Here is a 104,503-nt window from a genome sequence, read left to right as displayed (position 1 = left end):
ACTGGATCAGAGTTAACATGTTAAAAATACATATTAGGTTAGGGCATAGAATGGAGTGATGGAACTTATCTTGGAGAGTAGTGGGACATATCTCTGGCTGGGATACAGAATAGGAGTGAAAATCAGGCTCAGATGTTGCCAACATGGGCAGGACTCCTGGAAACAGGCCCACTGGGATTGGATATGGGTTGCCTTTTTTTTCTTTTATATGAATCTAATTTCCAACCCTTTCTCACAAGCTCTGAGATGAAATATTTGGTCCTGGTTGAGGTTACCAATTAGCCAACATCTAGAAAATTGAATATATGTCCTAATTAGTGTCCTGGGAAACAGAACACTAGTTTTAGAGCATACAGCTTGGCCGTCTGAACTTGCATCAGCCTCGATAATATTTCAGCTTCATAAGAAGTTCGTTTACACCATCCTATTATCCTCAGAAGAGTGGGGCAGACAATAGCAACATGAAGCACTTTCCTGACTCTCAACCCATCCTGCCTCCGTGAGAGGCAGTCACTCTCTATGGGGTTTAGAGACAAATTCCAATCCTAATTTTTCCTTTTATTTGTCCAAGAAATGTCTTCTCCTTAAATTACAGTGCTCTGGAAATGTATTTATTACGTCACTAAAGAAAATGTTTCTATTCAAAAGCAATGTGTTTCATTTTATACTCATCACATTTAAAATTCTATCACTCATTTTAAATTCCACATGTGGGATCTAAAAAATGCAGCAAACTAGGGGAAATAACAACAACAAAAAAGAAGCAGACTCACAGATATAGAGAACAAACTAGTGGTTTTCAATGGGGAGATGGGAGGGAGGGCAGCATAGGGTAGGAGAATGGGAAGCACAAATGATTGGGCATGAGGCAGGCTCAAGGATGCATTGTACAGAACTGTGAATAGAACAAATGTTCTGTAATGACGATAAATGGAAAGTACGCTTTAAAAACTGTATAAAAGGGTTTTAATAAGAGAAAGGCTATTTAAGTGATGTAGTAAAATTTTTACTTGAAAGGAAAACTTAACAAATATATTATATAGTTGTTTCTTTGTCTAGCTCCCTCACTAACTGTAAGCTTCATTAAGATAAGACCATGTCTGCTTGTTCACTGGAGTATAGCCAGTACCCAGCATGGGGTAGGCACTCACTCAAGAGTAAATGAATGAGACCCTGAATGGCGCTTCAGGTGTAATACAAGGGAAGAAAAGGCTGCTGTGGGCAGACACGGTGGCTCATGGCCTGTTCCGGTGCAGGTGTAAGAAAAGATACAAATTAAGAGGCTCCATTCTCCCCATTGAAAAGAAGGGAAGAGATTTCCGCCCTGCCCTATTTTTTTTTTAAAATCAGAGCATTTACTATAGAAAACTTGTAGTTAAGTATTTTCTCCTCTCTTTGAAATATATATATAAACCCCTTTGAAAACTAGATAGATGTTTTGTCAGCTTTAGAGGATGTATTTCTCAAAGACTTGGGAGCTATCTTTTTGAAACATAAACATCAAGAGACATAGCATGTCTGCCTCCCAGTTTCTAAGGGAGAATCAGAGCCTACCTTGGGTGGGCATGTTGCTCCAAGCTGTAAAACTTGCTCCTATCATAAAAGTATGAGAGGTTTGGTTTTCTCCTGGATAAAGCCAATTAGTTAACTCAGATGGTCACCCCAATTACTAGGTAAACTAGGAATGAACTGTGTGTAAGAAATAATGTTATCAAGTCCTCCTACTTGTAGATTAGTTATTATCTGTCTTGAAAACATGTATGTGATGGGCTGCATCTACTTGGCTATAAAAAGGGTGAGGGATTTCTTTCTGTCTTCACCATCTTCTAGTAGATTGCCTGTGATACACATCACATTCTGGTTTCACACTTACTAAATAATAAAACTGTTTTCCTTCTCTATTGCCTTTGTGGGAAGGTTTTTTGGGTTGGCAGATTTTGCTTCCCATTTTATTTCTCCAATCAAGCAAGGGCAACCAGTGGAGAATTTACGGGAGAGCAGAAGTTATTCATGTGAAGAGGTGGGGGCATGTTTGTCACGTGAAAAAGATCAGAGATGTCTGAATGGACTTGATGCAAAAGAGTTGCAGGGATAATCCAGGTAATGAAGATGCTCTTAAGCTATGTTCGGGGATTTGGATTTTATCCTGAGGGAAACTGAATAATCAAGGTGATATCACAATAGAATTTGCCTTTAGAAAGCATAAGTCCTATTGTTATATACAGAATTGCAGGATTAGAGAATAGTATCAATGAATATAAGGAGATGTTGTTAGGTGAGAGATTCAGTTATTAAGATGCGCAATAATAATTACAGTAAAAAAAAAACAGCAGTAATAATTGTCATAACCACAATGAACATTGTCTTGAGCTACATGCTGAGCACACTTCTTAGTCCTCTACATGTCTTGCCAGTAATTTTTGCAACAACTTGTGTTATCATATCAATTTATAGATGAGAAAGCTGAAAGATAAATCAATTAAATAACTTGCTCAAGAGTAATATAAGATAGAGTTGCAATTTAGACTTGGCCTGAGGGACAGTTCTCTTAACTTCTTTGCTGCCTCCTGATGTCAGTTTGGACAAAAGAGGTTGCAAGATGGATATGACAAGGTAGATGGATTAAGAAATATTTAAAAGGTAGAACAGACAGGATCTGAGGATTGAGTGGATATGGGAAATCAGTAAGAAAAAGATGTTAAGGATGTTGCCCAGTTTTCTATTACAGAATAGTTGAACTATTCCCTGGGGCAGGAGGGCCAAAAACACAGCAATTTCGGAAGGAAAGTTAAAGAATTTGAATGACACACTGCCCCGAGGAACCAAGGTGGAGGTGTCCAATGAGGCAGCAGTTATGCAGTTCTGGAGCTCAGAAGGGAAGGCAGCCTGAACACAAGGATGGTAACTGAGGTTGTGGAGCAGATCAGAACCCCAGGAGAGAAAGCACAGTAAAGGGGGGAGTCCTGGATCAAACCCGGGGGGACATCAAGAAGAGAAGAGCTACCTCCATAGGAGATTAAGAACACGCTCTAGAAAACAGAGAGGGACACAGTGTGGTATTTGCAAAGCTCAGAGGAAAGAATGTCCCCAAAGGATATGGGGTCAAGAAATGTTAAGGACTGCTATAAAATTTTGCTTATCTCAGAAAGAAGTGAGGCTGTGACTCTCCCTGCCCGAAAATCAATGCGAACATGGATCTCACTCAGTTTCTAACGTGAAAGTACCTCAATTCAAGTTTTGCTTTAAATGTTCGGTCTGCCATTATTTCCCCCCTCAACAGTACACCATATTGCTTTCCTTCTGTGACGCTGAGAATGCAAAATAAGATTGAAAATCCTCCTGCTGCCTCAGGAGGAAAATGTGGAATATGAAGACTGGCGCAGTAAGCAAATTGAGTCTTTGTCTCTGTGAAACCAAAACCAGCCATTTTCATCATCTTCTCTCAGATTTCAAAGATGGCATTTATTCTCTCTTAGTTTACCCCTCATCTTTCAATTAATCTCATTTCATTACTTGACATTTTCCTTTGGAAGCAGATTTAGTGTAAGTTAATCATATTTGCAGAGATTTTGTTGTTTTTCTTAAAAAATAAACCTGCTAATGAGATTTTTGCCTAGTTTGGGTAGGTTAATATGAAGCGTATTATTTATGCTCAAAGATTTGGGGGAATGACTAAATGTTTTCATTCTGTGCATCTGGGCAACTTAATTCCATTTTGTCCCCTGACATTTGAAGATAGCTGTAGGGTTTTCTTTTCACTTTCCTTCTATTCATTCTTCTCCAAACTCCCCTCTCTCTTCCCCTATCCTATCCACTACCGAATTGTTCATCTTTATTGGCTTGGAAACAGGGCTGCAATGTGATTTTCCACTTGGTTTCTAGTAGAATGGAATTTTTAGAAGTTGTTCTATCTTCTGGTTGCATGTGGGTGATGAGGAAAACTGTTTTCATCAAGGCTCAGAAGGTCTAACAATATTTACCTACCAGGAATTGTTGAGGTCTGGAGTCGAGAGTGTCTAAACTAGTCTATAAAACAAGGCCAGCCCTAAAACAACTGAGCAAGTAAGGAACTGATGACAGGTCTTAAGGATCTGGAGATGCTCTCTTTACTCCTTCCTAGTCTTTCTGTCCTGAGTCATGGAAATGAACCAGCAGTGTTTGGAATTCTGTGCAAGGCTCTGCCAGTCCTGTTTTAGCACGTGTGTAGTGATAGCTTAGGTAAGACATAAGATAGTGAACACGATAGCTCTGGGGACAGTGCCAGATATATATTTTTTTCTGAAGTTGATAATTTTGAGAACCACCCAGGTCTACTCCCAGCTTCCCTACTGACTTGCTAAACATCCAGCAAATTGTGTCTTTGCTGGCTCTACCTTGAAGTGAGGTGAAGCAGCATCCCCCTGTCACCACAGCACCAGGATGCTTTAGGCTGTGAGGGAAGTGGAAGCAGTTCTGTGTGCGAGTTAGCACCTATGATTTCCTGCCACTGCAGAATTTAAGGTCCTAGCAGCCATCTCCTGCCAGGGATCCCTCTTGCAGGAGTACAGGGGGTCACTCTTCTCAATAAGTAACTCTCTAGCATTCCCTTTCAGCTAGAGAAGCATGAAGAATTCTGAGACAGCCAGGAACTCCCCTGCAGAGCTGGTAGATTCAAGGTGGCAACAGGGAGAGAAGTAAAACTTTCTGGAGACGAGAGGAGTGTGGGCCAGGGTAGGGGTGTCCAGTAGAAGATGCCAGGCTGCAGGACTTTCACCTTCACTGAATGAGAAGAGGGGAAGGGACCTATGTTTCCTGGGTAACTTGTCCATGACAAGCACAGTGCTAGCCAATTTTATGCAGATAATCTGGCTTGAGGACTGCTCAATAAGACAGATGCTACTATATAACTACTTATGATGAAACTGAGGCTCAGAAAGGTTGGAAGCTTTGCTGATAAACACCTGGTTAGGAAATGACAAGGATGGCATTTGAAACTGAATCTATTTGACTTCAAAGTCCACGTACACTTCCCTGATAGTCCGCTTCTGGCGCCTATTCCCCGTTCTGGCATTACAGGGAAAGGGGGTCATGGAGGGCCCTCCCCTGCTTTCTCCACACACTGGGGACATAGGAGGCTGACCCTGATCTTCAGGGGTGAGCACACTACCGTGGACTGGTGGGGAGACCACAGTCCTTCCTTGGTCATTATGATTACAGCAGCACAGTAAGGGTCAGGCAGGTGACACAAGTAAATCTAATGAGCTTCAACTCCTAGAGCTAGGGACAGGGTTCCTTCTTTCTTTGGGGGTTACTAAGCCTGTGGAATGGAGAAGGCGATGGCATCCCACTCCAGTACTCTTGCCTGGAAAACTCCATTGATGGAGGAGCCTGGTAGGCTGCAGTCCATGGGGTCTCGAAGAGTTGGACACGACTGAGTGACTTCACTTTCACTTTTCACTTTAATGCATTGGAGAAGGAAATGGCAACCCACTCCAGTGTTCTTGCCTGGAGAATCCCAGGGACGGGGGAGCCTGGTGGGCTGTCGTCTGTGGGATCGCACAGAGTCAGACATGACTGAAGCGACTTAGCAGCAGCAGCAGCAAGCCTGTGGAAACAGTGTCAGACTTTATTTTTTGGGGCTCCAAAATCACCGCAGATGGTGATTGCAGCCATGAAATTAAAAGATGTTTACTCCTTGGAAGAAAAATTATGACCAATCTAGATAGCATATTGAAAAACAGAGACATTACTTTGCCTACAAAGGTCCATCTAGTCAAGGCTATGGTTTTTCCAGTGGTCATATATGGATGTGAGAGTTGGACTGTGAAGAAAGCTGAGTACGGAAGAATTCATGCTTTTGAGCTGTGGTGTTGGAGAAGACTCTTTAGAGTCCCCTAGACTGCAAGGAGATCCAACCAGTCCATTCTAAAGGAGATCAGCCCTGGGTGTTCATTGGAAGGACTGATGCTAAAGCTGAAATTCCAGTACTTTGGCTACCTCATGTCAAGAGTTGACTCATTGGAAAAGACTCTGATGCTAGGAGGGATTGGGGGCAAGAGGAGAAGGAGATGACAGAGGATGAGATGGCTGGATGGCATCACCAACTCGATGGATGTGAGTTTGAGTGAACTCCAGGAGATGGTGATGGACAGGGAGGCCTGGCATGCTGCGATTCATGGGGTCGCAAAGAGTCGGACATGCCTGAGTGACTGAACTGAAGCCTGTGGAAGGTGAGCCTGGAGCTGCCTGCACTTAAGAACAGCATATTTGAGAAGAAAGAGAACAGAAAGGAAAGCATGGAAGAGAGGTGAATCTCTGACAAAGTCAGAATCATTTGACCATCTCTTCTGCTGTGTCTTAAGCTAGACCTACCCCAGAACTTTTAGTTGATGGAGTGTTTTCCACATTAAGCAGATTTTTGCAGTTTTCTCTTACTTACAACCAAAAGAACCCTCGTTAATATAAGGATTAAAAGAGGGAATTTTAAAAGATATTTATACTGCTTCTAACCTTTGGGAATTAACAATTTATATTGGGGAAGAGAACACACATCTGTGAAAGACTTATGTCCCCATCAATTGCTCAGTTAGTTTTCTACAGCTACCATAACAGATTACCACAAACATTTAGGCCTTAAAACAAGACACCTTACAGTTCTGTAGTTCAAAAGTTCAATCAAGGTCTCATGAAGCTAAAATCAAGGTGCCAGCAGGGCTACATTCCTTCCTGGAGACTCTAGCGGAGGATCCATGACCTGGCCTTTTCTAGAAGTCACCTACAGGCTGCAGTCTGTGCCTCCCTTTCTCCACCTTCAAAGCTAACAACATAAGGTTCATCGTCATGTGTCTTTCTCTGAAACTTCCCTTCTGTTACCTCGTCCACTTTTAAGTACCCTTGTGATTACACTGGGCTTACCTGGATAACCCAGGAAAACATTCCCATCTTAAGTCAACTGGTAGCAAACTTAATTTCATCTGCAATCTTAATTCCTCTTTTGCCATGCAAACTAACAACAATTCGCTGGTTCCAGGCATTAGGGTATGGATATCTTGCAGGTTGGGGGGCGCCATTACTCTGCCTACCACAACACCTTCTCCTATGATAGCAAGGATATGCTTTTTTTGTAATTTCATGTTAATTGCCTGCTTCTGCAGTAGACTGTGACCATCTCTTATTTCCAATTTTGTCCCAGTGCCTTCCATAGAACCCGTAACATAATGCCAAAATTAAAAATTTTGGATTTGTTTTCTATAGAAAATACAGGAAACAATGAGGCCAGAGATCAGAAAGGGCTTTCTGGAAAGTGTTTTGCTGTTGCTATATCTTCAGCACCTAACTGTAGATTTTCAAAGAATATTTGGGGAGGTAAATGAAAAAATGAAGATGTGATTTGAAATAGACCTCTTCAGGCAGGTATTATTTAAGGCTTAGAATAAAAAATGTGCCAGGTATGCCAGGACTCAGGGAGTAGGAGATGAAGGTAGTAACTATGTAGAGGGTTCACAAAAGGAAAGTCCAAGTTTTTGAACAGCCAGGTCAGGCTGGGCTATAGCCAGCCTTGGGGAGCAGCCAAAGGTGCAAAGGGCTTTCATTCTCTGTAGACAATGAAAAAATCCCCAGAGACACTGCACACCCTACACAATGCTCCCGACACTCACTCCCTTGCTATCTCATCCAGTTTCATCACTACCATCAGTATGATAGCTCTCAAATATATGTATCCAGACATAGCCGCTCCTCTGATCTCCACATTCACACATCCAAGTGCTCACTTGACTTTGTCACACAGGTATCTAAAAAGCATTTCACACTTCACATGTCCAAAAACAAACTCCTGGTTTTCACTCATTCCCCAATACCAACTTTCTCTTCCCCCAGTCTTCCACATCTCAATAAATGGATGCTCCAGCCTTCCACTCACTTAGGTAGAGGATTCTGGAGTCTGCTGTCTCACCACACATTCAACATGTCAACAAATTCTAACCACTCTACCTTCAAGCTATTTCCACAATTCAACTACTTCCTAGCACCCCTGCCACTAAGCCTTGGTTCAAGCCACCATCATTTCTCAACCAGTAAGAATGTAATGGCTTCCTAACTGGGCTTCATCATTTTACCATCTCCCCTTGGTTCTCCATAAAGTAGCCAGAGTATATCTTTTAAAATTCTAATGGGACTGCTGTTCAAACCCTACCCCCAATGGCTCTATGCCTCACTTAGAATAAAAGCTAAAGTCCTTACAATAACCCACAAGTCATTATACCAGCTGGCCTTGACTCCTGCCCCCTTGCAACCCTCATAACCTACTACTCTTTCACATCGCATTCTGCTCCAGCCAACCTGGCTTCCTTAACTGCTTCTTGAGCACACCGAGCCTGCCTCTGACTCAGGACTTGGGCACTTAAAGCTCTTGCTCCGTTTGTTGTTCACTATCTAAGTCATGTCCAACTCTTTGCGACCCCATGGACTGCAACACGCCAGGCTTCCCTGTCCTTCACCATGGAGTTTGCTCAAACTTATGTCCATTGAGTCCCTGATGCCATCCAACCATCTCATCTTCTGCCTCCTTCTCCTCCTGCCTTCCATTTTTCCCAGCATCAGGGTCTTTTCTAATGAGTCAGCTCTTTTCATCACGTGGCCAAAGTATTGGAGCTTCAGCTTCAGCATCAGTCCTTCCAATGAATATTCACGATTGATTTCCTTTAGGATTGACTGGCTTGATCTCCTTGCTGTCCAAGGGACTCTCAAGAGTCTTTTCCAACACCACAGTTCAAAGTCATCAATTCTTTGGCACTCAGCTTTCTTTATGGTCCAACTCCCACATCTGTCATGACTACTGGAAAAACCATAGCTTTGGCTATACAGACCTTTGTTGGCAAAGTGATGTCTCTGCTTTTTAATATGTTGTCTAGATTTGTCATAGTTTTTCTTCCAAGGAGTAAGCATCTTTTAATTTCATGGCTGCTTCATGGATGGCTCTTTTCTCCAGTGTTCAAACAACTCATGCACTCATTTACTCACTTTTTCAGGTCTCTCTAAAATAGCACCTTCCCAAAAGCACCTCCTTCATCATCCTGCATATAACAATTCCCCCTCCCTAGCATTCCCTATGCCTCTTACTAAAGACTTTCCTTTCCCCCTACAGCATTCGCCCCCATCTGATTTACTATCTGTTTATCTTTTGTTTCTCTTCCACCAGAAATATGATCTCCAAAATAATAATGACTGTGCATATGCATATTTTTGCAATGTGTACTCAATGCGTAGAACAGTACCTAGCACATAATAGGAACTTAATATTTGTTGCTTGAATGATTTAACAATGGAAAGTAGATGAAGAGGAATTACTTGGGAGGGGGCTTTGAAGGTATGAGGCAGAGACAGACTGCAGACTACAGAATCATCCAGGAGACTGAGCTAGAAGCCCAGGTTATTGGACTGGGGACTGTGGGAGAGGAGAGACAGCAGGAAAGCAGTCCATAGTGGGAACCTCTTAGATAAAGTAGAATGAATATTGGAAATGAAGGTAAAGAAGAGTCAGGTGATGTGATCATTTTTAGGGAAATGGGAATGTGAGTGCCACTAAGAGAAAGATGCTGGTGTAGAGGACCCCTCTGGAGGAGAATAAGGGCTCAGGGTTTGGTTAGACTGCATTTGATGTGTCTACAAAACACCCACTTGGAGGCTTCTCTTGGGGAAAGGTGAGAGACAAAGCCTGTAAGATGGGCAGGAGTCTTGCGTGTTCTCTGGGGCCAGTCTAACACTCAGGTGGGCTGAGCATTCAGCTTAGTTTCATGAACAATCAAATGTGGTATCCTGCTTGAAGCTTGGCGCACTGGGAGAGGGCAGATGTGGGTCCTTCTACTAAAATGCTGAGTGGAGCGGGAGGCAGAGACAACCAACCCAGCAAGGGAGGAGCAACAGCCTATGTTTTTTCATGTTGATGATAAAGTTCTGGACTTATCAGGCATTTCTGAAGACAGGAAAATGCCATTTTTATGGACATTCCAGTTCATGAGTGAGTGAGACAATCTGCAGCTTTAAGCTAACCAATAACTGGATGGCAGCAGAAACCTTGACTGCCCAGGAATGTGCTACCTCACAAATCTTGCTTAAATACTTACTGCTCTCATGGTAACTTAGTTAGGATTTCACTTCAGCAGTTTCACCAGTTAAAGATTGGCAGAGTCTTGTTTTCCCACCACTTATTAAAGGAGATTGGCTGCCTTCTCCAGAGGGCTGGTGATGTGAGAAGAACCTCTTTACATTCCTGGGTGAGGCCATGTGGCCCCTACTAGGAAGCCTGCAGTGAGTGAGGAGAAAGAGTTGACTCTCTAAACCAGCCCCTCACATGCCCTGGGAGGACAAACCATTGAATCATACGGAGCTGCGTCAATTGCCCAGTGAACTTCACTAAAAAGAAAACACCCAGGGTGCTGAATTCTCAACAGCTCATTAACTGACTCAGCCAATTCCCTCCAGGTTAACTTGGTAAAGTGGCAAAGATTTATCTTGAGCTGGGCACCTCTGAGGCAACAGCCAAGAAGACCAAATTACCCTCTTACTTAAAAATACACACCCGTCTGTCCTCGCGAGGTGTGCTCTGTAAAAGGCACTGGCTCTGATTTTCCCTGTAGGACGCCTCACTCCTTCTGCTGTCTCTCTCTCTCCTTCATGCCTGGAGCAGGTGTTTGCTTTGCCCTGAGTGGTTTGAATAGATTCTTAATGGACATGTCAGTTTGGTCAAATATTTACCCAAATATGTGATCTTTTCTTCAGAGAAATGGATGATTTTCATTTTCACCTGATTTTTGCAACCTCAAGAGGAGATGACAGCATAGTTTACCAAATAAAGCTTTCTTATCCCTACACATCACGGGCACACTGGTATCATCACGACCTAAACCTAGTAAGCTCTTAATATTCAACTTTCTGCCCCTGTAACCTGCCCAGGGAGGTGAAGCTGTGCTGGATCAGGAAAGCCCCGGCCTTCTGAGTCACACTTGGGACCCATCCCTTTGAAGTCTTGATCTCTCCTGTCTTTGCAATACGCTGGACACATTTCTCCATGGCTCCAGGTCTCATCCTCGGTATGCTGGAATTTTCCTTTTCAGATCAGGTCTTGTCAAAGTCATTCCCCTTCTCCCCCACCATGCCAGCCCACCAGCATCAGCTCTTCAACTGGAAGAAATACAGGAAGGATATTCAAATACAGGAAGAGCAGCTGCCTTCAAACAACCCAGCCGCAACCTCTGAGACACGGAAATGCAAAACCTGGCAGAGTGGGAGACAGGAAATACACAGAGAATCATTAATTTGCTCTCCCAATACATTATCCTCACACAGAACAAAATTCACCTCTGCTTGCTAAGCAGTCTCTTATAGTCCACATCTCTACTTTTTCTTTTATAAATGGGGACCCTCCCATTTATGGAGGTAAATATCATAGCTCCTCCAAATGAAGAAATTGGCAATTCATTTTTTCAGTATATACTATCAAGTGTCTAATATACAATAAGCCCCAAGGATAAATCAGTATCCTGTTACAAGATTGACATGCTAAGGAGAAGTTGAAGTTTGAGGAGAAAGAAGGAAGCCTCCAATTACAGAGAGTCAGGAGGAAGAGCATTCCTGGGAGAGGGCAGAGCTAATCAAAGGTTCTAAGCTGGAAACAAGTTTTGCAACTCAGGAAACCAGAAAATGGCCAGTGCTGCTGGACTTGTGAGTAAAAGAGAGTGGGAGGGAAGCAGAGTCAGCTATCAGGAAACTTGTAGGACAAGGTATTTAGATTTCTAGTTAAATAGGAAGATTTACATTTTAAAAGATCACACAGTCTTCTCTACTGGTGGATTGCAAGAGTGGAAGGAGGAAGAGTAGACTGGAATAAAAGACAGACATTTAGGAAAGAGAGAATCTGACTTGCACTCTGAACATAGGACTTTGCACTTCCCAACAGTCAAGTTGAATCTTAACTGGTTTCCAGTAGTGTCTAAGTGCAGGCATTCAGAGTAAAGAATCTTTCCTTGTGGTCTACGTGAAGAGATCTTCATGACCCCTTTGAAAAGTCCCATTTCCTTTGGATCATATCTAAGTCTGATACCTCTGTGGGTCAAAGTCAGAGAATAATAATATTTAGAGCTGGTAAGAGGTCCTGTGGTACCTTCTTGGCCTCTACTTGACTGCACATGGACCCTTTCACTTCAGATGAATGTCTATTCTTTGAAAACCTTTAGTAGCTTTAGTGAGATGAAATTTAAATGCCACACAATTTAACTAAGGTGTAGAAGTCAGTGATTTTTATTATATTCACTGAGTTGTGCAACCATCACCATGATCTATTTTTAAAGTATCTTTCCTCACTCCAGAGAGAAGGCTCATGCCCTTTAGTAGCCACTCTCCATTCCCCACCTCCCCCTGTCAACACCTAGGCAAGCACGAACCTATGTGGCTTTCCTGAATTTGCTTATCCTGTACATTTATGTAGGTGCAATCATAAAATATGTGCCCTTGGATGGCTGGCTTCTTTCATTTTGCATAAGGTTTTCAAGGTTGATTCATCTGTAGCATAGTCAATGCTTTATTTTTTTTCCTACTGATGAATAACGTTCTATTGAATGGATATACCACATTTTGTTTATCCATTCATCAGCTGATATATATTTGGGTTATTTCTGTTATTTTTACTCTTAAGTCATTATGAGTAATGCTGCCATGAACATTCATGTATAAGTTTTTTGTGGATGGGTATATCCATTTCTCTTGGAAACATATCTAGGAATGGAATTGATGGATCATACAGTGAGTCTATATTAAATTTTTTGAGAAACTGCTGGACTGTTTTCCACATGAGTTTATACTTTTGAAAAATATTGTATGCATAGTTCAGGGTATTTCACCCTGCTTCCTGATTGCACATTTCTTAACTTATCTCTGTGACCAGAATTTTTTTTACAATGAATTTAAAAAAAACCCTTATTTTCTATATTTCTATATTGGAAAATTTCCTCCAAATAAAGCAACAATGAGTTCTTTAACTTATTTTCTTCCCTTTAGACAATTTCTTATTTCTCATACTCCTTTATACACTCTTTCTTCATTTAAAAATGAAAGATCTAAAAAGGATCTGACCAATGCCAGCAATTAAAAAGACTGCTTTCACAGTGACAGTACATATTCCTTTCTTAGTTACAGCTACAGTCACTTTGACTATCAGATCTTTTATGTCATATTTGTGTGTAATAAGTGTTAGTTCTTCAGTCACGCCTGACTCTTTGCAACCCCATAAACTGCAGCCCACCAGGCTCCTCTGTCCATGAGACTTTCCAGGCAAGTACTGGAGTGGGTTGCCATTTCCTTTTCCAGGGGATCTTTCCAACCCAGGGATTGAACCTGGGTCTCCTGCACTGCAGGCAGATTCTTTACTGACTGAGTAGGTTGGGTTAATCACTCTCCTATTTTTCCATATTTATACTCATCACTCTACATGCCAGTCCTTAAACCTGGTGCTTATCTGGCCCCTGGAATGGAGGCCTTCTTGCTCACCATGCACCTCTTACTCATTTCTCCATTTTTGTTCCATAGAACCAGTACGTATTTTTCAGAGGTGAAGGGCCTGTTTCTTTGGACTGAGCCTCATCTTAAATTCTCAGCTCCTGTGGGGTTCTTTTCTTTGAGATGAATGAAGCTGACTCTTCCTTGCTCCATGTTCAGTGTAATAATTCTGCCTGAATCACAGTTCTTTATGAACAAATGCCTCCTGTTTATCCATTCGTTCATCCCTCATTCAACAAATTATCATTAATAGAAGTCAGGCCCTCTTCTAGGTTCTAAGGACCCTGTAGTCAACAGAACAGAGACCCTGTGTTCATAGCTTATATTTTAATACAGGTTATGTAATTAAAGCATCAACAAGCAGAAGCTTGGAGATCAGATTATTTGAAAGGCACTTTATATTTTCTGGTGAAGTCCACTCCTTCTCTGTTTTAAAAAATAAAATTTAGAACAGAAGCATCACTTTCCTTGCTCATAATCAGTCCCTGTGCGTGATAAGTCACTTCAGTCATGTCCGACTCTGCAACCCTATGGTCTGTAGCCCTGAAAGGCTCCTCTGTCCATGGGTTTCTCCAGGCAAGAATACTGGAGTGGGTTGCTGTGCCCTCCTGCAGAGGATTTTCCCGACCCGGGGACTGAGCCCGCATCTGTTCTGTCTCCTGCATCAGCAGGTGGGTACTTTACCACCAGCACCACCTGGGAAGCCCAGTGGTCCCTAGGAAAGCTAATACCCCAGGTCTAATACTCTCAACTTCATTTCCACTAAACCACGCTAACGGAAAAGTTTTCAGAAGTCCTTCAAATTGGCAAGCATGACAGGAATTAATGTAGCTTATCATATTTATGGAAACACTTTATGAGACACTGCTATCCATCTTGGAATAACAGAACACAAGGTATTTGTAAGAGAATGAAAAGCAAGAACAAGAAGGGGTATTTGAAACATCTTTTTTAAACCAGATCCTCTAACTTGAGTGAACAATTGAAGTCAGACTCCCAAGTTACAGTAAGCATTGTGAGCAAACATATACGACTTAGTGTATTTTTCACAGATTCCTTTTGTTTTCTACAAGGGAAGATGAAAGCAGCCTTCAGAGGGCAACTCATGTAGCGAATTTTCCTGTTATAATTTCAAAGTTCAGCACATTATCTTGTGTTCCTGATGGCTTCCTGTTTCTCTTTTCCCTCAGAGGTCAAGATTAACAGCAATCTCCATCTTGAAAACAATGCAAACATTTCACCCCTATGGATTACAAAGAGGCTAGAGCCCTTGACCGTGGGTGCACATCTGGGCCTTTATGAGGTAACTTGTTTCTTCTCAAAAGCTTCCCTTAGACTGGACAAAGAAATGGATTTTTCTTCACTGGTGTGGGAAATAATTCCAAAATTGTACTTATTAGAAGCCCATGCTCAGAGTCATGCCCTTGAGACTTCTGGTTTTACAGCCTAGAAGATCACTCTTCATTTTTGGGGGGGGGGTGCCACTGTAATGCAATTCTGTTTTTTTTCATTTGGATTATAATTTACAATGTTGTGCTAGTTTCGGGTGTACAGCAAAGTGACTCATATAAGGCCCAATATATATACACGTATATTCTTTTCCAGATTATTTTCCCTTATACGTCATTACAACACATTGAACATAGTTCCTTATACTGTGCAGTAGGTCCTTGTTGATTATATACTTTATACATAGTGGTCGTTCAGTCGTGTTCAACTCTTTGCAACCCCGCAGGCTATACCCTACCAGGATCTTCCGTCCATGGGATTATTCAGGCAAGAGTACTGGAGTGGCTCGCCATTTCCTTATCCAGGGGATCTTCCCAACCCAGGGATTGAACCCAGGTCTCCTTCATTGCAGGCAGACGCTTTACTGTCTGAGCCACCAGGGAAGCCCATATATAGTAGTGTGTATATGTTAATCCCAGACTCCTAATTTGCCCCTTTAGTAGCCATGTTTGTTTTCTGTTTCTGTGGATCTGTTTTTGCCTTCTTGAGGTTTGCACTCGGTTTTAATGGCTGAGCATCACAAACTTCCCTCCATCCCCACGCCCAGAGATGTCCATGATGATTCAGTACCATTGGACCTCTGCCTCTATCGCCATATCTTTTCCCTTCTAAAACTTCAGGGAAAGCAATGAGGAGCCAATGGAGACAGTAAAGGAGAATAAACACGTACCAAGATAATGCAAGAGTTATCCCCTAAGAAAGAAATTAAAGAGGAAGCATCATGGTGGCTTAAAAGCGAAATATTTACAAATTAGAGTCAAATTTGGAACTGTTAAAGACTCTTTAGAAAGAGAGAAGACAAAAATCTGTAGGCAGTCTCTACCCTTCCACCCTTCCCTATAATGCTCTGTTCCTGAATCACCTCCCCTTTCCTTCTCCCCACATACACACACCTCAACTCGCCAACAAATGCAATCTGGTAATAAAGTGGCAGCAAAGAATTTAATAATTTCCCAAGTGAAGCAAGGGATGATCTTGTCCTTTGTCTCTAATATTTATGATTCATAAGGTGTCAAACAACCTTACACGCTGTAATGGGAACAATCATGTTTCTTGACAGAAACACCTCTGTCTGCATTTGTTTACTTAGAGATGAGGCTTGTTACATCCATCAGTCCTATGAATCAAAACCTTCTGGTTTGCAGCTGTCACTCTGCCACCCATGGCTTTTAGCTAGTTCTCCAAACCATCTTCATCTTTCTGTGGTCATTGAAATAAAGTGAGATTTCTTGCATTTTCCATTAGTATTTATTAAATACTTACTGTTGTTATTTTTGTTTTGGAAAGTGGCAAGTTGAAAGAAAATGAGTACTCTATTTCCTAGTTTCAAGTCACTCATATTCTTTTGAAAATGAGCAGAAATAGGGTGAGTATCATGACCTTATGCTCATGATCTCTACCAAAGCCCACTAACTGGTTAGCACATGGAGTTGTCAAAGAGGAGTTGTGTCTTTCACCTGGGACCAAGGGCCACCTCTGATAACTGCTGGATGCCTACAGACCCGGATGGGTTGACTGGCAAGCCACATACGACTTTGATGTCTTAGGAACTTCTCAGGAAGGATAGTGACTATGTTTTGCTTAGACTTGGAGGAACCAGGTGTGTTAGAGTAACTTTGACTGTTATATCACAGGAACTATATGACCAACACATGGTAAGATAATTGATCTGCAAGAACCAAGTTATATCCATTCTGAATCACCAAAGTCCACAAAACGTGGATGATAATAGTGACGGCTGCCTCAGAGTGCGCGTGCGTGCTAAGTTGCTTCCATCGTGTCCAACTCTTTGTGACCCTATGGATCACAGCCCACCAGGCTCCTTTGTCCATGGGGTTCTCTAGGCAAGAACACTGTAGTAGGTTGCCGTTCTCTCCTCCAGGGGATCTTCCCAACCAAGGGATTGAACCCACATCTCCTATGTCTACCTGCAGTGGTAGTTGGGTTCTTTACCCCCAGCACCACCGGGGTTGCCCCACCTCAGAGTGTAATGAGGCTTAAATGAATCAATATTTTGAAGTTTCTTTAATAATGTCAAGGCCATAGTAAGGGCTCAATAAATATTAGATCTTGCTATTATATTAACTACTTTAAACAGTAGGTTAATTCAGAACAAACTCATGTAACGATAGCCATGTTGAGAACTCAGAGCACAGACATATTAATGAAATCTGAGCTGGTTTTATGGAGGTGGTGACACTCAGCCCAGTTTTGTACACACGTGAGATATATTGGATATATAAGTTGAGCATTACACTTTAGGAGGAGACTGAGGAGTATGTGCTACAAGAGTCAAAGGTACAAGATCCTCAGGTGAAAACTAAAGAGAACAAACACTCACTGTTTAAAATTCCATGCAAACTGAGTGATAGTGAAGCAACGTGATAGAATGAATACATTGCACAAGGTGACAGAAAACAATTTTAAAGATCGAACTAATTTACACTCGTACAAGAAAATGAGCACCTTTATTGAACATAAATTGAGAGGCATTATTGTATTGTAAGGAGGACAAAGTATAAATCAGACTTCAAGTTTCCGACAACAGACTTCACTCTATTTTAAGCAGAAAAAATTTCTGAAGGAATATTAACCACAGCCCAGGATAGGGAAGGAAAAGTGAAAGTGAAAGTCGTTCAGTCGTGTCTGACTCTTTGTGACCTCATGGACTATATAGTCCATGGGATTCTGCAGGCCAGAATACTGGAGTGGGTAGCCTTTCCCTTCTCCAGGGGATCTTTCCAACCCAGGGATCAAACCCAGGTCTCCCACATTACAGGTGGATTCTTTACCAGCTGAGCCACCAGGGAAGCCCTTAGTAGAGTCAAATTATAGAGTTGCTTCTGCTGTTAAGTCACTTCAGTCATGTCCGACTCTGTGCGACCCCATAGACGGCAGCACACCAGGCTTCCCCATCCCTGGGATTCTCCAGGCAAGAACACTGGAGTGGGTTGCCATTTCCTTCTCCAATGCATGAAAGTGAAAAGTGAAAGTGAAGTCGCTCAGTCGTGTCCAACCCCTAGCGACCCCATGGACTGCAGCCTACCAGTCTCCTCCGTCCATGGATTTTCCAGGCAAGAGTACTGGAGTGGGGTGCCATTGCCTTCTCTGCAAATTATAGAGTTAGCATTGTTAGCAAACAATGCCCAATTATGTTGGGGCTTCTCTAGCTGAAATTTGCTTTCACCACTGCTCAGCACCTTATCACACTCAGGACTAGTTAACAGAAGAACCACCACTGCCATCTTTGCAGTCACGGTCTAAATCAGGGGCTGCCAAACTTGTAGGCTGGCCCTCAATTTTGTAATGTTTGATTGGAATGCAGTCATGCCCCCTAGTTTACACAGTGTCTGTAGCTGTGTTTGTGCTACAACCACAGAATTTAATTATGGAGACAGAGTCCATGTGGCCCACAAAGCTGAAATATTTATTATCTGTTCTTTTATAAAATTAGCTTGCCAGTCCCTGGACTAAAACTAATTTAGCCCTGAGAAGGGAAAAGAAGCCGGCCCTAGAACCAAAAATGAAACCACAACATCTGCCACCAGTCAGCACATTCTTCTCTCTCACCAGACACGGGTTTCAGGAGCAGATTCCATAGAAACACAAATAAAGGTCTTGAGGGAAAGATGAGGGTGTTACTAATAATCACAAAGCATTGGAAGAAAACGAAGTTCAAAAGATACGTAGCAGATAAAATAACACATTAAATAATTATCAGAGCAAACACATGAATATCTTAAAGTTAACATAACTAACATCTATGGAAGCTTAAGAGAAGAAGGTGTTGCATTCAGAAAACAAGAAGAGTTATTACTCTATTAAACCATGGAAATTTTTTAAAATGTGATCTTAAAAAGCAAGAAATGAATATACACTGGTGAAAGAGAGTGAGTAAAAATAAGAAAACACTTCAAAATGCCAAATATTGGGGAAGTATGAAAAAAAATTTAAGTGGTATGAAGGATAGATTAAAAGTTCACATTTCCATCCCAAAAGAGAATATAAAGAATAATACAAAGATGGGAGCCAGGGAAAATCCAAGGGGAAAAGAATTTTTACATTCAATGGTGAGCAGGTTGAGTACTAAGTACGATAAATAGCGAAAGTGTCTTCTTTCTATACATTCTGGTGAAATGCAAGAATGATAGAAATGATACATGATAGAAAATCTTAAAACTCACAGAGGAGAATCTTATAATTTTCTTAGAGTTAGAGCTAGAGTTACCTCAAAGAAATAGGAATCAATTTGGCATAAGATGTTCCACTGACACATTGGATCCTAGAATAACAAAGCAGAAATGAGAAAAAAGATATAATTATAATTGTGGATAAAATTTTTAAATTACAAGAAAATGCTTATGAAAGTTTTATGGGAAAGCATTTTCCAGATTGGCTAAAGAACAGAAAAATACACAAACCTGTGAAAAATAGAAAAGACACTCTAAGATCTATACCATAAAAGGAGACAGTTTCTGCTATCCCGTAGATTATAGGTGCCAAATTTCTCAAGAACACACAATTTGTACGCTTTTGCAAAGATAGAAAAAATGGAAGGTTTCTTAATTTGGGCTAAAGCTAGCAAAACCCTTATGTCCAAAGCACAAAAAAATGACATGGAGAAAAGAAGAAGTAAGCAAATCTCATCTTGAACAAAGATTCAGAAGTCCTAAATAATATATTAGTAAGTCAATTCCAAGCATATGTGAAATGAATAATAACTCATGTCGTTTTATCACTCCATTTCCCCTCCTTCATTAGTTTGGAAGTTCTATTCTCTTCTACTCAATGCTTAGCTGTTTGGTGCTTTTAAGACTGTAACATTTTACTCTAGCTTTTAGTTATTCTCAGTAGGAAGGTTGCTCAGATTATGTAGTCTAGAAATAGAGACTCTGGAACCTACAGTTTTGGGGAAAAAAAAATTCAGCACCCTCAAATATCATACACAAACATACATTATAAATGAAATATACATTAGAGGGAAATAGGAATAATTTTTATATCATTATCCTGGCCAATGGTACTGGTTAGGATGAAAGGAGGAGAATTTTTCTTTAAGCAAGATACAAAACCCAGATGCTATAAAGAAAAAAGATTAATATACTTGACCACATACCAATTTAAACTTTTAAAATTTAAATTAAACTCATAACAAATTTACGATTGCAAATTTAAATTGACTTGACAAAGAACATCATAAAGAATGTTAAGAAATAAGAGACAACTTGAGAGAAAATATTTAGGGCCCAAACAACAAAAAATAATATCCGTAATATGAAGGGAGGACTTACTAATCAAGAAGAAAATGACAAGGAACTGGACCCCTCTCAAATGAGCCAACCCAAACTTATTAACAAGCAAGTCATAGAACAAAATACGCAAGTGATTAATAAAGTTAAGAAGATAATCAACTTCTATAATAATTCAGGAGGCGAAACCAGACTACAGATTAACTAGTACTAGCCTATGCTCTCAGTGAGAGCAAAACACATAAATACTTTCAGCCAGAATTTTACCTGATTCAGTTCAGCTCAGTTGCTCAGTCGTGTCCAACTCCTTGCAACCCCATGAACCGCAGCGCACCAGGCCTCCCTGTCTATCACCAACTCCCAGAGTTCACCCAAACTCATGTCCATTGAGTCGGTGATGCCATACAACCGTCTCACCCTCTGTCATCCCCTTCTCCTCCCACCCTCAATCTTTCCCAGCATCAGGGTCTTTTTCAATGAGTCAGCTCTTCGCATCAGGTGGCCAAAGTATTGGAGTTTCAGCTTTTGCATCAGTCCTTCCAATGAACAGCCAGGACTGAACTCCTTTAGGATGGACTGGTTGGGTCTCCTTGCAGTCCAAGGGACTCTCAAGAGTCTTCTCCAACACCACAGTTCAAAAGCATCAATTCTTCAGCACTCAGCTTTCTTTATAGTCCAACTCTTACATCCATATATGACTACTGGAAAAACCATAGCCTTGACTAGACAGACCTTTGTTGACAAAGTAATGTCTCTGCTTTTTAATATGCTATCTAGGTTGGTCATAACTTTCCTTCCAAGGAGTAAGCATCTTTTAATTTCATGGCTGCAATCACCATCTGCAGTGATTTTGGAGCTCAAAAAAATAAAGTCAGCCACTGTTTCCACTGTTTCCCCATCTATCTGCCATGAAGTGATGGGACTGGATGCCATGATCTTCGTTTTCTGAATGTTGAGCTTGAGGCCAACTTTTTCAATCTCCTCTTTCACTTTCATCAAGAGGCTCTTTAGTTCTTCTTCACTTTCTGCCATAAGGTGGTGTCATCTGCATATCTGAGGTTATTGATATATCTCCAAGCCAGCAATCTTGATTCCAGCTTGTGCTTCTTCCAGCCCAGTGTTTCTCACGACGTACTCTGCATGTAAGTTAAATAAGCAGGGTGACAATATACAGCCTTGACGTACTCCTTTTCCTATTTGGATATCTACCTTAAAAGAGTCACATATGTTTATAAAGACACTTATTTGAAAATCCCCAATGCTCCTCAGCGACCAAATAAAGGTTAAACATCCAAACTATGAAATGCCATGTAAGTATTATAAACACTGGGATAAAGTTATACACACTTTAGGAATATATCACCATGAAAGGGTATTAGGTAAAAGAAGTTTGAGAACTTTTTTCATTTATATTAAAAAAAATCCAATTGTGTATTTGTGCATACATATTTATAAACGCTAAAACAAAACTAGAAAGATGAACACCAAATTGTTAGCAATGTTTCCAAGTGGGAGGCATTTGAGATTTCCATGTGGGTGAGTGGGGACTTTCACATGTTTTCCTACAAAATAATATATTTCTTAACTGTTTTATAATGAGCTGTATTCATTCATTACTTATATATTGAAAGAAAGAAGTATGGTACACAGGCTGTGAGATACAATTAAAGGACCCTGAGTTTTGGAATTAAGCAAACTTGGCTTCTATAATCCTGGCTTTTTCTTGCTGGCTCTGTGAATTTAGGCAAGTTGCTGAGGCTCTCAATCTTCATCTGAATGTAGACACCTTTCAAATGAGGGTAATTAAGTAAAAATGTAAATGTCAACCAATCCTTTGTGTGTAGTGGATTTTTAACACAGCTTTTTGTGTTCCTTCTCTCCAGGAGGAGTGAGAAATAAGTAAGGCAGAGACTGGACTGAGACCTCTTCTTCACAACTTTGAAAGTAAGACTCAGAATGACCTAGGTTTCATTTAGTAAGCAGACGAGTCACTGTAAAATCTCGAACTGGAGAGTGACTTGATCCAAAAGATGTTTTAGGAAGATTAGTTTGACAATTCTAGAGAGAAAAACGAGTTCTTTTCTGCATAAATGGTGATACTGTAGAATTAGAAATTTTATGACAAAGCTGAAACTCCCAATACTTTGGCCACCTGATGTGAAGAACGGACTCACTAGAAAAGACCCTGATGCTGGGAAAGATTGAAGACAGGAGGAGAAGGGGACGACAGAGGATGAGACGGTTGGATGGCATCACCTATGTGATGGACATGAGTTTGAGCAGGCTCCGGGAGTTGGTGATGGACAGGGAAGCCTGGCGTGCTGCAGTCCATGGGGTGTCAAAGAGTCGGATATGACTGAGCAACTGAACTGAACTGAATGATGCATCATCTGTCTCTCATTTTCAGACATGACCAAGCTGAGAATCGGGGCAAAAGGAAGGTCCCCAGGGAATCCCTTAACTCCGTAGTTTTATTTGATCCTCTCGAAATCAGCATCATGGCTATGCTCAAACAGAATCACTTTCTCTCACTGCTTTTTGCCAGGAGGGTCTATTTTTCTTTCACCTTTCTAAGCTACCACTGCATAACCAATGGGTTCTTAGTAAGCTAAAGGGTACTTTGAAGACTTGGTTTTCTCACAGTACAAAACTTTGTCATTATAAATAACTCCAAAAAAAGATTTCTCAAAGTGAGGATAGATGCTCTGTGTTTCCCTGGGAGGTGATATTCTGGCAGGATATTCTCAGACAGTCTGCCCATACCAGCCTTGCTGAACACCAGGTCTCCCAGCCTGGTCACTCAGGATAACCCTCATGTCCCAACACATGTCTCCTAGAGGGCAACATTTGTCCGTGGTCCACTTAATGATAATAGTAACAATAATGAATAAATCTGCATAGTAACATGGAGTTTAAAAATCCTACAAATATCTACCAGTGAGTAAAAGATCATGCTTCTTAACAATCTTCTGTCTAGGAATCTCTTGCCCTTTGTTTTTGTCTTTATTTTCTCTACACACCATCCTGGCTGAATCTCTAGATTTTGGTGGTAATAACTGCACTCAACCCTTCTGAAGGTTGGGGATAGATAATAAACTTTTTGATGTTCGGTGTGTTATCAAGTCATGCCACTGCCAATACTAGTTTCCAAAGATTTAGAAATAAAAATATTTGCCATGGATTGGCTGATTTGGATCAAATGTTACAACAGCAACTATTATGCCTCTGGGTGCACTTTGCAAGTCATTCAACAATCTGCTCTGAGAACACCTCTGCGTGTGCCTTTATATACGTTCCATATTGTTGCATGAACACTGAATTTACAGAATGATCACACTGGGATGGCCTTAGGTTCTTACCGAGAAGGCAAAGAAGTCAAGATAAGCTTCCAGAGGCTTTGGAAGGAGAAAAGACAGAGTAGAAAAACAAACTGCATAACCCAAGGTTGAGGTCTCTGCCATTGCTTTCATCTTTCTTTTATCTCCCCTAGGATTCATTCTAACCATTACATCCTTATCTTCCAGTTCTCATTTAATTCTCCTGAAAGACTCAAGTGAAATGTGTGACGCTATTTCCAAGTTCACACTTTGTAGGAGAAAGTACTTGGGGATACTTTTCTGGGTAAGAATCTTGTCTTACAGTTTCCCTCTTTAACTGGCCTGTGTGGTTTGAGGTCTGTTTTTTGCCTTCTCTGTTTCTCAGCAGCTCATCCCATAAAGCTGACTTTAAAAATTTGTATAGAAGTTTAGTTTCTGATCAAGATAGTATAGCAAGGCAGGGATTTATCCTCCTGTTTTGAACAATTCAAAAAATGGGCAGAATATGCGAAAAATGTCTCTTTAGGCATTGAACACAGAGCAACAAAGAACAATGATGCCCAAGGAACAAAATCAAATGAAATGAGCTCCATAGTTGCCCAAATTACTGCCTGGAGAAAGTCTGGGCTGCAGTTCAGCAAGAGCGAACCCGGGCTAGAGGTTAGTGGTCTTAGCTGTGGAGATGGAGTTGGGTGTTTGAAGGAGCCAATGACTCCAAGCTGGAGTTAATTCAGTTCAGTTCAGTTCAGTTGCTCAGTCGTGTCCGACTCTTTGCGAACCCATGAACCGCAGCACGCCAGGCCTCCCTGTCGGTAGGGTACAAAAGCAGAGAGAGATAATCAGAGAGAGAAATGCAAGATCGTGAGAGAGTCCCCTTTGAGGATTCGGTTAAGTACTGATCAAATCATCTAAGGAAGAAACCTACCTGAGCCCAGGGAAAGAAGCACTAACATGATTCAAGGAAACAATGTCTGGAGCTCATAGAGGGCTACAAATAGTGTTGATTCCCATCAGTCAAAATGGAAAACCTCATAATTCATGGGGCACTGGATATATCACTAGTGAAGGTCTTGTCTGAGTAGTGAAACATAACTATACTTTGACTAAGTGTTGCTTGGGTCCCACTAAAAAAGCTTAAAAGCAAGACCTAAATAAACAAAGTGTTTCCAGTTAAAGTAATTGTGTCCTAGAACAAAGCTCATGAATATTTTTAGGAAACTAAAGAAAAATTAACAATGTCTGGCATCCAATCTAATGTTACCAGGCATCTTTAGAGGCAGGAAAATACAACCCATAAAGAGGGAAAAAAAAAATAAGTCCACCGAAACTAACTCAGAAATGATGGAGATGATGGAATTAGTAGTCAAGGACATTAATAGAGCTACTAAAACACTATTCCACATGGTCAACAGCTAGAGGAACGTTTGAAGATACTGAGAGAGATAAAGTATATATAAAAATAAAAATTCTAGAGATGAAAACTTAAAGGATTGAAGCTAAGAATATACTAGATAAAATTGATTACATTTAACATTGCAGAAGAAAAGGGTAATTAAAGAGAGAAATATGAACTTTCTAAAATGAAAAAGGGATGAAAGGATTTACAAAAAAGAGCATCAGTGAACTGAAGGACAACCTGAACTAGCCAAAGATAAGTATAATTGGAGTCTGAAGGAGAAAATGTGGAAGGGGACAGAAAAAATTTGAAGTAATAATGGCTAAGAGTTTATAAATTTGATGAAAACTATAACCCACAGATCTGAGAAGCTCAATAAACTCAAGCACAAGAAACACAAAGAAAACTACAGCATGGCAAATGACAGTCAAATGTCTCAACACCAGTGATATAAAAGTGTGGTTAGAGGGGGAAATATATACACACCGAGGAACAACGCCAAGGATGATAGCAGATTTCTTCTTTCAAATCTTATTTGACTTTTTGTCTTTAAGGTAGAAATCAATGGAGCAACCTTTACAGTACAGAAAGAAAAACAGTCAGTCTAGAATTCTTTATTCCACTAAAATATCTTGTAAAGGCAAAATAAAAGATTTTCATACATCCAAAAGCTGAAATAATTCATTGCCAATAGATAATACCTGTAAGAAATGTACAGATAAGTCTTTCAAGCAGAAGTAAAATTATACCACATAAAAGCATAAGCATAAAATAATAAAATGCGCTGAATATGTTTACGGGAAATGAAGGGGATACAGGAATAAATTAAACTACACCATGAGAAGCAATCAGTCAAACACAGAACATTTTTCAGATCTCTTCAATTAATTTCTTTAAGAAACAAAACAAATGAAAAAATAATGGCTAGAATGTGAACTGATGATTTGAAAAGTTAGTGATAACCTCTATTCACCCCAGAATGGCTAAAAGTTTTAAAAACTGAAAATGCAAAATTGTGACAAGAATGTGATTCAACCAAAACTCTCATGCACTGCTGATGAGAATGTAAAAGGTACAAATCCTTTGGAAAACGCCTTAATAATTTTATATAATGTACATTTTACCATATTATGAACCAGAAATTTCAATGCCAGGTATTTATTTTAGAAAAATGAAAACTTATATCCTTAAAAGGACTTACAAGAGAATGTTTATAGCACTTTTATTCATATTAATCTCAAACTAGAAACAACCTAATCAATAGGTAAATGGATAAGCAAACCATGATATTCCATGCAGTGCAATAATAAAAAAAAAATTAGCAATAAAAAGCAATATATAACTAATAGAAGCAAAAATATGGGTGAATCACAAAAATATTAAGCTGAGCCAAAAAAAAAAAGCCAGACACAAAAGGGGTATATAGTCTATAATAACATTCATATGAAATGCTAGTACTCTTGCCTGGAAAATCCCATGGATGGAGGAGCCTAGAAGGCTGCAGTCCATGGGGTCGCTGAGGGTCGGACATGACTGAGCGACCTCACTTTCACTTTTCACTTGCATGCATTGGAGAAGGAAATAGCAACCCACTCCAGTGCTCTTGCCTGGAGAATCCCAGGGATGGGGCATCCTGGTGGGCTGCTGTCTATGGGGTCGCACAGAGTCGGACACGACTGAAGTGACTCAGCAGCAGCACAGTTAAAGCCGATTACAAACGGTGACTGCCTCGGGGGTGAAGAAGTGAAGTGAAGTCGCTCAGTCATGTCTGACTCTTTGCAACCCCATGGACAGTAGCCTACCAGGCTCTGCCATCCATTGGATTTTCCAGGCCAGAATACTGGAATGGGCTGCCATTTCCTTCTCCAGGGGATCTTCCCAACCCAGGGATCAAACCTGTGTCTCCTGCATTACAGACAGACACTTTACCGTCTGAGAAACCTCGGGGGTAGGGGGTAGGAATTGACTGGGAGGGGACTTAAGAAAACTCTTTGAAGTGATGGAAATGTTCTGTATCTTGATCAGGGTATGAGTCACACAAATGAATGCATTTGTCAAAAATTAAACTGTACCCTCAAGATTTGTGCTTTTCATTGTACATAAATTATGCCTCAATTTAAAAGAATGGAGATGAGTGAAATACATTATCATCAAATATGTGGACCCTATTTAGACCCTAATATAAACCAAAATATGGCTGTACAACATTTTTAGACAGAGAAATATAAAAATGGACTGATAGATGATATAAAAAATTATTGATAATTTTGTCTGGGTAACAAACCTATCCTGGTTATATAAGAAAATATCTTTATTTTTATTCCTACCTGGAAAATATTTGGGCAACCTTGCTCAAACATGATGTTAGGATTTGCTTTAAAATGCTAGCAATCAAAAGCTCAAAGAAGAGGGAAAGAAGGGCTAGATGAAGTATAGCAAAATGTTAATATTTGTTGTATCTAGGTAATAGATAAGTAGGAATCCATTAAACTCTCTTTTACATACATGTACATATACAAGAAAATATAATAAATGCAAAATGTGTGCCCCATAAAAACTTCATAAGAATGTATTCAAAAGTGATTTATATCAAATAGAAACTAAAATTTTCTTCACCAGAGATTTTCATGAATTGATATTTGAGTCTCGGCTGGTGCCTCCACAAACAGAGATTTTCTTTGGCCCTGGTGTTGCTGGCATGAAGGCTCACTTCAGCCTCTAGGGTCCTCATCTGGAGCTCAGGAGGAGAGACCCCCTCCCAGCTCTGGTCTTGTTAATAACATGAGTCACCTTCCCACATATGCTGTATTTTAGATAGCGGGTATAACTCAAGCTGATGTGAACTGACCTCAAGGGTAATTTCCATAATACATTAGCTACCTTTACACTGTTTGATTACTCACTCTTAGAGCTAAAACATGAAGGGTGAGCATTTCATATATATAAGTATATATAAACACACACACATATATATACACATATTTATATATTTCACATACCCATGCACACCAGTGTTCTAGTATGTTTTGCACATGATAAAATATTGTAAAATTGAAATAAAAATATGAGATAAAGGTGAAAAAATATTACTTTGAAATTTCTTTCTAATCTTGATAGCTTCCTGATATCATTCATCTTGAAAAGATAGCACGAATCTAGGAAAAAAACAATCAATTAGGGCAAGGGTCTTCCTGAATGATAGTATATATGATTTATCTCAGAGTCAGGAAGTTACCTGAACACTTGCATTTGAGGAAAGCAGGGGCTCTGTGGAGCCACCAGCGGTCAAAAGGAGAGCAGGCTGCCCTCTGACACTGAGTATGATGAGACTCTTTCATCTGTACAGACTCCTTCCGTCTCACTGCCCCAGCTTGATGTGCATTCATACTCTTTGTCTTCAGGTGCCCCAGTCTGCAATGGAATGGATGGCACAGTGCGCTCCAGTTCTCTCAAGGTTCCGTCTGTTCCTTGGCACCTCTGTCGCCTGGTCTTTGCCTGGAATCCTAGCTTGTCTCTGTTTCCTCCTTGAATCTTGCTGCCTTGTACTGTCAGATACAACTTTCCAAGATTCCATGTTACCCATAGGAAAAATCTCACATGTTTCTACCTGGCAGGCTACCCTCAAGACTCAACTTTATTTCTCATTGCTTCCTTCTACAATCATTACCTTTCCTGGTCCCTTCACTGTTTCCAAATAATCAAGTCGCATCCCTGAATTCTAGTTTTGTTTAGGCTTTTTCCTCTCTCTGAATTGTTCTCTCCTCCCTACCTTCCTTAAGAATCCTGTTTTAAGTACCAGTTTAGGTTTCACCTCTCCACAAAACATTGTTGGGCCATTCTGGTCCCTTTAAAATTCTTTCCTTTTCTAAAAGCCAAACAAAGACCAAAAAAACAAAAAACTCTCATATAGTAGTTACTGATGATCTGTCTCATGTTGTTATTAGATCACAATTTATACTTCTTTTATTTTTGGTCTAATATAGAAACAATGTAGATGCTGAATCAACAAGTGAATGAATGAATGACTTTTTGATCTACTATCCTCTCTGGAATGCCATCTTATTCTGCTGTCTTTCTCTAAAAGGACACTTTGCAACTAAACTGCACATGTTAGGAAAATCTGCAAGGGTCATCATATTGCCTGAACTATGAGTATTATAGCCCAGACTTCGTGGCAACTGATTCCCAGCCTCTCCTTGACCTCGTTCCTTCTGCCAGGCTGTCTTGCCCCATCTGACCCTCCTAGCAGCACAGCTGATGATGGCTTTCCTCTCACTCCCCCGTCTGCTTTCCATTAAAAACTAAGCTATTTAAAATAAGAGTATTCATATAAAACACTAAATAATAAATAACCAATAAATGTGTTAGGCAGATTTAGTGCCCAACTTAGTGCCCCTAGATTCCAGTTGGTATTGTCTCTGTTTGGACAATGTATGCTGTGTGTGCTCAGTCATGTCCAACTCTTTGCGACCCCATGAACTGTAGCCCAGCAGGCTCCTCTGTCCACAGAATTTTCCAGGCAAGAATACTGGAGTGGGTTGCCATTTCTTTCTCCAGGGGATCTTCCTGAACCAGGAATCAAACCTGTGTCTCCTGCACTGAAGGTAGATTCCTTACTGCTGAGCCATCAGGGAAACATTAACTTACCTTACATACTTCATCTGATGCTGAATTTCCTAAATACTTATTTTAAATGTTTATTAAGCATAAAACCTTGTGTTTAACATTGGTAATATAAAGAACTACTCTTTTGCTAATTATTTTGTTAATTCTTCTTCAATGTTTCTAAATGTAGACCCAAACATGTTCTGGTAAATAGGTCAATATGTATTTGAAATCTGCTATTTTAAAATGAATAGGCACATGAGGGTAAGATAAGGCTGCAAGATGGGAATATATTCCCTAAATCAATATTTTGGCCTGGTGATCTAGAAAGAGGAACAAATTGAAAGAAAGAAGAGGAAGCATTTGAGTGACTGTATCATGAAGCAGAGTAGCTGGAATTTATCCACCAACTGGAAAAAATGCAACTTGGCTACAAACTCTTGAAGCAGGAAAGAAGTTGTGACTTGAGGGAAAGAGGCACTGCAAGCAGGAAAGGCCTGAGGACTGTTTATGATAAAGACTTGGGCAGAATGGGCACAAGTAGCTGATGAAACTTTTAAAGAAGAAGAAGAGAGTTACCATCTTGTGGCATGCCTGACTGATAGGGAAGCTAGAACTGTGTCAAACAAAGTCACTGTATATTTACAGCCTGCCTATCTGTGCTCCCACGTACGTAAAATATTTGTTTTTACTCTGTTTAAGTATTTAATGTATTCAATTTCTTTTTCCAGTAAAAATAGTGTTTGCCCTCTAAATGTCTTGACCACGGTAATAGGAAACATAGAAACTGCAGAGAATGTGAACGAAGAGAGAGATTATACACCAAAAAGAGTGCATGAAGCATCTATATGCAGTTTAAAGAATAATTACAAAGTACACAACCACAGAGCCATCTCTCAAGTGAAGAATGTGAACTTTGCTGGGACCCAGAAATTCCCTCAATGTCCTTGCTTCTCATCATACTCACTCCTGCGCTCAAGAAGGTATTATCTTACATTATTCTAAAAGCTTTACAATTTTGCCTTTTACGTTTAGAATTATAATCACTGCTGAACAGAGTTTTGTGTATGAAATGAGGTACACAGCCAACCTTTTTTTTGTTGTTCTCACTTGGATCCTCAATTGCCCCACATTCACAGTCTACTAAAAAGCCTTATCTCCAGTGTGCTGCATAAATCAGTTGTCTGTCCCTAGGTCCTGAATTTATTATATTTATCTGGCTTTCAAAAGACACTTAACGAATTTCTTAACTGAATTCTCTAATTGTTCTAGCTCCCCATTCTTGAGCCTTTCCTATGTCTGAGACTCTATTTAACAGCCAATTTTCCTTTAGTCCCCATAATAACCCTATGAGGGTGCTCTCATTGCTATCGAGGCGGTTCAGAGATCAAGTAACTTGCTCAAGGTCACCTAGCTGGTTTGTCACAAAGCCAACATTCCAAAGTCCACCCTGCATTCTCCTCTGGAGCCCAAACACCTTCCAGAGTGATGGCCAGAATCCTGTCTTTGACCATTTTGGCCACAGGCTTAAAGATATCCACCCGAAACCTGCCCTGATGCACCCTGCTCCTAGACAAGCAGCTTGCTCTGTCTGTCTGTCTGGAGAGTGTCTGCTGATTGGATTTGAATTCTTTGTCTATTTAAAGAATCAAATATCAGTCAGCCTTCAGGCGGCCCCAGCCTCAGGCTCTCTGCCCTGTGCTCTTGCCAAGGGATCTTGTCCTCGTCTGGGCTTTTCCCAATAGGGCTTGATACTTGATATTCATTCTTCAGCCTAATTTGCAACCTCTGATGCTTTCCTGAGCCAATACAGGTAGTCAATTGCGCAGCTTTTCCTTTTGTGTGCAAGGACTGTTTCATCATCAGCCCAGGTTTACTCTTCTCAAAGGTATCAGTGAGAGATGGCAGCCTGTGGGAATGGGAGAGCTGATTGGAGGGTTGGAAATGGGTCCTTGCATTGACGTGAGTTGCTTGAGTTGCCAAGCAGGGCTGCATTTTCAAAAGGGATAATTATCCAAGGTCTGTTTCAGAGTTGAAATCTGGTTTATAAAAAAGAAAGGGCTAAGGGAATGCCACTCAGTGAATTTGCCAAATCCTTGATCATGAAATATTCTCAGAATGTTGGCAATCACTTCTGGGTAACCCCACTTACACAATAGTTCCCAAAGCTGCCAGACACACTGGTATGAAACGCTTAAGTAAGGTCAATAAACAATGTAGGAGTTCATTGCCTTTCTCTGAAATGTCTTACTGACTCTGAATATGAAAAATTTGGATAATCTTTCCTGCTATGGAGACACAGGTCAGAGCATGGATGTTGATACCTTGTCCCTTCCCCGTGACACTGGCGCAGCTTGACACAGCCTGGTGAGGTTGGATACAACGTAAGTCTGTTGTTTAAATGCTTTACACTTCTTTTTCTTAAGACTCCTCACTTGAGATATGGTGGCTAAGTAGCACTTTGGAAAGAATAGTTCCAGTTTCATTGGAGTCTATTCCATGCCTGGTGGGCCTTTACCACACAAACTTAGTTTTCCTGGCCACCCATCAACAATAAGATGACTTCAGCTCTTAGCGCAAGTGGTACCTTCTGTTAAGAAATGAGGTGGATGATTTGAAGCCACTGCTTAGGGGTGTAGTGACTTTTCCTTTTTCTAAGACTCAGAAAGATCCTTGTTTTCTTGAGGCATGGAATGTGCCTATACTTACTGACTTTTTGTATTACCAGATTCTATACTACTGGCCTCTGACATGAGGATGCTTTCGATACATCTCTCACCTTTTCATCCCCACTTTTTAAAAAAACTTGTTTCATCGGCTGTTGTCACTACCATCTGTATGGGCTCTAAGAATGATCTCAGATGATTGTGCAAGTATTGATTTACTTATAAGAAAGAATGATATAGACTTCCTCATGGCAAAACCCTGAATTGCAGTGATGTCTCCTCTTCAAAATCAGCATCAAGCTAAATGTTTATGTCAGAATCTGCTGGCACTGGACAAAGCTGGAGAATGGGAAAGATTAGTCAGTCAGTTTAACAGGTCCTTAACTTACTTACAACTAGTTCCATGCAAAGATGTTTCTCAAAGTCTGAATTTTTGCTGAGTACCCAAAACTGCTGACACAAATTGGTTCTACTATAAATTGGGCTGAAGAAAATAAGTGAAAACCTGTAATATTGTATTTTAGAAGTGATCCTTCAACATATAGTGCCTAAATGTATAGAGACCATGTTGGCAGCCAGGAAACTGGTATTGATTAAAAAATCTAGGGGGATGCACATTATAGACAGATAGCTACTAAGTTGTTTTTATCTCATTTGCTGTTTTGGGAGATGAGAGGCCTGCTTTTATGCTCACACTTCCAAATAAAAATCTTTCAGGGACCATCAGGAATGGAGAGAAAGACTCTCTGAGGTATTCTAAGATAAACCAAAAGGCAGCGTCTGGGAAGCAGATTGAGGTGGTTAGGATGGCTGCTGCTGATTCCCGCACCCCGAGTCTGTGCCAGCTGAGACATGCAGCAAGGTGGGACCCCGAGGACAGCGCACGAGGCCAGGGCCAGGCCGGCCGAGATGCAGAGCCAGACGGCAGCTCCCACCACCTCAGCCCACCCCACACCACGCTCAGCCTTTTCAGAGTAGACGTGGGGTTGGTACCCTCTGTATACATTTTCTCCTCTGTTTCTGCATCTTCATTCTTCTGGTCAAACATGTGCTGGGGCTCTAAGGTATATCGTGAGTGCTTCAGTCAAGTCTGTCATGGAACCTAAGGTTTTAATCAATAATCCTGATGAGGCAAGGAAATTCTAGGAAATGCAATTTGTACAGAATAATAATGGCATGCTGCTTTCCAGGTGACAAATGGTTTCCATATCTGAGATGGCAATGACTCGTCTGTTTGGTCACAATTGGTTACGCCCAACTTAGCCACATCTTGACACTGAATAGGTGCCAATATTTGTTTAATGATGAACAAAGAAATCTATGATTTCACTTGACATCATAATCATCCACTGAAGTAGCTAAGGCTGTAATCATTCACTCTCATTCAAAGATGAGGAAACTGAGTCTCAATAAAAATGAACTGTTTCCCCTAGAACTCAGGCTGCTAGATCACTGTACTGGAATGATATGATTTCAAACCCAGTGTTTCTCCTACAATGCCAAGAAAGAGAAATGGAGAAGAAGGAAGCTAATTTGAGCCAGACTTGTAGGGAAATGGATGAAATTCTAATTTGCTATACTGGTCATAACAAACACCCTCTTCCAACAACACAAGAGAAGACTCTACACATGGACATCACCAGATGGTCAACACCGAAATCAGATTGATTATATTCTTTGCAGCGAAAGATGGAGAAGCTCTATACAGTCAGCAAAAACAAGACCAGGAGCTGACTGTGGCTCAGATCATGAACTCCTTATTGCCAAATTCAGACTTAAATTGAAGAAAGTAGGGAAAACCACTAGACCATTCAGGTATGATGCAAATCAAATCCCTTAGGATTATACAGTGGAAGTGAGAAATAGATTTAAGGGCCTAGATCTGATAGATAGAGTGCCTGATGAACTATGGAATGAGGTTCGTGACATTGTACAGGAGACAGGGATCAAGACCATTCCCATAGAAAAGAAATGCAAAAAAGCAAAATGGCTGTCTGGGAAGGCCTTACAAATAGCTGTGAAAAGAAGAGAAGCGAAAAGCAAAGGAGAAAAGGAAAGATATAAACATCTGAATGCAGAGTTCCAAAGAATAGCAAGAAGAGATAAGAAAGCCTTCTTCAGTGATCAATGCAAAGAAATAGAGTAAAACAAACAGAATGGGAAAGACTAGGGATCTCTTCAAGAAAGTCAGAGATACCAAAGGAACATTTCATGCAAAGATGAGCTCGATAAAGGACAAATGGTATGGACCTAACAGAAGCAGAAGATATTAAGACGAGATGGCAAGAATACACAGAAGAACTGTACAAAAAAGATCTTCACGACCCAGATAATCACGATGGTGTGATCACTGACCTAGAGCCAGACATCCTGGAATGTGAAGTCAAGTGGGCCTTAGAAAGCATCACTACGAACAAAGCTAGTGGAGGTGATGGAATTCCAGTTGAGCTATTCCAAATCCTGAAAGATGATGCTGTGAAAGTGCTGCACTCAATATGCCAGCAAATTTGGAAAACTCAGCAGTGGCCACAGGACTGGAAAAGGTCAGTTTTCATTCCAATCCCAAAGAAAGGCAAGGCCAAAGAATGCTCAAACGACTGCACAATTGCACTCATCTCACACGCTAGTAAAGTAATGCTCAAAATTCTCCAAGCCAGGATTCAGAAATATGTGAACCGTGAACTTCCTTATGTTCAAGCTGGTTTTAGAAAAGGCAGAGGAACCAGAGATCAAACTGCCAACATCTGCTGGATCATAGAAAAAGCAAGAGAGTTCCAGAAAAACATCTATTTCTGCTTTATTGACTATGCCAAAGCCTTTGACTGTGTGGATCACAATAAACTGTGGAAAATTCTGAAAAAGATGGGAATACCAGACCACCTGATCTGCCTCTTGAGAAATGTGTATGCATGTCAGGAAGCAACAGTTAGAACTGGACATGGAACAACAGACTGGTTCCAAATAGGAAAAGGAGTTCGTCAAGGCTGTATATTGTCACCCTGTTTATTTAACTTTTATGCAGATTACATCATGAGAAACGCTGGACTGGAAGAAACACAAGCTGGAATCAAGATTGCCGGGAGAAATATCAATAACCTCAAATATGCAGATGACACCACCCTTATGGCAGAAAGTGAAGAGGAACTCAAAAGCCTCTTGATGAAAGTGAAAGTGGAGAGTGAAAAAGTTGACTTAAAGCTCAACATTCAGAAAATGAAGATCATGGCATCTGGTCCCACCACTTTATGGGAAATAGATGGGGAAACAGTGTCAGACTTTATTTTTCTGGGCTCCAAAATCACTGCAGATGGTGACTGCAGCCATGAAATTAAAAGACGCTTACTCCTTGGAAGGAAAGTTATGACCGACCTAGATAGCATATTCAAAAGCAGAGACATTACTTTGCCAACAAAGGTCTGTCTAGTCCAGGCTATGGTTTTTCCAGTGGTGATGTATGGATGTGAGAGTTGGACTGTGAGAAGGCTGAGCGCCGAAGAATTGATGCTTTTGAACTGTGGTGTTGGAGAAGACTCTTGAGAGTCCCTTGGACTGCAAGGAGATCCAACCAGTCCATTCTGAAGGAGATCAGCCCTGGGATTTCTTTGGAAGGAATGATGATAAAGCTGAAACTCCAGTACTTTGGCCACCTCATGCGAAGAGTTGATTCATTGGAAAAGACTCTGATGCTGGGAGGGATTGGGGGCAGGAGGAGAAGGGGACGACAGAGGATGAGATGGCTGGATGGCATCACTGACTCGATGGACGTGAGTCTGGGTGAACTCCGGGAGTTGGTGATGGACAGGGAGGCCTGGCGTGCTGCAATTCATGGGGTCGCAAAGAGTCGGACATGACTGAGCGACTGATCTGATCTGATTGTTGCATAAGTTGGGGTTTCATTCACAGCAAGAATCCAATAAGGGTCTAGAGAGGATAGTTGGAGAATGTCAGAGGCTACAAGGACAGGGCCTTCTTTCTTTCTACAGAAAACCAGTTATTGGTTTGGAAGTGATGATGCTAAGAAATAGACTAGCTGTAAAAACTGAAAGCAAAATTGGGAAGAAAGGACTCACAAGGTGAAGGATGGAGGTAGGGCCTGGGGATTAATAATATGCAAGGAGGATGGGCCCTGGGACTGGGGGAATTTTAAGAGTTAGAAGCTTGGATGCTTTGAGAAGAGCTAAGGCTAAGCTAGAACAAAAACTGCAAACCAAAAAATAGAACACAATGGGGACTTGCAGAGAAAAGGTAGCATCTTTAATCAATGTGTCTAAGCAGCAGAACCATGATGCACAGTAACATGCTCTGTATTCCCACACATCCCACATTCTCCTGGGAATTCTAGAAAACGTAAAGTAGAAGAGCCTACAGCTGCTCTTGAGAGTAGGTTAGTGAACACTCATCTTAGCTCCTGAAAGTTGAGCTTGAGGCTGAGCCAGAGCATGTGACACTCTCCTAGTCTTCATCTCACCCTACACACCCCTTGAGGATTTCAGACGAGGCCTTTTCTATAAACTAAACTAACCCAGAGAGACAAGGAAATGGAAAGACGATTGGAAGAAAGCTAAGAGGCAGAGTCTGAATCCTAGCTTTGCCAATAACTGCGGAATCTTAGATCACTCATACTTACTGGTTTTTACTATCCTCATTTGGAAACGTAAAGGTTAACATAGATTCTATGTCGTAGAAGATCTCTGAGTCTTACAATCTATGAAACAAAGGATAGACACAGACGCAGTGTTTATAAGGCATTTTGCTTCTTCATAGGTAGGGTTTTCAGAGGCTGTATTTAACGCATGTCGGTTAAGTCAGGCTGGTTTCCAGGACCGGATTCATTACGCTGGTGACTTACTAAACTTACCTAATTACTATTTTTAAATAAAATCAAATGAACCATTTTTTGGTTAATTTAGCCCTCCTAGGAAAAAAGCTGAGTTTTAATCATTTATAAAGTATCACACAGAGTGGTTCCAAATAGGAAAAGGAGTATGTCAAGGCTATATATTGTCACCCTGCTTATTTAACTTATATGCAGAGTACATCATGAGAAACACTGGACTGGATGAAGCACAAACTGGAATCAAGATTGCCATGAGAAATATCAATAACATCAGATATGCAGATGACACCATGCTTATGGCAGAAAGTGAAGAAGAACTAAAGAGCTTCTTGATAAAAGTGAAAGAGGGGAGTCAAAAAGTTGGCTTAAAGCTCAACATTCAGAAAACAAAGATCATGGCATCTGGTTCCATCACTTATGGCAAATAGAGGAGAAACAGTAGAAACAGTGTCAGACTTTATTTTTCTGGGCTCCAAAATCACTGCACATGGTGACTGCAGCCATGAAATTAAAAGATGCTTACTCCTTGGAAGGAAAGTTATGCCCAACCTAGACAGCATATTCAAAAGCAGAGACATTACTTTGCCAACAAAGGTCCATCTAGTTAAGGCCATGGTTTTTCCAGTAGTCATGTATGGATGTGAGAGTTGGAGTATAAAGAAAGCTCAGCGCTGAAGAATTGATTCTTTTGAACTGTGGCATTGGAGAAGACTCTTGAGAGTCCCTTGGATGGCAAGGAGATCCAACCAGTCCAACCTAAAGGAAATCAGTCCTGAATATTCATTGGAAGGACTGATGTTGAAGATGAAACTCCAATACTTTGGCCACCTGATGTGAAGAGCTGACTCATCTGAAAAGACCCTGATGCTGGGAAGGATTCAAGGTGGGAGGAGAAGGGGACGACAGAGGATGCAATGGTTGGATGGCATTACTAACTCAACGGACATGCATCTGAGTAAACTCCAGCAATTGGTAATGGACAGGGAGGCCTGGCATGTTGCAGTCCATGGGGTCACAAAGAGTCGGGCACGACTAAGTGACTAAAAACTGACTGAAACTATCACACTAAGAACAGGAGATTGAAAAAAGCAGAGTCAAAGACATTTTATTTTCCTTTGAGAAAAATGATAGAATATTTCAAGTTATTAGCATACAGTGTATAGGAAATTCATTTAAAGAGCAGATAAATGCATTTGGCATGTTCATGCAGCAATACTTGGAGAGGATGGGAGCATTTTCAGAGAATGATAAACACTAACATTCCTTCAAAGGGCTGAACCTGGAGCAGAGGGGAGGCTGGAGAGAGATACTCATTTGAGGATGACATAATTCTCAATGCATGACTCATACTTGCTTTCACTAAGCAAAGTTCCTAAGTGGAATACATGGCCAAAGAGGTTTGCTAATATTCCCTTTAAGAATTATCACCTAAGAGCAACTATTAATCAGATACTAACACTTCTGCAACTTGAGAAGAGAGAGGCTCCATGCAGGATGAGGTCAGGTTTTACTAGAATGTTATCCAACATGCTTTCCTTGTTTTATTTGCTTTACCAGAGAGAGTGTATGCAATGGTTAGGACCACAGGATCTGAAGTCAGACTACTGGTGATGTATCATTTAGTAGCTGAGTGACCTTGAGCAAGTTATTTAATCTCTTGCCTCAGTGATGTTATTCTATTCTAGAATAGAATCTCAGAGAGTTATTGTAAAGAATAAATGAGTGAATACAGTGTGTGCATACTCAGTCACTCAGTCATGTCTGACTCTTCGTAACCCCATGCACTATATAGCCCACCAGGCTCTGCTGTTCATGGAATTTTCCAGGCAAGAATAGTGGAGTGGTTTGCCATTTCCTTCTCCAGGAGATCTGCCTGACCCAGGGATCTTACCCACATCACCTGCATCTCCTGCATTGGCAGGCAGACTCTACCACTGAGCCACCTGGGAAGCTCCAAGTGAATACAGTACATGGCTTTAAAGATGCCTGTTGAGTGCTAGTGAATAGCCTACTATGTTACCTAGGATGATTGCTGCACCCAGGCGGAGGTGAGGAGTGGGTATCTGATCGGGGTGATGACTGGGTACTGACTGAGTAATGATGACTGTTGACATGCCTGGAATGAAAAGATCAAAGCTTAGACATAAAGGCTCTTCTTAACCACAGTTAAGTCATCACACATAATCAATAGTTGACTATACCTTGGCTTTCATTCTAATTGGAAACTATCTTTGTCCCCTTTCTCTCTAATATTATAATGATCAATTAAGTGGCCTGAGTCATAAAGGTTACATGTGTTCTGCCATTTCATTCAGAGATATCAGGAATTGGGCTAGAAGTGAATGATCGTGAAACAAGCAGCTATTATAATTCAGATGCAGTTCACTCTAGAAAAAGGATATTCCAAGCTCTTTCCATACTTACTTAGTTGTTTATAGGCTTTTGACTCTAACAAAATAATCTTTGCCAATAATATGGCACCACCATATGCTTGCAATGAGAGAAACACTATTTGGGGACAAATGGACTCAAGAGAATTAACATATTTCAAAGCCTGTCAATATTACCAAGAGGGAGTCAGATTTTCTTTATATAGTGTCATTGTCTTATACTTTTTAGTTAAAATAGATCCACTAATCTACAGAATGCTTCTAATTTCAACTCTATGTAAATAGAAAAGGAGAATTGAGTTGGGCCTCTTAAAGAAACAGAGCGTACTTAAGCGAACATACGACTCTTTCTTTATTCACCTTTTTGAAAAGGTGAAATAGCCTCTGTTCTCTGTCTTTTCCTTTCTGACATACTGTTCAGTTCAGTTCAGTTGCTCAGTCGTGTCTGACTCTTTGCAACCCCATGGACTGCAGCACACCAGGCTTCCCTGTCCATCGCCAATCCCCGGAACTTGCTCAAACTCATGTCCATCGAGTCAGTGATGCCACCCAATCATCTCATCTTCTGTTGTTCCCTTCTCCTGCCTTTAGTCTTTCCCAGTATCAGGGTCTTTTCCAATGAGTCAGTTCTTCACATCAGGTGGCCAAAGTTTTGGAACTTCAGCATCAGTCTTTCTAATGAATATTCAGGATTGATTTCCTTTAGGATGGACTGGTTGGATCTCCTTGAAGTCCAAGGGACTCTCAGGAGTCTTCTTCAACACCATAGTTCAAAAGCGTCAGCTTTCTTTATGGTCCAACTCTCACATTCATACATAACTACTGAAAAAACCATAGCTTTGACTAGACGGACCTTTGTTGGCAAAGTAATGTCCCTGCTTTTTAATACACTGTCTAGGTAGGTCATAGCTTTTCTTCCAAGGAGCAAGTGTCTTTTAATTTCATGGCTGCAGTCACCATCTGCAGTGACTTTGGAGCCCGAGAAAATAAAGTCTGCCACTGTTTCCATTTTTTCCCCATCTATCTGCCATGAAGTGATGGGACCAGATGCCATGATCTTAGTTTTCTGAATGTTGACATGCTGGTGACTTTAATATTCACAATTCAAACAACCATAACTAAGAACAAAGTTTAAAATTTGTTGTATGTGGTTGAAAAACAAGGAAGGGCTCTGCTGTCATTCTTATAATAAACTTTGAATCTGTTGTAATAAACTTTTGGCATTTTGTTTCATGGATTGATTTCTTATTTGAACAAATATTCCTTTCTAGAACCCATTAATTATGCACAAAATCATTAATTTATTTCTTTAGTCCAAGCCCAGGAAACAAACTTTGCAAAAGTTCTCTAATCTTGACTGAGTAGCAAACCATTTAATTTTGCATGTGCTAATAAGAGAAGTAGGATGGTGTAAGATGGAAATGAGGGATATAAAGCTACAGAGCCTATGTAACCATGGACCTTTCTCTTGGGTTATGACATGAATAATCTTACACTTGACAGAAAGGGCAAGAAAGAAAATAAGGGTGATGGTTCTGAGGTCTACTTTTTTCTGACTATTAGAAATTACTGTACAACTTAATCTTAAAATTGGAGTCATGACACTCACTTTTGCCATTTTATCCTTAAAGTCATAGACTGAAAATTATTATTAAAATTATTATTATACTTGTCCATGGATCCCTGAATCAATGGTATTAAGTGGATGGGAGATGTTTCTGAGTTAAGATTAGGATCAGCAGTGTATAACAGAAAATCTTAAAATGACAGTGATTTAAACAATATAGATATGTCTTATTTCTCTCACACACAAAAGAAGTACAAAGATCTAGGGCTGACGAGGTGACTCTACAGAGTCATCAGGAACCCACAATCTTCCCAGGCCTCTGTGTTGTCATCCCTATGATGTGATCTTTGTTCATAAAAACCCCTACAATCTTCTAATTACATCTACCAGACAGCAAATAGAGGAGACTCTCTTAAGGGAACTCTATCACCAAACTTGACTTAAGAATTACATTTATATCTCATTGGCTGAAACTTAATGACACAGCCAAAGTCAGCAGCAAAGGAAAGGCTGAGAAATGTGCCTTTAGCTGCGCAGCAACATACCCAACTAAAAATGTGATTTCCTATGGTCAAGAAGCAGAACATATGTGATGGGAAGTGGCTCACAGTTTCGGTGAAAAATATTGCAGTAAGTTAATTCTAGAAGGAAATGTTAGAGAGCTGAAAAGATTCTGTGAAATAATCCCTAACCTTTGAGGAACCTGTGCTTGTGTTCTCTAAGTTTTCTATTTCTACGGGTAATGCATGTAATATACACAGGTTCTATTATCAAATCCATGTTTTGATAATGCAGGACTTGCAAAAACTGATCACAGAAGGGGAAGGACATATGAGAATTAAGACAAGATGCCAAACCTACTACTGTTGCCAGACCACTTATCTGCTGACACTCTAGAAGTTCCACGTCATTACTGTGGGCATTATGCACATATAATATTTCATATTCCACTACATATTCTACTTTCATATTCCACTACAAACAAAAGACAAGGTTACATGCAAAGGCAAGGTAATTCCAGGTGCAGGGGAGACCCATCCATCTAACACAACCAGAAAGATGGCTCTAGACCTGCAGTTCAGTTCATGGAAAAACCTATTTCCTAGATAGCTTAAGAGAAAACTTATGTTTAGAATAACACATTTGTGAAACACAACTTTGCCAAATACCATGATAAAAGTCAAAGAATGCTGAAGAAGCACTGAGAAAAGTCATAAATGAAGGCAGAACTCAGGAGGAAAGACCTGTGGATTGACAATACTGAGAGTGTGGTTGAGAAAAGTTTCCAGCCCAGATGCCAAGTGGAGGATTCACACTGCTAGTTCCTTCTCTTCTCACAAGGTTAGTTTTGAACCTGTCTCAAGGTTTAGCAGAAAAGGTATGCAATCTATTCACCTGTTGCTCCAGAAAAAGTTTAAAGCAAGGATCAGATTCATATCTGTCCATTCATAAAGGCCAAATGATGAAAATTTAAATGGAAACAAAGGGAAGAATCACAGACACCCACTTGTAGATCTCAGAAAGGACAGCTCCTTCATGGTCTTTTGTTCTTTGCTCCAGCTGTAAGGGAATCCCAGGTCAGGTCCGTACCACATGATGCTGACAGTGGTTCAGTGGCCCTGAATTCCCTGAGTCTTCTCAGGGATCGCTGTGAAAACTGCAACCTTTTTGACTTTACGGTTTTATTTAGTCTCACTCCAAGGAGTGGATCCCTTTTTCTCACTGACCTGAAACAACCCCTCTGCAGCTGTGGTCTTGAGAAAAATCCTCCGTAAAGTTTCTGACAAAGACAGAAATGGAATCATAAAAGAATCTGAGATGTTCCCTTGTCTGAAATCCCAAAGTCTCCTCAGATGGTTGAGTGAGAGCCAAGAGTGGAGAATGAGGGTTCAGTGTTTGTTCTCAGATCTGAGCCACCCTGCAGCCCCACCCAATGGCTTTACTCCCAATGTACAAAGAGAAGAGTACAGAGATTCAGACCATGTATATCACTAACACTTTTGTAAGATGCTGGCCCCTCCCCCAACTTTACCTCTGTATCTCAAACCTTTCCAATATGATTTCTAGTTTCCTAGGCTTTGTCCTACTCTAATAACAAATCTAGGCACAATTAAAGAGGACTGATATGTGATAGCTCTTAAACCACCTGCCTGTGGCAGGCCAAAGACAATACTTACCCATCCTCTTATGGATTCCATCAAGCTGTACTGGGAATGCTCACAGGTAGCCACTTACAGCAAGCTGCAGCAGAGACTAGTGAGTGGAGATGGGCTTGGCTGCGAGAGCAAACTAAGAAATCAAGCCAACCTTCTGCTGCTGCTGCTGCTGCTAAGTCACATCAGTCGTGTCCGACTCTGTGCGACCCCATACATGGCAGCCCACCAGGCTCCCCCAGACCTTGGAATTCTCCAGGCAAGAACACTGGAGTGGGTTGCCATTTCCTTCTCCCTTATTTGAATGACTTCAAAGCAAATATGCTCAGAAATACAAAAACTAATGTTTTCATCTGATTGAATACATCTATAATTTGGCCTTGGCACTTGAACTCAGTTATCTCTAAAACATGCAGGTATTTCAACCTCCTGTATTATATGAACTCATAGCTTTCTAAGGAAGGCAACAAATACACACCAATTTTGAGTAGTGAAAGGAAAACATGTTTTCCTAAATCCAGAAATATACTTATTAGCCATTAATGGAAAAGTAAAGCATCCTCCTTTGCTATACAATTGGATATCAAGCTTCACCTGTTGGAAGAGATGGAATCCATTTACAGCTATGAGCATAATATAAAAAGAGAATGTACCTAGAGACAAAGACTTTCAGCTATTAATTTATTCAAAAGTTTCTCAATCTGTTCATCAAAATGTAAGCAACTGAGACTTAGAGTTTGTACCTTTTTTTCCAACTTCTATTTATCCAGAATGTTTAGAAGGTAAGGTTACTTAGCTTACAATAACACTACATTATAAGGTTCTTGTATTGCATTATACAATACAGTAATCTCCAAACAAAGTTCCTCCTCCTCCTCCTGGTACAATCTGCCTACATTCCCAGCCACTGTGAAGTGAGTTCACCAGAAGTTTAATGGAAGTACTATAGGCTATTTGTAGATCTGATCCATAAAACTCCAACAGACCATCCTCTGTGCTCTTATCCTTCATCAGCTTAATGAAAATAAATACAGTGACTTTGAAAATTACATGGTAAAGATGGTAGAGCCATAAGACACAGAGAGCCTGGGTCTCTGCATCAAGGCTCTTAGGAAAGCAGTCAATCAGCTATGCACAGGTCTGACGGGGTTCACTCTTCATTCCTGGCATGTGGCAATTTTCCTTTTCTGGGCTCTGCTGTGATATAAAAGTTTTGAACTCTGCTTCATTCAGCATTTCTATATAACTGCATTAAGAGAACATTACACATTAGTTAGCTCAATCTACCATGTCCCTGGAATGAGAACTATATTAATATGTGTGTATTATTAGTGCTCTGGTAAGTATGGAATCAAGATTGCCGGGAGAAATATCGATAACCTCAGATATGCAGATGACACCACCCTTATGGCAGAAAGTGAAGAGGAACTCAAAAGCCTCTTGATGAAGGTGAAAGAGGAACATGAAAAAGTTGGCTTAAAACTCAACATTCAGAAAACGAAGGTCATGGCATCTGGTCCCATCGCTTCACGGGAAATAGATGGGGAAACAGTGGAAACAGTGTCAGACTTTATTTTTGGGGCTCCAAAATCACTGCAGATGGTGACTGCAGCCATGAAATTAAAAGACGCTTACTCCTTGGAAGAAAAGTTATGACCAACCTAGACAGCATATTAAAAAGCAAAGACATTACTTTGCCAACAAAAGTTCATCTAGTCAAGGCTATGGTTTTTCCTGTGGTCATGTATGGATGTGAGAGTTGGACTGTGAAGAAGGCTGAGAGCTGAAGAATTGATGCTTTTGAACTGTGGTGTTGGAGAAGACTCTTGAGAGTCCCTTGGACTGCAAAGAGATCCAACCAGTCCATTCTGAAGGAGATCAACCCTGGGATTTCTTTGGAAGGAATGATGCTAAAGCTGAAACTCCAGTACTTTGGCCACCTCATGCGAAGAGTTGACTCATTGGAAAAGACCCTGATGCTGGGAGGGATTGGGGGCAGGAGGAGAAGGGGACGACAGAGGATGAGATGGCTGGATGGCATCACTGACTCGATGGACGTGGGTTTGGGTGAACTCCGGGAGTTGGTGATGGACAGGGAGGCCTGACGTGCTGCAATTCATGGGGTCACAAAGAATCGGACATGACTGAGTGACTGAACTGAACTGAACTGAATTGAAGTAGCAAGACTGATAGTTGAGGTAGTTTGGGATCTTGCAGTGCCTCTTGTCATAATGATAACATATCATATTTCACTGCATCTATTACAATTGACTCTGCTTGATTGTTGGATGACTTGGGTTTCCTACCCTCACAAACATCTGGGGATTGGCCTGATCACAAAAAGAGTTTACACTTTGTGTGCCCCTCTTGGGGGAAGGGGATATCTCTACTTGGAGCACAATATATTCAAGTGATCTGACCAAACTCTCTGAGTAGGATGCAATCTTTAAAAATTGTACTATTACTTGTTAACCTGCAAGAGAGAGGGAAATTGCATAAGAAATAGCGTAGACACATAGAAGAAAGGAGAGAATGCATAGTGGTAGAGCAAAAGAATTGTTCTTAGAGGTAGCTGCAATCATAGTATAGCTGGAAGGTAGACACTGTAGATTCACCATCTACTAGCTGGGTAACCTTTGGCAAGTTACCAAATTTCTCTAAATATCAGTTTTCATATCAGTGAATACAGAATGATAATATTAGCTACCTTGTAAATTGTTATTTGGGTGAGACAACACAGGTAAATTACTTTAAATGCAGCCTGGAAGAAAACAAGTACTAAATATATGCTAAATATTATTATTTAAAATTATGCTAGAAGTGAAGGGGAGGCAAAATGGCAAAAGTGGCTGGTTGCTGGAAGCACCTGAAAAGGCATCTTTCCAGCCCTCTTTGGCACTCAAGCCTGTTACTATCTAATCATTCACCAACTCTGACTTAGCTGACTCTGGACTCTCAAGTCCAGTCCTTGCTTGAAGTTGAGAGCCATGAAAACCCACAGGTCATGGGGCAGAACTGGGCCAACTCTCCCCTCTGAGGTCCTCCATACCACAATGGTCACCAGGGCTCACTATCAACCAGCCACCACCACCACTTTTTGATAGACTCAAAACCCTTATGATTCCATCTCCAGTGCCAGTATCAAGGCTCAGATACACACAAATGTGCTCCTGAGTTCCTTAGATAACTTACAGAAGCCACTTTGAAAAGATCCAGCCGTTGGCTTTGAAGACCATCTTTTTATCTTTTAATAGATGCTGTTCTAAAGGAAATGGCAACCCACTCCAGTATTCTTGCCTGGAGAATTCCAGGGACGGGGGAGCCTGGTGGGCTGCCATCTATGGGGTCACACAGAGTTGGACACGACTGAAGTGACTTAGCAGCAGCAGTTCTAATGAAACTTGGTCACTGGTACCTTTAAGTACATAGTTGGTCCTCAATAAGTGAGAGCTATTACTGGCACCAGTTTCTTCAGTCACTATGCTATTTACTTAAAGTCTTTATCTACATTTTCATATGATTTCAAACATCCTGACATTTTGTGTTTGGCCCAAACTCCATGAGGTTTTAAATTTTTAACACAAATGAGGTTTATGAGTCACTTTCCAGCAGAATCTGCAGCCTTTAGCATCTCTAGTGTAAGAGAAATGACCCATAACAAGATACAAAATTGAAAAGGAATAAGCAATCAGTTTCAGAAGAAGCTGCAGAAGTACAATAAATGAAGGAGAAGAGAGTTTCTGGTATTACAAGAAATGGGGTATTTGGAGAAGTGAGATCCTGGGAGTAGCATTACTTATCTCTCAGTAGACATTCTCTGCAATATTATCCTGTGGCCTTGGCTGGCTTCTGTCCTTCCATTAGTCCACTGGGTGGTCTTGGCTTGACAGAGATCATGACCATCTCCCATACACATTTCTTTGTTCTCTTCTCTCTTGGGCAGGCCCATTACATTAGAGAATGTAGAAAAGCAGAGTTGGAAACTGATCTCTGGACTGACAAGAGCAATCTGAACTATCTCATCTTTTTCTATTCCTATTAAATCAATCACAAGCACAAACATTCGCCCACATTCTTTGGAGCTCAAAGACAAAGAGCCAGACCAGAAGGAAATGAGGCCAAGGCCATAGGAAGATATTTTCCCATCTTTTCTCAGTTTTCTCTGGTCTTTGAGTTTTGAGTGTGAGCCATAAAGAGAGATGGACTCTATTTACTCCAATGCCTGAAGGAAGGGCCGTGGGTAGGAAGGGGCCTTTGTCAACAAAATAAACTAGACAAACTCTTATTCAGTGATCCATCCAAAACTCTGGGATTTGTGACCAGCCTCACCCCATCTCCTTGACTTGATGGTAAGGCAGCTGAGCTCCAGTCAACGACGCCCAAATTGCCATTAATGTGAAAGATTCAATTCTACTGCTTAGAAACTGACAGTACTGAGAAACTATCATCCTAAACATTTCACAGTGACTTCCTGGTATACCATGATTGACATCATGATATGTCTTCACATGACTTAATAGTATGGTATTATCCTTACATCCATATTGATACTTGTGATTCAGTTCTTATTATGAGGTCTTAAGGGATAAAGATATTCTCTTGATTAATAATGCTGGGCTAGGACTGACCTTTTCAAATCCACTTTTATTCTAGTCGTTGCTACTGTGATACAGACAGAGGATACCTGGAATAAAACCCACTCTGGCTGAGTGCACAAAGGTCTTTGAGCACATATTTAGTTCTAGTTTGGACAAAGATATGAAGAAGAAAATAGCCCCCTCTTGTTTCCACCAGCAGTCCCCCACATCACTGCCTTCAACACGGTTTCAAACAATGGCTTTCCTCCCTTATTGAAAAGGCAATTAAGTAGAGCTTCACCAGAGAGGCCTGTACTTTGATTCTGAAACTATTACTTGAGCTTCTTTCTGTAGCATCCATCCTTGGACAATGAATGAACTAAGATTAATTTCTAGCTTACACAATGTCCCTTGCACAAGAATATGTTTGCACTCTAGAATATTGACACTGGCAAATCAAGCCAGACTTTTGGCAGGTTTCTTGGATAAACACTGCCAAGCTGGCTAACTTCCTATTCTAGTCTTTTTTGGAAAATACCTAGAACACTTTCCAAGAAATTAGTTTAGGTCAGTCAGAGTTTATTCTGGATAATACTGTTGGTTGTTGCATAAGAATCTAAGTCAGGATCGACTCCCTTTCAGACCCAAATCAGTTAATACTGATGTATCACATGGGCTTTTTTGCTCAGAAGGTAATACAAGTTATATTTCCAAGAGACTCAAATTGGCCATGATCTCACTACTAACGCTGAGGCTTTGAGGGGACACTGATAATAAGAGAAACAGTACTCTCCAAATAATTTGGAAAGCTAAGGATTTCTCTGTGTCCACTCCTTTCCTGGATGGTGGAAGCAAGTATTCTAGTGGGGAAGACCACAAGAGGTCAATGGCTGAGTTTGAACCTGGTTCTCACAGTTACTAGCTGATTATAGGAGCTAGATCAGTGGGATACAGTGTTCTGTGGACCAAAGTTCATGTCCAGTTTCAACAAAGCTAAGGCTACTTGAAACTTCAGTTCATCATAAAATGGATGCTCCTAGTCTAACAACAATTTAATTATTTTGATAACTTTGATATCAAAGTTTTTAGTTGACAAAATTTTTTAAATTGGACATTATGTTCGAGAATCAATAATTTCCCAGTAATGTCAGTTACTGGACTGATTCTATGGTCATTATGCTGTAAATTTGTAATGGAAAGTAGTCATTTTCCACTTAGGTTAACTGAGGAACAATATTTACAGTTCTGCTAGACTCAGAGACTGCTGATAGTGATGTTGTCATTGAGGATTTAATTTTATTTTTTCTACTTAGCAGTAATTTACTAAGGTAAAGAATTATCATATACCAGAAGATATAATTTTGATGAAACAATGCCACAAACTGAAGCTTTGTGCACTGCTTTAAGAAAGTGCTTTCTATTTTTTAAAAAACAACTTAAAATTATTCTACATAAAATTAATGATTTTCACAGTCATAATGAGCTATCACACAATTTTACAGACTTTTCAAATTTCAACATGTAAACACATAAGTAGATTTTCTCTTTGTGTCTAGGATGCTTCCCTATATTTTGAAAGTGAATATTCAGTTATTGATAGTAAACTCAACTAGTGTGTCCTGTTTAACTGTCATTACACAGATTAGATATTATTATACCTTGATGGTTCATATTATTGTTTATCAGAAATATTTCCAGAAATGTTAAAAAGCTTGAAGGTCTTCCAAAGGCTAAGGTTGAAGACCAACTCAAAGAGAAAATTTTGGTCAAATCTTTAGATTGAAATTAAGCTATGTAAGGCTGGGCAGGTTTTTTATCTTTTGAAGCTTTCTCTTCTTCATCTGAGAAAGTGGGACATCACTCCTTCTCTCCACTTCTTGCTTGACTGTTGCAAAGATAAGTAAGTGTTAGTCACTCAGTTGTGTCCAACTCTTCATGACCCCATGGACTGTAGCCCACCAGGCTTCTCTGTCAATGGAATTCTTCAGGCAGGAATACTGGAGTGGGTTGCCATTTCCTTCTCCACGGGATCTTCCCAACCCAGGGATGGAACCCTGATCACTTGCATTGCAGGCAGATTCTTTACCCTCTGAGCCACCAGGGAAACCCTGGTGCTACACAATAAATGTGTAAGTTCTTATAAATTAAAGGTAAGTGCTAGACAATAAATGTATAAGTCCTTAAATGTTTATGTATACAAAATGTGCTATTCTGATTTATTTCAGAAACGCCAGCACATCTTCTGTGACACAAGCATAAGAACAAGGGCTGCGTGTTGGTGTAATTGATGCTTGTAGATGCTTTTTCCTCAAAATCTCCTTGCCAGGAACCCATCATTAAGCCACTTTTTGTAGTGCCGAGTGTGTTACTTTCTTCCCCAGACACAACCCACTTCCGGCTCTGACTGCTTCATGCTGGGTCTGTATAATTAACCTCAGTAGCGCTCTGTCTCGGGGCCACTCTTTACCATTCTGTCCAGAACACCAGGGCCAGGTTCATCTTCCAACAGATTTTTATCGTATCACCTTAAACTCAAATTCTACTCCCCCACTGCTTAGATAAAGTCTGAACTGTCTTCAAAGTCCTTCCTAATTTGGTTCCAGCCTGCACATAGAATCTTACTACTTTCTTTCCTGGTCGGTATGAGCCAATCAGATATTTTGTTTCCCCTTCACATGATTTTTTGCTTTTCCGAGTCAACATCTCTCTTTATACTGTGTCTTTGACATAAAATGCCCTTTCTCCTTTCTTCTGGACAGAAATCTTGCCGGTCAATTCACCTCATTCTCAGAGCTTGTATTTATATATAACCCACGTGTGTATTCACGTGCGCAAGTACACATCTATAAATTTCACTTCATTCCAACCACATAAATAATACAGGCTCTTTTAAAAAATTAATATATAAAGCTATGAGGAAGAAAATAAAATTTATTGGACTCAATCTTAAGGCAACCACTATGAATATTCCAGTGACTTTCTTGTACTTCCATATGTACAAATATATGCATATATTTGAAAAGATAGTGAAGTCGCTCAGTCATGTCCGACTCTTCCCAACCCCATGGACTGTAGCCTGCCAGGCTCCTTTGTCCACTGGGATTATCCAGGCAGGAATACTGGAGTGGGTTGCCATTTTCTTCTTCAGGAGATCTTCCCAACCCAGGGATCAAACCCAGGTCTCCCACATTGCAGGCAGACTACTCTTGAGCCACAAGGGAAGCCTAATGTATATTTAGCTCAGTATATAATAAGATTATACCTGCTTATCATATTCACTTTTAGGTGTAAATAATGATTTGTTTTTGTTTTATTGCACAGCTTCCTCCTTATCCTCTTTTTCCACCATTTCCTCTAACAAACTCAGCTCAGGTAACTGATGTTAAAAACTTGCTGTATATTTTCCTTGATAACAAAACTTGATGTATATGTTATTCATCATATGTGTACTATATGTTATAAGTCAATGTTTAAAGTAGTCTCATATTATAAATGTATAATGAAAATTCTTCCACTTAACACAGAACTAATGCATTAAAACTTATATCTATTTTCTTTGTTCACAAGCCACAAATAAATATAATCTTATATAAATGCATGCTTATTCTCATAGTTACCCTTTTTTTACCATCTTTATTTTCTTTCTTTTTTTCTCTATCTTCCTTTATTTGAGGGGTGGGCATTCATTCTCTTCCTCTAATTCATCCTTTTTGATGGCTGCATAATATTACATATACACATATCTCTCTCTATTTTACTAGCTACCTGTCGAAGGCTATCCATTTTGTTTCCAGTTTTTTGGTACCAAGATAATACTACAGTGAGCATGTATGTGTATGGTTTGTGTGTAGTGTGTGTGTGTGTGAATTCTTGATTTTAATTTGATATATTAGATTTCCAAGTCAAAAGAAATACATATTTCTGACTTTAATTGATATTAACAAGTTGCTTTCCAAAAGGCTGTAGAATTCATATTTTCATTGGCAATGCATCTTTATACATTTATCTGAGTCTTATCTGAGAATTAATGTGATTCTTTCACTGCCATTTTAATTTGCATTTTCACAACTACTATAGACTTCCTTTTTAGTGAATTGCCTATTTCTATCATTTGCTCACATCTAAATTCCGTTGTCTTTTTCTAACTAGTATGTAAAAGCAATTTGTGTATTACTGTAGAAGGCAGCCTTCCAGAAAGGATCCCAGTGACTCTGCATGCTAGTATTCATGCTCTTACGTAATCCCCTCCTGAGTGTGGGCTCTGTCTAGTGATTTACTTCTAAAGATTAGTATCTAGCAAAAGTGACAGGATGCCACTTCTGTGATTATGTCACAGAGACCATGACTTCCATTTTGCTCATACTCTTTCTGTGGCTCTTTTATGTGCTTTCTCTGATGGAGAGGGCCACCTGGCATGGAACTAAGGTCGCCTCCAGCCAAAGACCCGTGAGAAGCTGAGGCCCTTATTCCAATATTCCTCAAGGAAATAAATGCTGCAAACATTAATATAAGCTTGGCAGCAGATTCTTCCCCATTCAAGCCTTCAAATGAGACTGCAGCCTGGCTAACATCTAGACTGCAATCTTGTGAGGGACCCTAAAGCCGAGGACGCAGTTCATTTGTGCCTGGATTCCTGACCCATGGGCTTCCCTGATAGCTCAGCTGGTAAAAAATCCACCTGCAATGCAGGAAACCATGGTTTGATTCCTGGGTCAAGAAGATCCACTGGAGAAGGGATAGGCTACACACTCCAGTATTCTTGGGCTTCCCTTATGGCTCAGCTGGTAAAGAATCCCCCTGCAATACAGGAGACCTGGGTTTGATCCCTGTGTTGGAAAGATCCCCTGGAGAAGGGAATGGCTACCCACTCCAGTATTCTGGCCTGGAGAATTCCAAGGACTATATAGTCTATGGGGTTGCAAAGAGTTGGACATGACAGAGTGACTTTCACTTTCACTTCTGGATCCACAGAAACTGTGAGTAACAAAGGTGTATTGTTTTAAGCTGCTAAGTTTGGGGGTTATTTATTTTGCAGAATTAGATAACTAATACAATTACATATGCTAAATTTGGGGGGGCTATATATTGCAAATATGTTTCCTGATCTTGTGTTTATTGATTTTGTTTATGACATCTTTTTCTTAAACATCTATTTTTTCTTATGACATCTATTAAGTTAATACAGGATTAAACTTTTTACATAATTTATTATGTCTATTCTTTTCTTGGCTTTTAGACTTGACAGAGTATTAGGGTTGGGATAGGATTAGATTTAGGGTTATTAGGTCACTCCAACTCTCTAAGGATGGAAATAAACATGTTAGCTACAGATTTTCTTTTAAACATGTTTTAGAGTTCTTTCTTCTGGATTTTATGTTGGCAAAAAGTTTCCCAGTTTCCTAGTTCTTGCTTTCTTCTTTAATTTTTAAAAAATAAGGTAACATCTTTAGGTACAATTATTAGGTAATAAATCACTCTCTCTCGGAAAACAATATTACTTTCTGTGCTGTAGGCGATCACAGCAAATATTGGGGGTTAAGTTGTAAAGTCAAAGAGGAAAGTGATAATCATGTTTTTTTCAAAGTAATTCTAGAGAATTTCTTAAATTGAACATAGAATAGACTGCATGTGGTTTGGCATAAAAGTTCCTCTAGGGTAAAACACACAATAACGTACAGGATATAACACAGTGTAAACATGCAAAATATAATCCTACAGGGTATTAAATTATGGGATAGTAAGATAAGAAGAAGGATGCATTTAACAAAGCAGGAGGAACAATGATGGTGAATACTCACCATGCATCCTGGGTATTCTTGCCCAGCTCTGATAGTAATAACGTTGATCACCATGATGACTGATGCTGACAACAAAGATGAGTTCACTGTCTGTGAGATGAGATTTGAGATGATAAAGATTGGTGTAGTACACACTCCAGGGATTCATTTTCTTCCTCCTGGACAACACTATTGTAGGTCATGTGAGCAGTGAAGAGACTGGCAGGCAGAATTGCTCTTAAGATTTAAATTGTTATTTTCTCAGCTCTCACTTTTCTTCTTGCTCTCTCTTTAGTAGCTCATCTATAATTAATTTCATGGAAGTCAGACACACATTTATGCTTTTCCCCTGTATGTGGTATAAGCAGTTCAGCTGACTCCAAGCTATAGTCAGTTGACAGATTTCAGTGTCGGTGACAACATCCTGCAAAATGGAAGAAAAAAGTTCATCTGTGGTGTTCACACTTGGAGGAGAATTTGCTTGTTTTATTTTGTTTGGTTTCAATTTCTATTCAGTAGGAGGAAAACCAATTTATACTTTATGGTTATAATACATGGAAATCTGGATTAACTGATCTGATATTTCTACAGCAACTTACTCCAGGGTTTTTTTTCACTTCTTACAAATTGACATGCTAGGTTACTGCTCGGGTGAACTGAGGTTGGGGAAATGGTCAGTGTAAGTTCTCTGAGATACTGAGACATGATGTGGAAGATAAAACCAATGGAACATCTGACTTTCATGGGAGGAGGGTCTCATTTTCAAATGCAAGGTGCAAAGTAGGAAAGGGATGCGAATAAGATCATCTGTACCATTTTTCTAGACCACATAAAATGTGTTAATATACAACGTTTGTTTTTCTCTTTCTGACTTACTTCACTCTATGATGCTGTCTAAGTCCATCCACATCTCTACAAATGATCGTTTCATTCTTTTTATGGCTGAGTGATATTCCATGTGTATATGTCTCACACCTTCTTTATCCATTCCTCTGTTGATGGACATTTAAGTTGCTTCCATGTCCTGGCTACTGTAAGTAGTGCTGCAGTGAAAGAGAAAACAAATGTATGAACACCAGTGGGGGGAAGGGGCAGGGTGTGATGGACTGGGACGTACTGGGATTGACATATGTACACTGTTGATACTGTGGATAAAGCAGATAACTCATGAGAACCTCCTGTCTAGCCCAGGGAACCCTACTCAATGCTCTGTGGAGAACTAAATGGGAAGAAAATCCCCCAAATGGGAAGGAAATCCAAAAAAGAGGGGATATATATATATATATATATACACACACACACACATATATGTATAGCTGATTCACTTTGCCATTCAGCAGAAACACTGTAAAGCAACTACACTCCAATTAAAAAGCAATTTTTTGAAAAAAGAAAGGGATGTGAGAGCATCCCAGTGTAGAGATTTGGAGAGTTCCAATTTGATGAGATAGGTAAGGGAGTCAGAAGTGTGGGGGGTTTTGAGGGGAAAATTGGAATATGAGTTGACTAGGGAAACAGAGAAGATGGACAGGCTGTTCCACTCCAAGCTCCCAGCTGAAGATGAGGACCATATTTCCATGGAGACTATCATCTGCCCAGTTGGGGGATACTTTCTCTAGTAGTGTAGCAGCCTGGATTTAGGACTGGGAAGGCCTTCATCTCAGGAAAAATATTTAGGAAGGACAAAGCAGAAACCTGAAGAGAGAACAAACTTGCAAATACTAAGGTGTTAATACACAAAGGTAAGATTGACTAAAAAGTGAGAAGTATATGTCCCTAAGGCAGTGGGACCAGGCCCTCGTGTTGAGGCCCTGGGGATCCTGACTATGTGGAGCCCAGTGATCATGAAGCTGCAAGTATTCGTGTCATCAACGAAAGCTTAATGTGGAGTCGATCATTCTTACAGTCTATTGTCAACATTCTATTGGAAATGTTAGTTGGGAATTTTTATGACCCCACATAGAAGTTCCTGTTCTACTTTTTGCACACAGGGAAGGCTAAGCCACAAGCTGACTTGATGAGAAAGAGTCCTATTTCCTCGTGGGAATAGAGGGGCCTCTAATAGTGGTCCACTTCCACTTTCCGCAGATTTTTAACAGGTTAAGTCAAGCTTCAAGCAAATTCTCAGGGAACAGAGCCATAGTTGTGTGACTCACCCAAGAAAAAACTTATGCCAGGCATGCTAGAGCAGATGTCTTACCCCAGCCAATGGGCAGTATATTTTCAGTCAAGATTTAGAAAAGACATGCGAAGAAGACCTCTGCTTCCCTGGGTCACAGAACACAAAGGTTAATAAACATCTTTGCTTTTAATAGACGGCATGGGAGAACAGGAAACCAAGCACTGGCTTTAGTTTTTGACATTTACTTTCTATGGGATTTCCAGGAAATTCCTGCACTTAGAGGCTGAATGTTGCAACAACTTTCTTAGACTCTAAAGTCTCTCTCCCAGAAATAACCAGTGTCTCCCACTGGTTGTAGACAATGAGATAGTCTTTCCTAAGACACAGTGCTTGTCTTTCCTAAGACACAGTGCTTGGCACATAATAGCATTCAGTAAAAGCTGACTCTTGCATGGGCCTGTTTATCTTCTGTAAAATGCAGTTCTTAGGTTCATGTCTTTTCCACCTCTGGAATTCTAAGATTCTGCAATGGAAACAATTTTTGGTCATTGTACCATACCTAGGATAAGCAGTCATTTTCTGGAAAAATATAGGTAGCAATAGTTTCGGCTTTGCATGTCAGACAGCCTTCATCATGACTACCCACTCTGGCACGGCAACATGGAAGCGGCCATAGACAACACTGAAAAGAACAGGCGTGGCTGTCTTCCAGCAAAACATTATTTACAAAACTAGAGCCATGGCCTAGATTCGGCCCACAGGAAATAATGTGTTGACCTCTGTTTCATAGAATAAAAAATGTGGACTAGAGAAGTGAAAAGCAATTTTTGATGGAAAAAAAGTACACAGGAAATCATGTACTGCAAAACTGTATAAGCTTATGGTACATTTAACTCAAAAACTTTTTTTTGTAATGAGCATAGGAAAGAAAGCAGATGTTCTACAACAAAGGTGGATAATAGAAATACAATAAACAGAGTCAGACACAACTTAGCAACTAAACCACCAAACAGCTTTCACAAACTTAAACATTTATAAATATTTTCCTGGCATAAATATGGAAAATAAGTGAAATGGAAAACAATGGCCCAGAAATTCCCTTTTGCTACAAGTTGAGAGAAGGCAAGAAGATAGCAATCATGCAAATAGCATGAGAGGCCCAGATTGTAGCTAAAAGCTAATGTTGCATTTGATTCCGTAATTAAGGGGACAGTTATGCATTAAACTGGCTCAAACACTTGCAGGGTGATTGCTCAACCTTCTAATCACATTCAATCTGATCTGGTCGTCTGAATATTACAATGACTGGATTGAGGGCTGTTTTCCTTATGAAGTTGGCTCAATGACTAGCAACCAGTCCGTCATGGTATCTGGAAATCTTAACAAGGAATATCAAACTGTATGATAAGCCCAACTTGAAGTTATGTCAAGGAAAGAAAAAGAAGAAAAATACAATGAATAAAGAAAAAGAGATAAGCAAGGTACAAAGAAAGAAATACTAGTGGAGCAGCAGCAAAGAGTAGGGTCCAGATGCCTCATAGAGACATTCAGTGCAGGGGTATTGTGAGAAATCGCTGCCTGTAGAAACCACTATGCATCTCCCTGGCCCCGCTACAGATGTCTGCGTGTCACAACCGCCTTTTCCTCCCTGCCAGGTCTCCCCTAGGTGGTTCTCTTAACTAGAGTTTATTCATCTAAAAAAGAGCAAACAGGATAATATTTGAGCAAATAATTGACTCACAGTATTTTTCCATCTTCTCATTTCAAGCCTTCTAACACTTTGCTTGCATCAGGGATTTTGCACACCAGAAAACTTGACATCAAAGGCCTTTTTGGCTTTTTGTGAAAGCTCAACCCCTCTGAAGAAATTGTGCCAGGTGTCCCAGAGAGGAAAGAGAGACAAGATGGTGACTTTCAAGGGGAAGAGAGATTTCCCAAAATGGTACTAGAGGGTCAGCACCTCTCTAATGTGGGGCTCACCCGCTGCTCCTTGACAGAAGCTTGGGGAGAGAACAGGCCCAAGGATGATAGCAGACAGCATCTGGGAAAGGTGGCCCTCAGCCGAAGGGGCTCCTTCCCCAGCTCCAGGGAGAACCAGAGGATGGCCTCGGGGGCCAATGGCCCCAGCGGGGCTGAAACAACACACATCACGGCAGCAGCCAGCAAGGAACCTGTGGCCCATGACCAGAGGGACAAACCTGTGTCCTTGAGCAATATGTTAAGTTCCTTTGCCCAGGTCCTGAAAGTAGGGAGTCCCAATAATGATTGAAATTGTATTTCCCTCCAGCCTTGATGGAGGAGGGCTCAGGGCAGATTTAAGCTGATTTAAAGATATGAAGAAACAATGATTCCTGCAAAATATCATCTGTGGGCTGATATTCATACACCAACAAATGTTTGGGAATGGGGAGAGGCGGGAAAGAAGAGGGACTTATGTTCCACTTGGCACAGTCTCTGATGCAGAACTAGCAAGCTTCCTGAGGTACTTATTAGGTGTGTGGGGGCAGTGTGACCGCAGTGGCTGGGAAAGAGCAGAGGGGTGCTTTATAAATCCTGCAGCGGGTAAATGAATGCCCAGAAAAACAGAGAGTGGGTGGAGTAACATAATTGAAAACAGCTGAACTGCGAAGTGGGCCTAATTTTTTTCTGAACTAAGAATGAGTAAAATGTCTTTTCAAGAACTGGGTATAAAAATGGAACCAGGAGATAAAGAAAACCCACTATATTTAGTTGTTCACACACACACACACAGTTAATATAGTAGCCCAGCGATGCATTAAGAAAATCTCCTCCGGTACTTGTCATAGCTTGCCTAGTTGTGTGATGATCCAGCCCTTGGAGATGGGGTAACAAAAGGCCTCCTGACCTAAGAGCCTGTGGGCCCGTCTGATGGGAAAGCATAACCCCTCAGAGGGCTCAAAAGGGCTTCTGGCTGCAAAGGCTGTGCCTTTTGGAGAAAAGCACATGGAGTGGAAGGGCGGAGGGGGCCTCTGCCCCAGCAGGCCAGGTTGGCTGGGGCAGCCCTGGGCTAGGCTTGTGCTGTGGGCTAGTCTCACACCTACTTTCTCATCCACCTCTTCTTTCAGGGAGATCAAAGGGATACAGGTAGTGAGTCACCAGGTTAATCAACAATTGGTGTTATCTTCAACATTGTATAAAATACTCCACTCATACTCTGAGTAAGAAGTAATTCCTGCCAAGCAAGTGGTCCAGCAGTCATTCAAATTCTGGATCCAGAACTCACTGACTCCCCTGCTCTTTGTTCCACGGCTTTCTACAAGCACAGCAGTGATGGCTCTCACCTGCACTCCTTGGGTGTGGCACTAGCTGTGCGCCTCCATCAGTGGCACTGAGCCATTGTGATCTGTTAATGACATGCAGGGCCAATGATAATTCATTTTTTTAAAAACTTTACAAATTGTATTAGTTTTGCCAAATATCAAAATGAATCCGCCACAGGTATACATGCGTTCCCCATCCTGAACCCTCCACCCTCCTCCCTCCCCATACCATCCCTCTGGGTTGTCCCAGAGCGCCAGCCCCAAGCATCCAGTATCGTGCATCAAACCTGGACTAGCAACTCATTTCATACATGATATTATACATGTTTCAATGCCATCCTCCCAAATCTTCCCACCCTCTCCCTCTCCAACAGAGTCCATAAGACTGTTCTATACATCAGTGTCTCTTTTGCATAATTCATTTTTAAATGTCACATAAAGAAAGGAGGGAATCACATAAAGGCGAAAAATAGTTTCTCTAGAAACAACAATTAAGAAGGTCTAATACTTAGCACCCTAGAAATACAATTTTACTTGTTGTTATGTTGATATACCCATTCTTAAGGCCCAGTTCTGGGATGGGGTGTCCAGTAGGTTGGGCAGGCTTTGAAAAGAGGGATCCAGACAAAGCCACTGATTCACTTTTATAAAATTACATGAATTAAATAATAATAGGAGAAAATAGCCATAAAGATGAGAAAACAACAAAATGCTTTTTTATTCTATTTGAAAAATTACAATTAGTACACAAGAATTAGCCACTATATGCAAATACTGTTATCACATTTTCTCTTTCCTTATGCACACATTCTAATTTTTTTCCCTACAAAAATTGATTGCCATGTTTGTGGTCTTGAAATCACTGTGGTTTCTGAAATCCTGTTCAGAAGAAGCAATACATTTTCCTATTTGTGCAGTCTGAGCCAAGCAAAAACAAAGGAACTAAGTCAAATTATTCCATTTCCTTTTTTATAAAATATACTGGAAAATTAGCAAAATGCCATAGATATGGTCTACCCTTTGTTCACTGGTTTAATCACTCAGTCAATAAGCATTTAATGAGCGTCTAATACATCTTAGGCACTGGGAAAGCAGAAGTCAATCAAACATTGGTTGCTGCCCACATGAAGCTGAATTTAGTAGAGTTGGTGGACAGATCAACAAAGAATTGGAATAATATTTTGAAATACTATGAGAAGTCTTTTTCTTTCTCAGAAAATCTTTTTTTTTTTACCTTGTGATTCTTTCACCGTTTATCCAGACCAAGAGATGAAGGTTGACTGCCCCTAAAGAAAAGACACAAAAGGATCCAGTCAGAACAGAGCCCAATTTCTGGCTGAGAATATAAAAAGCAAGCCTTGAAAGCTTTGAGTTCTAAGAGCCTGGCGCTTAGGGGAGGAGAGAAGCTGGGGGGTAGCTTTTGTTGTATTTATTTATTTATTTTTGAATGCTAAAACCTTGGTTCTGACTCAATAGAGTAAAGCCCGAAAGACTAGCCAGTTTTTTTTACCAAAAGCCAGAGAGTGGGACAAAATGCATGATGACAAGAACAACTTTCCAGCCTCAGAGGAGACAAGGCCTTTTCTAAGAAGGAGCTTTGAAAGGATGGAGAAAAGAGAACTACCCTGTTGAGATGCAAATGCGGGGTCTGCTAAAACCACTGCTGGGGGTGGAGGCTGTGGGAGGGAGCTTCTAGGAGCCCTTAGGGGGCTGCCCCACTTTTTTCCTGCTGGCCTTCTCTTTGATCATTGCTCATGCTCAACTACTTGTTAAGTCTTTTTAATATTGCCCTTACACTATAGAATTTGGGTGGTTTTATCCAGGGGTGTTAGAGAATATGACCCACAGTTTTGAAAGAACTCCAGTGAGGATGAAGAGGAAGGACAGGAGGAGAAAAGACCAGAGACACGCAGAGACGCGCAGAGACGCTTAGAGGCCGCTGCCAGGGCACCAGGAGGGAGCAGTGGTCCAGAAGGCCAGCAGCACCACCCTGCTTTCCGCTGTCCCCTTCTGAAGGAGGCCAGGGAGGGGAAGAATCAGGACTGTGCCCAGGGTTCCAGCACATGTCTGGGTGGTGCCATCACCAGTAGACTATGAAGGAGTAGGAGTAGGTCAAGGAATTCAGTTTTCATCCAAGCAGGTCATGAAATCTCAAGAAATCCTTGAGAACTCAGAGAAATGTGAACTGGTTGATAGTGTGGGAAGTGAGGAAGACCTGAAGCTAGTGGAACAAATGGACCCACTGTGCTTAGTAATGAATTGTGATGCCCCTCGGGGAGGTGTCTCTGGGGTTCCACTGGAGGCTCTGCCCTTGGCCTATATTTTTCAAGAACTTGGATGTAGACACCAAAGACATACTCATCCAGAGAGTGTAGGATGCAAATTCTGAAGAAATAGCTATTATGATAAATGATAAAATGAAAAATTCAGAAGGCTGAAGCAAGTGTTTGAAAATAACAGGATGACACTGAACAGAATAAATAGAAAGTCCTGTGTTTAGGTTTAAAGTAAAGTGACGAGGCCACTTAGAAAATGTGAAGCCCGGCTTGGCAGCATTTGCTCTGAACAATGACAGGAGGGTTTTAGTTGTCCTCAAGATGTTGTGAAAAAACAGCATGATGCTGCCACTTAAAGGCAGCTCCATCTCTATGTGGGATGAGTTGCAGTTGAGAAGATCTACTTCGTAGCAAGATGCCTCAGTTGTCCCAAACTAACATCTTTTTTGAGAAGTTTAAGAGAGTATCAAATTAAAAACTGAGGTTTTTGGCCACCCATTCCAAAAATGAGAGGCAGGGACCAGCTCTTCACTTGGTAATTTTATGTCCCTGATTGAGTCATCCAGAGACAGCTAGTGGTGGTGGTTTAGTCCCCGTCACGTCCGTCTCTTTTGAGACCCCATGGTCTGTAGCTAGTCGGGCTCTTCTGTCCGTGGGATGTTCCACACAAGGATACTGGAGTGGGTTGCCATTTCCATCTCCAGGGGATCTTCCCGACCCTGGGATCGACCCCCCATCTCCCGCATTGGCAGGTGGGTTTTTTACCCCTGAGGCACCGGGGAAGCCAGAGACAGCGAGTGCTCACTGACTGTCCATGTGCTGACACTTTCCAGAGAACTTTCACGTGAGCCAGAGACTTGTCACTGAGTTCTGGTAGTTAAGAATGAGAGCAGAAGGGATACGGCTCTTCTGACCTAGGATCTGAGCAGTCAGTGTGCGTTCTCCATCCGTCTCCTGCCCTGCAGGATGCCCCTGGAGTCTCATAGTGAGATGTTCGCAGCACAAGATGGAGAGAGCCTGGACTCTTGAGTCACTGGATGACAGACAGCCATGCTGACCCACATACTTCACATGACCAAAACATAAACCTTTGCGTTTGTCAAGCTCCTGAATTTAGGAGTGTGTCCGCTGCTGCCGCCAGCATAACCTAATCCTAATAGTGCTTACCCTTGAGCATCCCTGGTCTCTGCCTAAGTGTGTCGGTGGTGCAGAACCATTATGCTCCTCTTCAGCGAACTTTCAGGAACCTCACCCTGGAGTCCAGCTCAGAGCACTTCGATGGATAAATGCTGTAGTCACATACAAAAGGAATGGGTAATGTGGCTGGAGGAAACCATTTTTTAATCTATATAATGTATATTTCAAGGAAAGTTTGTTTATTCTAAGACATAAAGACATTCATTCATGAAATTCAATATATCTCTTGACTTTTCCCATCTAACATTTTTATATAGGGTAAGGGTTTTGACTAGATGCCAGCGTGGGTCCCTTTCAGTTCTATGAAGTAAAGCTGAAATAATGTAAGAACTAGAGGAAATCTAGGAGTTTATCTAATTGTACTAATGCCAGATTTTATAGATAAGGAAACTGAGCCCGAGGAAGGTTAAGATATTTGTTCCAGACCCCTTAAATCTCTGGATTTCATTTTCACTTCTCTTTCTAGTACATTGCCTTAAAAGTATGGTACTTTAAAATGAACAAGCCAACAATAACAAAAAGCTCTGATCCTTTTTACCTTAAAGGTGAACTAATTCCTTTATCTGGGATCCCTTTAATCTATATGACTCCATGATGAGGGAAGGAAATGTCTCCTTAGTATCAAAGAGAAGGAATAGAGACTGGCAGATGGAAGAAGGGAATTGTGAACATAATTTCAGGAACTACACATACCTTTCTTGGCCTCAAACTCCTGACCTTTTTTTTTTTTTTTTCCTGCAAGCCCTCCTCCTACTACAAGTAGACACATACTGCAAAATCAGCATAGAACAGAGTCCTTACCTTTTTTTCCTTCCACTTTAAATTTATCTAGTGCAGTGATATTTTTTTAGTTCAATTCAATTATAAAAATTATACTTATTATTTCAACCTCAAAATATTCTTATTTCAAGTTTCTTTCCATATTCTCCACCACCTAGTTTTAACCTTCTGGTGAGAAGCTGAAAACAAAGGGAATCTGCCAAATTATTAGAATAATTACTCCTAGCATGAGAGCATCCAGGAGCTGGTATTGACAATTGCCAAACTCTACATCTCTCAGGGTCTCTGGTCAGCTCCATCATGGACAGTTGGGGCCCAGCCTGTCCTTACTATGTTGGGGATTGCATTTCTCAGTGCCATTTTCTTCCTCTAACCTTGTAAATACTTGTCACTTCAATTGGAAATCCCATGGAATGACCAGTGAGTCACTGTGTTCCCTTCTGCAGTTGGCCTAGGTTTAGGAAGGCTAAAGATCTCATGATTCACCTTGGCTTGATTTCATGAGAAATCAGGGGAGTGGTCTTGCGTTTTTGCCATTCCCATCCATTCTCTGATTCTCCCTAAGACCCCTTCCCCACTCCAGTAACACTGCCTGTAACCATCCAGGAGGAAGGAAATTCCAGGCTCCCCTTTAGGTCACTTGCCCACATTTCACCAGAAAAGACATAGAAGACTTGAGTTCAGTTCAATCAGTCACTCAATTGTGTCTGGCTCTTTGCGACCCCATGGACTGCAGCACATCACATCTCCTTGTCCATCACCAATTCCCAGAGTTTACTCAAACTCATGTCCATTGAGTTGGTGGTGCCATCCAACCATCTCATCCGCTGTTGTTCCCTTCTCCTCCCACCTTCAATCTTTCCCAGCATCAGGGTCTTTTCAAATGAGTCAGTTCTTCGCATCAGGTGGCCAAAGTATTGGAGTTTCAGCTTCAGCATCAATTCTTCCAATGAATATTCAGGACTGATTTCCTTTAGGATGAACTGGTTAGAACTCCTTGCAGTCCAAGGGACTCTCAAGAGTCTTCTCCAAAACCACAGTTCAAAAGCATTATTTCTTCAGTGCTCAGATTTCTTTATAGTCCAACTCTCACATCCATACATGACTACTGGAAAAACCATCGCCTTGACTAGATTGGACCTTTGTTGGCAAAGTAATGTTTCTGTTTTTTAATATGCTGGGCTGGATGAAGCACAAGCTGGAATCAAGATTGCCGGGAGAAATAATAATAACCTCAGATATCCAGATGACACCACCCTTATGGAAGAAAGTGAAGAGGAACTAAAAAGCCTCTTGATGAAAGTGAAAGAGGAGAGTGAAAAAGTTGGCTTAAAGCTCAACTTTCAGAAAACTAAGATCATGGCATCTGGTCCCATCACTTCATGGGAAATAGATGGGGAAACAGTGGAAAGAGTGTTAGACTTTATTTTTCTGGGCTCCAAAATCACTGCAGATGGTAACTGCAGCCATGAAATTAAAAGACGCTTACTCCTTGGAAGAAAAGTTATGACCAACCTAGATAACATATTGAAAAGCAGAGATATTACTTTGCCAACAAAGGTCCGTCTAGTCAAGGCTATGGTTTTTCCTGTGGTCATGTATGGATGTGAGAGTTGGACTGTGAAGAAAGCTGAGCACTGAAGAATTGATGCTTTTGAACTGTGGTGTTGGAGAAGACTCTTGAGAGTCCCTTGGACTGCAAGGAGATTCAACCAGTCCATTCTGAAGGAGATCAGCCCTGGGATTTCTTTGGAAGAAATGATGCTAAAGCTGAAACTCCAGTACTTTGGCCACCTCATGAGAAGAGTTGATTCATTGGAAAAGACTCTGATGCTGGGAGGGATTGGGGGCAGGAGGAGAAGGGGACGACAGAGGATGAGATGGCTGGATGGCATCACTGACTCAATGGACGTGAGTTTGAGTGAACTCCAGGAGTTGGTGATGGACAGGGAGGCCTGGTGTGCTGCGATTCATGGGGTCGCAAAGAGTCGGACACGACTGAGCGACTGAACTGAACTGGGGTTAGTCATAACTTTTCTTCCAAGGAGTAAGCATCTTTTAGCTGCAGTCACTATCTGCAGTGATTTTGGAGCCCCCAAAAATAAAGTCAGTAACTGTTTCCCCAGGTATTTGCCATGAAGTGATGGGACCAGATGTCATCATCTTAGTTTTCTGAATGTTGAGCTATAAGCCAACTTTTTCACTCTCCTCTTTCACTTTCATCAAGAGCTTCTTTAGTTCTTCTTCACTTTCTGCCATAAGGGTAGTGTCATCTGCATATCTGAGGTTATTGATATTCTCTCGGCAATCTTGATTCCAGCTTGTGCTTCATCCAGCCCAGCATTTCTCATGATGTACTCTGCGTATAAGTTAAATAAACAGAGTGACAATATGCAGCCTTGATGTACTCCTTTTCCTATTTGGAACCAGTCCATTGTTTCATGTCCAGTTCTAACTGTTGCTTCCTGACCTGCATACAGATTTTTCAAGAGGCAGGTCAGGTGGTCTGGTATTCCCATCTCTTTAAGAATTTTCCACAGTTTGTGGTAATCCACACAGTGAAAGGCTTTGCCATAGTCAATAAGGCAGAAATAGAAGACTTCAGCCTTTGGGAAAGCAGATGGGAGCTGAAATCCCCCTCTTTTCACATCAGATTTCTGACCACTTCAGTAATAAGAGTCTACTATCACCTACTGTTTGCCAACCGCTTTTCAAATATCTACATACTTGACCTCAGAAGGACTCTAATGAGGTAGGAATTCTAAAGAAGGTGACTTCTTGTTGTTTTACAGACTCTGAGATGGCAATGTGGGGAATGCTGCTTGAGGTTCTGCTGAGGCGTGTCATCTTACCATCAGGAGTTGGGGTGAGGGAGGCAGTGTCCAGTTTCTTTGGTTCTCAGTTGAGAACTGTCTCCACAATTGCCCATTACTGCCAGTCAGCAATCTTGAAAAAACAGCAAAGGGTTTTGTTCTATATACCACATTCTTACGCTACAACCAGCATGCTGCTTGCCACAGGGGAGTAATAGGAGTGCACCTGTGCCTGTATGTGAATGCATGTGTTTACAGCACTTCATTGTGCTTTTTAACTAAGACAGTAACAGAGACTATAGCAACAAATTCAAGCAACACAGAAATATAACAATTTTCTTTTAGTTAATTGCCTCATCCCCTGACATCTAATCACTTTCATTAGTTTGCGGTGTGTATGTCTATGTACACACTTTTTTTTATACTGTGTATACAAACATAAAATATTTGCTTTGATTTTCATAAAATAGGATTATACTATATATGTACATATATACTATGTATTTTATATACATAATAAATATGTAATATATTTCTGAGTCCTTTTTTCAGTTTAACATACTATATGTCTATACATTCAGATCCAACTCATCTTTTTGGTGGTCCTGGAATATTCCTTGGTGTGAATGTTCTATGATTTATTTGTCCACTTCTCTATTTCTAGCATTTAGTTTATCTCCAGTTTTGGGCTGTTACACACACACACACCTCACACACACACCTCTTTCCCTCTAAAGGCAGAGCTTTTCTGAAACAGAATTTGTATGTGGGACTGCTTGGTTGGAAAATGTGCTTATTTTAAATTTAATAAATTCTACCAAATTCTCTTTTGAAATGGTCACACCTATTAACAAAATGTAAAGGGCTTTATCTTTTTATTCTATATATCATCAAAAACTTACTCAATTTTTGCCAACTTAACCAGAAAAAAAAAAAGAACTATTGTTTTAATTTCAATTACTATCACTGTTAGTGAGTTTGGGCATTTTTCAAATGTTATTGTCTCTCTAATTTCTTCTCTAAAATGCCTCTTATCATTTGTTCATTTTTTCCCCTTTCATCTTTCTATATACTGTTTTGGAGGAGCTTTTTAGCTCTGATGGATGTTAACTCTTTGTCTTTTCTATGTGTTGCAAATATTTTCCCACAGTCTTCATTTGACTTTTAAATTTGTTCATGTGAGCTGATTTTGCCAAGTAGAAGTTTTGACTTTTTAACTATTCCAATCTGTCAACCTTTTCCTTTATGGTTTCCAGGCCTCCTGTGGGCCTCAGAAAGCTCTCCCCACTCCCCATTAGTGAAAATATGGAGAATGTGCTTACTTAGAGCATGAGATGGTCCAACTCAGAGGCAACAGCAACAGAATTGATAGGATGCCAAGGAAAATCACCCTGAACCCTGTGAGGAATCTGCCGAGCCCACATTTCCCCTCCACTGTACTTTTCCAGCCTGTGGTTATTTGTTCTGCCTCTAGGCAGCCCTGACTTTCCACCAAGTTCGCCCCCTTCCCCCCTCATGCAGAGAGCTGTTTGGTTTTCTGTCTTTGCTCTTGTTTTCCAGACTGTTATCTAAAGTAAGCGGGGCTCCATTTACCTGTAGGTCTCCCCACTTGGGATTGGATGCAACATTACCAACAACATTTGCATCTTTCTGCACCCCCTTCTTGCTTACCCCTGCCCCCTTCCTTGAATGAGCGAGGAAAGCAGCCAAAAGCAGATGCTTGACACATCTGCCCTGGGTTGGCTCAGTTCCAGTGGGAAAGTTTGATGTTGCAAGCTTTTAATAGCCACTCCATTTCCCTGACTTACAATCACACAGGCTTCCTTGACTTCCTTCTAATTCATTAAGGACAAAGAAAGCAAGCTGAGTTTGCTCCGCTTGGGTCCTGGGGGAACCAGCCCCAGGCCGGCAGATGACATAAGAGCCTTTGTCCTGGGCCCCTTTCTCTGCCGCAACTGCCTCTTCCTGCCTCCCAGCTACCTTTTCTCTCTTGGCTCACTGAGCACAAGTGCTATTAAGTTTCTCTCCCTTGTGGGGTCAACCACAAGCCAACATCAAGGGTTATCATAAGAGGATTTTTGCCCCATCACAGTCTCTGTCAGAATCCAACATCAGTTATATCCATTTCTTAAATATTCTGAGTAAATGTAGTATGCCTGTGTGCAAATGCAGCTTCTAAGCTGCCCATCACAAATACATCTAAGCCTTCCATACCTGAACTCCTCCTGTGCAGATATCTAGCACCCTGGCCCTCTCCTTAACTTTTCCAGGTTGGGACGTGGCGGGGAGGGGGGGGGGTTGCAGTGAGGATGAGTGCAGGGATGGAGGATTCAGTTCAAGGGCTAGGATTCCAAGTTTCAGTCCTCAAAGCCTGGAAGGCATGCAGCCCACGGGGACCTCTGGACCCACTGCATGGGAGGGCACTTCCTCCTGGCCTCTGCCCCAGAGGAGCACTGCTTCCAGGGACACTGCTGGTGAGCAATGCAGAGCAAGAGATGGAGGGTGCTTTCAGCTTTTTCTTTTGTCTTGATTATTCATATTTTCTGACTTTTTCCTCCCGAAATTCTAAATATTGTTTCTAATAAAATACAGTTTTATTCTAAATTCAAAAATATATTATCCTCAGAGAAGCTCTCAAAACTTCCAGGAAGACTTTAAAGGAAGCTACACAGACATTTAAACGAGTTTGCAAGTCCTCCAACACCTGGGAAGCTCTGGCTAAATGTCAGAGCTTGATAACAACTGTTATCATTATCAGTATTATTATTACTACTATTATCCTGGAAAAGCAATATTTTTAGGGTAAGAGTAGGGTTAACATTGACTGATGAGCACAGAACTGATTCTAGGGTTCGGGGTGCTTCTTAGGGACCATGAAATCTGTTCAAGTTTGCATGTTTATGTTTGGGAGCCATATGAGTTTTTCATCTAGTAAGTTTTCCAGCAGCATGGCTTCTGATATCTTGATGTTTTTCCCTGTGGCCTGGGTTATAGACAAATAATTCAGGGGGAGAAAAAAGAATCTTTCTAAACATAAAACACTGGAGAGAGACTAGAAAAATCAAGAGAACTGGGAAGATACCAGAAGACTGACTTCCTAGCTGATACTGAAGCAAAAAAAAAAAAAAAAGATCATTGGTCTATTGACTCCTGAGAGGCATACTTACCATCCATAATTCTGATTTTAGATATTCTGTCCCTTTACTTCAACAAATACAGTCAAAGGTTCTGATATTTACATTAGAAAACATGACCCTCGCACATCTCCTTAAACACCAGGAAACTTCCAAAGGACGCATGATTTCCTCTGTTCAACAATGCATTGTAAATCTTATACACCCAAATCTTTTGAAGTTTCCTTTCACCAAAAGGAGGAAAGAAGCAGCATTCAGTGGCACACAAGTTGTTGAAAATGCATTTCAACCAGAGGATGCCATTGCGGCTGTGGCTTCATGCCTCAAGCTCACACACAGGGCTTCTGCTGTTTGGGGTGCCAGAAACCCTGCTAGGGATCCAAGTTTTCAAGGCTAATGAAGATGATTTAGATGTGATGTCTGAAAAAACCATGTGGCATAAAGCCTTTCCTGTATGAAATCCTGGCACAGCTGCTCAGTAAAATGTGAGTGGGTGGGGATGAGGGGGTGTGAGAAGGCACGATGCCATCAGGCAGAGCTGGCCATAAAGAAGGAGTCTGAGAGTCCAACTCCATTTTTTGTCTTAACTTTATCAATCTCATCTTTTTTTTTTTTAAAGCTCTATTTTAAAAACTTGGTGATTCATACAATAAAGCATGCCTCTATGCCGAAGTAGTAATATTTACTTTTAAAATGTGGAATTTAAGATAACGGTATTAACAAGAGAACATAATTAATGGGACAAATGGCTGTTGATCACCTAGTTAATCAAACCTTGGGAGAAAAATTGGGAGATTGTGATGCAATTATTCCAAGAAAAATTAATTATTCATTAATTTTCATGAAGTACCAGGAAAACCTGAATAATTCCTGAAGGAACATTGGAGAACATACATATTCATTGGTCATGAGTTTAATGTAAAATATTTATCAGTCATGAAGAACCTAGAGTCTACCAAAAGAAAAAGATGTATAGCCTTTTACCTTACAATCTTTGCTCTTAAACCTAACCTTTCAAACCCCCTTGAGACAGGCAAGCCCACTACAATCTCCAATGCCTCACTAAGCCTAGTGGTCTGAGGGCCTGACCTCACAGGTGAGCTCATGCTTAATGATTTCTCTTGGCTTCCTTTTGCAGAGGAAGCATGCCAAGGCTCTGAGGTAACAAGAAGCATGACTGTATCCCCATCAGGTTGATTTCTAAGGTTAAGGCAGCAATTGTAAAACATGCTGTATTTTCCTGATGGTTATATTAATGCTCTTTTCAAAGTTAAAACAGTGATATGGACTGATATAAACTTTTGGAAGCTTGACGCATTTGCAGGAAAGCTTGTAAGGACATGTTCAGAGTAGGAAGAGAGTTGCTACCTTTAGTATTCACTAAGAGGACCAGTAGTGAGAGCCCCATATCTTAGCCCATCCTGTCAACAGCAAGGGCTGAGCACTTGATGGCACGGGAGCAAAACATGCCCTATTCTAAGGAAACTTCAGACACAGGAAAAGTTTATACTTGGAATTGTTGTTGTTCAGTTTCCCAGTCGTGTCCGACTCTTTGCAACCCCATGGACTGCAGCATGCCAGGCCTCCCTATCCCTCACCATCTCCCGAAGTTTGCTCAAGTTCATACCCGTTGCATTGGTGATGCTGTCTAGCCATCTCATCTTCTGACTCCCTCTTCTCCTTCTGCCCTCAATCTTTCCCAGCATCAGGGACTTTTCCAAAGAGTTGGCTGTTCACATGAGAAGACCAAAATACTGGCGCTTCAGCATCAGTCCTTCCAATGAGTACTCAGGTTTGATTTCCCCTGTGGTTGACTGGTTTGATCTCCTTGCTGTCCAAGAGACTTTCAGAAGTCTTCTCCAGCACCACAGTTCGAAGGCATCAGTTCTTTGGCATTCTGCCTTCTTTATGGTCCAGCTCTCACAACCGTACATGACCACTGGGAATATCATCGCCTTGATTATGTGGACCTTCGTCTGTATACTTGGAGTTAGGACCATAATTTCCCTGCGTATTACTGATTTTCTATAAAGGGTCACTTCCTAGGTTTTTTTTTTTTTTTTTAATCTAAGGTTTATACGAAGTGCTTTATTATGCACAAAGCATTACATATGTGTTTTATTTTTTCCTCCTCATAAAACTCCTATTGGTCAGTTTTACTACTGTCCTTATATTATAAATGAGAAAATGAGGCATAGAAAAGTTAAGTAGATTTTCCAAAGTCACACAGCAATAAATGGCAACAGTGAGAATGAAAGATAGCGATGTCCATGCTCCTCTGAGACTCTTTTTCAGGGTCTAATTTACAAAGAACTTTCTCACATGTAATCCCAGGTAAACATGGAAACAGTCCTGTACATTAAATATTATTGTCCTCATCTTGAAACTAGTAAGGTTATAACATATTTAGGTCCATTACCTTTTTAAGTCAATCATTTTTAAATGCCAAACAGTTGCATGACCATTAAAAACTCTTAAATATAGTATTTTTCATAGAGTATGTTTTAAATATTCATCATCTAAGAAAATGTTAATGTTCAATTTTAACATGAAATTTTGCCAATTGCCTTTCTGAATAAGTTGCCAGATTTAACAAATAAAAATACAGAATGCCTAGTTAAATTTGAATTTTGGATAAACAGCAAACGATTTGCATGGGGCATACTTGTACTAAAAAAGTAGTCATTATTTATTTGAAATTCAAATTTAATTGGGCATCCTGAATTTTATCTGGCAATCCTTTTTCTGTGAAGACATATTTAGTGTGCCATAAATAAGGAAATTTTAAGCCAATTGAAAAAGATTAAAAAACTATTCTTTTGTCATCAGCAACATTTGTATTAAGGATATTATATGTATTAAGGATATTACCTGCCTACCTACTATACAATTGTGTAGACTGGTTTCTGTCCTCCAGAAGTTTATACTCCAAATAGTCATTACAATGTAAAAATAGCAGTGTCAATGACTCTTTCATATGAATTTAGTTCTAGCTACTAAAAATAATAGCAAGTGCCATTTGTATAGTTTTTGATGATTAGTACTAATTTAAGATTCACAAAATCTTATGAGGGCTGTGGGTATTCCCATTTCACAGTTAGATAAAAAGAGACTAAAATGTTATTTGTCTAACAAAGGTAATAAGTCTCTTGATTCCAGACTTGCTCATCTTTCCTCTACATTCTACAGGACCATGCTTCTCAGAGCAGCGGGCCAGCCATGGAGGGGAACACAGGGAGGTGATGCCAGATAACCATGAATGCCTGGTCTTTCTGGGTACTTTGATGATAATGCCAGATCCTGGTGCCCCAGACAGCAGTAGATGATTCTCCAAGAAGAGTCTTCAGGTTGGCCTCAAGCCCTACAGACTCTGTTAAAGGAGACAGCAGGGCCAGTTCTGGTGAACAGCCTGGAAAGCAAATTTGCTGGGGCAAAAAGTAAGTAATTCAGGAAAAGCTCAGGTCCTTTAGAGGTGGTCTGACCTCCATCGAGGTCACAGTTTTCTAAGTGGATATGATGGTTACCTTCATGTGTCAACTTGAGTGGGTCATCAGTTTCATAGATGCTTGGTCAAACATTATTCTGAATGTTTCTGTGACAGTGATTTTGGATGTGTTTAATATTTAAATCAATAAACTTAGTGAAGCAAACTGCCCTTCTTAGTGTGTGGACCTCAAATCACGTGAAGGCCTGAGTAGAAGGAAAGACTGATACTCTCCAAATAGGAAAGGACTCCTCCTTCCTGATTGGCTTCAAGCTGGAAAATGCATTTTTTTTCCTGCCTTTGCTGCTGCTGCTGCTGCTAAGTCACATCAGTCATGTCCGACTCTGTGCGACCCCGTAGACGGCAGTCCACCAGGCTCCTGTCCATGGGATTCTCCAGGCAAAAACGCTGGAGTGGGTTGCCATTTCCTTCCCCTGCCTTTGCACCTCAAGTGAAACAGTGAGTTTCTTGGATGTCAAGCCTGTTGGCCTTTGCATTGGAACCACACCAGTAGCTTTCCTGGAGCTCCAGCCTGCTAACTGCACATCTGGGGACTTGTCAGCCTCCATAATCACATGAGCCAACTTCTTACAACAAATACATACATATGTATATATATAAAGCAAAAGTGAAAGTCACTCAGTTGTGTCCAACTCTTTGCAACCTCATGGACTGTAGCCCACCAGGCTCCTCTGTCCATTGAATTCTCCAGGCAAGAATACTAGAGTGGGTAGCCATTCCTTTCTCTAGGGGACCTTCTCAACCCTGGGATTGAACCCAGATCTCCCGCATTACAGGCAGATTCTTTACCATCTGGGCCACCAGGGAAGCCCATGTATTTTTATGTGTGTGCGTGTGTGTGTTTGTGTGTCTGTGTGTGTGTATATATACTTATAATTCTATTTCTCTGGAGAACCATAACTCAGTGGACGGATGTCCACATAATCTTCCTATGTGAATGTCCACCTTACCATCTCTACATCTGACAAGGAAAGCAAATGGATCTTCCCTTTCTCAAAAATGCAGGATGGCTTTATTCCATAGGAGCTCCCCCTGTCCTGTCCAGACTGCAGTTAAAAAACCTGTTATTTCAGGATCATTCAAGGAGCCAGGTCAGAGATTTTTAAACATTAAATTGATATCAAATCTATTTTTAAGCTTGTAAAGAATCTCAGTATAAAAGTGGATAAAAAGGGGATTAACTGGAGTGAGGTTGGCAGCCCAGGGGCAGAGTGGGTTTGCCTGGAGTTCCTCTCCAGTACTGGTAGCTCCTTGCTCAGGGCCTCTGTAGGTTTTATTTCCATCATATGGAGCAGAACTTTATTCTACTTACTTTCTAATGTAACTTTTCTTCTTGAAAAAGAAACTTACTGTACAAGTTACACATGCTTACTGTAGAAGATACAAATGTGCCTTCATAAAAAGATACAAATTTTTCCTTCATAAAAGGAAAAATTACCCATTATCTAAAATTCTACCAATCAGAGAAAACTAATATTTTCCTGTTTCTGAATTGTTTGCGCATATACACACATGCATAATCACACTATATTTGCATAATACACATAGATCAAAGCCCTTTTGAAATAATTCATTTCAGAACAACTAATCATATAGAATTATAATGCATCCTTTCATCAAGAAATGGTAAAGTACAATTTATCTTGACTAAAAAACAATTTCATCTATTTCAGCTGACTTTCAATCATACAAACCAGAGCCTTTACATACAGATGAATTCTATCCTCTTCCTAACAGTTAACTAGCAAGACTATAAATTCTGTAATGCTGAAAATATTTTTTTTCAGATTGTCTAGAGTCCTTAGTTCATTTCTCTGAGTATTTCTAATTTCAGTAAACCTTTATTCTTTAGGAGTGAATCAAATGTCTGAAAATAGATATCCAGAGAATAAGAAGAAGGAACAAGTTGGAGAGTGCAGATGGATGGCCCATTTGGGGTTGCAAACCCCAAATGAAGAAGGGTGAATCTGTATTTTTTTTTAACTTTCTTTGAGGTCAGTCACACAGAGAAGGATAAAAAAATTTCACCTGGCAGCATTTTTATACATATCACCTTCGAGGTACATTTTGGAAGGAGATTGAGGGCCTTCAATTTTCTTCAATTTTCTTCCTGGGCTACCTCGCCAATCTTTCTTCCCACGTGTTTTCAATCCTGATTCCCTAACAGCTCATCTGAATTTCATGAGTCCATGCTCTTGACATCCACTCATCTTCATCTGTAGAAAACATACTCCTATTTTGAGCCAGGGTCTCTCAAACATCAGTGTGCATCAGAAGCACATGGTGAGTTTGTTACAGCAGTCAGTGGGGTCCAATCCCCCAAATGTTTGACTCAGTGGGTCAGGAATAGGAATGAAAATTTGCATTTTCAACACATTCCTAGTGATACTGATCTGTGGCCCACACTTGGAGGACAACTGCTTTGCAGTGCTTCTTGGACTTTGCTGCATCTACCATCACCCGAGCATCTTGCTAAAAGGAGAGCCTGATCCAGTAGTTCTGGGGTGGATCCCAAGGTTCTATTTTTCTAACAAGCTCCCACTTCGAGCAGTGTGATTGTGTGGCTCAGCTCAAAATACTGTTTTTTGGTTTTTTGTTTTTTTTTTTAAGAGGAAGCGGGCCACCCCCCTCCTCCGTATCAGGGGTTGCCAAACTTGTCTGCATGTTGGAATCACATAGCAATCTTCAAAATATACTGGTGCCTACGTCTCATGTCAGCTTATGGCTGGTCTGAGGTACAGCCTGGCCTTGGGAGTTTTAAAAGATCCTCGGGTGATTTTCAGGGGATCCTCAGGTGGTACGTATGGCATTGCTGACTCGATGGATGTGAGTTTGAGCAAGCTCGGGGAGTTAGGGAAGACCTGTGTGCTGCATGCAGTCCATGGGGTTGCAAAGTCAGACACGACTGAGCCACTGAACTGAACAGGTGATTCTAATAATCCAAACACGCTTAGGAACCACTGTTTTAAATCCTCAAACTGCCTGCCATCTTCCATTTTATTTTCACTACAGGTATTGGCAGCTTGTTGTCTTTTGTCTTCGCTTTCATCCAATCTGCCCTACTGCACTGAAACGGCAAGTCCATGTGACCAAGGCAGTGAGGCCAAACAATACCAAAGCATTAGAGTTTGGAACAGAGAAAGGTTTATTGAGGGCCATGCAAGGAGACAGGAGGTTCATGACTGAAAATGCCCCAAATCCCCCAAAGCTCTTAGCAAAACCCTTGCCTTGCATAGGTTTGGGAGAGACCTGGTTAGTTGTTACAAACTTCTTGGTGTCAGAGCCTTTGTTCTAGAGGTCAGGTCATGTTCAGGTAACAATGTTCCTGTAAATCTCCAGCTAATGAATGTTATCCTCTGTCCTGACAAGAAAGGGGAAGGTCCGGATGCACAGCTTTCCCCTCAGAGGTTCTGGTCCTGGCTAAAAGGAGGCAGGGCTCAGCTGGTGGCTTCCTCAAGGCCAGGTCCCCAGACCCTGCCCAGCTGTCATCACTGACAGAGCCAGGCACCCAGGACCCAACTGGCCCTCAGGCTCCTGAGACCTCCCATATGGTGGAGACCAGGTCCCACAGGAGGCTGCATCCCATGCGGACGGCGCTGCCGTTAGGCCGCAGAGACAGGAATGGTGGGGGAGGTTCACTGCTGCCTCAAGGGCTGGACCACGCCAGTGGGTGGCTGTGGTGAGAGTTCTGGAGCCCTGCAGGACCCAGCCCCCAACCTGTTCTCTGGGCCCCCCAGCTCACAGGCTGGTCCGAGGCAGGGTGAACTGGAGGGTCCTGAGAAGAAGGCTGGTATCTGCCTCTTACCTTACTCTCCACCTGATGACCACCACCGTTGGCTGAACGGAACCACTAACGGTCGCTAGCTTATTGACGGTTGTTTGTGGGAGGGGCCCAGTGTCAACCAATGGCTGAACAGAACCACTAACGGTCACTCAATGACAGCCACTTGGGGAAGGGGCCCACTAGCACTGATCAACGGCTGAACAGGACCACTAACATCCCTGGGTAATTACCCACTAATTTCCCAGTAATTGGAGGAGGTGGGGAGAAATGCTGCACAGCCATAGACAGGGCTACGTTCTGTTACACTACCAGTTCATTCACCCTCCTAAACGCAGGAATGTAGTCTGTTTCTTTCAGTGTTTGACTCACACTTGTTGCTCAGTCACTACGCCATGGCCGACTCTGCAACCCCGTGAACTACATGGCAGTCTTCCCTGTCCTTCACTATCTCCTGGAGTTTGCTCAAACTCATGTGCATTGATTTGGTGATGCCATCCAACCATCTCATTCTCTGTCACCCTCCCTCTTCTCCTGCCTTCAGTCTTTCCCAGCATCAGGGTCTTTTCCAATGAGTCAGGTCTTTGCATCAGGTGGCCAAAGTATTGGGGCTTCAGCATCAGTCACACACTAGCAGTGAATAAATGTTTGTTGAATAAAAAAGTGACCAAAATATTATAAATAAAAATGAATTTGTAAAAAATATTACTCTAGTCACCAGCCCTTAGTAGAGTAGGATCTTCCCCAAAGTATTTCATCTAAAGATAAATTGCCTGACTTTCTCATAATAGACTCACAGGGACTATTGTTCTTCACGTCTTCAACTTCTAACTCATTTACCCTATGAATTCCAGCAAGAAACCTTTCTCATACAGCTTTTATTTCACATAGTTGAGTTTTTCACTTGCTACTACAGACTTGCTAAGGCACCCAGCTCAACATCAGGATCCAGGAACACATTACTGCCTGCTCCTGGGATTATGAAAGAGCAGGAACGGAGCCCACCTCAAGTTTGTCCACTGACTTTCTCTTGCAGAGATCTCTGTCCTTCTGTATAGGCCCTGGAGCTTTTTACCCCAGTGCCAAAGGGTCCTTACTGGCAGCCAAATGTCACTGAAAAAATGGAGTTCATTCTCTTTTCCATTATACTTTTCCCTTTCAGACCCCTCAGTAACTGCAGACGTAATCACTGAGCATAGGCAGCTGAAGCCTGCATCTCAAGGTCCCGTGTGTCATGATTAATTGAAGGCTTCTGTGGGTTTGTTAAGTATGGTTTCTTAGGGTCCATCAGCTTTGTAATCACACCTGGAAAGGGCAAAACTTCTTCATTCTGTATTTTTTCTCAGAGAACTAGTAAGTCATTCTCTGTGCCAGTAGATATTACACGTTTCCAGGTCCTCAGGCTGCTTCCTGATTTTGGAACAGGTTTGTGTAAAGTCCTGACATTGCACTTACTGCTGAGAATGGTGCTGAGGCCCTGCAGCATCATGAGTTAGAAGACAGCTGCTCATATCAAAAAGCCAAATCCCCACCAGTTTAAACAAGTAGGATTTATCTTCCTGACCACCCCCCTTATCTAACAAGATGTATGTCTAACATTGCAACTCAAAGTGTCCTTAGAAGAGAGACTTCTTCTATTTTCTGCTCTACTCTCCTTAATAAGAAAACGTTATCATCTCCTTGTTATGAGATGGCTGCTGTATCTGTGGGTTTCACATCCTTAATTCTAGGCAGAAAGAATAAGGAAGAGGGAAGCATCACCCCTTCCAGAATTTCCAAGAAATCCTGAGCTGATGTCACAAGGCTATATTCAGCTGCAAGAGAGTCAGGTAAAGAGTATTTTCAGTTGGGCGCGGGGCCAACCTATCCATTTAGGCACAGTGCCTAGAACTCGTCATATTAATACTTTTAGGATCCTCCAAAAATATCATTTTACTTTCTTTTAAAATCAAAAGGGAAAAAGACTATACTGAATATGAATATACAACAATGAATCTAGTCTGAATTGTTTGTCTTTATACCAATGAAGTTGTGAATTCAATTTTAACTTTTAAATAGAGGAGGGGTCCGCAAAGGCCAAAGCATCTAAGGATGATGAGAATCACAACACAGCCATGATTGGGATGATCCCATTGGATTCCAAACTGGAATGATGCCACACTAGCATGCTACTGTCTTTTTTCCCTCACCCAGAAAGCAGATTTCATAAGACTATGAGCTTTACAAAATTAATACACATAAATAATAACATCATTCTCACCAGAGAGATATTGCCCACTACAAGTATTGACTAGTGATTATCAGTTTTTCTGAAAGGTATATAAGTAATTTTTCTTTCAAAATAAGATGCTATTGTGCAATGCTACATTTCTTGACCTCATTTTCCAAACCAAGAAATTTTAATAGCTTCACCCTTTGGCTGCCCATGGTTTATCATTGCCCAATCTGCTAATTCCTTTCCTTGGTGTTTTGCCAGTAAGTTGAGGATTACTTAGACTAGTGACTGCTGTAGAGTATGTGCTTTCTAGTTACCTGACTACCTGCACAGCCTGTCACCTTGGCCCTTCCCCAAAAGACCATTTAAGGAGGAGTTGTTTTTATCAATTACTGTATTTTCATCTGTGGTTAGAAAAGAGAGGGTTTTTCTCTTCTCCACAAACATTTGGCCACCAATTGCCAAGAGTATCACTTGTGAGTCATTTTGAAGAGCTGTTGGCCCTTAATTGTTTCCAGATGACATTTGAAATGGATGATGTAGAGGAATTCATTTCCTATTCTCAGAGCACCAAGAATAAGCTTAGCACCTCAAAGCATTCTACTTGAAACCTTTTACAGAGAGCATGTGCCCCATACAGCCCATGTACAGGGAATTTGTTCCTAAAGAGGTGGCTTCTGGTGACAGTACTAATGCAGAATCCTTGAAGCAGAGACAGTCTCTCGTTCAACTTGGTCCTCTCATGGCGGTGCAGTCGCCATAGTGGCCTCTTTAGCCTCTCACTGAATCTTAATCCAAGTTAATTAAATTGCCCACCTTAAAACCATTTTATGTTTCCAAAATCAATTCAGGATAATCAGTTTTTCCTGGGGGAAAAAACAAACTATCATTACGTATGATCCTGGCTAAGAGGAATGCCAGTATCCACATAAGAAAGATACGGTCAGCATCATGTTCTCTTAGACAAAAGGAGAGCCCTGGAGTCAGCTTAGGAAGGAAAAGTAAAGAGAGTAAAGGTTAAAAAACAAAACAACGCTTTCTGAGGGGTGAGGTTAATGGGTAAATTGTTTCACTTTCTAAACACAGTTTCTTCACCTAAAAAATGAAGGTAACATTGCCTGTGTGTGTGCTTGGTTGCCCGGTTGTGTCCAACTCTTTGCGACCCCATGGACTGTAGCCTGCCGGGCTCCTCTGTCCATGGGGATTCTCCAGGCAAGAATACTGGAGTGGGTTGCCATGCCCTCCTCCAGGGGAACTTCCCAACCCAGGTCACCTGCATCGCAGGTGGATTCTTTACAGTCTGAGCCGCTAGGGAAGTCTACTTCAGAATAAATTGTGATGAAGACCAATCAAGATAATTTTTGTAAAGCAATAGGGCAATGCCTCTCACATTTTAAAACCCCAATAGATGGTGTCTGTATCTTTACTGGGCTTCCCTCATAGCTCAGTTGGTAAAGAATCTACCTGCAATCTGGTTCAATTCCTGGGTCAGGAAGATCTGATGGAGAAGGGATAGGCTACCCACTCCAGTATTCTTGGGCTTCCCTTGTGGCTCAGCTGGTAAATTGCCCACAATACGGGAGACCTGGTTTCGATCCCTGGGTTGGGAAGATCGCCTGGAGAAGGGAACGGCTACCCACTCCAGTATTCTGGCCTGAAGAATTCCATGGACTGTATAGTCCATGGGGTTGCAAAGAGTGGCCTCTTTAGCCACAGATGAGCGACTTTCACTTATATCTTTACTACTTTTATAGATGCTGCTGTTGTTATTTTTACAGTGAAGTGGAATTACCAGTCTAGCTCAGGAGGTCTATTTTATGGTTGTAATCATTATGGTACAGGTGTTGCAAGATTATAATTGGGAAAGAAGAAGATGAGAAAAGCATATACTTTCGAGTGATGTCTCTCCTTATCCCTAAATGTTCTTCTTTCACGGGGAAACATTTCTTATTTGTTCACAACTTTCAGCCACCATGAAGAAACCCTCTGGGAAAGTAATACTCTAAGGCGTGATTCTTTCACCCTCTACTAAACCCAGGAATGGAGTCTCTTACACATCACAGACATTTTGTGGTTTTTTTTTTTTTAAGATTCATTTTTAATTAATGAATCTCACATACTGTCTCCTATCTAACTACTCCTTTTAGTTACACAACTGCGTGCCAGACTTTGGGAAATGAAGCACAGAGTCATGAAGTTGCTTTGCTGTGGGGGTGGGGGTGTCACACCCTGGGAGTGGGTGTGAGGCTGTCCTCTAAAGGGTGGGATTTTCTTCTGTCGACCATACACCCAGGGAGAAAATAAATCATGCTTTGATCCCAACTTTATAAAGAAGAACTATTCCCTTTTCTTTGGGACTGAGCTGACAGTCACTCACCTGTCAGTGAGACTGACAGGTCTCCACTCTGGCTAAAGGAGAATAAGCTTAGTCATGTGCACAGAGGTCAGGGGATCCCTTCATGACAGGGTATAGGGAGCTCAGGACCAAGACCGCCTAGGGAAGCCCCTAGAATGAGATTCCAGAAGACATCCTGTCTAGAAACCAGTTTTAAATTTTCTCTTTTTTTGCATCATCATTGCCTCCTCTTATATCTAATATCTCAATCAGCCTTTGTTAAACATTGACACAGACTCCCTGATACTTGGAGGAACTATTCATGCCCATTTTGGAGCCTAAGAAAATAAAGGGGGCTCAGATGGTAAAGAATCTGCCTGCAATGCAGGAGACCTGAGTTTGATCCCCGGGTTGGGAAGATCCCCTGGAGAAGAGAAAGGCTACCCGCTCCAGTATTCTTGCCTGGAGAATTCCATGGACAGAGGAGCCCAGTGGGCTACAGTCTGCAGGGTCGTAAAGAGTCAGACATGATTGAGCAAATTTCACTTCACAAGTTACGAGATAGCAAAAGATGAATGATTAGTAAACAAGGAATATCAGTCAGAGCAAGAAAGCCACCTGAAGGGTACAGGGGAGACCAATTCATTTAATGGAAAAGAAAAATCATTTCTAAGCAAATTCTTAAAATTCACCAGGGTGGTGAGGGGTAGAGAATATGAGAACACGAGATCTCCACAAGGCACAGGATGGGATTTCAGACTATCATTATATAAATATATATATATATATATATATAGTTTTTGGAGTGGGGAGAGGGTTGTTTGTTTCACTGTCATTGTTGTTTGAATTAAAAGGAAAAGTTACCCAAAAAGCTAGAGAGTTTGCCAACACTGGAGCTGTCTTCATTTGCTAGGACCACCATAAAATGATACTACAGACTGCATGACTTAAACAAAATGTGTTTTTCTCCCAGTCTGGAGGCTAGAAGTCTGAAGTCAAGGTGTCAGCAGGACTGGTTTCTTCTGAGGCCTCTTTCCTTTGTTTGCAGACAGCCACCTTCCTGCTGCAGACCTTCTCACGTAGCTCTCTGTGCTCACACAACCCTGGTGTCTCTCCAGCCTCTTGTAGGACACCAGTCCTCTAAGCCCCATGAGGAAACCCTAATAACCTCACAATCACCTCTTTAAAATTATCTGCAAATACAGTTGTATTCTGAGGTCCTGGAGCCTAGGGCTTCAACTTATGAATTTGGGAGGAACACAGTTCAGGGGTTAATATAGATGTCAAAATGCAATTAACATGTAGGCCCTGAAGTCTCGAAAAATAAAAGGAGATACAGGTGACATCACCATCAGGGTAACAGCCTTTCTCCTCTTTATTCTGATCCTCTCTCTTCTCTGCAAACACCTCATTGGTTTTCACTGACTGTCTTTCTGAAAATCCTAGGCTGTCTGCTCGATGCTAACTTCCTTGAAGATTTCCATAGAGAGGCTTCAATTAGGGTTTGGTGGAATGGTGTGGTGGGAAGGACTGCAGGGTTAAAATCACAAAATGAAGGAAGCCTCTGGTAGGCCCAGCAGGAAGAACATGGCTGAGAGATGACTGATTTGCTGCACAGAAATCTGCTTTCTGCACTCGACTTCCCAACTGCCTCTGGGACATCCACTACTTCATCCAAACACACTCAAGGCAAAGCACTCCAACATCGCTGATCATTTCTCTGGCAGCTTTCCAGTGCTTCATTTCTTGTGTTAATAGTGGCTGAGAAAATTACACAAAGTATCCAGGATGTTCACATCATTTCAATTCACTTTAGTCACTCAGTCGTGTCCAACTCTTTGCGACCCCATGGACTGCAGCACGCCAGGCCTCCCTGTCCATCACCAACTCCCAGAGTTTACTCAAACTCATGCCCATTGAGTCAGTAATGCCATCCAACCATCTCATTCTCTGTTGTCCCCTTCTCCTCCCACCTTCAATCTTTCCCAGCATCAGGATCTTTTCCAATGAGTCAGCTCTTCGCATCAGGTGGCCAAAGTATTGAAGTTTCAGCTCCAACATCAGTCCTTTCAATGAATATTCAGGACTGATTTCCTTTAGAATGGACTGGTTGGATCTCCTTGCAGTCCAAGGGACTCTCAAGAGTCTCCTCCAACACCACAGTTCAAAAGCATCAATTCTTCGGCACTCAGCTTTCTTTATAGTCCAACTCTCGCACCCATACATGACTACTGGAAAAACCATAGCCTTGACTAGACGGACCTTTGTTGGCAAAGTCATGTCTCTGCTTTTTAATATGCTGTCTATGTTGGTCATAACTTTCCTTCCAAGGAGCAAGCGTCTTAATTTCATGGCTGCAATCACCATCTACAGTGATTTTGGAGCCCCCCAAAATAAAGTTAGCCACTGTTTCCACTGTTACCCCATCTATTTGCCATGAAGTGATGGGACCAGATGTCATCATTTTAGTTTTCTGAATGCTGAGCTTTAAGCCAACTTTTTCACTCTCCTCTTTCACTTTCATCAAGAGGCTCTTTAGTTCTTCACTTTCAGCCATAAGGGTGGTGTCATCTGCATATCTGAGGTTATTGATATTTCTCCTGGCAATCTTGATTCCAGCTGTGCTTCCTCCAGCCCAGGGTTTCTCATGATGTACTCTGCATATAAGTTAAATAAGTAGGGTGACAATATACAGCCTTGACATACTCCTTTTCTTATTTGGAACCAGTCTGTTGTGCCATGTCCAGTTCTAACTGTTGCTTCCTGATCTGCATACAGGTTTCTCAAGAGGCAGGTCAGGTGGTCTGTTATTCCCATCTCTTTCAGAATTTTCCATGTCAGAATGTTGACATACTATTTGCTTTACCATTTACTTCAAAGTTCCTCAGAGTTCTCTGAATTTTACTTTCTAGAACAAATATTCTTGGCATAAGCCTAAAGGATGCCCATGCAGTTATTTTTAATGGCAGCAGAAAGCAAATTCTGGATTTTCAAGTCGGAAGCAAGCTGTCTTTTAGCAATGAACAATTAATGGCTATGTAGTAATAAGTTTGGTTGGCACAGGCTTATTTCTTCAATTCACTGATACATAACAACAATCACAAATGTATTAAAAAATGATCTTGTTTCTATTGAGTGATCTCCCTTTGCTCTTGTTCTTATGCTACAACTTACCTGGCGTTGCCCCAGGTTCACCTTTAATTTCATTGATTGAAGATGACATCTAAGGAGACCAATTTGATTCACCAAAGCATAAAGCTGCTGCTGCTGCTAAGTTGCTTCAATCGTGTCCGACTCTGTGCGACCCCGTAGACGACAGCCCACTAGGCTCCTCTGTCCCTGGGATTCTCCAGGCAAGAATACTCTGCTGCTGCTGCTGCTAAGTCGCTTCAGTCTTAGCAGCTTAGTCTTGACTCTGTGCGACCCCATAGACGTCAGCCCACCAGGCTCCCCTGTCCCTGGGATTCTCCAGGCAAGAACACTGGAGTGGGTTGCCATTTCCTTCTCCAATGCATGAAAGTGAAAAGTGAAAGTGAAGTCGCTCAGTCATGTCCGACTCTTAGCCAGGCTCCTCCTCCTTCCATGGGATTTTCCAGGCAAGAGTACTAGAGTGGGGTGCCATTGCCTTCTCTGAGAATACTCTAGATAGGACCAAAAGAAATGGTTCAGTTAAATCTTCCAGGAAAATTCCAGTGCAACATAACCATCAACATTTTCCAGGGCGGAAAGGCAGTGTTTCTGGTATATTTCACTGTCCAAAGGACTTTCCTGTGTCAAGTCACTCCCCTGTTGTAGTGCCTGAATTTGAATGAACTCTGTATTACTGAATCCTCTGCCCCATATCTAGTCTAAGGAAGAGGCCTGATATTCCAATAATTTGCAAGCAAATACACAGACCGAATTCTGAATGGTGACCCTGGATTCCCCTTGAAATTTTGATTTCCAGTGTTAGTCACAGCTCCAGCTGGAAGACTACTTAGCCTACGGCTGATTCAGGAATTCTTGCCTAATGGATGATGACTTGTATGGTGAGTCCCTTGAAATCTGAAAATTAATGCTGGTCAAAACGCAGATTTCCGGGGGGAACCCTCTGCAACTGTTTGAAGCCCAGTTATTTTTCTCATGATATGCTAGAATTTGGCTGGTCGCTTATTTTGGGCTACGTGCATACGACTGTGCTGTACTTCTGCATGGACGAGCACAGCACAGTGCCCTCATCCGTCTGCGGCATCCCATTCCGCTCTCTTTCCCTCAGTCTCCAGCAAGGACCCATGTCTTCGAGAAGACCATTCGCCCAACAGTGCCCTCTGCCTCTCATCAGCAACTTAGCAGCATAATCAGGTTCCCTGATTTCTAGCTCAGGGTTCTTGATACTATACCAAGTGGCTCACAAGGGTTACTCCAATGTCCCACCCATCCCACAGGCCACTCAAGCCTCCATACTACACAAGTCAGCTGTCTGCATGCCGCACCAAATAAGGTCTGAGGATGTGAGCTTTGCAGCCAAAACACCTGAAGCTACTTGCTACTCTTCTTTCCCTGCCTCAAAAATTGTCCATTTCTGTCACCAGCCAGCCCTGGAGCAGCTAAAGAACATGACGTGGCTTTGCACGCTCATTCTATAGGGAACAAAGGGATACAAATTACAGCTCCTATTACTAGCCTCCTCAAATCCCTTCAGTGTTTCCCTGCAGAAGGTCACAACCCTTGGCTTGTTATTAGAGGCATCCTTTAGCATGCCCTGAACCTCCCTGCTTCCTCTCCACCCAGCAGCTCCTTACCCTGCCCCTTCTTGTCAGTGATGGATTCTTGCTCTTTGCTATCCCATTCCCCTTGGTAGAGCGTCCCTCCCACCCTTCACTTAACTCTAGTTGAGCCGCCAGACACATATTATTTTTCCAAGGCCTTGCCACAGAGGATCCCCTCCGCCTCCTCTCTGAGGTCATGTAAGCACTCCCTGCTCACAGAGCATGTAAGGTCAGGTATTGTTTTGTGTCTCTCAGGCTCTCCTTCCTTACTGGCGCCCATGCTTTTTAATATCTATCAGACATACCTGATACTTTCTCACCTCTGTGCCTTTTGCCCATGCTGCTGTCTTGCTGAGAATTCCATTTCTCATTTCTATCAGAATCCTAGCTATATATCAAAGTCAGTTGAAATACTATCTTCCATTTAACTGTCCCTAATTGTCTGCATTCTAGTGCCGTGGTGACAAATTCAGATCAGATCAGTCGCTCAGTCACGTCCGACTCTTTGCGACCCCATGAATCCCAGCACGCCAGGCCTCCCTGTCCATCACCAACTCCCGGAGTTCACTGAGACTCACGTCCATTGCGTCAGTGATGCCATCCAGCCATCTCATCCTCTGTCGTCTCCTTCTCCTCCTGCCCCCAATCCCTCCCAGCATCAGAGTCTTTTCCAATGAGTCAACTCTTTGCATGAGGTGGCCAAAGTACTGGAGTTTCAGCCTTAGCATCATTCTTTCCAAAGAAATCCCAGGGCTTATCTCCTTCAGAATGGACTGGTTGGATCTCCTTGCAGTCCAAGGGACTCTCAAGAGTCTTCTCCAACACCACAGTTCAAAAGCATCAATTCTTTGGCGCTCAGCCTTCTTCACAGTCCAACTCTCACATCCATACATGACCACAGGAAAAACCATAGCCTTGACTAGATGAACTTTTGTTGGCAAAGTAATGTCTCTGCTTTAGAATATGCTATCTAGGTTGGTCATAACTTTCCTTCCAAGGAGTAAGCGTCTTTTAATTTCATGGCTGCAGTCACCATCTGTAGTGATTTTGGAGCCCAGAAAAATAAAGTCTGACACTGTTTCCACTGTTTCCCCATCTATTTCCCATGAAGTGATGGGACCGGATGCCATGACCTTCATTTTCTGAATGTTGAGCTTTAAGCCAACTTTTTCACTCTCCACTTTCAGTTTCATCAAGAGGCTTTTGAGTTCCTCTACACTTTCTGCCATAAGGGTGGTGTCATCTGCATATCTGAGGTTATTTATATTTCTCCCTGCAATCTTGATTCCAGTTTTACCCCAAACTAAAACAACACCAATTTATACCTTTGTAATCCTGGGAGGCAGAAGTCTGAAATGGCTTTCACTGGGCTACCATTAAACGATTGGCAGGTCTGTGTTCCTTCTGCAAGTTCTAGAGGCGGTTTCCTTGGCTTTCCCAAGCTTCTGGAAGCCACCCACACTGTTTCCACCTTCAAAGGCAGCAGGCGTGTATCTTTAAATCTCTCTCTGCTTCTGCCATCACACCACTCCTCACTGTCCCTCTGGTCTGCCTCTTATAAGAATTCTATGATTACCCTGGGTTCATATGAATAGTCCCGGAAACCTCATCTCAAGATCTTTAATCATGTCTTCAAAGTCCTTTATACCATGTCAAGTAACATATTCACAGGTTCTGGAGATTTCCCTAAAAGAGAATCTATCTTTTTCATTTCTATAACCTTATAACATTGTGTTTGAGTATCTATAATTCAGGGTTCATCTAAGACTGTATCCTTAGGGCAGGGTAATAGCTTTTATTTAAAATTCAGGTAAAACTTTGTTTTTGGATACTGGTATTTGAATTTCATATTATTTTCACATGTCACAAAAGATTATTTTTTTCTTTTTCTTTTTGTATTGAAGTACTGTCAATATAAGATATTACATTAGTTCCAGGTGTACAATATAGTGACCCAACATTTATATACATTATAATCTGATCACCATGATAGGTTTAGTAAACAACTATCACCATACAAATTTATTCCATCTTTATCGACTATAGTCCCTGTGCTGTACATTACCACCTCCACGTCATTACTGGAAGTTTGTATGTTTTAATCCCCTTTACCTGTTATATACGATCCACAACCCCCTCCTGTCTGGCAATCACTAGCTTGTTCTCTGTATCTGTGAGTCTGTTTCTATTTAATATGCTTGTTGGTTTATATTCCACATATGAGTGAAATCATACAGTATTTATCTTTCTCTGTCTGACTTATTTCACTTAGCATAATTCCTTCTAGACCCATCCATGTTGTCACAAAAGGCAAGATTTCATTCTTTTTTTTATGCCTGAGTAATATTCTATTATATGTATTACTCCTGACAATTTCATTTCTTGAAACAGTCTAACCTCTCTTCTTCACTGCAATGTCCACATACAGGCACAAAGATAGTTTACCTAAGTATGATTATTATGGAAATATCTATAGTAATGAATAATTGGAAACAACTTAAAAGTCTATCAATATGGTAAATTATGATATGAAATAATATAAAAAATTATTTTATATCATATATAAAAATATGATATATCATATAAATTTATGATATATAAAAACACAGAATATTAAGCAGACATTCAAAACAAGAGGGAGATGCATAAACAAGCATGGAAAACATTCACAATGTGTTAAGTTTTTTTAAAAAAGCAAGTTTTATGCAGTACATATAAAACAATTTGGCTTTTTCAAACAAATTATATGTGTGTAATAGGTTATATATGCAAACAGAAGGATCTGGAAGATAGGTTATTACTTGCCTATGTGATTTTGGAACATTTTCACCCTCTCTGAACATTTGAACTTGATTTTACAGTTATGTTTTGCTTTGATGATTGGAAGAAAGGAGAGAAACCTGTTCTGAAAATACAGCAACAGATATTATGTGACTTCTGGAAACAAGGGAGGTCAATAATGGGCATATGGTAAGAGACCAAAACATAAGACATTCTTCTTTCAGAGGAAACTGAAAGCTAAGGAAATCCTGCCCCATAATTATTGTTTTAGAAACTAACTGCTTTACACTTACTTTCTTTTCCACAAAATGCCAGCAGTCACATAAAAATGTTTCTCAGTGATATTAGGATGTCACGATTCCACAGTTGTCTACATCTGACTCTTTCGGGTGCTTCTGCAGTGTGACAATAAGCTTAAGGAAATCTCCCAGAATTCCCAGGTTGAGGAGTGAGGAAAAAACCCACCTTTTTGTTATTGAATTGGATACAAGCTTACAGGCAATATTAACAAAGGAATATTTTTAAGTAGAGTTAATTAGACCATTCATGGTGTAAATTTCTTTTCATATAGCCCATTTGTTTCCTTAAATCTCCGTGTCTCTATATATTTCTTTTCTCCTATACTCCAGGATCTAATCAATTTAGAATTCTTTACACGTGATAATTCTTTGAATCGAGTTTGGCCACCAAAACAGCAGGATGCTATCAAACTTATTTTTGTATGTATGATTCCATATGTTTAAAAGTCAACATGCAAATATATGCAAAAATTCTAAAATTAAAAAAAAAAAAAACCTCCCTGAACTTAATATGAGGCCTTATGGGTGGTTCCAGGTGTCTTGAAACTGGGTGGCTTGTGTGTGTGGGTGGGTGGTAGATGGTGAGTACCAACCTCATTCTCTTCTTTAAAGTTGCTAAAAATGAGATCTTACAGGAGACCAAGGAAATACATTCAATAATGCTTAACAAAGGTTTTCTAATTGACAGTTTTTTGTAGATGCTTTTTAAATGAACATAATTCCATTTACTTTCGTCAACAATACTGCCGCTGTTAACCCTGAAATGAGAACCACAAGATGACACCTTTATACTCTGTCTAGTACCATGATTCCTCTATTACAGAATAATAAATCCAATTATCTGTTTATTCAAAATTTCCATTGAACTCCATAATATTCAAAAACACTGCTATTATATTTTCTGAGTCTCATTTCCATTATTGGCAATCTTCTCCGCATACGATGTCTTCTGCTATGATGAGGCTAAAATTTACCTTGCAAAATTCTTTGTTTAGTGTCATAATAAGAGTTACGAATTTACAAAACTTGGTGCTATTTATTTCTACTTAGAATCACCTGCTTCTCTCTGGAATCAAAGAACTCTTATAAGCAGTCAGTGTACTAAGGAAAATCAGTGTGCTTCCTTGCCAACACAAAGGAAAAAAGAATGAAGGCAGGAATTCAGGTGGTGGGTTTTAAGGGATAATGGACAAGAGAATTCTAAGAGGTTTGGACTGCTGCAGGTATCTTCCCAGCTCTAGGAAGGCTCAAGCTTGCAGAGTACCACCTGTACTCCTACTTTCCAATCCCCAGCCTCCCACTCCTGCCCACATCCTCTCCTTCCCCTGACCCAGCACCTCCCCACCATGCCCACTCACCTTCTTACCACCTATCTGCATACTCACCTATAAAGGCGAGCTGACATAAAATTCAGGATGTGAATAGATGGAACACAAATGTGCCCTGTTCATCTCAGTGAGTGGATCAAGTAATTGTGTTTCTGAGAATGAAAACTGCCTTATTGGGAAAGTAAAGATAGTTTTTTTTAGTTGAAGATTTGCGCTCACGTTTAATCAGTAAGAGTCAAGTCCCTTACCGATTGGGCCATTAAAGCCTTTTGTCAGAGAAAATAAAGAAATCTGAGCTTTTGGATAAAGCAGAAATTGGAGTGAAGTGAGGGAGGTTGAGAAGAAAGGGGACGAAGGGAGAATGGAGCCCTGAGTCAGGAGGATGTTCTACTGTAGCCAGGAAAGGGACCAAGAAAAAGCCCTCCATGAAGAGGTTATCATAGGCATGTTAGCAAATATCTTTCCCAGTTGGAAGAAGAGATTTTCAAGATAGGTGGTTAGCCAGGGAGATTTAGAGTCACACATCTCAGACAGATGCCCGTACAAACTGGGGATTTGGAAAGGAGATCATGTTCTATGACAGGGTTTTCCATAAGATAAAATGCATTTCTATTATAAGTATTATTCTAAACCAGAAAGAATGGATAGTGAGTGTAGACAGAGGCAGGGCAGGGCTTGGGTGTGGAGAGGGGTAGGTAGCAGCTGGGGGAAAGGGTCAGGCTTTTGGGAATACCAGAAAGTAAGAACACAAAGAGAATGGTAGAAGCAGCAGAGTTATTACCAACCTTAAATACAGAAAGATCATTTTGCCAGAGTACAATTCAGACAAAAAGTGGACAAGTTATTTTTAAGTATTCAAGACAACTAGAGTCATTGATCCAGAGCCTATTTTTCACATCTTGATGCTGGAATTCATTTTGGTATGGTTTTATTTTTAAAAATATATACCTATTTTGTTTATGCTTGTTTTTTCAGACCTGGAAAATTTATATTCGTGGATAAAAGAAAGCTGACGATAAGGTCAGTGATTCATCACAGATAATTATTGAGAAACTAACCTCGGAGACCAAGGACAGAGCTGGAGGATTCAGTGGGGGAGGGGCAATGCAGAGGGAGGGAAGGACCTAAGTGCTTAGAAGGGAGACTATGGTAAATGCTGAAGACTAGTCCATTTAACGTCTTTCTCAGGGGATTTTTCTGAGTACATGATGAAGCAGGAGGCAAACATTTAAAGCCAGTCTGTGTCATAAGGAAAAGTCACGCCAAGATACGGTTTCCTTTTACGGCTATGATTACCCTACAGGTAGATGGGGGTGCTTTAGACCTAGTGAGGCCAGACTTAAGCAAGGCACTTGACAAAGTCCAAGTTCTGTCCTCATAATCAAGTCAGGGAAACAGAAGCAGCAGTGGCAAAAGCTAATCCTTAGACTAGTGCTGAAACAGTTGCTTAAGAGCAGCCTAGGAAGCTGTTAAAGGTCTGAGATGCCTGTGCCACGGCCCTTTAGATCCTGGAGTGGATTCCGGAGGTCAGGTTTTGGTAAGCGCCCCAGATGACGCCCATGAGCAGACAGGGATGACATCTCTGAAGGAAGCTGACTGACAGACCAAAGGCAACCTGAAGAGAGATGTCCCAAGGTTCCATGCATGCTCCATTCCAGTCAACACTCTCATCAATATCTCAGATAAGAATGAGAAGTTGATCACATTCGAGGATAACATGAAACTGGACAAGATGGCAGAGTTAGCATCCCAAATGATTTCAGCCTAAGTTTGACAAGATAAAAACCTAAGATTAGGTTAAAATAAGATTGTCAGTGAAATTTTCACATCACCTACAACTTCAAGTCACAGGAGAGACCTCCAAAATTCATTTTATTATTTGTAATTTTAGAAAGTCAATGAAAAATAATGCAGGGATCTGGCCTGGTCAGAGGTCTTTCAGCCTGGGCAGGAAGATGATTATGTATAGATAGACGTTGGGAGACAGAGAATCAATCATGTGGTCAATTTGGCACATGAATGGGGAGTTAACAGATTTCTATGAGCAGACTCAGGGAAAAAGACATAATGTGTGTGCCTTGAATCCAAAAATGTAGATACATGGCACACCACTCTTAAAGTTATGGAATCAAGTATTAAAAAGGTGTACTGCATCTCATCAAGGTCCTGATTAAACACTCTGGTTATTAGTTAACTAGGATGGTACTTGCCCTCCTTAAAAGGTAAGCATCTTACAGTCTCAGAATTGAAAACTGAGTAGAGAAATATCATAGAAAATTAAAACCCAATAATACTAATATTTTTGCATCAAGAAAAGTTAAAATACAATATTTTACATACTTATGTTTGGGAATTACCTTTGACTGACAGCTTTGTAACTTCAATGTAAATTGTCTGAAGTAATCGATTCAGATGTCTGGTTTGCAGTGGAATTCTTACTAACTATATAATACAATATTTCAACATTTAACTCATGGTTCATGATATTTATAAACTCAATTTATTAGATTTATATGAAATACTCAGTACTTGGAAAGTCTGCCAATCAGGCAATCAAATTAAATGGAAATAAAATATATTAAATTTATATATGCAATGTAAAATATGTGAAAGTATTTAATTAACTAGTTTTAAATGCATCAAATATTGTTCAAAGGCCATTAGAGTAACTGCTAAAACTGCTAGGCACAACTTGAATAACAGGATTTATAAACTGAATCTAGAACCTGAGGAAGAATGAGGTTATTAAAAAGTAGTGACTTTAATAAAGTGAATATCAATCTTTGAAAACAAAATCAACACCTGAATAGTCTTTTATACATAGACAAGCTAGCCTTGAGTGAACCAAAATCTCACATCAGCTTGTCCAAAGTTGGGATGGCCCAGCAGCAAGTGTGAAAATGATGAGGGCTGGAGGCTGAGTCCTTGAAGCTCCACTGGTCTCAGGACGCTGAGTGTGCTGAGAGCAGCTGCAGTCTTGGGACTGAGCAGAGAGGTCCGTGTTCAGAGAGGGAGCCCATCACTTCCCTCCACTCCACACGGGTCAGGTCCCTTGGTGTGTCCTCCTCACTCTTGTAAACCTATCTCTAGAACCACTTGTTGCTGGCTGTCCTGAGCTGTTTGATCATTCACTGAGGTTCTTTTTAGTTTGTTTTTGTAGATAATGCAGATGTTTTAGCAGATAATAGAAACGGGTGAGATTAGTTGTCTCCCTACAAAGTCACTACTAAGTCATAATGAAAGCAGGTCTCCAAACAAATTCTTCCACATGTCTATCAGACGTCTAATAAGCAAACATCTATCAGTAAATAAGCACAAAACAGTTCATACAATCTATCCTTTTATGTCATCTGACCATACTTTTCAAGGAAAAGTTTCTAGAGGCAGATTCAACAATATTCTAGTGGCAGAAGTCTGTGCTTCTTATGGAGGAGCTGGCTTCCAACACTGGCAGGGCTCTTATGAAGGCATGGGCTCAGACCCGTGAGGCAGCTTAGCAGAAACTAAAAAAAAGCCTGGGCTCAAATATTGGCTGTCCCCATTCACCAACTTGGGAATTTTACAAAATCTCTCTGCCTTCCATTTCTTCATCTATAAGGCAGGAATAATTGAAAAAAAAAAAAAAAAACTACCTATTTTTAAGGTTGCTGTGGGAACTAAAGGCAATAATGCATATAATATACACAGTGTCAAACAGGCAGCACTCATTAAATATAAACATATATATATTAAATATAAACTATGATTGTCATTGTTCTGTGTAATTACAGAGAGAGAACTAGAGTTTACGGGTAAGAATGAGAAATAAGAAAATAATCAATTCAGAAAAAGAATTTTCTGGCAATTATAGTATTACAAAAATAGATGAAGCTATCTTTTGCTGAAATAAATTCCTGTCAAGGTCAGTATTCAAGATGAAACTGTCTGTGGACTTATCAGAGGTTTATCTAAGGTTTCAGAGGAGATTCCTGCTGAGGGTGGAAGATTAGATATACAGAGGTCTCTGTCCTTCTCTCCAGCACACAGATTCTGTAATATGGGCCCCTTTTCTTTTCTTGTAAGTGTAATTGAGATGTGATTATCCACGGGTGGTCACAGAAGGGTTCTCTAGCCTTGCAGTTTTACAGACCGAGAAGGTTGGTCTGGAGAAATCACTTTTTCTTCATGTCTAACTCTCCTTTTTAAGAAAAATGGTGCAGTGTTCTTTTGCTGCACCCTTATTCCTGTTACAAGCAGTGTGATTTCCTGCTTTCATGTTTCTCTCAGGTGAACCAAACGTCCACCAGTCTGACATCCCCCGTTCTCCACTTTGCAGCTGTAGTCACACACACCCTCAAACAACCCTCATTCTCTACTTGTTTGAAAAGATACAATAGGACCTTGTTTCTGGGATTAAAGTAGTGCCCTGGGCTACTTCTCTAGCTTTCTGCCATTTGTATTTCTAAGCCATTTGATTCTTGCATGATTTTTGTATATTTACCCACCCCTGGGCCCCTTCTCTCCTCTGAGAAAGACTACAACTAGCCCTTGATTTAGGAAGTTCCTGCTGTAATGCCTCTATCTGTACAGATATCACTTTCTGACTTCTCCCAGGCTTAAATCATGAATGGTCCTTATCTCTGACCTTGCCTGGTTATGTGTGCTCATTCTCCCCATTTCTTGGTTATCAGTTCAGTTGCTCAGTCATGTCCGACTCTTTGCGACCCCATGGACTGCAGCACGCCAGGCCTCCCTGTCCATCACTAACTCGGAATTTACATTTCACCTCAGAATTCCCCTAACACCCAAATCTGTTACTTTTACTCCATGTTTTAAAAATTTACAATCAATTTTTAACCAGCTCATGTTTCCTGTGCCCATTGCTTCATGCATGAAGAGTTAGAGGAATCCCTTGATTCTTGATGAGTAGACTAATCATAAAATAATACAAATGATTTATAAACATTTAAAAATGTTCATCCTCCCTAATAGGAAAAAAAGGCCGGTAGAGGCAATGAAGTACTATTTTACTCTTACAAAATGAGTTGGTAGGAAACCAGGCAAATACTGCAAATCTGGTGAGTATACCCTAGGACAGGCACCTGTGTCTACCCTGTTGATAAGAGTGTAACTTGATACCAGCTTTTGAGAAAGCAGTTTGGCAAAATATAATAAGGAAACATGACCATATATATTTTTGGGGGCAAAGAGGTTCATCACAGCATTATTCAGAGTGTGAAAAATAAGGTAATTGATAAGAAAGTTCACCATAACTGAATATTTTGCAGCCATTCAATCTTCTTTATTCCTATACTTTTTAAATTAAACTTTTTATTTTGAGATCATTGTACTCTCACATGCAGTTGTAAGAACTAATGCAGAGGGATTTTATGTACTCTTTACCCAGTTTTCCCAGTGATAATATCTTGCAAAACTGTAGCACAGTATCACGATCAGAATGCTGATGTTGAGACAGTTAAAATGCAGAAGGTTTCCATCACTATAAGGATCCTTCATGTCATGCTTTTAATCACTTGATCATTCCCACGGCCTCTTTTTAGCCCCTTATCTGTTATCTATTTGTCCACTTTTTGCCATTTCAAAGAAGTTATATAAATAGAATCATACGGTACGTAAGTTTTTAGGATTGGCTTTTTTTCACTCAGCCTAATTCTCTGGAGATTCATCCAGGTTGTTGCATTTATCAATAATTCATTTCTTTTTATTCCAAGAGTAGTATTCCATGATATGGGTATACACAGTTTGTTTAGCCAGCCCTTTGAAAGGCATCTGGGTTGCTTTCACTTTGAGGGAATGATGAATCAAGCTGCCGTAAACATTCAGGCTTAGGTGTGTTTATATGAACAGAGCTCTGCATTTCTCAAGAGATGTGCAGTTGCTGGGTCATACGTTAGTTGCATGTTTAATTTTTTAGGAAACTGAGAAGCTTTTCCCCAAGGACTGAACCTTTTCCCCCTCCAGCAATGTAAGAGTGCTGAGGTTTTTCCTCACCCCCACCAGCATTTGGTGTTGGTACCATTCTTATTTTAGTTATTCCGATAGCTGTATAGTGGTATCCCATTGTGGTTTTCATTTGCATTTCTCTAGTGGCTAATGATGTTGAATAATCTTCAAATCTTATTTGCCATCTGTATATTCTCTATGTTGAAATTCTTTTCATGCGTTTTGTCATTTTCTATTTGGATAGCTTGGTTTTTTACTATCGTATTTTGTAAAACTGAGATATAAGTAATATATCATAAAACTCATCCTTTTAAGATGTACAATTTAGTAGTTTTAAGTATATTCAGAAGATTGTATAACCATGACACTTTATATAATTCCAGAATATGGTAATCACCCATATTTATTAGCAATCACTTTCCATTCTCTCCTTCCTCGACCCTGGCAACTTCTAATCTACTTTCTATTTTTCTGCATTTGCCTATTTGGGATATTTAATATAAATAAAATCATATAATATATAACTTTATGGGACTGATTTGGGTATAAGGTGTTCAAGGTTCATCCACATTGTAGAGGTATCAGTGTTTCATTGCTTTTTTATTGCTGTACAATACTAAACTGTATGGATATATCACATTTTGCTTGGCTAGTCATCAACTTATGGACATTTAAGTCATTTCCACTTTTTGGTGAACATGAATAATGCTGCCATGTACATTTGTTCTGTGTACACATATTTTCAGTTCTTTGGCTATACACCTAGGTGTAGGATTGAGGAGTAGCATGCAGGTTCTATATTTAACACTGTGTTACATTCCCAACAGCCACTTATGAGCATGTAGGAAATACAAAGATTAAGGAAGAGGCTCTGCCATCTCAGACAAGCTATTTCATTGTGGGCAACTAATTGTCCCTGAGCCGAGCTAATGACTCTGACCTCGCGTCGCATCATTGCCGCGGAGCCACATGTGAAGAGATATAAGTGACAGTCACTCAAGAGTCCTACACAGACAATGAGCAAGCGGCTATTTTTCACACTCTTCCCAGGAGCTGCTACCACACTTTTTAAATGTCCCTCGGAGCTAGTCCTCCTCCACAAGAACGCACATCAAATGCGCTCTCATTATCACATCTGACAAAGCAGATCCTAGCTGTTAATGACAAATTAGAGCATACCAGTTACCCTTCTCTCCAAGAAAGTGGTGCCCCTCAGCTCTGCAGGGAACACTTGTTTTTCGGAAGATGGCTTTGGGATTTGGAGGAGTGAGCTGGGGAGGTGGTTTCCGCAGAGGCCTGAGGAAGTACCCTTGCTTGCTCCCCTCTCCCAGATATCCAGAATCTTAGGCACAAACAGCCCAGGGAGAGGAGGGATTGGGAGGAGGTCTACGGCCTCTGAGAAAAGACGTGATTGTCTCCTGTCTTCTCGTGGCCCCGAGAAAGGCACTGGTGAGGAGCCTAAGCAGACTTGGGTGCAGGGCACATGGGGCCCTGCAGCAGCTACCGGGCCAGCAGTGGGGCCCCCAGTGCCTCGGCTGAGCCACGTCACAGGCCACCCTGATGGCCAGCACGCACACAGTGCTTCCTGACGGAAGCTTCCGCCCTTGAGCCTTCCCACACCGCGGCTACCAGGATCAGCCACAAACAAGGGTTCTTCTAAGCGGGCAATAGGGGTGGTGAAAGCTCCAGAAAACAGATCCCGAGGAAACTGGCTAAAGGAATGGAGGCAGTTCTGCCTGGAAGAGTGAAAGGCAGAGGAACAGGACATGAAAGGCTGTTGTGTGGAAGCAAAGAGCCCACTTAGTTTCTGTAGTGCTGAGAACTCAGCTAGGACCAAAGGGTGGGTGGAAAGTAAAAGTGTTGGGCTCAAAAAGGTTCCAACTAGTAATTAAAGCTGCCCAACTTGAAGGAATCACAAATTAATGCATTCTTAAAATGCTCTATTCCATGAGGCTTTCACATAGCCACATGGGTCTCTCAGTGAAATAGCTAAGCTGTCTATTAATGGCACTGTGTGCTGTGAGAGGGAATAGATTAATTGTGTATTGCCTCTATGTAGCTATGCTCAGAGGTAAGCCTAATGGACACATTCATGATAAAAGAAAAAAAGACCCTATTTTCTACTCTAATGTTCTAAGGGCTTTTCTCCAGGGCTGCTGGGGTCCCAAGGACTCGAGGGTTAGAAGCCTGCTGTACAATCCCACTTCTCACCGATCCGGGTCCCCCTCTCCTGTGACCACTGTTGCGGCTGGACAGAGATATACCAGAGTGTTTAAAAGACTCTGGAAGAAAAGGATTATCACTAAAGAGATTTGCCCTTGAAAATCAAATGAAAGAAGTAAAGGCTCTAAGAATAATTACCGACTTAATGAATTTGCAGCCCAGGTAGACCCATCCCTGAGACCTTCCTCCTATTTCCCTTTGCAGTCAGGGGCTTGGGGAACCAGGTAGTCTCCGTTTTTCTTTCCTTTCCCCATGTTCCCTGGGAGCCTTGTTCCCTGAAGCGCACTAAGTTCATGGCCAGCAAACGTCAAAGCTTCTCCGTGCAGAATAAAGGGAGAATTCAGGCATTGTGGCTGGGGGAGAAGTACTTCTGGCCAAAAGTGAGTTCCTCAAAGCCCAGGATAGAGGTGGTTATCTAGTTCAGAGATATTAAAATATTTTTGTTCTAAAAAAAGAGAGACTCTTGGGAGTTCCCTGGTGGCCTACTTGTTAGGAACTGGTGCTTTCGCTGGGGAGGCCTGAGTTCAATCCCTGGTCAGGGAACCATCCCACATGCTGTGCAGGGTGGCCAAAATGCAAAAAAATTAACATTAAAAATTTGGAAAAGAGAATCTTAATAGAGTATTTCCATCATGCAATTTCTAAGCTAACAGTAAAGTTTTTCATCCTAAGTTTAAATACTTTCAAAGGTTATAATTTGAAACACTTCTAACATAAAAGTTGAATTTCTTTCATGAATGTATGCAATCAAGTCTAAACACCGTGGCAACTGATAAGCCATAATTTCATTTTTAAAAACAATTTTTTAACTTGCAGAAATTTGATGTTTTTTTCATGAACTTAAATTTTTATTCCAGTTCCAAGAGTTGTAATTAATAATACTTTTATAAGACTTTATTGATTACCCTATCACATTTATCTGCAGTAAAAAATGTATCTAAATTTAAAAACTTTTATGTTCTGTGATCATAAAACTGTAAGCATTAAAACAAGCTGGTTGTATGAATTAGCGTTATTAGCAATTCACTACTAACTAAAACTATATTAATATATTATATTTATTATTAAACACAAAAGTTTAAATTAGAATGAAAATACACCTTAATAAGATGATAAATTTTTTCAATTAGTTCAAGCATCTGTAGATGAATATTAATGCTAAAATGAGACACAGGTTCTCATCAATTCTATTTCTATTGTATGTTTTTAAGCTATAAACTGTAGGAACTGAAAATGTTTTATGATAGTAATGTAATATAACTCTTTGAACTCCTTCCATGTTATATGCCAAAATTCATATGATGATCTACTATCAAAACATATTTTTAATCTTCTTTCACCTGACAACTTGATTAGGTGCTTCTGCATTTTTTTAAATAAGCAATGAATTGGAAAGCACCCTGACTTGCAAAGGGATTTGTTCTCATCATTAAAATCTAATTCACTTTCTCAATTTCTGGGAAGAAAGATCTTTGCTAATTTATCAAATGATTTATCAAATTTATCAAATTCTGGGAAGAAAGATCTTTGCTAATTTATCAAATGATTTATCAAATGATTGTTAATTATGTTGTAATACTTTCACCTAAACCCACCTTTTAAAATCCCATGTCTTCAGAAATGAAAGGAATAATAGATAGATATTAATTTCATTACACTTTTGCCAAAACAATGCTTTTTGATAAAATATTTTTATCACATTTCTTGCCTTAACCATATTATCATTACCTTAGAGTTGCAGATTTAGCCCATTAACAGAACTTGTCCATCACAAACATCATTGGCAGAGCCAGTCTTCACTGTCAAACCTATTAGTCAAATCAGATACATTCTCTGTAGAACAAAACTTTGAATTCATTTTTCAATTCAGATAGTTATGTTGAGGATTATTATAAAAAATGAATGAGCATTAAAAGTCTACATTGTGAAACTGACCACTGAAACCAATCATAATTAAAATGATATGAACCTAATATAATTAATTATTCCATGTTTAAATAAGTTATAAAAACAAAATTATCCTTACACTTTCTTCAGTCAAGTAAGAATGATGAAAGGCATGACATGTCTCTAGTAAAACTGAATGAGGCTATTGAATGCTGCTGACTGACTTTGGAGGATAAATAAGAACTTGTGAAAAAACGGGAAGCGCCACAAATAATAGAAGGGTTTTAGGCTTCTAATCAGTCTAGCAGCACACTAATATTTTTGATGATGTTATGAAAAACATATTAAACATTTTATAAGATAGGATATGATGAGAATTGACTTGACTATAATTGAAACAAGTATTTTATGCTATGGTTTGATACCACAGGTTTTGACAGTTTTATTAACTAATGCACATCAAGTCTGAAAGAGACCATATGAAAATTTTTTAATCCTTGAATTTTACTCATTTTTATTTTGTAAAAATTGAGTATTTTCAAAAGGCATCCTGATTACATTTAAAATAATCAGCAATGCAAACTTATACTGCTGTCGCTGTTCTAGGTACTTTCTTCCCAGGTAAGAAATATCCTAGGGATAAGTATGGAGACCAGTGGGGAAAAAGTGCTTAAAATCACATGAACAAGCCATTTTGGGTATTCAGTGTTTCCTATTGATTTTCTCTTTGCTTCCGCCTCTTAGGACTCTCCCTTAAGGGTGAGGCATTTTTTGACAAGAATCAGGAGGAGAAAGCATTAAATAAAAATTGTCATTATTTCCATCACTGCATTTTACCAATTATCTGAATTCTGAAATCCCGTGAATCCAAACACCTCATTTCTGTTTTCTAATCTATCACTTTGAATGTGTATAAGAAAGGAAAGCCCAAAGCATAATGGATTTATGATTAATCATTAAAGGAACCTTCCTCTTTGCCACATCTACGGTTTTTGTGTCATATTAAGGACAATGTCTTATATTAAGAATTGGTATGCGTGAGACCTATATCTTTTTTAAAATAATGTGGAGAGGACTATTATAAACATAGGCTCATTCTCAGCAGAACAATCTCAGGAAGGAGTCCAGTATGCATAGAGGATCTAGAAATGAGTTTCCTTAAAACTATCTATGAGCATAGACTCCTGGGAAAGACTTCACATGCCCTGAGGTACACATACCCTGGTTTGAGGACCATGCATTTTTCAGACCTATATGTAGCCTAACCTGACCCAGTCCGAGGTGTTTTAGCCTGGAACGCTCAGTCAATGGGGGAGGGTAACTCAAAAGTTGAGAAGGGCCTGGAGATGCAGAGGGAACTGCAGCAGCTCTGTCTGGGGACCAGTAACAAGAAGCCTCTGTTTCCAGTCTGGCCTTCACAACTATCAAACAAAGATCTTAGAAGGTCCTTTGACCATTTGTGGGTGTAAATACGCACATCAGCATCTCTGAAATTAGAAGATTCCTGTTGCAAACTCACGTGCCAACAGAGTGAGGCAGGGGAGGTAAATGAACAAAGCAGACAGGGTACGAGAAGATAAGCAGGATGAGGACTGGATGTGTGAGGGGCCATGCCTCATCAGAGATGGAGGCTGCTACTCAGCTCTCATTTTTCAAGGGGAGCCCCAAACCTGAATTTTCATGTGAAATCTTCCAATTTGTAAATGGTGGAAATTAAATCAACAATTTTATAAAACACATTTTGCAGGCAAAACAAGTCTGCAGGTTATATCTAGTCCATGGTTTTTGGTTAGCAATCTCTGCCCAAAGTCCACAGGGTAATATTTTTACCTCTAGAGAGAGAACAAAGCACAGTCTTTAATCAGGTTGGGCCTCCTGCTCTGACTCTGGCTAGTGCTCCAGTTTCTTAGCTCCACTTCAGCAGTTTATTCAGTTCGGTTCAGACACTCAGTCATGTCTGACTCTTTGGGACCCCATGGACTGCAGCACCCCAGGCTTCCCTGTCCATCACCAACTCCTGGAGCTTACTGAAATTCATGTCCATCGAGTCAGTGATGCCATCCAGCCATCTCATCCTCTGTCATCCCCTACTTCTCCTGTCTTCAATCTTTCCCAGCATGAGGGTCTCTTTCAATGAGTCAGTTCTTCGCATCAGGTGGCCAAAGTATTGGAGTTTCAGTTTCAGCATCAGTCCTTCCAATGAATATTCAGGACTGATTTCTTTTAGGATGGACTGGTTGGATCTCCTTGCAGTCCAAGGGACTCTCAAGAGTCTTCTCCAACACCACAGTTCAAAAACATCAATTCTTCAGTGCTCAGCTTTCTTTATAGTCCAACTCTCACATCCATACATGATGTGGAAACCATATGGAAAAACCATAGCTTTATTAACCCTGAACAAGTTGTAGCTGATTTTCACAACATGGATCCTACAAATTTACATTGAAATGCATGGTCAATTATCTAGTGTTTCAAGCTTCATAGGGAACGAGGGAGTTGTCATCATCAAACCCAAGCCATTGAGTTGGATGGAACTTTAAACATCATTTATTCTAGCATCCCTGTTTTGATAGCTTCCAATAACAGTTTCTAAATATTCTTTTGAAAGTCAATAGCACTTAGGTTAAGAAACAGTATTATAGTTCCTGGATGCTCTCCTCTTCTGCCTTCAGTCTCTGGAGCTCCAAGGATTGCAAAACTTCTTCAATCAAAGAAATAACTATGAGTCTTCAGCCCCCGGCCTACGATTACCCTGAGGCTTTAACTTCAGATGGTGTGCTGGTTTTCAAACGTGTCCACAAATTTTTTGATACTCCTCCCTTCAGGAGATAGAGCTTAATTCCCTCTCCATGACTGTGAGCTATACTTAGTGACTCGCTTCTAATGAATAGAGTATGATGGATGATGGTGACTTCTGAGAACAGGTCACAGGCATTATGGCTTGCTCCCAGCTCTCTCTTAAATTACTCACTGTGGGGAAAGCCAGAGGTCATGAGCACACTTGAGTGGCCCTGTGGAGAAGCCCATGCGTGGGAGAACTGAATTCTCCTGCCAACAACCATGTGAGCGAGTGACACTGGGAGCTGACTTTCCAGCCCTGGTTAAGCCTTCAGATAATTGCAGCCTGCTGACCTCTTGACTCCAAACCCAGAAGAAATGCTGTGCCATAGCCACTAGCTCAGCTGCTCCTGACCCCTGACCAACGGAATTCAGGAGACAACAAACTTCTGTTGTTCCAAGGTGTCAAGTGCAGTTGTTAAGTTAGGTGGCAAAAGATTAATATACAGGGGCATCAAGCAACCCAGACTACCATCCCCCTGGCCTGGCCTCATCATGTTTTCTGAGTTTAACAAGAGCAAGAAGGCAAGATGTAACCCCTCACAGCTGTGATAACACATACACGTGATGGGAGCCTCCTGAGTGAGGAAAATGGTAACATTATAAGATGAAAGGTAATTGTATTTGAAGAGCACTTCTCTTACATTTAGAAGTACCAACCTCAGGTGGGATTACCAAAACAGTGTCAGATCAGATCAGTCGCTCAGTCGTGTCCGACTCTTTGCGACCCCATGAATCGCAGCACGCCAGGCCTCCCTGTCCATCACCAACTCCCGGAGTTCACTCAGACTCATGTCCATCAAGTCAGTGATGCCATCCAGCCATCTCATCCTCTGTCGTTCCCTTCTCCTCCTGCCCCCAATCCCTCCCAGCATCAGAGTCTTTTCCAATGAGTCAACTCTTCGCATGAGGTGGCCAAAGGACTGGAGTTTCAGCTTTAGCATCATTCCTTCCAAAGAAATACCAGGGCTGATCTCCTTCAGAATGGACTGGTTGGATCAAAACAGTGTAGCCCTATTTAAAATTTTTCTTCCAAGTTGAGCAAATTCCAATTATCTGGTAGGCAGTTGAGATTTTTTCTGGTAGGCAATTCTGCCCTAAAGCTCCTTTCTCTTAATAAGATTAAACATTAAGATAAAATAAGAATCTTAACCAAAATCTGAGATATGCATTAATTTCAAAAGCAACTCCCAATTTAAAAGTCCCCCCTGACACAAACAGAGGTATCAAGAACCAAGATTCCCCAGATAGCATCTGATCCCCTTTCTCCAAAGCCTGAACTCCCAGCTTGGGGCAGTGCTACTTTGGCTCCTCTCCTATCTCTCTCTGGCTCTTAGAGGTCTGCTCCTTAGCCCCTGTTCTGGTGAAACAGAACAAATAGCTAAACCCTACCAGTCAATTTAACAACTTGTATTAATATGTAAACCCAAATGAAGTTTCACAG

General features: G+C 40.8%; 2 long non-coding RNA genes across 3 annotated transcripts; both read right to left on the bottom strand.

The window, feature by feature from the left end:
- Window positions 1-23,689: 23,689 nt before the first annotated feature.
- LOC113899209 lies at window positions 23,690-54,488 on the bottom strand. Its single transcript, XR_003512869.1, has 5 exons — window positions 54,450-54,488; window positions 53,595-53,997; window positions 28,092-28,156; window positions 25,488-25,575; window positions 23,690-24,411 (listed from the first exon to the last, which is right to left on the bottom strand). It is a non-coding gene; the product is annotated as an uncharacterized LOC113899209 (long non-coding RNA).
- Window positions 54,489-54,577: 89 nt separating this feature from the next.
- Window positions 54,578-102,225, bottom strand: LOC113899207. 2 transcript variants are annotated; one of them, XR_003512867.1, is made up of 6 exons: window positions 100,063-102,225; window positions 66,082-66,175; window positions 62,420-62,541; window positions 60,211-60,262; window positions 58,998-59,059; window positions 54,578-54,616 (listed from the first exon to the last, which is right to left on the bottom strand). It is a non-coding gene; the product is annotated as an uncharacterized LOC113899207 (long non-coding RNA). The 2 variants fall into 2 exon arrangements; XR_003512868.1 differs by lacking the exon at window positions 66,082-66,175.
- Window positions 102,226-104,503: the final 2,278 nt, after the last annotated feature.

Source organism: Bos indicus x Bos taurus, chromosome 10, assembly GCF_003369695.1.
Source record: "Bos indicus x Bos taurus breed Angus x Brahman F1 hybrid chromosome 10, Bos_hybrid_MaternalHap_v2.0, whole genome shotgun sequence".
In the NCBI taxonomy this organism is placed as follows: domain Eukaryota; kingdom Metazoa; phylum Chordata; class Mammalia; order Artiodactyla; family Bovidae; genus Bos; species Bos indicus x Bos taurus.
This window is presented reverse-complemented; position numbering and strand designations above follow the sequence as displayed.